We start from the raw sequence: 134692 nt of genomic DNA, 5'->3' as shown, positions 1-134692 counted from the left end.
CTTAGAAGGTCTCCTGTGTATGAAATATATGCTGTGCCCCTTAAACAAACAAATAAAATGCTGTTTTTTAACGAGATAAAATATGTGGGCGAAATTTCTTAAACTGCCATTCTTTCTTTGTTGTTTTCATCGTCATGTGAGGAGCCACAGAGAGGTTTCTTAATCAGTTTGTGATGTGAAGCTGTTGTGTCTCGACACCCACTTTTGTGGTCTATAAATGCATTGAACAGCCAGCACCATCTGCTGTAGAATCAAACCAATTCACTTTATGATGTCTCAACTGTGGGCACTGTATGTGTCGTTTGTGTCGTGGTTATGAAGGGAGTCCGACTGATGCACACAGGTAATCCACCGATTACCTGTTTTGACTGATATTGTCAAAAAGTGCAATGCTTTGTAATCAATTTGAAAAACTTAGATGTGATTAAAGTTTCTATTTGAGAACATGCCGGTAAGTAAAAAATCACACCCGTGTGAAGTGACGGGCGCTTTGTGTTTCCACAAATTTACGTCATAATAGGCGGACATTTGACCTAATTTCTCCTTTCATTGTCAATGGCAAATATGAGACGTGTGGGGACAAAAGCTGTATATAGGAGGGGCTAGCGCCCCTCAAAAAAATCACACCCGTGTGAAGTGAGGGGTGCTCTTATCATCGTACATCATCATTATGTAATGTTTGTCCATCTTCAACCGTTTATCCGTAGTCGGGTCGCGGGGGCAACAGCTCAACCAGAGCAACATTAGTAACTTCCTCCTGGGCGATCTCGAGACGTTCCAAGGCCAGTGAGTCAATGTAATCCCTTCACCTGTGCCTTGTTCTGCCCCGAGGTCTCCTCCCAGTGGGACGTGCGTCGAGGACCTCCCTAGGGAGACGCTCGAGAGGCATCCTAACCAGATGCCCCAACCACCTAAGCTGGCTCCTTTCCAGGCGAAGAAGCAGCGGCTCTACTCCGAGTCTCTCCCGCTTGACTGAACTTCTCACCCTATCTCTAAGGGAGATGCCAGCCACCCGTTAGAGAAAACTCATTTCGGCTGCTTGTATTCGTGACCTTATTCTTTCGGTCATGACCCACACTTCATGACCATAGGTGAGAGTAGGAACGAAGATTGCTCGGTAGACTGCATGCAATACCGCCCCTGCCGCTCCGATTCCCCGGCTGATCTCCTTCTCCGTCCTCCCCTCACTCGTGTTTGTGCTAGGACTAAATAGCCGATTTGCTCGTCCATATATGACGTGGCAGGGTTCTTGAAGACTAATACGCTGAGTTGGCAGTGCCCGGATTTGAACCCACAAACTTGTGTTCCAAAGGCAAGAGCCTACCAACCGAGCTATCCAGACACAAAAAGTCGGACCAATGCTATGTCTAACCAATGCTATGTCTAACCAAAGTATGCCTCCATGTAAGGGTTTCACGCAAATTGCTCAAAAATCCAGGCAGAAAATCAGGTATAAGCATTTTTCAAACTGCTCAAAATGGCAGCTTACTTGTCAAGGTGACAGTGTTCCCCATGAGTCAAGGAACATGTGGAAACAAGTGCCATGAATTTTGGCCAAACAAAGCATGAGTTATGCCTGTTCAAAGGTTTCATTTAAAAAAAATGCTATAGCGCCCCCCTTTGGCCAATTGGAGTAAGACTGCTTTCAGTGCTATTTGGCATGACACTATATTATATATACTATACTGTAAAGTGACATAAGCATATGACGCTGCATGTATGTATTAGGGGCAGAAGAAGCATTTTCACAAAACAGCAATCCATATAGGTCCAAAGTTCACGTGTAGAAGGTTTCGTGCATTTTGATCAAAGATCCTGGGAGGAGATAGATTTTAACTGTTTTCAAAAGTCAGAACACGAAAGTTGTTCGGCATGAGGAGACACATATGTGTATCCACGGTTCATTGCCAACGGTTAAACGGTTCATAAGCTATGCACGTTCAAAGTTTGCATTTTCAATTGAGTGCTATAGCACCACCCTTTGGCCAATGGTCATGGGCTTCGCATAGTCACCGTTTGGCATGGCCCTCTACCAGATTCCCGCGTTTCGTGAAAACCGACTCTGCTATTTTTGGCAGAAGAAGGAGGAAAAGGAAAAAAAAGACAAACAATAAGTGAGTGGGGGGAGGGATGGGGTGAGGGAGAAAATGGAAAGAAAATGGTATGTTCAAACTAAACTTAAATTGTTGAAACCTGCTACCAATAAACATATATAAAAAAAACAACCAAAAAAACAATAAGTGACCAAAGTCCCTTCGGGACTTCTTGGTCCCTTAATAATAATAATAATGCACATAAGAACAACTTAAGCTATATTTAAAATCACACTGTGTGAAGTAAGTGGTGCAACTCCGTGTGGGGGTTCCCGGAACTTCCAGACCCGCAGGAACACGCAGAGGGGGCCGGCCCGGTTCCGGCGAGCCGCCCCGCGTCCGAAACGTTTGAGAAATGACAGAGTTACTGTGTGGGGGTCCCCAGGGGGTCCCTCTACTGTACTGTACTGTACTGATACACCTGAAATCATATACCGGTATACAGTTATATGTATGCATGTATGTATGTGTGTGTTAGGCTGCAGTGACACTTTGTTTTGAAAACCAACCAAATGCTATTTCATGCTCAGACCCAGGCAGCCAGGCACACACAAAGCTACTTAATGAAGTGGTTGCACCACAAAATCACATGTGCGAGGACAGTATTTATATCAGCCCGATGACGTCTTATGTAGTTGTTAGAACTAACCCTTAACAAACATTGAAGTCCATGTCCATAGACTTGGATGGCACAAATTACATCATACTTTACCATAAACAAAAGTCCATAGACTTGGCCTGCATAAATTATATTTTATTTTACCCTAGTCCATAGACTTTTGCTGGGACAGGAAATTTAGAATTAGGCTCTCATTAAAAGTCCATATACTTGGATGGCCTATGGTGTAAGTTTGTGAGCTTGTAGAGTTACTTTTGTGTGTGAAAAATGTTCACTGATAATGCCATTCCTAAAATAAGGATGACAGATTGAAATTGGTTACAAATCAGGACACAATAGCCACATAATTGCTGATACCGATGTCATCACAAAAGTTGAATAATGGCCGATATAAGTGTCTGTCTGATATATCAGACTATTGTAAAGCACTATGTGTTTTCTTGACAACACAGAGACAGACAGCAGTAATGCATTCAGAACCTGCTAGTCAGTCAGCAAAACAGGCTTTGACACGTTCTGCACTCATCATGCTGAAGAAGATGATCTCGAAATGGTGTGATGGGATATCCCACAAGAGAGCAATAAGTTGAAATGCTAGTGGGGCTTTGAACCATTCTTGTTTTGTCGACTCCAGTCTCCAGTCGCCAGATACCAATGTCCAGTCGATGACTCAGTTGAAAATATTTTCCTCTGGTTTTCCCCTGTCCAGACGCCATGTCAACAAAGCTCCCAGTGTTGCCTGGATGTAGGAGCCACAATGTCAGTCTGTCCGCTTAATTGCGAGTGGGATGAATGTTAATTTACTCAGTAAAGAACCCTCTTTGTAGCACTTTTATAGCCCAGAGGTGTAGATTTACATCTTAGGGATACAATGAGTTTTAGCTTGTTCTAAAAGGGGGGTGACAGAGGCCCACATTCCTCCGCCTCCTACTGCATTATTGTTCTATTGTATCACCTCACTGCCATGCAACAGCCCTGGTAAGGGTCTGGGTAGGGAGGGGCATCTTGACCTACAGCTGAACTTGGGCAAAAAGGCAACACTGTGTTTGTTCAGTATCTACGTCGTACACTATATTGAGTGGAAGTGACAATACGGTGAACTGCATGTCACCACACGGCTGTGTTTAACTTGTAGTGGGGCTGGCTGCAGTGGGCATATCTGGCAAATCTTTATTTTATTTTATCCAATGATGTTTTCTATCAGGAAAATGTATCATTTGCAGTTCATACTACTTGTCAGGGTGGTGTTTCCCACCTCCCTCAGTAGGAGAACGGGGTAAGATGAGCACTTAAGCAAATTGCCCCAGGTTTGGGGTAAGGTGATCCAAGTCAAGGGGTTAGTTGACCCACATGATATTTATTTACATATATATCATGTTAAAAATGTAAGAAATAATTTAGTCACTTATCAAGCATGATTTCCCTTTTACAAATAGTCGTATTTCTTTTTTTTGACGGTTCACAGCCAGCTGCAAATGATAGATGTTTACTAGATTTAAGGTCCCATGACAACATAGTTTTCTAGATACAGGGGTTGGGTAAACGTACCTACTGGGTCATCTGGCCCGTTCGCCCCTATAGGACTCGCTTGGGTCAGCGGGGTCGCACTGCGCTTCTTATGGGAATACTGTACAACAATCGATCTGCGAGTAAACGGCAGGCCATCTACGCCTGCTTCAGCTGTGTGTCGCGTGGAAGAAGGTTCACCCCGTCCAGCTCTTGTCGCGGGCGGGTGCATGAAACGAGCATGAACGCGACAGTTTTCAGAGGAGTGCACTTGCTTGTCGCTCTGCCTGTCAAATTGCCCACACCTCAGAGTGCCCATACCTGAACGCTCGCCTCTCATTAAAAATGAATTGCTAGGTGCGTCAGTCTCCCCCCCCAATGTATAAAGCCTTTATGACATAATAGCACAATGGCAGCCATGTGCATATTGTCAATGGCCAAATTCAATCCCTGTAATATCCAGCTCTGAATTTTGCTGAATTGAATGGAGACCTATACTTTGCTCATGCATATAAGTATATTATGCATAGTAGAGTACTTTGGTAGTGCATATAATAGTATTGTGTAATTATGAGAGGTGGTTGTAACCTCAGTAGGCCAACTTTGCTAGTGCATACAGTAGTAGTATTGTGTAATTATATGTGAGCCTCCGTACTTTGGTAGTGCATAGTATAGTATTGTGTAATTATATGTGAGCCTCCGTACTTTGGTAGTGCATAGTATAGTATTGTGTAATTATATGTGAGCCTCCGTACTTTGGTAGTGCATAGTATAGTATTGTGTAATTATATGTGAGCCTCCGTACTTTGGTAGTGCATAGTATAGTATTGTGTAATTATATGTGAGCCTCCGTACTTTGGTAGTGCATAGTATAGTATTGTGTAATTGATAACTCAAAAACGACAACCTTCTTTGTATTGAGAAACTTTACTGAGTTGAACGTACTGCAAAATAACAAACTGGCCACTGCCATTGATTCACATAATAGACTGTGTGCAAAAGCCTGCGTATATTGCAAAGCCCGCTGGGTAGTGGGAAGTAACATAGAACACACCAATAGAGTGGCAGAACCGTAAGTACCATAATAGTGCAATGCAAAAACAGAACATTTTACAAAATTATATGAGAGGTGGTTGTAACCTCAGTACTTTGCTAGTACATAGTATAGTATTCTGTAATTATATGTGAGGTGGTTTTAGCCCCAGTACTTTGCTAGTGCATAGTAAATTGTGTAATAATTATACGAGAGGTGGTTGTAGCCCCAGGGGATTGCTGGTAGATTTCACCACAAAGGTTCCTGACTGTGCTACAAGAACATATAATACAGAGAAATCCTGCCTGCATTTGTGTATTGGGCTGTCAAGAAATTAAATGAAAAGTCATTCTAATAGGTGACCCTTGGCTTAGTTCATATTTCCTGTCAATTATGAAAGCATGAAGTCATGCATAGTTATGAGGCATGGGAGGGCCTATTAAAATTCATAAATAATTTGTGTTTATATCAAGTTACTATAAACCACTCAATTCCATGACCGGTGGTCATGTATGATGTAGAACTAGCTTCTCTCCAAAGTATACTTAAAAAAGGGCAGGTGGGCTGTGCTCTCCGTAGACTATTCAGTTATTTAATTCTTAATTTTCATTCTGTTTGGAGAATTCTTGCAGTATTGACACTGTCAATTATTATGATGTGATCATAATCATGCGTTTAAGATACGATAAGATAAGATGCATGGTAGCAACAGCAGTGAAAATGATACACCGCAGAGGTAACCAACTGATAAAATAAATCAAATACAACAGTTAGACTTGACACTAGACATATGCACTGGGTCTGAATGAGTGAGTTAACATTAGTAGTACAAATAAAATGTACAAATCAACAATGAATATACGGATGAATGTCTATCGCCAATGAGAATGGATATACAGTATGTACAGTCTATCAACAGTTAATGACATAATATACAGTGTCAACAGCCCTTAAAATGTTTAAATGTTTGTTTAAATACCTCCATGGATAGATTCTCTTGCCACCACAATAGGCTAATTGTTTTCCACTAATGATACCTTATTCACTAGTAAACGTTTTGCGGGCCTCTTGGGCCCTTCTGTAACCCAGGTGTGTGTAATTACATTTCTTAAGGTCAAACTCTCACCAGGATGAATTAGTGAGATTGCATAGTTGACCACTTCAGGGCTTGGATCCGAATGCAATTATCTTAGTTAATAGATCTGTTCTACTGTGGTAGACAACAATTCAGAAAGTAACCATTTGACACAAAGCATATGAAGTTATGTGATGACGAATACTGTACTATTGCTCATGATTTGTTCATATAGAAAATAAATGGAACATATGGTAGATATATTTTTCTCAAGTTCATTTGCACATACCTGAAAACAAAATAACATATTTACCCATAACTATTAGGAGCAGTGAGGCATATTATCTCAATTTAGCTGTCTGCCAGTAGACCAAATTAAGGACAACTGTGTTGGTAATCTTACACGCCAATGTAAATACTGACTGAAATACACCATCTCTTCATTTGTTTTCTCCTACCACGAGGTGAGATTCTATGAGATATTGATCAGCACATATCCTGGTCAATCAGACTAAATGATTGCCTATAAGCCCCCAGCCCTCCCCTGCTGGCTGGAAGGCATAAGGGGATCCAGAGGAAACCAAATTATAGCATCCCAGATATGAGCTGCTGGGCCACTGATAGTGCCCCACAGCCTGGTGGAAGTGAGCAATGCAAATGTACAATAAACAGGGTCTAAGCTGGTGGAGGTCTTTCAATCACACAGGGGCAATAGTTCAACCCCCGCCACGCATAATCCCAGCCTTGAAACCCCTGGGACTGCGCGCTCCAACCTACTCAATGGCACAAAGATATTAGATAGCCATATGTAGATTCAGTAGGTAAACAGACTCTCGTGATAACACAATACGCCTCCTTTTCAACCAGGAATATATTTGAAGCCAAGTTCTGCTTTCTTCCGAGGGAAGGCTCAAATTGAAGGCTTAGCTTCGTGCCATCAGAATTCGATGCAGCTGTTTGCTTTGTTTAACGTCCTTGATATATCTCTTGCTGGGAAGAAATTGGTATCTCTTCTTTGCGAATTAAGTTCCTGGAGTGTTTGTATTATAGACCAGCCTGTGACCGAGGACCAGCTGATCGAGGGCCCTGTCTGAGGGTTTGAAGTGTGTTTAGAGTCGATGTTAGAAAGATGAAAAGTGCTCTCAAACCCAGAAAATAAAGCTGTGTGATGGAGTGCTGAAAGGATAGCACCAGTAACAGTCCTTTTCAAGATTGTACAGTACTAGTTTTCGAGGACAGACATTTCGTAAGTTACAGGTAGATGTTGTCAGTATAGAAAACATTTGAACAGAACTTGAATGGGAAATAGAATTTGTTTTGATGGTCTGATGACTTGATTTAGTTGAAAGCTTGGTGCAATTGTACAGAAAATCACTCTGTGTGGTTATCTCTGTACGGTATTGAACAGAAATTCATGATTCTGTAGGTCCCGTGATAATTCGGTGTCTAACCACTTTTCCCTGGTGTCAAGATTTAAGGCATGTAATAAAAAGCAAAATAAAATCATAAAAAATAAAGTCTAAAGTAGCAGATCTATAAGTTCACAACACATTTGTGTTATTTTGCTATCCGTACAGTATGTACTGTAGGACTTAAGTTGTTATGTCTCAAATGTTTATTGGGTCATTCATTCAGTCTGTCAATCAGTCATTCACGCATACACATAAACAAACACACACACACACACACACACACACACACACACACACACACACACACACACACACACACACACACACGCCAAACTGAATATAGTGTGCATCCTTGTGGGGGAGGGTTGGCAAGGAGAGGAGGGGAGAGAGGGTGGGGGTGAAGATGGTGAAGGGTGGGGGCGTTGGTGGGTTTGACAATGTGCTCCAGGTCTATCCATCGCCTCCCTCTCCCTCGCCGGCGGCCCAGCGGACCCAGCAGGAGCCACTCCAGCCTGGGGTGAGTATCCTTCCGGCCAGCGGGGGATCTGGAGGGGGAGTGGGGGTGGGCTTGGTCATGGAGAGAGAGAGACTTGACATGGGCCACTTTAGGCTCGCCTCACATGATCCTTGTGAAAAGAGCTGGCTGATGAGGAGCTGACGCTGATCATCCATTATGTCAGACAGTGTGAAGTGACAGGAAGACAGTGTCTTTAAAATCCCATAGATGAACCGCTTTTTGTTTGCAACAAATGTAGCAGAAACAGCCACAGGAGTCCACAGATAGCATATCGCTAAGTTGTTCAGGGGAAGAAAGAAAAAAAGGTCTTCTCAAATGTGACTAAAGCTCTCTTTTTAAATGCTTTTAGAGTTAGGGTTGTCCAAGAAAGAAATATGTTCATTTGTTGATAAGTACGTCTATTTAAAATATAATGTATTTAATGCCAGACACACTAGTTGTTGTTGCATGTTACACAGCTGAGCAAATCCCCCCCCCCCCCATGCCAAATATTGTTAATTTCCAAACTTGCACAGAAGTTTTGTCAAAGCACACAAGAGAGAAGCAACCTCTGCTTCCCTTCTTCAACAAGCATGTGAGCTTGTTCAGAAATGTAGACACTTAAGAGAGTGAGTAAGAGACGATAATGATGGGATAATAGGAATCTATTAGCCCTTCGGTTTTCGCACGCCTAATAATTAGATTAATTGAATGACGCTAATTTAGAGAAAATGAGAGACCCAATGGTATTAATGCAACCTGTGTTTCCAGATGCTCATTTCTAAACAGCTAAGTGAACTACCTAATCATAGCCCACCATCTGGGAATTCCCCTCCAAGGCAACAATAGGAGATGCTGCCATAATATGTTTTAAAGCCGGCAACTGATGGAAGGCTGCAGCTCACCATATTGAAAGCCTCCCCATTGAGCCTCTTCAGCTGACAAATAGGGGCTAAAAGTGTGCACCTTGATTATTAACTCTCGGTTCATTTAATGCTAATTTCTGCTTTTTATATAAATAAGGTCATTATGGCTGTGTTAATGATTAGCATATCTCACAGGTGTAATTCTCTGGAAGTATTGCTCTGAGACTCCTTTCCGTCAGTAAAATCACTCAGAGCCACACCAACAAAGATGAGAGACGGTCTAATTTATCCCCAAATTTGCACTGCATATAAAAAATCATGCAAATGAACCAAGTTCTCGATTGGAAGACACAGCATTTGGGTGACATTAATCAAAGAAAAATATGCAGACAAAGGTGACAGTAATCCCAATACTCTGCATAAATGGCACAGCTGTGATATTTGCACACCATACACTTACATACACCGTATGCATATGGGCTTGTACAAAAGGAAGTTCTGTACATTAATTACCTGTCTCATGCTCTGTATCACAAGCGTTGGATGGCTAGCACCTTTTATTTTAGCTCACACAGATCAAGCGACTACATGTTTTTTTTTATGGTGGAAGAAAATGTACTTTTTTTAGACACATGAGCCTCCAATTACAATAATGTAATTACACGAATCTGATGGTTCTCCTCATTATCACTGAAAGTTGGCACAAAACTGAGTTCTAATAGTTTCAACTTGTCAGGAAAAGGGGAAGTTGTAATTTGTAATTGCATGTGCACTTCTTTGATGCCAAGATTACTTAGTTTGACATCAGACGTTGATAAAGTTACTGTGAGTGAATTCATCTGAATTGATGATATAAAAGTGAAGGAGGCAACTGTCGTGATGAATTCCAGAGCTTTGTATGTTTTTGAATCCAGCTAATTATGATTGATATAGGCATGTGATTATCCTAATTATCTCTCCACGCTCTCTTGCTTTACTCGCATGTGCATCTTCATTAGCTTAGTCAGCCTATAGATACGCATCCATATACAATTCCCTTGAAGTGTGAAATTCTGCCAACACTAGTCCCAACTGTTCATGCTGCACATCATCCTATAGTACGGCTCACCCAAGCTCTTGACTGAGAGGTACTGCAGCCGAGCCTTAATCCCCCTACAGAGCCCGTCAAGCCAACCTGCAAACAGAGCTCACCGTGGGCTCTCTCTCTCTGCGTGACGGGAGCAAACCAACATCATAACAAAGGGTGTTTATGGAAAGAAGAAAAAAACTAGATACTGGCGCAGCCGAGCAGAAAGGGCTTAGCAGTGATCAGACCCTGCTCCCACCTTTATCCTTCACCGTTCACATTGAAATGCAAATATCAAGGCAGGGTTTCCACCCGCGTGCCACTCACAAATTGAAAAGCAGTTTTTATCTATGCAAATGCAAGCATGGTAATTGAAGTTAATCAATCAATGCTAGCTTTCACTAAAACCTTGAACATGATTGAATAAAGTAATTATCATTCAGGAGAAAATGATGAAGTTGTAGACAGCGTGAACCTTATTAAAGGAGGATTTTTGAGTCACAATGGCTTAATTTAGCCAGCATCCCCCTCTCTGTCTTTCCTTTCTTCCTCTTCTCCCATCTCTCTCTCTCCATTTCTCTGTCGCTTCATTCTTTCGCCCTATCCTCTGACTCAGTCTTGTGTGAAGCAGAACAGTTCACTGTTGAGATTTGTCTCATGCAGTGTGAAATCTGCACCACGGCCAATTCACACTACTCCTGATGCATGGGTAACTGCTGATTGTCAAGTGTATTAATTGCATAATTAGATCTATATTACCTGGAGATATTGACAGATTGCTTGCATTCTTTGAGACATGGCAGACATGAGATTGTGGCATGTTACAATATATATTACACAGTAAATTGTCAGCTGATATGCTGCAAAAGTATTTTGTGAATAAATGATTAAGCTAAAGTAATGCCAATTAAGCACCACCAATCAAGTATGTATTACGCCCAGATGATGTGCTATTTTATACTTACTGTAGGCTATTGGAAAATTGCTGATCTACAAGCTCACAATGCGTCACATTGCCATTTTCAAAAAATCTTTAAAACGTCTAGGAATTTTGAAAGGTTTTGTCTCTATAATAATGCTCTAAATAGGGACGTCACGATGAAAGCGGTTAAATGTTCATCTTGAAGAAATGTAAAAAACCCTCGCGGCTTATCCACACTAACCAAGCCCTCACTAATTCACACTTGATGTATCTGTTCTCTTGAGGGTAAAAATGACACTTCTACATGACTGTTGAAGTCGGTGTCAAGCATTTTGGAATGAGAGCTTTCCTCCCCTCCAGCCTCCACCTGTCAGCCAAGGCTGTGGTAATTGAGACTTCCAGTATGTCCACTGGCTGGCTACCGCACTGTGGCTGTCCTGGCCGCTCTGCCCGTGGCAGGGCTAGTTAAAGGCCTCTTCGGTTTGTCACAGAGTTTAATATGCACCCTACATAATTATGCAGGATTCACAGTGCTATCAAACTGCAATTCAAATTAGTTCAGGATTAAAGGCACAGAACAGTACTGGTTCCTTAATTGCATTGTACTGTGCTGATCACATTCAAATAGCCATTACTCATTCCCTCTGTGGAGCAATAAGTCAGAGGGATTAATACTGAGGCAGGTGACAGGGCCAAGCCATTAAAAGGCAGTTATGCAGAAAGCATGGCTGGTTTTATTCACGTTAATGAAATCAGCGAAATGAAACTGTAATAGATTTATCAAAGCTCAGATGGATTTGCAGTAAATCAGTTTGATTCAGGCAATCAAACTGGACAATGGAGATAGTTTTCAGCTACAGCAGTGGATATCAGGCAGCAGCATGTGAGAAGTGCTGATATTCTTCTTGTGGAGGATTTGGTGAACACCCGGTGGCTAGGCCCTATTCCCAGAGCTGGGCCTGCTCATTTTTGTCAGCTAAACAGTGCCAGTGGCTGATAAAACAGACAGCCTTCCAGTTAAACACCATATTCCTCTACCCCCTTCCCTCTTCCCACACTCATTTCACTCTTCTCTCCGTCTCTCTCTCCCCTTGAATTTATGAACCGTGCGCCGCTGATTCTGGCTTGTTATACAGCGCACAAGCCCATGAATTAGAACCTAAATTCACTTGCATCAAACGGATTAGTGATGAAATCCAATCCGTCCGCTCTTGCCCTGAGCTCGTCTCAAGACACATTGTCTCGACTAGCCGTCTAACAGGGGGCGCTAGACAAAACGTACAGTAAAAAAACAACAAAAACACATTTTGCAACTTAAAGCGGCTGCTGCAATCACATACACAGATTACCAAAGCATCCAGTCAAATCATGTTGGTAGATGCTTAAGAAAATCTAATAGGGGGGCAATTCGCCCCCATGAGAGGCACCATTTGAACAATCAATAACTGACATTCTGCATTCAGAACACTATATATAGCTCTGGTCCATAGCGTACCGTTAACGCTATGGTACTTTCAACTTCCTGCACACGCATGAAAGGCTGCACTGCCTGTCAAGTGGTGTCGACTGCTGCAAAAATAACACTTTTGCTGTATGCTCACCAATACAAAGACGATTTTGTGGAGTTGAAAGCCTACTTTCCCTAGTAGATGCACCCTGAGCCCTCACCACACATGCAAATGCACTTTTTGGCCGGAAAAGGAAATATTTCACAGCAAGAAAAAAAAAAATGTTTTAGTTACTCCACTGCACCCTCCACAGATCTTGACAATAGAAAAATCCCATTGATCAGATTTTTCCTTCAGGTGAAATAGTATGCCAAAAAATGCATTTTATACGTGTGGTAGGGGGCTCAGACTCAGAGTGCGTCCACTAGGGAAAGTAGGATTTCAACTCCATAAAACCGTCTTTGTATTGATTGGTGAGTAGCGAAAGTGTTCTTTTTATTTTTGCAGCATTCGACACGACTCGACAGGCAGTGCAGCCTTTCATACGCGTGCAGGAAGTTGAGAGTACCATAGCGTTAAGGAGACGTCTTCATAATGCCAGCTATGCCAAATATTTATATTTATTTTTTAGGATTTTCTCTTTTCTTTCATGTCTGCCCTTACATTTTTTTTTCATTCAAGAAATGGTTAAATGACCTGAGCTCAAACGACATTAGTTTTCGATGTGTTCTTAATGAGTCGTCCACTGTATAGTATAAATTCCAATTACATCCAATTAACCCCAATCAGAAGCACCTCATCTCCAGCCTTTTTTATTTAATGGTTGGCTGCAGCTTCAACCATTGATTAGGCTGAATGAGCAGCATCAGTAAATGACCACCTTGGAGGGGAAGGGAGCTGTTAGCCTTAATAGAGGCAGCATGGCCATTACACCTCTGTGTGCACAGTACCCTTCCTTAACAGGCTAGATCAACTTTTATATTGGGGTCTGACGGGCCTATCCAGGTTAATTTTGACTTTAGCCCATTTGCCACGAGAGAAAATGTTAAGTAGAAACCTCCCATCCATGAACGTTAGCCCATTATTTTCTAATTACAATGAGTTTAGATCCTCCAGTAGGCACATGTGATTGCACAAAGTGCCATTTGTATTGTGTACACAATGGAGATGTTCCACTGTATGCACAACCAGAGATATCTGTTCATGTTTTACTCAACATAATCTTCATCGAAATGAAAGAAAAATATGAATACAATTATTAATAAAGATATGCGCAAAGAAAAACAGACTTTACAATACTAAGACCACTGGTCAGCATATACAATAACTCCAAAGATTGTTAGGGTGTGAGTGCAGCAGCTTACTTTTCATTTCATTGCTTTTGTCAGGATCGAGACAAGACTATCCGACTGCATGCGACAGACAATGAAGATTATAAATAAAAGCGTAAATCCATTCAACATCAAGTATCCTCAAGTGCTAAAGCTGGCAGCAGACGCTCGGATAAGCCCCCCCACATACTTAGTCTTGAGAATTTCACTGTTTATATTCTTTTGCGGAGTTAGCATTGCATAATACCCAGATGGCTAGACACAACAATTTGTAGATTAAACCCAACAACAACAATATGCATTAGAAGTCCCTGCCTTTAACACTTGCATTTTCTCCAAATGCATTTTGGCTAAACAATTCCCTCATAATTTAAGCTTAATAAAAACAAAACGGCAGCGATAGTTTTTTGTTTTTTTCCACAATGAATGAAGCCATAGTTTATTATAAGTGGATTAACATGGAGACAGAGGGACTACATAGAGATGTGCAGTAACTCTTTGAAACAGCCTTCGTATACAACATTCACAGCAGATTCAAACATATGAAATCTTCACTTTAAACAGTGTGCATGAGAAAATAATTGCTTTATTTATAGATAGTGTGAAATTAAGCACACTTAAAAGCCTGGGAGAGTATGGTTTAATCAACCTCCTTGATTCATGCTCTCAATTCACACACTGCATCTGAAAGCAAGGCACATTAAATACATTCCCTTATTACTCTATAAATGCAACTGACCAAGCAGACAAAACACAAGTAATAAATTAATAGTAATAAAAACACCAAGTGCGCAGACAGATACAGAAATTAAAAGCCAGCATCAAATACAACACTTAATCCCATTCAGCACAATAAAACCACAGAAGACAATAACATTGCTCAGAACCAATCTCATCCACCTACTCTGGGATATTTAAACACACTTAAGACTGATTTGTATCTCAGTTGACATTGACTAAATTGATCCAATAAATATCTAGCATTTAGAGTCCATTTGGGAAAGATAATGCAGAGCTGTTGATGGCAATAAGTGAAAAAGATACGATCCTTTTCCAATTACGCCTTGCATTGAGTACAGCAGTCGCATTGCATAAATGCAGACCATGAGAACTTTGGTAAAAGAACAATCGGTATCACAACATTTTTCTAAAATGTGGAAAATGGCACAGAGTACGGTACGCAGTAGGAATATTTCACAGACGAGAAACAGTGCAAACTAGATAAAGTGCCCCTCGGGACACAGGTCTCCACCAGGGCAGGTCAGGTTGTGGCCTCCTGGTGGCGCTTTAATAGGCCAATGTAAAAAGGGTGCCATTTCTTCTTACACCTTGGATGGCAATTGGATGATTTGAAGCATTTTGTTCCAAAAGTGTGTTTTGCAAAAATCCACCTGTTGGTGGTGCTATAACAGGCCAATGTGAAAAGGGTGGGATATATTCCTCAGCCTAGTAGGAAAGTCTGTGAAAGATTTCACGTAAATTGCACGCTGCATTCATGATTTGAGGCTTTTTGTTCAAAACGGGCCAATCCTGCAAACTTTGAAAGCCAATGTTAGCCAATTAGGATGGAATATGAAGTATCGGACAGATCCGTTGAACACATGACTATAGAGATACTGTGTAACGATTTGCGGGATTTTTGGACAGAATCTGGAGGAGTAACAGCAAAAAAATTTGTTTTTCAAAAGTCGGACCCCTGGTGGCGCTATAACAGGCCGTTCTGGAAAACTTGGGTCAGAGGTTCATCGTTGGCATCTAGGGAGTGTGCGTGCAAATTTTGGCATCGACCGGGTTAAGGGTGCTGGAGATTAGCTGGTAACAGACGGACGGAGACACACACACACACACACACACACACACACACGCACACAAGGACGGACGGAGTGCAAAACATTCTCTCCCCATGCCTTCGGCCTGGTGGAGACAATAATCCGGACGCCACCACTCCTTTGAGCATAACAGTGCAGCGCAACTAAACAGTGGCCTGCCGTGAGTAGACCTGCATGAGCAAACCCGCTGATTGAATGGGTAACAGTAACACATTTAAGTCTCAGTCACTGTACCCGTGGACCTAAGGGCCTGAATTGAATTAAGCCAGCTGGTAATTATATGACTGTTTACTCCTGGAGTATAATGCAACCACACTCTTTTGCAGTTAATGACATTAAGAACCAAGACCATTACTAGACAAGCATGGGCATGCCCATATATGGGCATATACTGATGACATCAGCAATCTCCATATATTGGCATAAAAGGGACCAACAGATAAAGATAAACATCTATATCATATATGGACATGAAAAGGACAAAGGCTGACAGAGATCTTCATATGGGCACGTCAGTCGGATCCGTGGTGTGACAACCTACAATGGGGTAATTCGGACAACTGTGACGTTATAAAACTATTTCCTCCCATCGCAAGTCTTTGGTCTGGACTAGGCGTTAAATGAACACTGAGGGTTTTACTTTGCAGATTGGGGTCCTGGAGATTTAAACAAATCTCGTCAAACAGCAATCCGTGGCCTAATGCAGTGGTTTTCAACCCTTTTCATGTCAATGCCCATTATTTATTTGGCATTGGAGCCACGGACCACCATTCTGATGAGATTTTGCCTCACAGACCCAAAACGGGAAAAAAACAACGAATACAGCATGCAATTGTCCACAATTGCATGCTGTATTGAAATGTTGATCAAAATAACAATTATTTTACATTCTCTAATTGTGTAGACTCCTTGTATATAATAATTTGCGCGTTTGAAGAAGAGATCTAGCGTTTGACCCGCACAGAGGGTAAATCTGCAAAATCGGTATGGAATTCTCTGCATGGATTTATTGTGGGGGTGCTGCTTTAGTAGAGCCACAGAAAACTATTGTCGAAACATCTTCATACTTTCACCTGGAGACTCCATTCACAATTTAAAAACATCACCTTACTGTGGACACACAGGCCTGAACTTTTTACTTTGAAATGTCACGTCACTTCAAGTCACTTTGTGACGTGTTGTAAGCTTGGCAAAGGCAAACAGAAATACAAATTGTAGCGTTCCAATGTTCAATTAAATAAATAAATACATCGTTAATCGCAATTATCGCAATTAATCGTCAACGTAAATTTGTGACAGGGCTGTGACAATCGTGACAGCCCTGCAAGGGTCCATTTGGACCCCCTTGGTGTTACCCCGGACATGATGTTGAGAAACAGTGGATGTGGGAGACCAGTCCAGTCAGGCTCGGTCTGTCCCAACCTTGCAGTCTATGGTCCCAAAAACAGTCCAGCGCTAAGCGGGTCCAGGGAGAGGCCTCGTTCACACCCCTCCCCCACTGTGGTCCACTGACAGCGGTCCAGTCCGGTCCAGACTCTGCTCCGCTGTCTTCATCAGCATGGCCAGGCGGTTGTCAGACACCTGGCCTTTATTCACTGCACTCATCAGCTAAGGAACACACATAAGTCCATGCACCACACACACACACACACACGCGTGTGCGCGCGCGTGCACATGGACACATGGCTTTTTGGGATTATTTATTTGTTTGTTTATTTTAAGTCTTTTAAGTTTGAAGTCTGTCAGTCCCATAATTACTGTATGCACATGACCATATGGACATATTGGTTGAATCTGTGACTTTGGACAACCGGATCTCCATCCTATATGGACGTATCGGATTTGTTTGGTCTGGTTATGGTCTGATGGTCTATGTCATGCCACCAGTACTGTATATGGGCATATCGGGTTTGTTTATGGTTATGTCTGAGTCATAATAATATGTAATGTAATGTTATAATATGGAATGTGTCCAGAGTAGGGACAACACGGTTCATGTGCTTAACAAACATCTAGATTTTTGTACACGGATGTCAAATATGTTCTGACAAATCTACTGCAATTACCGGAAGTTTGAGTCTGGAAAAAGTATGGAATTGTACCTCTGTACTTTTTGCAAACTGTTAATAAAGTATTCAATCAATCAATCTAAATCAGGAAGGACCTTACGTCCTGCTTCTGACTACAGAAATACATCATTCCTGGACCACCACATGTCTCCGTTCTATGGTGATCTGTGACCACCCTATCTATGTCTCTGTTCTATGGTGATCTGTGACCACCCTATCTATGTCTCTGTTCTATGGTGATCTGTGACCACCCTATCTATGTCTCTGTTCTATGGTGATCTGTGACCACCCTATGTCTCTGTTCTATGGAGATCTGTGACCACCCTATGTCTCTGTTCTATGGTGATCTGTGACCACCCTATGTCTCTGTTCTATGGTGATCTGTGACCACCCTATGTCTCTGTTCTATGGTGATCTGTGACCACCCTATGTCTCTGTTCTATGGTGATCTGTGACCACCCTATGTCTCTGTTCTATGGTGATCTGTGACCACCCTATGTCTCTGTTCTATGGTGATCTGTGACCACCCTATCTATGTCTCTGTTCTATGGTGATCTGTGACCACCCTATGTCTCTGTTCTATGGTGATCTGACTGTGACCACCCTATGTCTCTGTTCTATGGTGATATGTGACCACCCTATGTCTCTGTTCTATGGTGATCTGACTGTGACCACCCTATGTCTCTGTTCTATGGTGATCTGTGACCACCCTATGTCTCTGTTCTATGGTGATCTGTGACCACCCTATGTCTCTGTTCTATGGTGATCTGTGACCACCCTATGTCTCTGTTCTATGGTGATCTGGGACCACCCTATGTCTCTGTTCTATGGTGATCTGTGACCACCCTGTCTCTGTTCTATGGTGATCTGGGACCACCCTATGTCTCTGTTCTATGGTGATCTGTGACCACCCTATGTCTCTGTTCTATGGTGATCTGTGACCACCCTATGTCTCTGTTCTATGGTGATCTGGGACCACCCTATGTCTCTGTTCTATGGTGATCTGTGACCACCCTATGTCTCTGTTCTATGGTGATCTGTGACCACCCTATGTCTCTGTTCTATGGTGATCTGTGACCACCCTATCTATGTCTCTGTTCTATGGTGATCTGTGATCCAACTGGGAAATTATTTGGACGAGCAATCCATTGAACAATTATACCTCTAAATATCTACAAATCTTCTGAACATCGTTCTGTCTTAAGGCATGTTCTAATTATAAAGTGCCAGCGCAACATCAAATGATAGGATGTAGATGCGCTTTGCCATCAAAACACCTGGTGCCTCCTAATTAGACAGATTTCAACAGTACATGTCATCCAAAAAGCAATAAGGCTTCAGACCTCTCGCAGACACATGATATCCAATTATTATAATGACAGCTTATTCTAGGTAAAGTAGGTAAAGGACATTATGGTTAGTATAATAAAGGGGCATAGTCGTAATAATTCACCTCTCAAAGAGATACTACACCTAATGGAGATCCATAGAGGGACCAGACAATGGACAGTGGCCAGAAATTCTGAAGGAATATCCATCCCAGGTTCTTGGTTTGGGTGGAGATTCCCATGACCTCCCCTGCAGTAGCAGGGGTCTTATCTCTGGAGGGACAATTACCATTCCCTTTTGCTTGATCTTGTTTGTTTAACTTGACACAGTGAAGAAAGGCCTGACATTGACCAGAGTCCCCTGCATTAATGTGTTTCATGTTCTGCATTCATCATTGTCACAGAGCCCAAGAAGGCTGCCCAGTGTCAAGAGGGACGGAGGAGGTGTGGCGTTGTGTGGGTGGGTGAGAGAGAGAGACAGAGGAAGAGAGCACGAGAGAGAGAGAGAGAGAGGAAGAGAGAAAAAGAGAGCACGAGAGAGAGAGAGAGCGAGAGAGACAGACAGAGGAAGAGAGAAAAAGAGAGCACGAGAGAGAGAGAGAGAGAGACAGACAGAGGAAGAGAGAAAAAGAGAGCACGAGAGAGAGAGAGAGAGAGACAGACAGAGGAAGAGAGAAAAAGAGAGCACGAGAGAGAGAGAGAGAGAGAGAGAGACAGAGGAAGAGAGAAAAAGAGAGCACGAGAGAGAGATAGAGAGAGAGAGACAGAGACAGAGGAAGAGAGAAAAAGAGCACGAGAGAGAGAGAGAGAGACAGACAGAGGAAGAGAGAAAAAGAGAGCACGAGAGAGAGAGAGAGAGAGAGAGAGAGACAGACAGAGGAAGAGAGAAAAAGAGAGCACGAGAGAGAGAGAGAGAGAGAGAGAGACAGAGGAAGAGAGAAAAAGAGAGCACGAGAGAGAGAGAGACAGAGGAAGAGAGAAAAAGAGAGCACGAGAGAGAGATAGAGATAGAGACGGAGTGAGGGGGTTCATGCATGCATTAGTAGAGTAAGGCAGCATGCACGGCTGCACGCACAAACATTTTCTTTCTCAGTGAAAAATATACAGTAGACATACGCTAATATATAAATATAGCTGCAAAGCAGCACTTCGGGATTCAAGCCAACATGTACACGCTTTTAGAAGTTAAAGCTACGAGGGGTCTAGAGACCTTTGACAGTTTCCAACACCTTCAAGCCAATTCTGGTCACTTATTGTGTGCAAGTACCGGTAATGCACACAACTTCCTATCATTGGTGAAGATGTCTTGAAATTTGCAAAACCGCAGCAAAAATATCAGCACAAAAACAATAGGGTTTTGGAACTTTGGGTTTGAACCTCTAAAAATACAAAAACAACTTACTTTTGAGAATTCATTCAGTTCCACTTGACCATTTCTATTCAGGTCAACTTCACTCAGGATCTCATGGAGTGCTTTCTTCAATCTGAACACTAATGCTCTGGTAGAAAAGACAGAAAAGGGTCATTAACCACTTGAACCCTAGCATCACACACGACCAATGTGAGCTTGTAGATCTGCTATTTTCAGCAAAGATATTTAGTGTAGACTAGAGTGAAAACAGGACGGGGCTAGTATAGAGCCCTTGGAAATCTAGTCAACTAAGTATAGGGTTTAAGTGGTTAAGACTTATTCCCTATTCTCATATAAAATTATACTCATACTAAAAACATACTTTGTGAACAGAATATATTCACAGTGGAAGTCTTCAGCTCTACTGTATTCAATTGTAAATTTAGATGCATAAATATGTAAAAGCTTTTAATAAGGAACATATCCTCTTATGGTCTGGCTTTAGCCAACAACTCTAAAATCGAATTATGAAGACTGGCATGGATGTGATTAGAAGCTGGCTGGGGGACTTGACATTATACCTCCTGAATGCATCTCACCAGGTCAAATAAACAACGTTCAAAGTGGCTTAAAATACAGACATTTAACACCACGAACGCCCAGGGGTATTTAGGACCATTAAATCAGAGCGCCCAGCGATTTACAGCAACGGAGCACATTTCGATGACGTCCCAACCGGAAATGACGCAACATCGAATGTTGCGCTACTATTTGATAGGATGGAGAACTTTATGCCGCTCAGGGTGTTGACTATAAAAAGTGCTCCTCTGAGCACAGGTCTCTGCCAGGTCAGGTAGGTTATTGTGGCCTCCTGGTGGCACTATAATAGGCCATTGTGAAAAGCGTGTCATTTCTTCTTACACTTTTCACAATTGGACATTTATGATTTGCAAATCGACATTCTGGTGGCACATTAACAGGCCAATATGAAAAGGGTGGGATTTGTTCCTCGGCCTAGTAAGAATGTGCATGCAAAATGTCACGTAAATCGCATGCTGGGTTCATGATTTGAGGCATATTGTTAAAAACGAATCAATCCTGCAAACTTTGGAAGCCAATCTTAGCCAATGAGATGGAATATGGAAAATCAGACAGATCCGTGTTGATCACATGACTATAGAGATACTGTGTACTAATTTGCGTGATGTATGGACAAAATCTGTAGGAGTAATATAAAAAAGTATGTTTCTCAAAAATCTGCCTCATGGTGGTGCTATAACAGGCCGTTCTGGAAAATTTGGGGCAGAGGTTCGGCTTTGGCATCCAGGGAGTGTGTGTGCGCACAGTTTCGTAGCGACCGGGCCAACGGTGCCGGAGATTAGCTGGTAACAGATGGAAGGACAGACCGACGGACGGACGGATGGACAAGGGCAAAAACATAGTTTTTGCAATGCCTATCGGTCTGACGGAGACAATTATCGGAGATGATAAGAGATTCTTATGAGGATGTGAATTCAGTTTTTGCCAGCGATGAAGCATATTTGATCTAGATATTGTGTTGACAGAAACTCCCACACAAACGCCACTGCAATCCCACATCTCAATTAGTAGTGCAAGAGTGTTCTCTTACAGCAGCCTGTCACTAGCTGAATCTCTGTGTACAGGTAATCCATACACTTCCAATCAAATTGATGAGAATGGGCTTGAACTAACGAGTGGGCCAAATCATATAACGTCAGTCCTATTTGTTATACCCCAGTGCCTTGAGAAGCCCACTCATTGAATGTTTCCTCCAACACTTTGATTTGGTGATCAATTTCCAGGACTATTTTTCAAGGTGGGGTCCCTGAGGTGGTCCCCTAACAATGAATGAGTGGTTTAATTTAACTGTAAATCGATTACATATAAAATAAATTCTAACAATATTCAACAACATCACCACTAGGAATTATTTCTCATGTACAGTTTGACATGTACAGTACATGTACATTGACACACACACAGACAAAGAGACATACATACATACATACATACATACATACATACATACATACATACATACATACATACATACATGGAGCGGAGGCACCGCTCATAAACATATATAGTAGGGGGAAATTGGGTGGGGGGGACTCAGACTTTACGGGGGCCAGTTTCGAATTGCAGCTGACGTAGGTGCCCTTTGAGAGCGGTTTTGAAGGAGTCAAGGGATTCACATGGCTGTTGGTAGGGCGTTCCACATTTTGGTGGCATAGGAGCGAAATTCATTTAGTCCCTTGTTTGTGCCGAATCTGAGTTGCACATGGTTTGTTGAACTCCCTCTGGTGTTGTGGGTGTGGACTTCGTCGACATTAAGGAAGTATTTAGACAGGTACATGGTTATCTTGGTGGTGTAGCGAATCTTGTGGACCAGACCCATTGCAAGATGCTGAACTCTGTTAGGGCCTTCTTTTTTTTTTTTTTACCAGTGAGAAGATCCTGTACAGGAATCTTGTTCTTTGGTTGACTTTTTTTTTTATTACATTGGTGGCCATTTTATCACTGGAAAGATTTGCCTCCAGGATGGAAATCTAGGTAGGTAATTTCATCTTTTCGTGTGATAATATTGTCACCCACTCTAACCAAGAAGCCTTCTGCTTTCCTGAGATTACTATTTGATCCAAAGAAAATTGATTCAGTTTTTCCCAGGTGTAAAGATAGTTTGTTATCAGCAAGCCAGGTGCAGATTCTACTGAGTTCAGAGCTGAGGGCCTTTTCAACTTGCAGTTTGTTCCTGTCTGAGACCAGCATGAGAGTCATCTGCGAACAGGAACAAGTTGCAAGTGTTCCTTTCACCTCTATCTATGGTCTATGTCTATGGCCCTCAGCATAAGGATTCCCTTAGGAATCTTGAGCCCCGTTTCAAGACCAAATATGAGGCCCCCATATACCTATGACATACTGTAATTATTCTGTTGATACGGGCGTATTGATACAAATAGTTTTGACTGTTCGGTATTGCGCGCAGCCATTACTCTCGACAATTACGCAGCAACAACACCTCCTCATCCTGTCGTCCCTTCACAATAAAGTGTCTCCCCTTTACCTCCCAATGCTGTGCATTTTACCCAGGTTATTAACAGGAAATAGTTGTAACTTAACATCGTGGGAGAGAGCAAGGCAGCGAGAGAGAGAGGGCCAAGTGTGGCGGGGGGTTGACTGACCCCTGGCGGTCAGTCGGAGCTCGGAGGCCCCCCTGAGGGTGGAGAACCATTTCAATTGAAACTGGTGAAACACAGCAAAGGCCTCCTGTGGGATCACGTTACTGAGGGTTCGCGAGTGGTGGATGGCGTTACCGCAGTTATTATATCTCCCAATGCGGTCTCCCGATCGGCACAGTTGACATGCCTCGGGTTTATCCTTAAACGAGGACGAGATGAGTTGATTGCACATAACTCCAGAAAGACATGGGCCTACTGTAGATTACAGTAGCCTACCCACGTTGGGAGACTTCCCAGACAGTCTCTCCAATGCCTCTCTATGTCATGAAAATAGCACAGGCTGCGCGAGGGTCTCCCAGAATCCTGGCATGTACAGTATGCGCTCATCCAAAACACTGTTTAAATGGCTTAAGCATCTAACTCAACATTGTTTTTAATTAAGCGATTTTAATTGCTTGTACATTGGAAATATCCTACCAATTTCATATGACATGCTGCCCTTTACAAAATATTTTTTTCACATAATATTTATTAGTTTTATATACATTTTATGTCTGTACAGCCTGTCAGCTGGTCAGACAATGCTGCTCCGCTTGTCTACGACAAAAACAGGTGTAGGACAAAGCCTACGACAGCTCCCGACCTGGCGTGATATTTGGCGTGGCGTACGCCCAAGTTCAAAGTCAAGCTGGAATGATATGTCGAAGGTTGTGGTGATTCCGCCCAAAAATGGGCTTACATCGCATTGATAAATGAGGGCCTATGGTCGTGACGTTGTCCACTCATTTTTACAGTCTATGTCAGTTCCTAGTAATATTGTGTAACACATAATGTAGTTGTAACAGGTAATGTTAAGAGCTTAGACAACAAAAAATAAAATACATTTGCTTGACCCTCTCCCCAATTTCTTTCATTTTTTTCCATGACCATAGGAAACATGACAATGCTGATTTTGCATGGTTTGGTATTAATGAAAACAGAGTGATGTACTGTCTTTGTGATTGCATGAGAGTCATGGCGAGAACTAACATCTCAGTGTGAGTCTGAGTGTCATGGTTACTGAGCTTACTGAGCTAAAAGAGGCTCATCGGCACAATGCACAATGCTTCTATTAAAAGGAGAGGAATCTGAAACCCCTCTACGTCTCATGAAGACATACAAGCTGCTAATAATCCCACACGCACACACCCACACGCGCGCACACACACGCACGCACGCGCGAGCGCGCGCGCACACACACACACTATTCACCTCTAATACTCTCTGAACATCCTCTGTCGTGATTAAGCCCTTGTTTTCTTTGTCAAACTTGTGGAACCTTTTCATGTACCTGTCAACAGAAGCACAAGGCATAGCTCAGCGTAATCCTCAGAAACAAGGTAGGATAAGCACACAATTCAACTTTACACCAAGGTGTTCTAGCCTATTTAACCCATTAAAACCCGGAAAAGCATCTGTGTACGCATTAATTTATACAATGGCATCTAGCATGATGATTGGTTTCATTATTGTAACGCCCAAACCACACCTATGCATAATGTAACGGGTAGCGGAGGTGTTTGAGAGATATGGGCTCCATTTTCGTCACCGCTAAACCCCTTATCCCTAAACTTCTTTGCCTTTTTTTACTATTTTGAAAAACATTTTTTAATAGTTCAACAAGCCAATCTACATTGACACGTTGTGAGCTTGTAGACTGGCAATTTTAACTATTCAAAAATGTTTAGCAAAATAGTAAAAAAAGGCAAAGAAGTTTAGGGATAAGGGGTCTAAACCCCTTACAATGTATTTTATATAGAAACCCTGGGAGGGAGTGTTAACAGATCCAATGACAAACAAGTGTTCGCTAGTGTAATATAATTTATTTCATAATCTGTATGAAGTAATTATCCAATGAAGTGCCTTCATGCAACCTCAGTAAAGAAGAACAGCACGGTCTGTTTGCTCTCTCTGTGAAAATGGACCCTCAGGTCAGTTAAGTAAAAGTATCAAAACTGCAATGTAGAACTACTCCGTTACATGTAAAAGTCCAGAATTCAAAATGTACTTGAGTACTAAAAGTAAAAGTACAAAAGTATTGGCATAAAAATGATCTTAAAGTACTAAAAGTAAAAGTATTCATTATGCAGAATGTCTCATTTCAAGTTTACAAATGTCTACAATTTTTTTGAAAATAGCAATGCGTTGCGAATCGCGATGCGACGCATTGAATTTGTCAGTAGATCGGCTATTTTGAAATGGCCGAAATGTATATTGGGCTGAAGTGTTTAATGTAGGCCTATGTTTTGTAATAATAATCAAAGTAACTGGTAGTAACTTAGGCCTCACTCAGACCTTTGCAGCATTGCTGCATGCTTGTTGTATGAATGCTGTGAGTGTCATGGCCGCCCCAATGCATTTCCAATGGAAGTCACATGGTTTGAGGACTACATTTTGGGCCTGAGGCTGAGCTCACACAGTTAATGCAGTGCTCTATGCTTGTTGGATGAATGTTGTGTAGTGTCATGGCCGCCCCAATGCATTTCCAATGGAGGTCACATGGTTTGACACAACATTGTGTTGTATGAGGGGGAGGGGCGCAGTCGAAACACAGCTGAAAGCCATACAACAGACCCCTCCCCCTATGTTGTGTCAAACCATGTGACCTCCATTGGAAATGCATTGGGCGGCCATGACACAACACAACATTCATCCAACGAGCACAGAACATTGCATTAACCGTGTGAGTGCACCCTCACTCAGACCTTTGCTGCATTGCTGTATGCTTGTTGGATGAATGTTGTGTAGTGTCATGGCCGCCCCAATGCATTTCCAATGGAAGTCACATGGTTTGTAGTCCACATTTTGGACTACAAGCTGTTGTATGGCTTTCGGCTGTGTTTCGACTGCGCCCCTCCCCCTCATACAACACAAATGTTGTGTCAAACCATGTGACTCCCATTGGAAATGCATTGGGGCGGCCATGACACTACACAACATTCATCCAACAAGCATACAGCAATGCAGTAAAGGTCTGAGTGAGGCCTTAAAGTTTTCAAATAAATGTAATGGAGTAAAAGTACAATATTTGCTTCTGAAATGTAGTGGAGTAGAAGTAAAATAATTGGAAATTGGAAATACTCAAGTAAAGAACAAATACCTCCAAATTGTACTTAATAAGTACAGTATTTCAGTAAATGTACTTAGTTACTTTACACCGCTGCCGGTAGCTGACCATCAACCACATGACCATCCATGGTTCAATTCAGGCTGCAGACGAGTGCTGCACGTCTTTCCCCTTCTCTGCCCTTGCTCGAGTTAATCCCATTATAACATTTGAAAATATCAAAACAATACGTACGTGTTTGTTTAATTGTTTCTCACAAAGGTGATGTAAGGAATATGAGGCCATTATTCGAGTCTGAATTTAAGAAATATTATTAGGAGAATGACAGGAAGGGTGAGGTCCGATCTACAACTTGGCAGAATTGAACGACATCCAAAAGCACTGCTAGGTGAGATGCTATTAATAAAGCAATACAAACAAAGCTCCAGACGGGAATAGAAAAATCAAAACAATGCCTATTTAGTGCTCACGCAGGCACCGTGAATGGCTTTTGTGTGTTGCTTATTATTGCAGTCTCAGTGTAGCAACAGTACAGAGCAAATCTCGGTAATTAACCTATGGTAATGACAAAAGCCAATTTATGGCTCTTAAAGATCAAACGTATGTGGGTTAATGTGAGGTCAATCTAATGCATGTGCGAGAATACCAGAGCTGGAACAGCAATGGCTGGATGGGAAATCAGGGTTATTAGGAATGCTGCCAGTGGGAATAATGTTGTCAAAAACATCCATTCTAACTTAGACAATAATGTATAAGTCGGTGTTGGGAGAAGCTTTCACATCGATTGCATGTGAGCACGCGAGGAATATTGCACTGTTTAGCCCCATTCATGCACTACAACTTTGATCCTACTGTAGCCTACCTATATGGTGATCTTGATGAAGAAATTGTGTCAAAAGATGTAAAAGTTTTGGTGTCATTCTTTAATTAGATAGAACTGTCCTTATTGTATTTGGAACTTAGCAGTCTTCTTTATGAACAATGTTGGTGAAGTTTACCTTCTTCATGTGTTCACTCCATTCCAGTTGCCTCCCCATGAGCTTGACCATTCCTCCTCCGCTGCCTGGACATTCAGGAAGCCCAGTCGCGTCCTCCGTGCGATCACGTCAATAGCTGTGCAGTGTGCACGCATACTCCTTTATGGCATATTGAACCTAGAAACGACGCTACAGTCAGACAACCTCCTCCATGAACTCCCAACTGCAGATCACTCACATATTCCATGATTAACACTGCCAACCTCGCTCTCGATGTAAGGGAATTCTGACACAAGGCGCCTGCCAACGATGGGCCATCGCTTCCCGGTCACGTGGGCCATCTTGGCTACTTCGTAGGCCCTGCCTCCGTAGGTAGAGGCCAGATGTTGGGCCACCTGGACACAGAGAGAGACCCAACAGGCATTAGCTATTCAGCCAGACTCCGGAGCCCACTGACAGATCATGGCTCCCAGGGAGTTACGCTGCATTTAAATAGCACCTTTTGATATTAGATCAATACGACGGATTAACAGTCAAGTCACTCATGGGGAGATGCTGCGGGGAGACAGCATGCTTTGTCTACGATACATTCTGTGCCAGAGCTAAACAAAGAAGTTATTTCAATTCCAATGGTTGTGTTACTTTTTTCACAAAAGGTCAAGCACTGTCAAAAATATCAGCATATTGACCTTTTTAAACATTCCGGAAACACTGGGATCATAGATTATGCTTTATTCTCCCCTTTCTTGCCAACTAAAGGGTTAAAACTCATTCACACCAAGGTGCAGGGGGCTGAAACTACGCTTGTCATCTGCAGGTCATTTTACAGTTCATTTGAAATCTGACATGGCATGGACTGTCCTGTGTGATGTATGTATTGTCAGGAGGACTTCCAGGCAGCGCACAGTGACAGCAGCCTCTGTTAGCACTCGAGCACATCCTCTTAGCTATCAACACGCTAATTCACTCACCAGCCAACGTGAGCACTTGTCCCATCATTGGGATGTCAGGGTCCTGATGTCATTATTACCTTTCAACCAGTTTTACTACGAATAGCACAACAAACCAATGTAGCAATACAGAGAACCTTGACCTGGGCCCTATTGATATGCAAATGCCATGCACAAGTGATTCTATGTCAAATCATTAGTAGTGAATCAGGCGAACAAAATGTTGTAAAATAAATTGCCTATCTACAAGCTCACAACGCATCGCATTGCGTCATGAATCGACAATATTTTCTAAAACCTTGAAAAGTCAAAATAAATAAGTTTAAGTAGTCACAAAAAGTGTGTTTTGAAGATGGCAGAAAATGTAATATGGCACAAACAGGGCTTATAAATTGTATCTAAGGAATCCAGGGGGAAAAACATGTTGTTTGTACAACCTATTCGGTTCAAGAGTTATAGGCTAAAAGGTGAAGTGGGCTGTTGTAGCATAACCATGAGGAGCTTCTTCCTAGGCTTAGTGGGAAACATTTCTCAGCAATTGGGTGCTGCATTCATGACGTCATGACGTGTGGCATTTAGTGCAAAACGGATCCCTCCAGGAAACTTTTAAAGCCAATCGCTGGCACGCTGCGTTCAGGATTTGAGGCCTTTTGTCCAAAACGGGCCACTCCTGCTATGCACATCATGGCTGTGACAAAGGAGACAGCATGTAGTGCAATAGGAATAATTAACCCAAATGTGACAAAGTCATGTCATGTCTATGGTGCCTGCCTGCAGAAATGTAATACCACTCGCACGCTATTAAAGCAAAGCCGAATTTGCGCATATCGTACCGGAGATCAGCTGATAAAAGGGAATGACACCCGCCAAGCTGATTGGGTTGATGGAGGTGACTAAACACACCCATGACTAATTCAGGGCCGTTTTGCGCATGCCACGGTGTCGGAGAGCACATTTTACCTTCTTCATAATTGCAAAATGACATTTGCCACGCCTCCACCTCTTAAATTCTGTCATATTACATGGTGGAAAATAGGAAGTTCAAAATGGCACCCATAATGTGTACCGATTTGTGTGATGTTTATACTACATACATATATAACAGGCCAATGTGAGAAAATGTGTTTATCGCCAATCGCTCAACGGTGCTGGAGATTAGCTGTCCACAGACAGATGTATGAACACACACACACAAGGACACGCGGACGGACAGGGGTGAAAACATAGTCTCGGCAACACCTCCCTGCAGGATTTTGGGTCGTTCGTAGCTTGCACAGGTGTGCAGCGCATACGCACATGCCCACTAAGGCCGCACATAGCAGGTAAAGCGTTTCCAGAAAGCCTTAGTTGGCGACGCAGTGCACAGCCAATTTGGCGACCTTGCTGGCTTTGGGAAACACCACATGCGTATAGATTCTCTAGAGCACAGCCTTAACTGGCTTCGGGAAACAGCACGTAAGGCCTCCAGCAAACCTGTTTACCGAAAGCATTTGTATACGCACAACTGTTCTACGCAGCCGTTTGAAAGAGCGACCTGGGGGCGGTCGTAACACCCTTCGCAACGATATGTGTGGTGAGTAGTGACTTTCTTCATCTCATTTAAACTTTAATAAACTTTAAATAAATAAAAATGAAATAAATATCTCAGCATCATCTAGAGAACTTGCCATATTTTTAATATATGTTTAAGATTATCGAATCGCTTGTGACAGTCCGGTCAGGAAACGTCGGCTCATATGACTCCATGCGTCGGCTTCATTTTGTGTTGCTGTTTCCACTGTGCTCAAAAGAACGAAAATGAACTACCAGAATGTTTGTTTAATTTCACAGTTTGTATATATTTAAATAAGATGAAGAAACTCCCACTCCCTCCCTCTTCCTCCCCCTCATTCTTCCTCTCCCTCTCACTTTATGCATTGGAAGCTGCTGACAACGCAACATATGGGTAAAACCCGATGTGTACATAATATAATGTCACAGATGATCCGATCATCTTAAAGAATATTAAAATTATGCCAAGTATAGCTACAGTTCGATAGATGATGGTGAAATAATTTAATTACAGTTTGTTTAATTTAGAAGTTTTTATAGTTAAACTTAAGATTAAAGCCCCCAAAGCACAGCACACAGAGAGACTGAGAATTGCTAATAGCCTACTGTAGGTGCCATACATACAGTAGCCTCCTGTAAGATGTCCATGCACGCAAGCAGTCCATATACGTTTGGATTCATGAATTAAATATAGCGTTGAGGTGTCTCATGTTGGCAATAAATGTAGGCCTATATGAAAACACTAAAAAACACATAATGTCCCAATTATGCAAGTAAATAAAATAAAATAACATTTGATTGTGGGTTAATAGGCCTACATATTAAAGAGGTTATAATCGGCACATCTGCACTGTCTCTCTCTTTCTCAATAGAAAGTGATAGTCACTCGACCATATTCTCTCTCGCATTGAGACAGAGAGAGAGAGAGAGGTCTTTGGGCAGCACAACTCGCTATAAAAAAAAGAACAAGCAAGATTATATTTCAACAAGATGTCTGGAGTGGAATGAGGAGCTGCAGCTCTGCTAATCCCTGAATCTCTGTGAGGAATAATGATGAGAAAAAAGGGGTAAAACAAGGGTATATGTGCAGTCACAGTTACCAATACAACAGTGCTTAAATCTAGTTAATTGACCGCACGTAAGCTCCCTGCGCAGGTTCTCTTTGATAAACGCGCCCAATAACACACTCCTCCACCTCCAGACCGTAGTCCTGCACCAGTCGGATGTACATGGTTGGTGTCCAGTCTTTGGCTCCCTCTAGCATGAGACCCACCGTCCTACTGGGGCCCGGAGTCAAACCATGGGCTTTAACGGCTGCTCTGCCATGGAGCGATGGTCCATTTACCTCTTAATCCATATTTTAAAAATAGCAAATATAGATACACAAGATCAACATTTACAAGATCAGATATTTTCACTGGTTTTGAAAGTTTTTGAATAATTTCAAAAACTTCTTCATTTCTTTTCTACATTACCGCCCGACCCGGCCCAGCCTGTATGTATGAGGCCTATTAACTCAGAGCAAGGCAATTGTCTTTCCAACTTGCTACAAAAATCGCCCAGGGTTCTGGCTAGGCAACCAAATGTTTGGGGCGCCCGCTGGCCTAGCGGTTCAGGCACATGCCACATATAGGCTCTGGCCTGACAGCGCGTCGCATGTTCGAGTCCCGTTCATGATGACCTTTGCTGCATGTCTCTCCCCGTCTCTCCCTCCCTCTTTCCTGTCAATCTTCACTTACTACTATCAATTAAAGCAGAAAAAAAACGAAATGTTTGCCAAATTCTCCCATATTTAGTCCTGTAGGCGGCGCGCATGAGCAAACGGGTTTCCGGACATGGTCTGATGCAATATACATCACAAATTTGCGGCACAGATCTACAAGGTAACAACGCCTCGCGACTTCACATGCTGTTAGCTTCAAGATCTGTTCTTTTTCCTCATGCTTTCAACAACGGCCCCTCCCCTTTTCACTGGACATACTGACAGCTAGACAGTTCTTCCCTAAATCGACATCATCGCTCTATGGAACTGCTTAGTACCAACAGGAGAAAAGAAACACTCAACCCACTACCTTATATTCTGCATATTATAACTCACTGTCAGTGTCGGCAGGGTTAGTGGGTGAAAGCGAGACACACCATATGAAAAATCTGAAAGACATGTTTTGTTTAATGAGTATAGAGATACTGTGCACCGATTTGCGTGATGTTTGGACAAAATCTGTAGGAGTACTGCCAAAACATTTGTTTTGCAAAAACCTGCCTCCTAGTGGCGCTAGAACAGGCCCATGTGAAGAGTTTGGGGCAGAGGTTCTGATCTGGCATCAAGGGATGTGTGTGCATGCAGTTTCGCTGCCATCATGCCAACGGTGCTGGAGATTAGCTGTTCACAGACAGACGCACGGACGGAAGGACGGATGGACAGGGTGCAAAACATAGTCTCCATCAAGTCTTGCGGAGACAATTAAAAGACCAACTTTGGATATAACTTGTGAAACTACTCTAGCAATCTTGCCAATAATACAGATGTCCAATGTACTTAGATAATTTATACAATGTTAAAGTCAATCTATCTTCTGGGTGAATGTATCTTCTGTAGATTTAATTACTTTTTCCTTATTTGAAAGTGGCTGCTCTGTTGGGGTAAAATAGGCTCTATTGTATATTGTAATTATGAAATGGCAGAAACATTATTTAATTCTACAGACATCATTTTTACTATCACTAACAGTAGGCTGATCATTAAATAAGCAAAATAAACTTGTAATATACATTTTAATCTTGGCTCAAGAGCGGGGGGGGTGCAATTCTGTAGAAGTAATATGAAGAACAAACACATGGACAAACGGACAGACAGGGGCAAAAACATAGTCTATGACCTTTGTTTGTCCGACCTGGCGGAGACAATGACATGCCCAAAATAGGTTGAACTGTGTTTTTAACACTACCAGACACTGGTTCATGTTTTGCTAAAGTCATTTTCAGAACAGGGATTTATTTTATCATATACCCTGAAGAAGGCAACCTGCTTGCCGAAACGTTGGTTTATTAAAGTTTCTAGCATCGTGTGCTACGAGCTGTGTGTCCTCTTTTCTTTAGTCAGAACAGGGATTTATAACAGAGGTACACACAAAAGCACTAGCATCCAAATGAAGCCTTTGTCTAATATTATGCTGCTCGTTCAGCACAGTTAATGGGATATAGGGGATTTAAAGGCAAGTGAGTTGATAAAACATAATTGTGTGTGCGTGTGAAATGAAATGTGAAACATGAGCAGACTAACCCGCAATGGTAACCAGGCCACTGTCATTGATGTGTACAATGTGGCCCCTGCAGATAGACTGGGTGTCCTTGGAGTTGGGGTCTGTGACCAGGGGACGGATGCCACTCCAGGCTGCCAAAACGTCCCCTCGTCTCACTGCATCACACGGAGACAACGGGGACACGCATCCATGTGAGAAAATGAAAACACAACTGGGGTGGGTGGGTGGGTGCAGGAGTTGCTCGCTCACGCACGCACGCACGCACGCACGCACGCACGCACGCACGCACGCACGCACGCACAATCTCTCACATGCATGTGTGCAAACATAAACACACATATTACATGATAGACACTCGTGCACAAACCAAAGTAAAGTGTGATGTCTATTTCTTGTCTCTCTTTTTGCAAGAGCCAGAAAATACAGTTGCAGCTGTCTCTTTTCTTCTGCAATCCAGTTGTTTTATATCATAGTGACATATAAATAATTAAATATGAATATGCTGTAATGTGTCGATTGAAACATACCTGCCACTATAATGGGGCGGTTGATATTTCTGAATAAAACAGTGACAAACTTGTTACCAAAGGGCAATATTTAAATTTATGACAGTTGATTAGCTATGGGGTGGAAAGCCTCACATGGGCAATAAAACGTGCACGAATTAAGACAATGCCCATTTGTGGCTGTACACAGTGAAAGTTATGCATGATAAACAGTCTCTTGGGCTGCATTAACCTTGGGAGAACTGATAATGCAGTGTTACAGACCGGTTTTTATGGGTGAACTAAATCACCTTTTTAAACCTTTCCTACGAAAGAAAAAAATAATAATATAATAAATTATTAATAATAATAATAATAATAAAAAAATACATATTTTCATAAAGGTAAAATTGCAAAAGTAAAAACATTTGGGAACCCTGGGATATTTATGGGCTCCCCTTTTCTGCAGTCCTCCTGAACTGTTAGGACAAGGACACCAATGGAATACAACACATACTGTATGGTATGAGCACAAGAAAATAATTATATCATTTTTAATAGGAAATTATTACAATGGACAAAGGAAAGACACGTTTTCTGGGTGACTTAGTGCTTTGTGAGGAGGAATATAGGATTTTCTAAGACAGAAAATATTCAGGGGGGGAAAAAATGGTTTTCCATTCTTTGATTCCAAAAACACAGTCAACTGATGGCTCCTTTGTTCGGCTGACTCACGATCGGGGAATGACACTGTGGTGCACTGTGGAAAGATTCCATCACAGAGAACAAGAAAAAGAGAGTCTCCGAACAAAAAGAGCCCAGTCTTTAAAACCCGCACCAGCCCCAGTCACACTCACAGACACACAGTGCTAACGGAGACTATGTGTGCTGTAGAATCCTCAGTGTTCATTTAACTCTGAGAGTACAAATGGAACCAGAGCCCATTTGGTCCATTTGTACACTCGGAGTGGGTCCATTAATTTTCGTTCCATTTGTACACTGTTGGAGTTAATTTAACGAACACTGGTGATTTTACTCTGTGTGTGTTTGTGTTTGTGTTCGTGTGCACTGTGCATGTGTGTGTGACGGAGCGTGTGTGTGAGATGCTGGTGTCACTGTGAGAAGCGACGGCGACTCCTCTCCCTTAAGGGGAGGACTGGAGGAGACACTGGGCTGTCCATTTGCCGGAGGTGTTACTGCCATGCAACGTGACAACCCTACCCCATCACCCACCACCACCCCCATGACCCGAAAAGCGCCCCCCCAGCCCCCTCCTCAGACGGATGAGTGAAGACACCGGCCCGGGCACAAAGGACCACAGGCAAGGACGGAGTACCGATGGCAGAGTCCCCCCTGTCCGGCTTCTTGCTCCGTCATTTCACACTTCTGTCTCCCTCCTCCTGCTCCCCTCCTCGTCTCTCTCTCTCTCCTTCTCTCTCTCAGGGCTGCAGGGCCTTGCTGCTCACTTTAGTGACCACAGGACTTTACCAGGGTCTCGCCCAGACATACGCCACATGTCACCCCACTGCCCTGGAGCCCACCACACTGGTCTGAGGTCTGAGTTGGAGAGCTGCTGTGACACACATCCGCGCGTACGGTGCACGCACATGCACACACACACACACACACACACACGCGCGCACACACACACACACACTCGCTCTCTCACTTCCCTTTCCCCTCTCTCACTCTGATTTTACAGTGGAGGATATATATATATGTATACAAATGTCTGTCTGGCTGTCCCAGAGCTAATCTTGCAAACCGATCAGTGGCAAATGTCTTGTGCACACTGCCAGTTGGCCAAGGAATTACCTTCACGCACATATATAAAACACATATTTTATATATTTTTACAAATATTTAATTGAAATTGTATTATCGAAAGTCAGGCTGAAACCTTGCCCAAATACGGAGCCATAGTTGGCCATATGAAGTCCGAGATCGACATGGGAGCCAAGCCATTGTCTAATTTTATGTCCAGCTATCTGTCCATATCTCTCACAAACATACACAAAATCATTTCCATGTTCTGTACAGTACATTTCAGATGAACTATGTCATCTCACTCCCCCCACCCTTTTAGCATATAGAACACAGAGCTAATATTGAGGAATGTAGAAAACCCTTATGGACTAATCTTGTGCTGAGTACAGCCATGATAATGATGATGGATTAGAAATAAGACGGCGTATTGGGATTACAGTGCTATTAACTGGCCAGGGGAGGCGGACGAGGAGGCAGACCGGTATCAAGCTAATCAATCAAATAATCGGGACAAGCCCTTGTCTACCAGAAACAATTAGACCACTTCTCCAAAAATCAATAGCCCTGCATTCTGTTTAGATACCCACTGGTCACTCATTCAATAAAGCCTCCCCCTCCCCAAGCCTGCCAGTCGTCAAGGCCATTGGAGGCTCTCCAAGAGGGAAGGAAATACATCAAAGAGGCTCCAGGATGGCCTCATAAAGATTGCAAATCGAAAACAATATAATTTAATGTTGTAAAGTTTTTTTTCCCTCCCTCCCTCCCGTCCACTTGTTCCTTAAAACATGTCTCATGCGAACAGACCGGTGGTTCCAACCGGCGGGAGCTGACGGACGATGTCTATTTTGTCTTAAGTGAAGGGACGACGCAATCTACAGGAAAACAAAAAGATGGAATCAGGGTGGGGGGATAGGGTGGATATAGTGGGGCTCAAAGTTGCTCAGAGGAATAGTGGTAGTGGTGGCAGTGTCTCCTGGTTGCTGTGTGCCTCCCCATACATAATTAAAACAGGAATTTGTATCTGTCTGCACTCTGTGGCCTCCTGATAAATTAATATCTGGTAGAAGTCCTACACAGCCATCAGATTAGCTCATTTATTTCTGTCAGCTGCTTGCTCCATCAGCTATTTGTAAATCAGGGAATGGGGGGGGGGGGGGGGGGGGGGGGGTTGGGTGGGGGGTTTGGGGGGGTCTGTTTTCTAGACGTATATTTATCGTGGTAAATGGCTGTTATGAATTAGGCCTGATTCCCTAACGTGTGCCGTAAGTTGTAGGCGCACACTCAGTGATGACTCATTTCTTTCTTTTCTGTTATCTCTGCCTGTGAGAAATGCTCTGTTAGTGCTCTGAGGTTAGCTGTAGCCTAAGCATAACTCCCTGTCCCTCTATAACCCCACATACACAAGATGGACTACAGGCCTGTATTCATACATGGCACGTGACAGCCTCCCGTATGAGGTAAACTTGTAAAGGAACGGACAGATACTTGTCGATACACAGTCAAGAAACACTTAACCACTTAAGCGTTTAACACAAAAATGATCTACAAGCTCATAACACATGATCTTGTAGATGTAGATGCTGTTATTTTAGCTATTTCTTAATCCAAAACATAGGGACACGAAGAGGACGTTAATGTTGTTAAAACGAGGTGTGTGTGTGTGTGTGTGTGTGTGTGTGTCTGTGTGTGTGTGTCTGTACATGTGTGTAGACTGAGGAAGTTGCGGACCTCAGTGAGGATGAAGTTGATGTCGTCCTCCGAGGGAACAGGGTGTGGCGTGATTTCTGTGGGTGTGTCCGTCGTCCCGGCGATGGTCATCCTCTCCCAGGGCAGGAAGAAGATGACGCGTCCGTCGTGAGTGGCCGGGTCCAGCAGCGCCCATGTTGTCGGGACTATAGGTGTGTATGTGTGTGTGCGGAGGGTGCAAGGGTAGCGGAGGGGAGCAAACAAGAAGACTGCATTAACCTTTGGTCTGCCGGTGGGGGGGTGGGGGGGGAGGGGGGTGCATGAGCAGGCTGGCTGGTGGGGGGGACACCCCATAATCAGGCTCCTGTCAGCGCTGTTTCCAGGAGATTAATTCTGCTGGTTTCAATTCCAGACACCGCTCCCCTAGCCTTGGCCCGGAGTGCACATATTGTCCTGTTTAAAACACATGCACAGGGCGCTGACTCAATTTAACACACAGGAAAAGCAGAGGGGGAGAGAAGTTGGGCTGGGGGGGCTTGAGTCGTGCTTTAACCCCCCCACCCCTGTGAACACAAATAACAAGCATCAACGTGAAAGTAGAAATCCCAGATCTAGTGGAGGCAGAAAGTCCATTTGCACTCTCTGCCACGGGAAAGTCAGGCTAGAGCTCTGTTTAGAAACCTGGACGTAGTGCTATAGGTAAAAATGACATACAGTACTAGATGACTTCCTGATTTAGGGGATCTTGATTCCGCCTGGAATCAAACCAACAAGAGAAAGAAAAATGTCAGGAAGAAAAGACAGCATCAACAGAGGCTCTCGGTAATGCTGAGCACTTGCTCATGTCGGAGCGAGTCATATGGGGGGAGACAGTTGGACCAGCCAGGACCTGCCTGGTTGTTGTGCCCTGAACTGTTGCCTGGGTCTGAACAGTTTCTACTGCCGCTGGCTAATGAATTGATCAGGCAGCAGCGCTAAGGAGAAGCAGGTGATGTGTGTGTGTGTGTGTGTCAGAGGGGGGGGGGGGCAGTGACAGAGACGTAGGGGCCCATCGTTAGTTACCTGTAATAGCCCGGAATGACGATGTGCACCCCGGCACTGGGCTGACAGATGTTGGGGTTCGTCTGATCATCCATTTTCCGTAGCACGTCCGTAAAAGGTCCCGTGGCATTGATAACACATTTGGCTCTGACATCAAATTCCTGCCCTATGAAAGAAAACAGCATCAATCACCAGGGGCTATTCATCTGTAGCTGGTGACAAGCTGGATTATTAATTTATCAGCGAACCAACCCCCCCCCCCCCCCCCCCTTCTCTCTCTCTCTCTCTCTACCGTAATAGAGTGGCTTGAGTGTGTCCATGGGAGACTTCCCAGGATTGTAATTAATAGGAAACAGACATACCTAATTTCCCTCTCGCCTCTTTGTGTCACAGAGCAGCCCGGGAGCCAGTGACTGAGGGAGTCTTTTGAGAGCGTGGAGGGGCAATGTTTGTTAATGTGATGCTTGATGTTGACGAGCTAATGTTGTATAATGGGGATGCATATCGAAAGGTAGCACAAGGCTAGTAAATGATCTGTTTTGACAACAAGCTGAATGATGGACTACCCTTCCAAATTTGACTCTGGTGACACTGTCAGTGCGGAGTAAGGGGGAAAGAAATTGAAACAAGTTTGTCAGATTTTTTTCCACATGAACTTGCGGCCCACATTTTCTGTGCGGATGAAGAAAACAAGGTAAAAAAATTAAATATAAAAGTGCTCTTCAATTCATCCTCACTGTCTAAGCCCCTTCTCCTTATATGAGGCCTCCCTCAAAGTGCGACATCCCCTCAAAGAGCAGACTACCATCTTTAAAAACATCAGGGGGCAGTCGTGTATTGAGATCTTCAAATCTTGGTTATTCATGAAATGTTTCAGAATACTGTCTCTCTCTCCTAACTGCTTTATTCCTCCAAAGCCACCCCTATGCATGACATTTAAAAGGTACGTAAGGCCATTTGGAGTACGCTAATTCCACCTTATGTCCCTCCCTACCCAGATCTCTAGTAGCCCTCTGCGCCATAAAATGCTTATAAAATATTAAAAGCCCCCTGCATTAGATGTGCTATGACTATGTGCAAAATAGCACTGATTAACGGCGCTTCCTTTGGAGGTGCGGGGAGGGGGACCCCCCGTTGTGAGGGGGGTCGAGGCGAGAGGGAACAGAGAGACGGGGGGAAGAGAGGGGGAGATGAAGGGGGCTTTTACCTGTGATCACGTCCCTGCAGCGTGCTCCGAAGACCCGCTCGGTCCCCGTCTGAGAGTCTGCCCTCTTCAGTAGGTGCACCACTTCAGTGTAATTGGCTATGGCAGCCTCGTACCTGGCAGCAGTGAGGGCGATGGCGAGGTTCATTCGAGCGTCGTTGTGCTGTCCTGCAGCGGGGGGACAGGACCAGAGCAGGGGGATGTGAGTCACCCCGAGCCTGTGACTGGTGGTATGGAAGTGTGTCGGAACCGATATGTCACATCTGTCCCTGTCACTTTACATCAGCGGGATGGCTGCTCCGGCCACACAAGGAGCAAGCGCACTTAAAGCCACAGCGGCCCTTTGGCCTGAGCATGGGGGTGGGGGCTCGGTGCACCCTCCCCTCTTCCACTAAAACCACCTCCCCTCCCCTCTACCCTCTACTGTACTGGGAATGGAGAAGCGGGAGGGGGGACGTTAGGATAAGGGGGTGTGTTTCCTCTGGAGAAGGTAGAGGATGATGGCATTTGGGAATGTGCATTGAAGGAACTGGGTGCGTGTGTACTGTGTGGGGCTGTCAAATGTACCAAAAGCAACAAGGTAGGAATTAATAAATCTGTCATTTGATAAACGTGTGACTGTTTTTGCACACAAAGACTAATCAATAATTTGCTACCTCTCTCGGCTCCCTCTTTCCCTCTTGGCTCCCCTCTCTCTCTCTCGGCTCCCTCTCTCCCCCTTTCTCTCTTTCAGCTCCCCTCTCTCTCTCTCTCGGCTCCCTCTCTCAGCTCCCCTCTCTCTCTCTCTCCCCCCTTCTCTCTCTCAGCTCCCCTCTCTCTCTCTCGGCTCCCTCTCTCCCCCCTTCTCCCTCTCAGCTCCCCTCTCTCTCTCTCTCTCTCTCCCCCCTTCTCTCTCTCAGCTCCCCTCTCTCTCGGCTCCTCTCTCTCTCCGCCTTAACTCTCTCTCTCTCGGCTCCCCCGAGTCCCCCCTTATGTCTCTCCCCCCCTTCTATCTGCCACTTTTGTATAACGGGTGTCCGCTATCACGGTGTGGCACACCCATTATGCGATGCTCAGCCAATCACAGTGCAGAATGACACCCTCCAGCCAATCACAGCAAGCATATACAGTATATATATATGTGTGTGTGTGTGTGTGTGTGTGTGTGTGTGTGTGTGTGTGTGTGTGTGTGTGTGTGTGTGTGTGTGTGTGTGTGTGTGTGTGTGTGTGTGTGTGTGTGTGTGTGTGTGTGTGTGTGTGTGTGTGTGTGTGTGTGTCAGTGTGTCAGTGTGTCAAGGAGTGATTCTTTCCTTTCTTTGTTTTTTCAATGGAACCAGGCCGGGAGGAGGCCATTAATTAACAAACTCTTTGCAGCTGAGCCTCTGCCTTTAATGTGCCGATATCATCTGCTGCTCAGCTGCATGCATGCTCTGTGACTGTCCCACTGATTTCAGAAGTCAGAACAAAAGCTGCAAACTTTATCGTGTTGGATAAATGCATTATAGCAACATTAGGCTTATTATTATCCAATGTTGCTGGTTGCAAAGTAATCTATAATATTAACATCAAAACAAAAGCCTATGGGAGAAAGGATCGCTTTAGGTTATTCTATGAAGTCCAGAGGTAAGTCATTTTGGTTTGTCTCTCCCCCGTCATCACGTCCAAACAAGTTTCGACTTGACTTCAACTTCCACTGAGTCGTTAATGCCCTAATGTATATATATATTAGGGCCGGGACTTTAACGTGTTAATTGAGATTAATTAACTACAGAAAAATTTACGCGTTAAAAAAATTAACGCATTTAATCGCACCTTTTTTTTCACCGCGGAACGTTTCTCACTGGGCGCGTTTCGATACTGAATAGGCTGCTGCACGCCTGGCCTGCGCAGCACCGCAGCAGCAGTCCACTCACTACACTACAGCTCCGTCAGTCAGACAACAACAAATCCCAAACGAATCGAATGAAGAAGCCTCTTATATCGCTTTTGCTCAGTGGATGGGACATTTAGATTTAAAAGCTATCGGATGGACGCGTGGATAGCAGCATGGTTGTGTGCAATGTCAGAGGGAAAGGATCCATAAGCCATATGACCTCCATGCTAGCTGCTTCAGCTTAACATGTCTTGCAGAGTACACCGGAGGCTTGTAATCGAGTCCCAGCCCTAATATATATATATATAGTCGTTAATGCCCTATATATATATATATATATGGTACAGTATTTAATGAATGATGCAGTGCCGTGGCCAATTGGAACACGTGCCCGCTGGGTACGGGCCGCTCAGAACTCATGCCCATTCCGAAAGGCGCTGATTGCTTGGCCCTGGGAATTCCTTGTGTGTATGTCATATACATAGATACATACATAGAGATTTCTTGAATTTACAGATTATAGATAGGTGTTGAAAATAACTGTTCCCAGTCCTCCCAGCTTTACTTTTCAATACATCAACGTGAAGAGAGAGAAAGCTATAGACAGTGACTGGTCTACTTGTGAAGCTGAAGATCCGGAATCCATTTAATGAACAGAGGAATCTAGTTTCAAGATTTATGGATTAATCCCTCCTCAGCTTTAAAATACCAGAGATCTATATTCAGAGTCACAAGGTCGCAAGTTTTGTAATTTAAATGAAAGGGTCTAAAAGGTGACAAATGAACAAAGCCCAGTTTCATTAGGAAGTGATCCTTATGTACATCTGTGAAGATTTATTGCTGGACAATCCCTTGGTTCAAAGTGAAGAGAGAATAGAGATGATTAATCACTTTTAATGTTGGTGTCTCGGGTGACTTTCTTTCTATTTGTTATTGCCAGGGAAGTTCAAGTCCTCATTGTTGGCTGGGGAGAATGTTGCTACTTTGCAGGAATGAGCAGGGTCTTTTGTGCCCTGATTTATTTTACATTTGAGCGACTTGAGGCAAGCTAGTTAGCTAGCTGGTGGGCTCTGCTGCTTAATGCTACCACATGCTGGAAGCCATTCTGCCACTAAAGAAAAAAAGAAGAATTGCAAACAAATGTGGAAAAAACAAGGAAACAACAGATTTAAAGGCCACATTTTAGAATGAATTACATACAAGAGTATGCACCCTGCCATGATGTATTAGGGAGACCATGGAATCCACTTCTTCATCTCTGTAGGGTGAATGTGACCATTAGAGTATGTGGCAAACTTGTGCTGCGCGTGCGTTCACGCACACGCACACGCACACACACACACACACACACACACACGCTCATGAGCGGCTAGGCACCAGTAGGCAGTGCATGATCCTTCAGAGATTGCTGAGGCTCACAGTGACCTTTGACCCCATGATTCAAAGCTATCTGCTGTGAATGTGTCACAGATTGGCACCGGGCACCGTGCTGGAGCATTATCACTATGTTAAATGTCAGGAATTCCAGGATTAGTCCGATCATGGGCCCTGGGATTTATGAATGAATTGCACAGTAAGGCTATAATAGCCTGACACTCTGACGAAGATAACAATAATGATGATGATAATTATCATCAGCAATTAAAAGCCCAAACGGCCCAATGATGTAGCAGAGCTAAATGAGCATCAAAGCTCCCTGGAGGAGATGACATGGGAGAGGGAGAGGAGCCCCCCCTCCTCTCCATGCTCCCACCACCACCACCACACATTTACAGCCTCCTGGAGGTACAAAACTCAGTGGGGTGAGAGGAACTCCATGGCCGGACAAAATGCTGCAAAATGACAATAATGACAATGAATTCCATGTCTCCCAGTCATATAGCTAGAGATGCTTGGCTGAGCCGACTCATCCGATTAAATTGTTACAGGTACAGCAGGAGATTGAGTTATTATCCCAGATGCTTCTGTCAACTACTCACTCCTCTGTTGGAAAGGAGGGTGCATAAAAAGGGTAGATACATTCGCAAAAGAGGCCATAACACTCCAAAATAAATCTAAAGGGAAGCCATACTGAAATTAATCTTTAAATGATTATACAGTGTACATATACCATGCAGCAATGGCATTTATTAACAGATACAGTACTGCAGAGTATTAAAGAAAGGATATTTACTGATTCAATAGAATACATTTATTTCATTACATTTCCATGAGGACATTTAGCTGTGTGACAAATGATAGTGTCGCCTGCCTCACAACGACTGTTGTCATTTCTTTACCAAACGGCATATTTGCCATGTCTAGATTGTCTAAGGCTAAAGGGTGTCTACACGTTGAAACTATCTGACCATGATGGCTTAAAGAATCCTGAGGAGATGAACCCAAGCAGTCAAAGCCCCATCCCCAATGAAGAAGGTCAGGATAGAAAATGTCATCGCCATAATGTTCCGCAGTTGCATATGGGGGGAGAAAAAGGGGGGTATGGTGGGGTAGGGAAGGAGCACAGCTTGTTTTGTATTTCATACACTCTTACTTTGTCTCACTGATAAAAGAAAGACATAAATTTACTATATCAATTTGATTGTTGGATTTTTTTTTGTAGTGTACAGAACAAAAAAAAAAGGCAGGAAAACTGATATAAAACCAAACAAATATAAATTACTCAAGCATAATACCGCCTTTTCCCACTTAGTTCTGCTAAGTAAGTAAGGTTGACAGATCACTGCTCAGATAACAGCCTTATTCCCCCAGAAATATGTTGCCTTTTTGCAGTACATGGGAATCCACATGTCCAGAAATGCTAAATGAAGTCTGACAGATAGCCTAGAGAAACAAAGTTGTGAGTTTGCGGCTATGAGGGAGACCTTGAGTGAACAGGACATGCTATATACACCCTGGCTAACAATCAACATATGCTTTGTTTTCCTGATGCCAACATGAGGCACACATAGCCTGGGGAAAGATGGATCCTGGGACCGTTTGGAAAGCAACCCCTACTGGCTATGTTCTGCTTTAAACAATATGGTTTCTAATTTATTTATGCTCACATAGCCGGCGCGGCAAATTAAACAGCCACATAAAACATACAATATTTCACTTGGATGTACATATTAAAGAGCATATAGCTATTAAAGATAATTCAACATTAGGGAAGGAGGATATTAGAAACTATATACTCTCTCTCTCTTTCTCTCTCTCTCTCTCTCTCTCTACATATATATATGTATACATATATATATATATATATATATATATATATATATACATACACCACACACACACACACACACACACTAGGCTCTGCTTAAAACACTGTATTGTATAATTATAGTTATAAGAACAAAAAATGCAATAATAACACATTATTAAGCTTTTTATAATGACTTCAAGTAGTAGTAGTAGTAGGTGAAGTATCATACTCCATAATTACTGGTCTGAGTGACTTTCTTTTGGCCAGGACCATAGTGTATTGAAATTCTCATAGTAATACATAGTAATATAAGGATTTACAAACACAATATAATAGATTATAGCAGTGGTTATAATACATAATACATTATGACAAGTATGAGCATTATAATATCAATATATAGCAATAAGGCAATGTCCAGTCATGTCTAGCAATTATGTATTACTTTGCAAGTAATATAATACTTGACTTGAAGTAATTCTAAAATGCTTTATATTGTGTAGGCCTATATTGTGTTATTGTGCGTTTGTGTATATTCAAATGTATTATTATAAGCATGTTTACAAGGTATTATAGACATGAGCTTCATAGGACATATTACGAAATATTTTAAGTTTATAGAATTTTACAGATAAAATTCACTGTGAAAAATAAAAAGATAAAACTTTGAACACACAATAATGATTGAATGTCAGGGGATATTAATACAATCTGGGAATACATTTCTTACCAAGAATTTTCTTCACCAATGTGTTTGTAAAGGTGTCTACTAACATATCCCATTGGTTTATATTCAACCACTCTAGGGGAATTTTTGACAGCTGCTGAAAGTTGGGGTAACATAGAACCATTATAAGGCAAAATGTTCTAAATTTCATTATGCTTTAAGTAGCATGTGACGTGTCAAACTAGGGGATTTCATCATTCTGATGCATATTTGGGCAAGTGGCTATGGCCAGTGGCTATGGCCAAACTAGGAGGTCTATGGCCAAACTAGGGGGTTTTCATGATTCTGAATCCATTCCAAGCATTAGTTTTGCACGAAAAACACTCCTTGGGCTTAAAAAGGCCATAGCCGTCATCACAAATGTGATGAGGTCAGCACATTTGGGCACATTAGGGCAAGTGTCTATGGCCATTTTTAGCCCAAGGAGTGTTTTTCGTTCAAAAAGAATGCTTGGAATGGATATAGAATGATGAAAACCCCCTAGTTTAACACGTCACATGCTATTTAAAGCATAATGAAATTTAGAACATTTTGCCATATATTGGCTGTTGATGGTACCCCAACTTTCAGCAGCTGTCAAAAATTCCTCTAGGGTGGTTGAATATAAACCTTAGAGTATATATGAATAGAGACGGCACCGGATTTCTCCTCCCATCCACTTGCATTAAGTTGCTCAAAAGCGCATGAGGCGATTTCACTCAGGAACAGAGTGCATTCTGGGATATGGATTGGACCCATATAGTGAACGCGCTGACCGTCGACTATCATTGCACGCGTTCACGTGCGTTCACGTATGAAACAGCGTTCACGTGTCATCATGAACATGCGCAATGATAGTCAACGGACCAGCGTGTTCACGATTTGGGTCCAAACTGCAATACCAAATTCGGCCACTATGTCCATTTCGCCTCAGGGTTTCCTCCGGGTGCCGTCTCTATTCATATATACTCTAAGATATAAACCAATGTGGGATATATTAGTAGACACCTTTACAAACACATTGGTGAAGAAAATTCTTGGTAAGAAATATATTCCCAGATTATACTGATAATACTGATAATATTCCCTGACTATCATATGTGCCCGTATTGTGATACGTGTTGTTTGTTATTGACTAGACCTTACCCGTTCTGAATATAATATGAACACCAAATTATGTACAGTGTGGATAATGCGATGTAATTGATCACATTACTGATTGGGAGGAAATTGTCCTGTCTCGCTATAGCGCACGTAGGCTACGCTATCGCAAACATAGCGGATTTATCCCCCAAAAAGCATGTTCTTGCAATAAACGTTTTTAAATTCCACATTTGCGGCGCCCCCTATGGATGAAAATGTAATTGCTTTGGGCTCTGCGTTGATTAAACCACCCTCGACATGTGAATACAATTTGGGGTGGATTGGACATTCCGTTCATGACTTGTCATTTTGTGTGAAACCTACGGTGCAAGAGTTATAAGGCAAAATGTAGTGGGCTGTTATAGCGCCACCATGGTTTCTGAGAGAAAAAGACTTGATGTAAGTCTATGGGAAATTTTTATTCACTAATAAATTAAGTAATAATCAACAATCCTCAGCCAGTGAGGTGCTAAGACAGTGTTTCAGACAGACAGACAGACAAACATTCATTCATTCAGACAGACAGACAGACATTGATGATGTACATATACAACCTGCATAACGTTTAGATTCCACGTTGCATGGGGGCTTACCGTCATAGTAAACAATGGCTCCCACCAGCTTGTCTTTTTTCAGCATGGAGAAGAGTTCCAGAGCTTTGTTCTCGCTGAGGACATAGCTCTTCAAACACTGGGCCCCTGCCACCAGGTCGTACATCTTGATCCCTGCCCAGTAATATGGGAGCTGCCACCACCTGGCAATATCACCCAGAAAAACACTACATCAATAGCCTAAGCAAGACACATTGGTGGGTGATGATGCTAGCACAGTGTCATATATGCTGTATTTTTCCATTATGATATAATTTGCACCTAACTTCTTCATGACGATAAAAAATAAAACTTTGTTTGATGACAGGCCTGTACAGGATGTACTGAACTCTGTTTGATTGATGTCAGCTGGTGTCAGGAGCAGCCCCGTGCGAACGAGGGGCAGGGCCTGGTACCGTGACAGGTGGCATGATGAGTTAAGGCGGCACCATGGCCCGACAATGAGAGAGAAATCAGAATCTCCTCTCCCCCACTCAGTAATGAGCCACACCTGTACACTGGTTTTAAATACCAGAGAGGAGCTTTAAATGTCAGGTGCAATTAAAGCTTATGATTCAAGGCTGCACCAATCAAATCAAGGCCTCTGAGTTCACCCAAGTCTGGGAGAGCCGGGGCTCGATGCCGATGGCGCAGGGGAGCCGGCGACCACTCTGCATTTACCCTCAACCTCACTGGGCCTCTCAGCCCCAAGGTGACCGTCTTTAAAGTTTACTGCCATTCTCCTGAACTTCTCCATCTTTCCAACCTCATGTCTTTACCAAGGGAAAGGTTTACGCACCTGATGGTATATGAGGTGAGAAATGGTACGTCGGCTAGCAAAGATGAGAGGAAAGGATGCAGGCCTTACTTGTACACTGGAAGCATTAGGGTAGGGGGGCCGTCAGATGGGGGGCGACACACATCAGGCTGGACCGCTCACGGAGGGCCTCTATCACCATCATGTACTGGAGGAGACAAGATGGTTAAACTTAAAATGGATCATATCCTGGAAATATAGTGATGTGATTTGAATGCTGATATGAAATGTGATATACACTGTACATATTTAAGTTTGAAATACATGATACATTGAACATGAAAATGACAGCATATTTACCTAATCAAATGTTCCATTATGTACTGATTTTCGATGAAAGAAATAAATAAAAAATCCTTAGCTGGTTGATTTTGAGAGATTTCAATACAGTATATTGGTTGTAAAAGTAACAAAACAAATACTGCATGGAACAGGCCTTAATTTGCCTTCTGTTCCAGACATAGTATATCGGCTATACTTTACTTTAGAGCTGCTGACTAGGCAGTAGTGTTCGTTGCAATCACACTAATTGGTCCCTTCCACTGCTCACCTCCAAGACCCCAGCATGTTCATACAGATAGCAAAATAAGGCTCCAAAGGAAAACACAAGGCTAGAATAATGAGATTCCTCAAGTACTCCGAGATGTAACAGAAAATGGTGACATTTTAGCTTGAACCTGGCTGACACGTCTTAAACAATTTGCAGACAAAGGGAGACACATAATGCCTTATTTCCACCTACTACTTTGAAATAATTTCTTGTTTTAATTCCCCACTTTGATAATGATAGAGGTGGCGTTCCAGCCATCTAGCCAAGTTGTAAGAATCCTCTCGAAACAACTTTCAAAAACCTCAGGCAAGCAGTCGTTCAAGGCAAACATGTCAGGGCCTCTCATGAATGAAAAATGAACATGGGAGGGTAAATAAAGCAATATGACCAGAGGGACCAGGAATTCCACAGATAAGTGTCAGCTGCGGAGAAAAAATGAAGCATTTACCTGTTCATAATCTAATTTCATGATGGCTTTCTGTAGATATCGGACTCCTCCGTGAATGAGCTTGGTGCTGCGGCTGCTGGTGCCTGATGAGAAATCGTCTCGCTCCACAAGGGCAGTTTTGAGATCTGATGGGTGGGAACCAAGGCAACATATCAGCACCAAGCTGATATTTGGCTACTTATTGTCCCAAATCTTTAGAACGCATCCTGCACTCCTCACATATGCACGTCCTTCCACTATAATATTCATGACGGGAGAAATATTGTGAAGTCATGCATATTCCATTGGGTAAAAAAACAACATCATTTCCCTCCTAGCACGGCAGTGTGAACCACAAAAAATGAATCAAAATGTGTTGAGATTGAGAATAAAGTTAAAAAAGGACTCAAACTCAGAAGGGAAATCTATTAAGCAGCTAATTTCTTTTATCACTTTCCTTCAACTACAAATGTGCCATGTGTAGTTGATGGAAACTACATGACTTCCATGACCATGACATCCTTTAACATTGAAAGTGCTCCTGAGTTTGACTATTAGAAGCTTCTTCACTTTCCCAGACGGTCTCTTAATCCCAATTTTGAATAGAAGAAAGGGAGAATAAGCGTGGATTAGAAGGGGGGGAAAGGGAGTAGGGGGAGCAACCCCCCTCCATTACACCACCATTAGACAGCCACAGTACATAAAGGAACAGAACAGTTTTAAGACGGCCCCCAACCAGCAGCAGAGATAATTGATTTAGTATTTAATGGTAACCGCAAGAGGATGTGCTCCCTTGTTGGGAGGGAACAAAAGTCAATCTTTCAATTTTTTTGCCGATTGGACTTTGGCCCCTGGACTGTTTAAAAGGGAGAAATCCTCCCATTCTAAACATGGTGCTGCTCTGGACTTCCTAACGGGCATCTGAAGCGTCTTACAGCGTGATCCCCATGGGAGAGGACTTGGAAGCAGATTCATCACAATGGTTGAGGAGGATGAGGTTATGCAACATTAGGATGCAGAATACCCATCTGACAACACGAGGAAGAGCTGAACAAAAGTCTGCCGCCAGAAATCCTCTCAAAAAGCCCATCCCGAACGCAATGGCTGTTGTACCAGTTGAATAATTTGGACTAGTCTGTTTTTCTTTCACTCACAAAACTGTGAGCGATCCATCAACTGAAGGCACTGCACAGGAAAATAATTATATTTTTGTTTTATTTATTAGAACTTGTGCAACATGGTGCACAGTAGTATCTTAAGCCAGACACCTCTTTCACAATCTTCGGACTACAGAGAGTCTGTATAAGTGCCCCTCGCAAAGGTTGCGATAGGAAGCTGTCATCTGACTGTATGCCATATCCCTTCACTAAATTATTTTTCAAATATATCAATCTATTTTTAAATTTTCAATTATGCTAAACAGCTTGACTTATTCTATTTAAGGCCAAAGGGTAGGACTTTTTTTATGCAACTGCAAAGTCGAAACAGAAATGTTTGTGTTTGAGGTAGAACACCTACTTTATTTTCTTTGCATTGCGAGTGTTAGGCTGAAGCATTTGAAAATTGTGAGCCGATATATTCTGTCTAGGTGCAGAGTGAATCACATGTTTTGTAAACATGCAAGCAGTATTAGAAATGAAACAACGAGTTTCAATTGGCAGGGCAGATGGAAACTGTATGGGGGGAAGTTAACACTTAAACGCCATATAGGCTAGAGTACGTTATTGACCGGAGAGAGACAATCTCTTTGCCTAAAATAACCAAACTACAAGCTCACAATACGTTTTCTCGCATTGTAAGCTTGTGTATCTGCTATTTATGTGATGTATTATGTTTATGTTTCATCTCTGTCTAGGGCAGTGGACAAACGTACTCCGTGAAATGGCGTCTAAGGCACAGCCCGATCCTGTGGCTCCAACGACGAGCACGTCAAACTCCTCCGTACTACACAAGGCCGCCAGCTGAGCTTCTCTGGACGGGAGCTCATCCATGAGGAACATGTTCACCTGTTCAGCCGCCTCCACGTGCAACATTCGGGCCTATAGCATCGAGGCGAAACAAAAGCAGCCATCCATTTCATTGTCATATGACTCCGGGGGACAGTGCACATTAATAAATGCTTTTCATTATTATGCATAAGTCTTCATATTCCTTATGATGGATTTAGGAAAAAAAGAACGCATGCATTTTCTGTGGTGAAAAAAAACAAACAGACCGACACCATCAAGCAGTAAAAAACAATAAATCAGATGCTAATTTATATCCCCCCACCCTGTAACATTTCAAAACATTGTCTATCTTCTAGATTATTCACTGAAATCTGCATGCCACATGCAGGTTTACATAGAGATAATAGGCTAATTTGACGAATAGCAGGGCGTAAAGTTGCTAAAAAGGATGGCACACTATTACCTAAAACAAACAAGTCAAGTAATAACAAACGACATGCATTCATGAATTCCATGGAATTGTTTACGTAGTGTACACATTGCACGGGCACAGTATTATCAATACTATTTGTCACCAAGCAGTGATGCAACACACTAGAGTGAGTGCAGTATTCGTATAAACTGAGATTGTATTCCAGTGTTCTTTACCCATTGATGCTTTGGGACAGAGACAAAAAAAGATAATATAGCTGCAAGCAGCAATAAGACGGGGCCAAGCAATAAGAACAATCACAGACAGACAGACAGACAGACAAATCAGGTTTAAGCATTTTTCAAACTGCTCAAAATGGTAGAAAATCTGAGGGCAGAGTTAACTGGTCAAAGTGACAGATGTGTTCCGCATGAGTTACACATGTGTAAACAAGGTCCATGGCTTTTGGCCAAACAAGGCATGAGTTATGCCTGTTCAAAGTTTTCATTTTCAAACGATTGCTATAGCGCCCCCCTTTCGCGAACTGGAGTAAGACTGGTTTCAGCGACCTATACTTTTCATAAATTTTCATAAAACTGCAATTTTCATTGGCTCATAAAATCTCCATTTTTAATTTTTAAATTACTTTAGATGTTTTGTCGATATAGGTCCAGAGTTCACGTGTAAAACATTTCGATTTGTAACTGTTTTTCATATCATTCAAAATGGTGGGAGATCTAAAGGTCAGAGGTCAAAAGTCAGACCACAAAAGTGTTCGGCATGAGGAGACGCATATGTGTATCAAAGTTTTATTGCTGACGGTGTTCACCATAGGCCGTTCGGGCTTGGACCTTAGAGTATATATTAATAGAGACGGCACTGGATTTCTCCTCCCATCCACTTGCATTAAGTTGCTCAAAAGCGCATGAGGCGATTTCACTCCTCCTTCCGGGTAGGAACAGAGTGCATTCTGGGATTGATTGGGCCAAACACATGAACGTGCTGGCCATTGACTATCATTGCACTCGTTCACGTGTCATCATGAACGTGCGCAATGATAGTCAACGGACCAGCGCGTTCATGTGTTTGGCCCAGCACTGCAATACCAAATTCGGCCACTAGGTCCATTTCGCCTCAGGGTTTCCTCCGGGTGCCGTCTCTATTAATATATACACCTTAGTTAACAAAATATACCGGTAAGCATTTCTCTTTGAAAAATAGAATTTACCAGTGGTTCCCAAATGATGTGCTGATGCACAGCATTTTAACCACTTTCAATCGCTTTCAACTTGACGTCCTTATTTTGAGCATGTCATTATAGGAATTAAAATTGTTTAATTTTAAAATGCTTTTACATTTACACATTACACACAAAAAGAACGGATCTACAACTACAAGCCTATGTTTTCTTCCACGGGTGGCTGGCCTTAGAGATAGGGTGAGAAGTTCAGTCACGCGAGAGAGACTCAGAGTAGAGTCGCTGCTTCTTCGCCTGGAAAGGAGCCAGCTTAGGTGGTTCGGGCATCTGGTTAGGATGCCTCTCGGGCGTCTCCCTAGGGAGGTCCTCGAGGCACGTCTCACTGAGAGGAGACCCCGGGGCAGACCAAGGCGCAGTTGGAGGAAACACATCAACTCACTGGCCTAGTGGCCTTGGAACGTCTCGGGATCCCCCAGGAGGAAGTTGCTAATGTTGCTCTGGTGAGGGAAGTCTGGAGCACTCTGGTTGAGCTGTTGCCCGGCCCCCCGCGACCCGACTACGGATAAGCGGTTGAAGATGGATGGATGGATGGACAAGCCCGACGAGCTTGTAGAATGGCTATTTTTGCCTTGAATAAAGGTGTGCCTTGCTCATTGGTGTGGCTTGGTCACAAAACCACTGGTATAAATTGGAAGCTTTTTGTTCACCGCTGCCCACTGGTACAAATGAAATACTAAAAGCAAACTCAAAGGCCATAAAATGCTAACAGCCTCCCACTAGCAAGGACAGCAGTCCAATTTCACTGCCTTGTGGAACGCCATGCCCATCCAATGCAAAGAAACTGCAGTTTGTAACAGAGAGGCATATATAAGATGAGTCTGCCTTAACCACTTCCAAGCTGGTGTCTCTATTTTGTTTCTGTTTATTCATTTTTGAAATAGGGCTTAAGAGGTGAGGAGCACATAGCAAATTAATATGTATCCAAGGTATTGAACTGTACCAGGTAGGCAATGCTTCAGCAGCACCATAACTTGTTCACTGCGCTGCATGGACTGCACTACACTAGAGCCACTATAGGAGAACAATCCTCCATCCAGCCGCTTAAAGGAGAAAGCTATGCAGCTTAGGCAAAGCTTGAGACAATTCCCTCACCATATATTCTAGGAATCTTTAGTTGGACTGAAATGGATTCACAGCTAAATCTGTGGCATTACTGTCAGTGGATAGCCTTGATTAATCCAGGCTTCCATGCCTGGCAAAACCGGATATCACAACTCATCTGGCTTGGATGGCAGAATAAAATATAATTTATTGTTTACTGACAGCAAAAACACATTACACATCATATAGTCATCATATAATCTTAACTCTGTGTCATTTTGGGCTGTGAATCATTATCATTGGCCCACACCACATGTTAGTGATATTTAATATATTTAGCCAATGGCAACAAAATGGTGAATATGTGTCCTTAAGGCATACATTTGTACAAATTATGAAGATTCAGTTTAACCTATTTAGACTCTTTACAGCCTTTTATAATTTAGATAGCTTTTTAATCAAAGAGGATGACAAAGAAACTAATGGTTTGTCTGATTTTCACTGGGGCACGATCCAACTAGCAATTGATTGTGGCACCAGGGACACCTGCAGCTTCAGAATACATTTTCACTTTCAGGAGGAGAAAGGGAGAAAAAAAAACAGCACCATGAGGAAATATTGCCCCACGACATGAATATGCAGGGACTTGATACCAGCAGTGTCATTACTAATGTTGCTGCCAATTACAGAGCATGTCATGACACTGTGATTCATGAATATTCATCGCTGACTGATATAGACAGCAGTGCTATGTGGAAGCCTCAATCCCCATTTTACTGTCTCATTGTCAATGGTGAACAGGTACCTCCATCATCCCATGGAGGCGCCTTCCAGCTGCAAGACAAGCTGCTCCAGAAGGTATTGCTAGTTAACAGTGTGTTATATAAAGGTGTATTAAAGTGATGAAGTGCTCCCTGGCTCTAAAGAGCAAGCATTAAAGCATATTAAGTGGACATTTAAGCTTGTAAAGTGGGAATCTAGAAATGGGAAGACGACATGGGGCAAAGGAATGCCTCCCGGGTGAGGCCGTTTAATTCTCAGAAAGTTTGACACCCTGCAGCGCTTTGAAATGAAATGAGGTTTGTCAGTCTGACTCAGAATTTGCAAACCACCTCAACTTCTACTTACACAGAGAATAACTGGAACTTATGATTGGGGGAAACAAATCAATCAATTAATTAATTAACTAATTAATTAATCAATATGAATCAATCTATGCTCTATCTATTCTACTGCCTCAAATTATCAATAGCAATGGAAGATATATGCATATTTGAACCAGTGTGTAGTAGCCTTAAGCCCAAACCACACCAAAGGGTCGGGTTGGGACAAAACAGTTTTTAAGGTAGACCACACCAATGCAACTCATTGCAACTCATTGGTGTGGTTTACCTTAAAAAGCGTTTTGTCCCAACCCGACCCTTTGGTGTTGTTTGGGCTTTAGCCATGGTTCACATGACAGTCATGTTTCAGAATCAGGGCTATATAGCAGTCGACAAGGAAGAATAGAAGTATTCTCAAGTAAGTTCAATGAAGAAATACTGTGATGCAGCCCCATGGTGTCTCTCTCTCTCACACTCTCTCTCTCTCTCTCTCTCCACTCTCTCTCTCTCTCTCCACTCTCTCTCTCTCTCACACTCACACACACACACACACACACACACACACACACACACACACACACACACACACACACACACACACACACACACACACCATGCTAACATTAGGCTAATGCTGTGTGACAGTGACAGTCTCTACGTAAAGCCCATTTTATGTGATGGAAGAAACTTACTGTGTTGCCTCTGAAAGCTATGAAGCTCGTCGTCAAACACAGATCGGGACTACTGGGTGCTGAATAATGAAAACTCCCAGAGTTGGACATTTGACATCCGGCAGGCATCTCGTTGCTAACAACAACCAGGCGAAACCAGGAAGTATGGTTAACTTTGGCACATGATCGACATCACCATCAGCCAATAGGAAATAGAGATGAGACATGCTTGGCCAGTCGCTTTACGTCAAACACAGGCTACCCTTCGCGAAAGCGATCCAATGGCCCAATCCCAATTGCCTCCCTCAATCCCTGAGCCCTGAACCCTCATTGACTTTAGTGACGTCAGCTGTAAGTGCTTGAGGGTGAGAGGTTGCAAGGGCTCCAAATTGTTGTGAAAGGAATGGGACAGCACTTTGAAGATGAGTCCGCCATTACTTTGCATCACTTTATAAAAACTGTCCTTATTCACAGCCAGTGCCTACATGACATGTCTATCATGTCTATTTTAGTATTTAAGCTGATCGTTTTATTATTAGTTTCATAAATACACTTTCCTGTGTGATAGGGGTTGTAATATTCATATATAATAATATTCATTATACATTGCATTTCCATATTCTTTTACTTTGCTCATTAGTCATTTGTCATCATATTTCCCTTATTATTATTATTGTTATTAAATATATAGCCTATCCTTCCATTCCGTCTCCCTTTGAGAACAGTGAGAAAGCACTATTGTGTTTGTTGACATTCTAACCGCGATACATAACTAATTTGCATACTTAAATGATTGACGTTCGGAGGATCCCCCTCATTCCCCTGGTAACGCTATGAACTGTGGGTAATTTCTTTGCCAAAGTCAGCTAAAGTCAGCATTGATGCTGACTTTGGCAAAGGGCACATAAAGGGGCGGGGCTGAGCCCTCACTGACTTACCGATTTCAAATGGGACATCCCTCAAGCCCTTGCAGACTTCACATGAACGCGCAGCTAAGTCAGTGAGGGCTCATTGAGTCAGCAAGGGAGTGGATTGGGATTGGGCCTATGTCACACCCCTGTTGCCCATGGATTTATGAACATCGACTGGCGTAGGATAGTCTCCATTCCAGTAAGGCGCCATCTAATAAAGGAAAGGCTATGCATCATGATCATGTTTTCTCTAATATATTCAAAAATGTAATAATAATTATAAATACTATTTTCTGCGCGCTCTCTCTCGCTCTCTCTCGCTCTCTCTCTCTATCTCTCTCTCTCTCTCTCTCTCTCTCTCTCTCTCTCCTTTGAAAGGGGAACTGGACTGGATGGAGAAAATGTGTACTGTGAACAGAACTTTCTATCCTGTCAACACTTTCATCAAGAAGAAGTGTATACATATTGCAGGCCTACACGCGCGCACACACAGGCCCCTGTGCGCGCGCACACGCAGCCTACACAATGATTGGCAATGGCACCTACTCCACGATATTATAATGTGTCAACTCAGGAAACACCTACCTACTCACTTTCAAATGATTGTCAATTAATCGTGCATATAAATGAGGAAGTTAATTATTCTTCACTAAAATGGGCAATTAAACTGCTAATTGTGTTTTCATTCTAAATTATAATTGGCAAATGGACAACAGTATATTGAGGGTATTATACACATGGTCAGCCTATACGGTTGTGCATCTTTTCAGATATAGGTCTAATTGGCTTAGCCTATGTGTTAATGTCTACATGCACTACATATGCAAGAAAACTCATGTAATGTGATATTAAAGGAGAGTTTGGTATTAGGTCTATCTGGTTAAGCTGTAACGCAAGTTCAAGTGCAGGCCCAATGCCCATGATTATGACACAACATGTATTTAGGTTTTGACTCGTGATGCAGTGGTCTGTTTGATCAATTAAATTGATCAATGCCACTTTATTATGTCTATTTATTTATTTTAGTTTTAAGAGTCATTTTTCATGTAGGCCTACAGAGAGTTGATTTGGAGTGATCATTGTTGGGGTTAGGCGTTAATAGGTTATTGCAACTTATGCCAAGAAAAAGTAAATAGGATAGGGGGCTGGCCGATCTATAGGTGGTGAACAATAGTGTCCTCTAGAGGTGAGTGTAACCATGTGATGTAAAGTTTGTATTTCATAAACATTGCTCTTGTGCCTCAGTCAGCAGCAGGTCTTTTTCCACTATAGGCTAATGGAAACGTCCATAATAAAGGTGCAGGAGTCAGTAGAGTTCGTCATTCTATTCTGTGGGATACGATGATGTCATTGTTGACTATGAATGTGGATGTGGAATTATATGAAGTCAGCTGTCAACATTTGCAGTTAGCCTATTTGATTAGCTCTGCCTCGTTTTATAGACTCGTAGCAAAGCAATATCCCTATAACTCTACAACAGCCGGTTATATGCCCACTAACTGGATTGGCTACGACGTGTTAGTGTAAGATCATACTGAGATTCTCCATTTGAGAACAATAGGGCCAGAAAGACTCTATTTTGGGAACGCTCAGGCAAGCAGCAACTGCGTCAAAGTGAGCGTTTTTCTGCGTCACTCTCTATTCTGCCAACTCCTATCACATTTCCCTCTCTGGGGACTAAATTGGTTCAACCATGACAACTGGCCACAGGCCTGCTAATTATTCCCCTCTCCCTCTGCCAATGGCTCACACATAGGCTGCTGCTGCACCAGCGCTCTGAATAGGTAGGGGCCCCTACACACCCACCGCCATTTGAGGTCTATATTTGGCGCACAATTGAAATACAGCAATCCTGTCAGGAGATAACAAAGAATAATATTGACCCCTGCTCCATTAGGGCTGCTTGAAACAAGTGCAAGTCTTGCAGTCTCATTGTGGTACAAAATAAACAAAAACACAGCATATCTCGATGAGAAACATATAATAAATAGATTACGACGTCATGCGCCCACAAGATCAATAGCATGCAGGGTTATAGAAGTTTTTTGAACTGTGTCCTGGGCTATTATTTTAGCACCTTATTAACAGATAGAATGTAGAATACTTGTTTGTTTTTTTGCTATGTTTTTTTTAAATTAATTGTCCGTTTTCAATTGATGCCATAAGCAGCTTAAAACCAATGCGGTATCATATCCATGCATGTATAGAAAAGGCAACAGAACCCATAGCACAGATGAAATCGGTCTGGAGCAAACAGGAGCATGTCCCACAACGGATTGGTGCAAGTCACTATCGACGCCGATGACGTTGACATGTGAAACACGTGGGCCGTGGTACCCAGCGCTCACATAAACAAAGCCACATTGGCCAGACGGGGTAGTCGATGCTCGTGTCGCGCTCAGTGCTTTGGAGACTGCACGGTTTGCCTTGGCATTCTTGGGTATCGACGCTCACACGTTTTGGAGCTTTTTACAGAAATTGATGAATACTCCCTGCGTGCCTATTGCATGGATTGAACGCCACTTTTCTGATGTGAAAGAGGTATGAAGGTTTATCTTTATTTCTCGTGACAGAGTTTTAGTTATGTGATGTCAGCTTGACTCGAGCCATGTTCATTAATTTTGCGCTTTGCAGTTTATAATACAGCTATAGTGTTTGGAAAGTAACCTGTTATTTAAACTGTTGGGAGTTGAATCTGGCCATGAATCACAGTTGGTCTATTCTCAAATCTCAATATAGCACTCCATATTTTGAATTAAATCAAACCAGAACGTTTTGTGCATTTGTTTTGTGCATTTGTTTATGTGCATTTGTTTATGTGCATTTGATAATGCATTTATTTAATTAAACACTGAGTAGGCCTACCTATATATGTGCGTTATTCGTGCGTAATGTGAAAGCTTCACATTATACCTTATTCGAACCGCTTAGTTCATGATCATTATGTATGTAGGCCTATCTATATCTAATCTATATATCTAGCCTATATCTATAGCATATATATAGAGAGAGAGAGAGAGAGAGAGGGAGAGAGAGTTTTTAATCAGCAAAGTAAAAGTTGTCTATTTTAATAGGGGAAGATTCCAGAACAGAGCTGTTTTCTTGAATCCTGCCCTCCTGACATACCCATTTCGAGTGTCATCGAAAAACTGTCAGAAGACTTGAGGTATGCTATGGGACATTATTTACAAATAACAAAAAAGGCAGTTCTATAATTCTGTGCTATTTCATTGACTGTTGTTTTCGTGAATTGTCACACATGTGGAGTCATTTTAAACAGCTTCTCTCGTGCAAAGTAAAACGATAATAAGAACATTTGTGTTGCATTTGTATTAGGCTACTTAAAATAATTGTAATGCTATTGTTGTTATATTTATATTGTGTTTGTTTTTGCAGCCATGCCCTGCGTTCAGGCTCAGTATGGATCTTCACCCCAAGGAGCGAGTCCTGCTTCCCAGAGCTACAGCTACCACACCGCAGGAGAATACAGCTGCGACTTCCTAACGCCCGAGTTTGTTAAGTTTAGCATGGACTTGACCAACACTGAAATCACAGCGACGACCTCTCTCCCTAGTTTCAGCACATTCATGGACAACTATACCACCAATTACGACGTGAAACCGCCCTGTTTGTACCAGATGCCACACACCGGGGATCAGTCCTCCATCAAGGTGGAGGACGTGCCGATGCACGGCTATCACCACCAGCAGAGTCACATGCCACCTCAGGCGGAGGAAATTATGGCGCACTCTGGGCCTATGTATTTCAAACCCAACTCGCCCCACGCACCGAGCACGCCAAACTTCCAGGTTCAGCCCAATCACATGTGGGAGGATCCCGGCTCCCTCCATAGTTTCCACCAGAACTATGTCGCGGCGACCTCTCACATGATGGACCATCAGCGGAAGAATCCCGTGTCGAGGCTGTCGCTGTTCTCGTTCAAACAGTCGCCGCCCGGCACGCCCGTGTCGAGCTGTCAGATGCGCTTCGACGGCCCGCTGCACGTGTCCATGAACCACGACAACCCGGGCGCGCACCGAGGCTTGGACAGTCAGAGCTTTGTGGTCCCCAGCGCCATCAGGAAGCAGGCTGGCCTGGCCTTCCCCCACTCCCTGCAGCTCGGCCACGGCCACCAGCTGATGGACAGCCAAGTTCCGTCGCCCCCGTCCAGGGGATCTCCGTCAAACGAGGGTCTATGCGCGGTGTGCGGGGACAACGCGGCGTGCCAGCACTATGGAGTGAGGACCTGCGAGGGCTGCAAAGGATTCTTCAAGGTGGGCTTGCAGACATGCAGTAGCCTATCACCATGCATGAATCAGTGTCATTTCCCACAAAGTAATAAACATCCTCAGTGTTAAAGGCAGCACTTTGTAACTTTTGTGTTTTGAAAGGTGCTTATAAATAAAACGTATAGGCTACTAATACTAATCAAAGAGTGTGTAGGCTGTAACCAAATGGACCGGTGGATAAATTAACACTGAGGATTGTTGTCTCGCAAGATAAATAAATATACATTAAGAAACAAAAGTGATCGTAGCGGGCCTATAGCCTAATTAATCACACACAGCGAATGTTAAATGTTGCTCATGTATAAGGAAATGTGGGATGTAATTTGATGACATCACAGTTATTGCGATGTGCATGGCCGAGTTCGCCAATTATTTATTTCAAGTGCACATATAAAACAATGTAATATAGGCCTATCACTTATTATCAAAACCTGATTGAAAAACACAATCTATACCTTTCTAAATGTGTCTCAAGGGGACAGATAAATTATGAATGACCACGAATTTGTATTTATTGAATAGCCTATATGTGCTTTTGCTCCGCGCATATAAACATGAGATAAGGAAGGTATATAATATCATGTTAATCTTTTCAATGCATGTTTCCATCAGCTGTCATCATTAACATCAGTTAATGTAGGCTACAGGTCATTTTCTATAGGCTATAAACCTATTAGGCCTACTTTGATATTGGCATGCATGAATGTTTAAATCTTGTTTTATCTCTCCCTCTCCCATATAGCGCACTGTGCAGAAAAATGCTAAATATGTGTGTTTGGCGAATAAAAACTGTCCTGTTGACAAACGCCGAAGAAATCGTTGCCAGTACTGCCGTTTCCAGAAGTGCCTCGTCGTTGGAATGGTAAAAGAAGGTATGTGTATAGGCCTATATAAGGCAACTTCATTTCTCTCAACACTTATTACACATAATATTTCAGCGCTGCGCGCGTAATGTGCAGCGTGAGCTATATAGGCTATACTATTTTAATCAGATTCAGCATGTATACATCTAGGCTAGCCTACATAATATACTGTCGTGTTTCTCTAAACTAGTTGTCCGAACGGCTAATCTAAAAGGTCGAAGAGGACGCCTGCCATCCAAACCTAAAAGTCCCCAGGAACCATCCCCACCCTCCCCGCCTGTGAGCCTGATCAGCGCACTGGTGAGAGCTCACGTGGACTCGAACCCATCCATGTCATCGCTGGACTACTCCCGAGTAAGATCATTCTTCCTCAACACTGTTCAACACGTGTTATAACTCAACAGTCATTATTGTGGGCGAGAACTGAAGTAAATGGTCCGCTGCCTGCATGGTCTCTCCGTTTTAGGCTAAATGTGCGCTCACAATTTATTGACTTGAAAAGTTTGGTGTAACTCACATCCTTGCATTCTTAACTTTGTCAGGCTTTTTAAGGTGGCATATTTTACTAAGTAAATTGCTTTGAAACGGAGAACTCAATAAAAGAAGACATGAATTTAATAGTAGAAAAGCACTCCCCCTCCTGGAAATGGGCATTGCAATTTCACGGATTATATATTTTAAAGGACCTCATTAAGCCCTGTTTAAATTAAATTCCAGTTCCAGGCTAACCCTGACTACCAAATGACCGGAGACGATACTCATCACATCCAGCAGTTCTACGATCTCCTGACGGGCTCCATGGAGATTATTCGAGGCTGGGCGGAGAAGATCCCTGGGTTTTCTGACCTGCCGAGACAAGATCAGGACCTACTTTTCGAGTCAGCCTTCCTTGAGCTTTTTGTTCTGCGACTGGCATACAGGTAAGCTCGGTAATTATAAAATAACCCTAGACTCTAATGAACATCAGCCCCCTTCATGCTTCACTGCCTCGCCTTTTATTAGCTATACCCAATAATTAGGACCCCCTTTAAATCCCCATTTATTGCTCAGGGTAATTAATGGCACTTTGTTATTAATTACAGGTCCAACCCAGTGGAAGGCAAACTTATTTTTTGTAATGGAGTGGTCCTGCACAGGCTCCAGTGCGTGCGTGGATTTGGAGAATGGATAGACGCTATCGCGGAGTTTTCTTCTAACCTGCAGGGCATGAATATTGACATCTCAGCGTTCTCCTGCATCGCAGCTCTGGCCATGGTAACAGGTGGGTGGCGACATTTATTTGCTAATGTGTCCCCTAAGCCCTAACAGCTAACACACTGCACCATATAGGCCATTCATACTAGGATATATACTCCCCGTTATATAATATGAGCATATACTTTAGACTTAATTTCTCGTGAAATTGTCTCAGTTTTTGTTGGTATTAACATTTCAGAGCGACACGGGCTTAAGGAACCCAAGAGGGTCGAAGATCTTCAAAACAAGATAGTCAACTGCCTCAAAGACCAAGTGACATTCAATGGCGGTGGATTGAATCGTCCAAACTACTTGTCAAAACTTTTGGGAAAGCTCCCCGAACTACGCACACTATGTACACAAGGTCTGCAGCGTATCTTTTACTTAAAACTAGAAGACTTAGTCCCTCCGCCAGCAATAATCGACAAACTTTTCCTTGACACTCTACCTTTTTAAGTTGACGTTTGCTTTTTTGGCGAGACCTCAAAGAACTTCCAAAGACTGTTTGAGTCAGCCTGGCAGATTTTTACCATATTATTTATGAATATTTGCAAGTTCTGTATAGGCAAATAAAACAACAGCACCCATTAGGATTGAGGAGCAGTGAAAAAGGTGGAAAAAGAGGAGGCGAGAAGAAACTGAGTCCTTGTTTTAATATGTTTCTGTAATTCCTTGAAATTATTGTGAGTGCCAAACGAACCAATCCTCATGTGACCGGGTCACCGGGGGCTTCTCTCCAATGGACATTTTGTCAACTTAATTAATTCGGTCTTGCAATTATTTTACTGTTTATTTAACACCCTCTCCATTGATTAAGCATAGCCTACTCAGTTCTGTAATATATTCCATTTATATATAGGCTACACACACTGTATATTATGATAGATTATGTGATGCGTCAAATGCATCGATTTATATAACGTGTATAAAGTTTGTTATAATGAAAATATTGGATTTTTTTTAATGACTCGTGCCTATGTGATGATGTGTCAGGATCTCGAGGTTTGAAAGTATCCAGAAAATACAACGCATGTTGTTTGTAGGTTCTTAATAGGCACTTGCTAAGGTGATGTCTACATTATATACCGGACACTATGTAGTCTGATAGATTTGATACAGATTCGTAGTACTGGCACACCTTTTATGTATGAAGCATTACGTGGAAAAGTATCTCTCCATCTGTATAGAAAATGAGGGACCCATGGTGTTTGTAAAACTGTCAGACATTCCTTGTTTGTATGTGTTGTAAGTATTGTTGCTGTTGAATATAAACGTTTCTATATATTTATTATTTATATTGCCAAAAGCTACATTAAGCATGGTGCAATTTAAACAATTTCCAACCATCCAAATTCATGCTGAGCACGTTGTCTATGTTTTATGTCTTATAGACGTCTGGGTAGATATGATTTAACACGTTTGAAAATTAAAAAATATATATCATATCCAAGGTTCATCATGAGTGTGCGGTATAGGCCTACATCTTTACAATCATGGATGTATTTACTAGAGACGATTGCAATGCATTTGGCGCAGCTATTCAAAACGTTTAGAGAGAGAGAGAAGGAAATATTTAATGTTTACAAATAAAACTTTTTAAAATTATAATGTCCTTGAAAAACGATTTATCCTAAATGATTTAATCCTTTAAATTCGGGGTTTCGTAATTGCAACATGGGCAGTTTAAGCACAACGAGGAATTAAATTGTTTCCCCAGTCACATGACTAATTTTCATTCAGCGTTTTAATGCGCCGTTGCTTTGATAATCCCACCTCCCATAACAAAATATAGAAGAGAAGAGGCCCGTTTCATTTAGGCCCTATAATTAAAAAAAATAGACCTAAAATAAATAATAATCGCATGGATATAGCTGCAATTTTAGACACTTTTTCATCCTTTTTTTGCTTCAGGATTCGTTCATTGCACTCATGGAGAATTTCTCTTGGGCCTATATAGGCCTAGTGGAATTTCAACCCAGTATCGCTCTCGTTCATGAAATAGTTATAGAAACATAGAGACAACACATATGCAAATGTCGTCCCTTAAGGATATGTAACAATAGGCTATAATAAGGTCCTCATTAATAGATATATAAGACTACTCAGACTTTTACAGAAATAGCATTGCACTCTGTAATGTAGGCATATAGGCCTACATTTATGCGACTGAATTCAATGTTGTTGACTCCCAAAAATAACCCAAACTCGATAGATAATAATAATAATAATAATAATTGTGATTATTGCGATATTAAAGTACAGTGAATGAAAAGTTTGCATCATCTTTGGGGAGATCTTTTATCTTGCAGAACGGTCAAAGAACAATACATTGTTTTAGCTTTTGGTGATTCTCCATGAAGAAGGCTATGTAGCACAAATCATTTCTGATTTTTTTTGTTTGTTAAATGTTATGCATATGCAAATAGACAGGGAACCTTTCGCTATAGCCTAACGACAACTTTGGTTGGAGTATAGGCTGCGTGCGGTGTAGGCTACAATTAACAAAAACATCACAAAATTCGAAAGAGGCATAGGCTGTTAACCCACAATTAACAACTTTTAATGTTCAGCAAGTTTAAATTAGGCTATACTTAAACAAGTTAATGGTCTGCTGTTAGTCATTACGGAAGACCTCACATTGATTTGATTGGTAGCAGGTGTCCAGACTTCAGATAGTTGTGGAAGTGTCACACTTTGTTTGCATCTGCTTTCAAGTTTCTGATGATCGATCGTGAAGATCCGTTTAAAGCGTTGGAAATATTCACGTGTCTTGCGGTTAAGCCTGTTAGTCTATACTATTACTGTCTGAAATATACCTTGATAAAATTACAAAACCTCAAATCGCTTCCCACAAAGACACGGACACCTGACTAGCCTACTGCATGCAGAACTCTCGTATAGGCTTTAGATATATATTTTGTATTGGTCAAATACCCCTGAAATGTATATGCATTGATACCTCTTCATCCCAGTCACTGATTAGTCAGTGTATATAGCCTAAATGTCTTTCCAAACAGAATTCAAAATGTATATATGTTGTGAAGCACTAAATCCTATTCTGTAGGTATACTTTTTAGAAATGAAACCAAGAAATTAAAAAATATATAGCCTATTATTATGGGACTGATTGCGGGGAAGGAAAAAAGAAGTAGCCTATGTAGACCTACCGCTGTCATAGTTGCTTTCCATTACTGGATCCGGAAATAAAAGTGACGCCAGGCTCTGAGGCTATGTCTGGGACTTATCTATAGTGATTTCAAATTTATTACATGATCAAGATGAAGGGAACAGCTTCTCTTGAGAGATATTAGCAGAAGGCTATAAATTGTCTAAATAATTAGATCTTCACTGCAAAGTACTAATTCCAAGACAAATTGGGATCATATTCATAACCGGTTTGCTGACATTTAGCAGATTTGTTGTAAGGGTGCTTTGCAATGTCAAAGTTCATTCTACTGACTCAAACCATATGGGGTTTGAATTTGTTTGTGCATGGATAGGCTATATGTATGTGCCATATGTGCTGTGCAGGCATTTTTATTTAAAATTCATTAAAAAAAACTTGGGTAACTTATTAGTTCTCACACACTTGACACTAGCAGAAATATCATATTTACAACATCAGCACATGTAAGTCAGATAAATAAAATAAATTCTTTGCAATCAGTATGGCTATATGGTTTCATAGGCTCCAGCTATACCATAAATATAGAAGCCAGAATGTATAGGCAACTATATGTGCCAGCCCCTGTAGGAAGAACACAGAAGATTTGCTGTGCTGTAATTGCCTGGAGAGAGAGCAAAAAGCTCAAAATTATAGCTCACAATTACGGTGCCACCATTAGATACGCATATCTTACATGCCCGCACATACATGCTCATGCAAGCACACTCCCACACATGCATGCATGCATGCACGCACGCACGCACGCACGCACGCACGCACGCACGCACGCACGCACGCACGCACACACACACACACACACACACACACACACACACACACACACAGGTGGAACATATAAAGATACTGATATACATACACATGCATATACACCTCACAATAAATTCCATGGATGCACAGTAAAATTCTTTCAGTAAAATTCTTTACTTTGAGTGTACGCACAGCTGCAAGTGATGCAACTTAACAGGCTTGCATGTACAGTACTGTTTGGCATGCTGGCTGATGGTGGAGCGTACTGTAGTCAGCTAAATTGTAAGAAGACCTCCTGGACCATCAAACATGCTGGTCATTACACCCTCCCCCCATCTGTAATATCTATCAGCTCTCTATCAAAAGTCTGTCCATTCTCACAAAGATTCTTATGCTGACAGTGTTGACCCTGAGTCAACTGTGGGTTGAAAGGCTATGAATGAGCCATGCTGGGAAACCCAGGACAAGGCCACACTTTCACTTCATACGATTCCCATGGTGGCTGGACATGTGACCCTTTTCTTTACTGAATGAAGACGCATTTAGAGAGGACGAAAACCCATTGCTACTAATGTCATTATTGTAGTTAGATATGACGCCTCAGATGAGTAGGTGAAGGCAAATGTATTTGTTGGCATCTCTACATCAAAGCAGCAAAGACCTGAAAACAGAGAAGAATCTTCAACATACATGAACTTGAACGTACAATATAAGAAATACAGGACATTGGCTGTGGCAATAAATGTATTCAAATGATGGTTAAAAGAAAAGTCATTGAAATGATTAATACTTTTTTCTGTCATTTGTCTTATAAATCATGCCATTAAAATATTATTTTATTATTCATATGAAATTAACTAATTTGAGTAATTTAATTCAGAATCTCATAAATTACTGCTGACAGAGTATATACACCTGAAATAGACCTATATAGTTTCAATATGTTCCTTATTTCGTTCCAAACATTCTCACTTCTCCTGAAGATGTACTGTATCATGTAATTACCTATACTCTCAAAAGCATCACACTCTGCTGTTTGACAGAAGTATTATCATTGTCTCACAAGTCACAACTGTCTTGTGTAATTTGTGTAGTGTTCCTCTAATACCCGTCCCTCAGCACTTTTCTGCTACTTTACACTGCCCTGTATTCCTCATCAAGTCTACGTTGCACTCCTCTGTTCCCTTTATATTTCTGCTGTTTTGGAAACATATAGGTCAGTAAAACAAGACTGCTATCTGAATCTGTTACAACTTGTGGACCCCATGGGTCCTTAACAAGAAACAAACAAGAATAATGAGTTGATGAGTTTGATTGCACTTTAGATTAAGAGCAACTATAGTCTGGTTCTCCACCAGGCCGAAGGCAAGGGGGGAGATTACGTTTTCAGCTGTACTAGTTGTCTCCACCAGGCCGAAGGCAAGGGGGGAGATTACGTTTTCAGCTGTACTAGTCTGTATGTGTTTCTGTCCACGGCTAACCTCGCAAACCACTGGGCTACATTTATTGTGCACTACTAGTAGTCCATTTTCACATATTGTGAATATTTTGTGTGTTGAATATTTTTCACATTTGTGAATTCATGAAATCAGATCCACGTCGATCCCCGATCTACTGCTTCATTTATCATGTTGATGACATCAGAGATTACCTGGCAGAGATATGCTCTCCATTGAGCCAATGGAGAATTATAATATTACTTATATTATATTAATTATATTACTGTACCTTCTGATTTAACCTATGGTAATGTTATCATTGTTAAATAGCATTTGCTAGTATAAATAATATACCGGTAAGCAGGAGAAGAAATCCTGCTTGCATGCAAGGAGTCAGTCAGTCAGTCAGTCAGTCAGTCAGTCAGTCAGTCAGTCAGTCTGTCTGTCAGTCTGTCTGTCTGTCTGTATAGCAGCCGGTGGCCCCAGAGCAGCTTTATCATTCATAGCACTAAACAGACAATCAATTCAGCAGCCATGTATGAAGGATGAAGGGATGCGACAAGCTGTGAATGATGAGGAGCCAAAAATCAAAGGCCTCACTCCTTCTTAGCTCTAATGGCCATTACCAACCCGGACAGCGCAAGCAAAATGAGGTTAATCATTTGCAAAGATCCTTTCAAAGGGGATTGACTCGACCTGACGCCAAGTCAGATCACTCATACATATTTACTTTGTATTAAACAGCTATGGAAAGTCTGTTATTGCACATTGATTTCTAATGGATGTCAATCAAATTATTGTCTCAAGTGTGGTCAGCAAAGCAAAATCCATTAATGCAATGCTTGTTACCAGGGCTCAGTTGTGCTAACTTCAAGAAATTAATAATGCAATGAAATCGACAGGTCCTTCCACTGGAAGGAAGCGGTGTCTGCACATGTCTTAACATAAATCTGTAAACATTGAGGCGGCGATTCTTATACCATCACCAGAACCCATCCTAGATTGTACTTTGATAAGAACAACCTGTGCAAAGCAGCGAAATACCCCTCCAGTTGAGAAGAGGTTTATGGGCATAGCATGCATCAATATTGAACACATGAGCAGAGTCCTTTGACCTTATTGACAGAACGGAATCGGAAATTTCCTTTATAGAAAGAGTTAATGTTTCCTAGGGCGGACATGTTTCCGATTCAATTAGTTTTAATGAAGCCAGTGCTCAGTGGTTACTGAAGTAGAAAAAACAGGCATAAATGCCTGATGGTAATAGAGGACATATTAAGGAACGGAGGGATTGGACGCAGAGTGTATGTTTCTAAGTGGTGAAAAATGCCTCAATCTGGCTGGTGAGGAGCCACTGGCTTGGGAAGCAGTGAATTGCATGAGCTTCAAATGATGCATTAGGTCTCTGGGGTGAGGCCAGAGGAGATTGAGGGGATAAAAGATTATTAGACTAGACACAGATTAGAGAACACATTTATGATGAGTAGGACATGAAGTATCACACAGGAAGTGGTGTATAATCATTTAATCTACATAATGTTATCATGGCAATATACCAACTAATATATGATATAAATAGCCATTATTTCATAAATTTGCTACATTATTCATGTTGAAGGATATATAAACTAAAAGGTTCAACGGTCTGATTGTGACACAAAAATGTTTTAAAAACACGTCTCCCTCGTTTACACCTCGCGTTGACAATTTGATTCAATGCATAACTGCAAACTACAGTATCCCACCCACTGATGATGCGAAATGTCAACATGCTCAGATGCATTGGATCAGTTCCAGCAAGAATCCTGTGTTATGGTTTGTGATACTGACTTTATGTGAAGTGAAACACATCAAGCACACACATGCACATCTGTCTTTAAATCAGTGTGTGTGTGTGTGTGTGTGTGTGTGTGTGTGTGTGTGTGTGTGTGTGTGTGTGTGTGTGTGTGTGTGTGTGTGTGTGTGTGTGTGTTTGTGTGCGTGTGCGTGTGCGTGCGTTAATGTCAAAAACCTGTCATACCTACCTATTGGTCAGTGTTGGACTTATATAGGAGCGTACTTGTTTCAGATTTCAGATTTGTTGTTGCCAGAAAGGTTCCTGGTTCGGTACCTCGTTCGATTCCTCGGACCGGTTTCACTGGTCAATTCCCAGGTTTCAATTTCTTTGTCTATGTGCAGGAAAGCTACTACCCTGGGTAGTAGCTTCACTGGGTAGTAGATTCACAAGGAATCCCAGATTGCTAGATGGTTAAAAATGCCATAGGACGCCAAAGGCTCATGCATACTCCAGTTTTAGTTGATAAATTATCACCTTCACCTTATCACCGTCACCTTCATAACGAGTCGAGGCCATCATACTCGCGGTGATGTCCTTATAAGCACTGACTCCGCCTCCCTCTGGTTCAGATGCAAAACCCCCATGCCTGCAAAACCGCCCACCCAACTTGTAGACCAATCAGTGAACGGGGTGATAGTTCCAGAGTGAAAGGACTTGTCTGATAGTAAAAACAGAGAGATGTGTCGGGGTCCGCGGTGATAGCTGATCACTGCGGCGAATGACGTAATGTTGTAGTTCTCTAACCCTTAAAAAACTACACCGCGGTGATAAGCTATCACCACAAACTGGAGTATGAATGCAGCTTAATGACGCCTTTCCCATATGGCCCTCGCTTATGATGTCTTTTAAAAGGCTGTTTTTTTAATTGCTCTAATATGGTGTGCAAGTGACGACATGCACATGATGTGCACAATGGATTTTCATTTTCTTTTAGCTAAAACGGTGGCATATAATCAACACCTGGTGTAAACCCGGTGGCACAACGCATAATCAATCATAGAAGGTAAGAAAATACAGGGTTATTAAAAAATGAAAAAGTCAAGCGCAAAAGGGACATCGGTCACAACAATTTAACACGAAAAGGCCTTCCGAAATAGGAAACCTTTCAGGCCTGTTTTAAAAGATTCACAGTCTGCGGCACTCTCAAGTCCATGGCGAGGCTGTTCCACCGGCGTGGTGCTGCCGAGCAGAAGGCCCGGTCCCCCATGGTGCGCAGATTGGTATCTGGAACCTTGAGTAGAAATTTGGCCAGATGCACTTGAATTTTCTGATGAAAACCAAAACCAAAAGTGCCGTAGATCCTTTCCTGTGTGGTCGTTCATGCTGTCAACTTAATGCAATACTGTATATGTACATGTGTACAAAAATGTTACCTTACAAAGGTCGCAGTGGAAGTAGAAGTAGGAGCGGCTTTCCGGGAATAGGAAGGTTCTCGGTTTGATACCAGCTCCTCCTGACATTGATTGCCTGAAGTGTCTTTAAGCAGGACACTGAACCCCAGACTGTTGGGGGAGATGGAGAGGTGCTCCTGATGATCACACTTGCATAGCTGTGTGACTGACCTTGAGTGGTTGGAAGAATAGAATAAGGGTTACATAAATGCCGTTTTTTTCAGAATGAAATGAAAGCAATATTCTAGCTAGTTATCACTGAGGGCGAGAAGCGACCCTAAAGGGCGAGATCAACATATGGAATGATGAGCGTGTCTTGAGTGTACAGAGTTTGATGAGGTCAGATCAACATATGGAATGTCAGAACAGGTCAGCTCCATATATGGAGATCTAAGGGTGGCAGCGTCTTGAGTGTACAGGGTTTGATGAGGGCCCAGGTAGGGCCGGGCTTTTTCGGGCCTGTTTTTGGGCCTGTTGAGAACTCTAGTTTTCGCCAGCTGCCGGAACCCAGTCCGGAATCCAGGCTGCATTAATAACTTTGAAGGCAGGCCTGTCTAGAGTTTAAATGGACAGGTATCAGTCAAAAGAAAGACATCGAAGAGGAAGGATGGATGGGGAGGGATCAACATATGGAACAGAACAGAACAGGTTTTGACATATATCCATATATGGAGATCTATGGGTTTGAGGTTTGAGGTCAGATGTAGAGTTGCTGGCCAATATTGATGACATCAGGGATCTCCATATATGGGCTTAATTGCGACAGCAGGTCGCATTTACTATGACATCAGGGATCTCCGATGTCACATGATGTCACAATACCTGGGCCCCATATATGGGGGCTTTCCCATGTATGGGGATTTTGAGTGATATACTGACGGACAAAAATGTACGATTTAATTTCATGTGTATTGTGTATTGTGTATTTCATGTGTATTGTTGCGACCTGCAGTCGCAGCAATACACCTGAAATATTTAGTCTTCACTTGTCCAAATACAAAATGACACATTAAACACATCTCTGTTAAATTGGTTAAAACGCCAATTGTCTGTTAAAGGCATGAACAAAATTACAAAATCTAAGACAACAGGGGATGCATTTTGGTTGTTTTGACGTGACATATTTTGAAAGTTTAACCAATGTGTCACCAAAGTAATGGCCTCCTTCTTATTTTATCCATAGATCATAAACAAACCCTGCATGTAGTAAGTTTTACCGGAACCTTCTCAGCAATGAATGGCTGGAGGTAAACAGCCTTGAAATTAAATAACTTTAAAAAAGCATACATGAATAGAAATACATGTAGTCTACAATACATGTCTGACTGATGTGATCCTGCCATTGTGTGTCGACCTATACATACTGTATATGTGTGCATGAATGCACAGAGGTGCATGTTTGAAGAGTGCGATTGTTATGCAGACACAATATGCAGAGTTCCCTTATGGGCTCCAGGTTCACGTCCACGGTAGATGATGCCAAACGGGTGCAGGGCTCAGCTCCTGTTCCAGCTCTGTCTGATCCTCGGTGGGCCACCCTTTGGTGAGAGTCCCCATAGGAGGAGGGCTGTGGGTCGAGAAGGGAGCAGAAGGTGTGTGTGTGTGTGTGTGTGTGTGTGTGTGTGTGTGTGTGTGTGTGTGTGTGTGTGTGTGTGTGTGTGTGTGTGTGTGTGTGTGTGTGTAAATAACATGTGGGTGCATTAGACAGTGTGAGGGGGGGGTTGTGTGCATGTGTGTGTACGTTGTATGTGTCACAGCAGACAGGAGAAATCCTACACAGCCATGTCATATCAACCAGAGATTAGGGACACACACACGTGTCAAGCTAGGCAGAGCCCTGCCGCAATAACGCACCTGCCAACCCTCCAGATCTCCTCGGCCCCCGCTCAAGCCCCCTTTCTTTCGTATGTGCTAGCACAAAGCCATGTGATGCATGCACACGTGCATGTACACGCACGCACGCTTGCACGCACGCACGCACGCACGCACGCATACGCATGCACGCACACACACACACACACACACACACACACACACACACACAAACTCTACTGTACATATTGACCCATTTCCTTAATGCAAGTATAGAAATATAAAGCATACCACCTGGCTGGCACAAGGTGATTGATTGTCAAATGCTTTAAGCTGTAATGTGAATAACGGAATATGGTTGAAAGCTAGGATGAAAGTGGGTTTGTTCAAATTCAGTTGTGCCCTGCGTGCGTGCGTGCATGTAAACCTCTGAAATAACAAACAGGGGTAGATATTTAACACGAAAGGGGCACAGAAAGATATGAGAACTTCCTTATCTTTGTTCTTCATGACGGAGTTCCCTGAGAAAAAGGGGGAAGGAGGACAGTTCAAAGACATTCATCTCTGTGAGGAATCAAGGTCATCCAACCTAGTCATCCTGCAAGCACTTGAGAAATATGGACTGGAAGCTGGAGATATTCTTCTCCAAAAAGGAACGCAGGGCAGGAACACTCTCACTGAAGAGAATCACTGACCTTCAAACAAGCTTTCCATCCATATAGAGTAGGGCTAGACATGCACAATCCATCAAAAATGCACATGAACTTTCCCTCTCCAAATCCTTGCCACCAGGATAGCAGTCAATGGCTCAACTATGAATATTGCATATGCTGAAATGCAGGCTGAGGCATTCAGATTGAATTCACTGTTTTGAAGGAAAAAAGAAGAAGAAGAAAAAGATTAACTCTGCAATATTAAAAGATAATCTTTAGAAATAGCTTGCTTATTTGTATATTTTGGGATTTATAAAATCATCTGGAAAATGGGAACAAATCTCAACCCATACTACGGCCACAACATTCCCCATAGTCCTTCTTCATGAAATGGAAAGATCAGTGTGTTAATTTTCAGCCCCGCCTTTGATTGGATGAACCTGCCTCCGTCTCGCGCGACATGGCTACCACAGGTCAGTGGCTGGTGCAGCGTAGCATGAAACAAACAAATAGAAAAAGGCACCTTGTGGCACTCGACTTTCTGATGGCAAGCCTGCTACAGGCTCCTGTGATGGCGACCGGTACCGCAAAACCAAAGAGTACGAGAGAAAGGGCTGTGGAGGGGTGAAAGGGAAGAGAGAGAGAGAGAGAGAGAGAGAGAGAGAGAGTGTGTGTGTGTGTGTGTGTGTGTGTGTGTGTGTGTGTGTGTGTGTGTGTGTGTGTGTGTGTGTGTGTGTGTGTGTGTGCGCGTGTGTGTGTGTGTATGTGAGAGAGAGAGGGTGGGAGGGAGGGGGGGTAGAGAGAGAGAGATGGGGAGGGGGGGGGGGGGGGTAGAGCAGGAGAGAGAGAGAGAGAGAGAGAGAGAGAGAGAGAGAGAGAGAGAGAGAGAGAGGATGGATATCCTTTCTGAATCCCACATGGTGGTCACAACTGATCTGTGACCAGCTGAAGATATTACAGATGACCTAGAATGGGTGGTAGTTAAGTCCTTGTTAAGTGCTGTAACACAAAAAGTGGTGGTTTAATCATTTTAAAGATGAAAGTGCCTTCATGTGATGTGATCAGGAGATATTTAAAATCGTTGGATCCAATCCAGTTGGTTCCAACATTGGAGATTTTGGGCAGATTTAAATAATTGAACACTCAATTAGAGCACTGTTTTGTTAATTTCATGATACCAATAGTAAAGCAATATTATTACCCTATTGGGAATCAAACTCACAAACTTGAATTTTACATAAGTTCTTAGAAACAAGAAACAATGGCCTGACTTATATAAGTTATTGAAAAATAGCTTATTTGAAATAACGGCAAAGGCAAATATCAATGGCAGCTCAGCTCGGCTCATTTAAACTATATCCCAAACCAAACCAAATACCTTCAAACAATATTTGGTTTGGTTTTCAGATAATGCATTGACGGTGGATATGAAAATAAGATTAGGTGTAACAGTACAGCATGACCTATATTCCTATACATGCGCACAAATGTAGACTGTCTTCCCAAGAGAGTCTACCAGTCCAGTCAACAACTGAAAGTACCGTTAGTACTTTCCAGTGCAAATCCTATCTTTATGCAGTTGTGTCACAGCTCTTCCACGTTTCCATGCTTCCAGGATAAGATAATATACATTTTTAACATGGTTATACTAAAATAATAACACCTGAACTTAAGAATTATTCAAACTAATTTGTTTTTAAACTAACTTTATAGGCTAGCTCACTACTGTATGCTTTTTCTGGTCTAAACAAGAAATACATAATCTTTACCGGTGTAGAAATAAACTCTGTTTCTCAGGATGCATTTTGGTACACCTTCTATGGTATAAACGGTTGTACTGCTTTCTTTGAATTCCAAAGCAGACAACAACCATGGTATATGGAGAGACCCTACTGTAACGGCACAGGGGGAGGGGGGGCGACAAGCTGAAAGGTGGATGGTGCGAGGGGATGAGAATGAGAAGGGGGCAAGAAGAGATGTAGGGGAGGGGAGAGCCGGCCGGCAGAGACAGGCCGATCATCCTGTGATAAGACGAGGAAAATAAGTCTGATTATCACAGAGGCTGGAGGCGTTGGACAGACAGTCGGGAGTCATCTCAAAACTCAGGAGGGAAGAGGCAAGACAAGAGGTCACAATTATACCCTGCTAGCTGCGCTCCCCTCCTCCTCATGAAGTCCGTTAATATATTCGGTTAGTTTCTGTATGGCACTGAGGGGAAATTCTAATTAAGGGTGGGGGGAATTTTGACACATGTGAGGCAGAGATCAATATTTAGCACCATAATCAGCCATTCCTGATATGTCTTGACAGTGTCACTGTGTGCAGACTGCAGCTCTCCATTAGAGTGTTTGGGGGAGAGAGGCAGACAGGAAAGCAGACAGGCAGTTAGGAGAGAGACGCACCAAACTCTCAGTCATCATGAATCAAAGAAAGCGATGCCTCGTATGCTCGATTTTGTCTTGCTTTTTCATCTTCATTTATCCTTTTACTAGAGAAAAGCCATCTCTGTCAGACGTGTTAAGTGATAGCGGTTCAAAGAAAGTGGAAAAGAAAGAAAGAAGGAAAGAATATGTCTCATTGCTGGATATTGTAGAGGGGGAGAAAATACGTATCTAAGCACCTTCAGCTGCAGCATGATTGTCTGGGACAGCATTTATATTGCAGAATTGCTTCTAGACTTGTGTTCTATGAGTTGAAAAACTTTTCTGGAGCTGTGAAAGCTGATCAATGGGATCAATGTTTTTATTATGTAACAAAATGCACATGTTTTGATCCCTTCTTTCACAACACACCCTCTCTCTCTCTCTCTCTCTCTCTCTCTCTCTCTCTCTCACACACACACACACACACACACACACACACACACACACACACACACACGCACACACACTCATTCTCTCTCACGCACGCACGCACGCACGCACGCACGCACGCACGCACGCACGCACGCACGCGCGCACGTGCAACATTTGCAGCATGTGAACAAGTCTGTCCAGCTGACATGGGTAGTGACCAGTGCCTCAGAATCAGGAACACGGTGTTGTTTCCAGAGGGCGAGGGGAGAGGGCGAGCGAGGGGCAGTGGAAGGGGTGGAGGTTAGCCCAGCCCAGGGTGTCCCCTGTCACCCCATGTCAGCCCCCATCTCCTTGTTCGTGCATGTCACTGACACACACGTGGGTACTTACTACCCCAAGTTGCTCCAATTAAGGGCAGTCCCACTGCGCTGTCTGTTGCGCCGAGTGCCAGGACGGGTGACAAGGAATGGTCTGGGATCTGTCTCTCCTGTGACATAAGGAAGGAATTTTAAGAGGGGAAAAGCGAGCAAACAGAGGGCCGCATGCTGTGCCCAGATAGGTAGATAACAAAGCATCTTGTAAATGAGTGGCAGTAAGGAAGGCATTGAGGATTCTCTAATTACTAGCTGCAATCTATCTAAGTCACTGGCCTTCTAATTTGATTTATCAGAATGCATGAAACCCCTTGGAATAATGCCCTTATTAGAAGGACAGAATTGACGGGAGGACAAGAGGTCTGCAGAGGGGAGGAGGGAAGCGGAGATTTAAGCATCAATTACAGTCAAAAGGAGAATTAATAGTTATTAATGCACACAAACACAGCTACTCTCCTCTTCTGCCTCTCTCCCATTCAGAGGCCCCCTACCCCTCCCCCAATCTCCACTACACACATACATACATGCACAGTACACGTACACGTGCATGCATGCTATCCCACATTCACATCCTCCACACACACGTACTGTACATATCGTCACAGTCGGGTGTGTAAGAGCATGAAAATATACATCCAGCACATGCACTGAGAGTGAACATGTGCAGCTATAGGAAAAAGACGGGAGCAATAACAATGGCAAGATGCAATAAATATCTTTTACTTGGATGATGATATTATTTTGTCAAACGGTAGATCAAAGGTCTTTAACTATTTAACTAAATTCATGTCTGCCAAATTCAATTGCTGTCAGTCTTCTTGGTCCCACAATGTAATACGTGCATTTTGATTGAATTTACCTCCCAAATACATACATATACATATTGTTTATCTGGTTATTGTAGGAAAAAAATCAATACTTATATCTGTACTTTGTCATTCTTAAGTGCATCATGAAATAAGAAAATATCCCTGTAATTGAATCCAGCAAAACCACATAGGTTGTTAATTCTGTGCTATTAAACATTTGCAACATTTACAATGTCTTTTTTTCCCCTGTTGATGACTGTTGTTTGTCCCCTTGTACAGCAAAATAACATTTTATATATCTAAAAATTGAATTTAGAAAGGTCAATCTCTAACAATAAATCAAAGGTAGAATTTACTTGGATCATTTCTGGGGCAAGACATTCAAAGTAAACATGGGAAAGTTTTCAAAACCTTATTTAGATTCAATATTGTTATATATAGGCATGTATACAGTACTGTACTAAAAGGAATGATAAAAATAAATAAAATAAAGACATTTATATTTGGGTGCATTGCCTTTTATTCAGTAACTAAACAGAAAACCTGTCATAGCTCAACATACTTCACATCACAATTACTTCTGATTTTGGAGCATTAGCCTACATTTAACATTAATTTGAACTTTTCCCCCAAAATGACATTAAGGCTACATCACGTGTGGCACCACAGTAGACATGACAGCTTGTCATGTTTAATTGAAAGAGTCGTGGCTGCCACACCGCCAAATTAGGCTACATTGTGGTCTGTGGAGTTTTACGTTATGTTATATTTTTGTAAAGGCGCTGCTGAGTGGCTGAAAGGAGAATGCCAGCATGCCGTTTCCTTCCTGTCAGTCACACACAGGCAGCATTTAGACAAGGGGAGCTGAGAGGTCTGCTCTGCTGCCAGCCCTTGCTTTTTAAACAGAGCTCTCCTCAGAAAGACAGTTAAAGCACTGAGTGCCAGTCAACTCTGCCTGCGCCGTGCTCCCCACTTTCTGAAAGCCTCTGCACTAAAGAACAATTTAGACGAGGGAGAGAATGATTGTGTATCGCCCGACCCAAAGGTACATTGTGATGGGTCTATCCCCCCTTCGCCCCACACTCCCCCCCAACAAAGTGGAGCAAAAGGCATCCAGACAGCAGATTCATCAGCATTACTTGAATGAGGGGAGCAAGCTCATACAGCATTACCCAGCTGACAGGGAAGATGAATCTAGGCAACGCGGCGCATCGGGGGATCCTCATAGACCTCCAGTCACGGCCCGCGTGGTAAAGACTGAGGGATGAGAGAGAGGTTGTGGAGATACACATCATGCACTGTCTGAAGCCACATATTGTGGCGCTGTCCTGTAGAGCGTCTGGGACAATAGTGCGCTAGTCGCCAGAGCGCCGCTGACACCATTGACAAACCGCCGTGGTGTCAGGCAGTCACTCACACTTCCATGGCATGTCTGTCATCATGCTCAAACAGTCAGTCAGGCACTGACACCTTTTCACATGAATGGAGATCCTCCAGTGACTGACAAAAAATATACTGGATGGCCTTTACGGAGGCGGAGAGGAAAAAACACAGAAAGAATAGCATCGCTCGGTAGAAGAAAGAGACTTATAATTTGCAATAATGGCACACCAATAGCTCCGGGAGAGAAAATTACAGGAAAAGGCATCTCTGAAATCTTTTAACTGGCAGAAACAGATCCATTGTAGACAGAAGTCTTGTTTACTTGGTAAAATGGCATCAATTAGGAGCGGATGGCAAAATTAGCATATTCTCTTAATGGACTGGCCTTTCTTGTGCGGTGCTCTTGAGCTGCTTGTATGGAAGGGACATGTTAAGGGAGACTGAGAAAAGGTCAGGTGTCTCCACCATTCAGGTGATCATATTTTTCACCAAACAGTTGTGCATTTGCCATGGCTATTGTCATGTTACACGTCAGGAGCTCAGAGCAAAATTCCTTTTCCAGGGAAATGTTTTTATTTATTTATTTTTAAATCATCATGGTAAAAATTCTGTCATTCTGACAATGCCCTCTGAGAATACTGCCAAGATCCTGTCGGTTGCTTCAAAGGTCTATTTATGTATTCAATGCTGAAAATATTTATGTCATATCATATTATTATTTTCAAAGAAAATCAATAAATATTTGGAAAATAATGTATTTTTTTTGAATGATGAAAACAAAAATGTTACTGTATAAAAAAAGCTGTCAGTCATAAAGTACCCTTTAAGTTTTGTATTTCATTGGCCTCAGCAGACTCATGGGATTTAAGCATTACCTTCGATTCCCAAGAGAAAAGAAATGTAGCTGCAAATTAGAGAAATTAACAGGCAATTTAGAGAAGTGTTCAATATCCCGGACTTGGGACTTAGCTAATCAATTTGAATGATTTGCCCGTTTATTTTCATTATTAACAGCAACCACCTCCGTGGAGGCTAATTAATTCTAAAAATGATATTTCATCATCAGTGCTACGATAAGTACCCTGAGAAGGGATCCGCTCCTCCCTGCGAGGTTGCAGAAGGAGACGGGAAATTCTCCTCTCCCTTCTCCCATCCCTCCTTCCCCCTCCTCCCTCAGTGGCCCCACGCCCACCTCCCTCCTCCCCTCTCCCCTAGTGGCCCTGCTCCCACCACCCCAAATTGACTGGTCTTGCACAGTTGCAGCTGAACAAGAAAGGAATTGCTGGTGTCAAGACGCAGTTTACAAATATGACATCTCCTCTGGCATGGCTGGAAATATGAAATATTGATTTATGTGCAGTAAAAGGTCTTATAAAAATGATCACATACACATGAGGGATTAATGCGCAGAAGATCAATAGAAATTTCATTCTTGACACTAGACTGTCACCTATGGTGAAATGCTAAAATAAAGAAATCAATATTATCTATGAAATGTCAAATTTATTATAATTATGTGGATGAAAGCTGGCCAAGTGCCTCCCAGGAGACTGAGAGGGATAGGTTACAACTCTCAAGCATCCCTCAAGTCCCTCCTTCTTGTGCTGCCAATTTGAGAGCAATATTGGTATAAAGGGTTTCACCCGTTATGTATGGCCTTGTTGTAACAAATTCCTCCTGGAATATTTAACTGTGGAGAGACTGACAATGGGCAGAGCTGCAGTTCATAGCCTGCAGGTTGTGTAGTTAACAGCTGTTAGCTTTGGCACATACTCGGCGCCCTCGATGGAAACCTATTTGGCAGCTGCCACTGACACAGAGAAGTCACAGGCCACCAAAGTATGACATCCCAGCATGCATCCTGATTCAAGGATGACACATTCACTCAGACAAGGTATTGATTTCAATGCCAGAACATATCAGTGATAATACTGGTTTGTTCTTTGTCTAAAAAAAGAAAAGAAAGAAATATATAATAAACCATACAGAGTTAGAAGACTTAAGGCATAACACTATTATTTCAAGACAAAGTAGTTGAATTAACCTGTCACCTATTACTGGATTTGGTATCTTTTGAATGTGTTATTTTTATTATTATTATTATTGTATGGTGAACGTAATCGCTTTTCTGCCTAAACATTACATCCAATTGATTTAAATGTATAATGTCTGCTGGGCTTTTTCAAAGCCCCTCCAATTTGCTATTGCATTTAAACTAAGAGCTATTTGTGTTCATTCAGTTGTTTTCCTCATCTAATTAATATCCTTTGAATGTGTGTGAGGATCAATTTATGTAATCAATGTTGGGTAGTGCCTCTGGCCTTCTAAAGGTCACTCAGTTATGGGACGGCATATTGTCAGAGCTATTTCACAACAAGGGAGGAGATTATTTGAATGTGGCGGACAAACTTTGCATGTAACATTCCTCACAATTTAACTTAAATTATTTGCCTTTTTTTCGCCTTCACACTTCAGGCAGTTGTGAGCTTAATTTTGTCCACCAGAGGCCCACTGTATACACACAGTAGAGAGTGGCAGCTGTGTAATCCCTTAAACAACGGACAGGCTATTAAATGAACCAACAGCACAGCTGCAAATACCCAATAAAGCCAGCACATATCATCCCTATTAAACAGTAATGTCGGGCAGGCTTAAGAAGTTCTCTGCAAAATGGGAGGAAAACCATAACAAAATGTAAACATGAGGATCCCTCCCCCAAACGCGCGCGCGCACACAAACACACACACACACACACACACACACACACACACACACACACACACACACAGAGAGAGAATAAACCAGACAATCTTAACAGCAGTTTACATGAAAGGTGTGCAATGAAAGGAGCAACAACACTCCAACCTCAGAGAACTTCTCAGTCTACTCAGGTGATCATATTTTGCTGCCTTATCACATACAATATAGAGGCACACACTACAAAAAAATAGAGCCCGTCAATCGAAGCAATTTATCGTCACAGATATTAACGGAGAAAGGGAAACGGGCAGAGAAAATAACAAATTGTCTAGTTACATTTTAAAAGTGGCTAAATCGAATTCATAAGATCATAACTCGAGAGATAGAACCCAGTTTATTTCCCCTGCCTTTCACGGGCTTATGTGCTCCGTCAGATGAAAGTGGAGGAGAGAGCTGGCGTTGATGGAGCCTTTGAGCCTTGGGAGAGGAGGCAGTGCTGCCTCTTGAAGGAGCCAGGGGGACAGTGATAACCGCAAGGAGGCTGCCGCACCGCAGGAGCCCCCCTCTTGCTCGCCAAGGACGCTGTTCCAACTTATCAGAGTCTGCGCGCCGGGAATGATTACCCCTACGCCGGGCCGATTACCGCCGGCTCTCCGGGTCAAAAGCAGACCAGGATGAAAGACAGCGCTGAAGCCTCCTATCCAGCCTCAAATCATCCATTAGCACTCAGACAGAGGGGCCTGTCTAGCCCTTTATATACACCCCCTACGACATGGGCTTGTCAGTCTAGTGCATATGAAGAACAGGGGACATATTTGCACGCACACACACACACACACACACACACACACACACACACACACACACACACACACACACACACACACACACACACACACACACACACACACACACACACACACACACACACACACACACACACACACACACACACACACACACACACACACACACACACACACACACACACACACACACACACCGCACACGCACAATCCGCAGGACAGCATGGGGTCCCAGAATGGTAATTTATGGATCCGAGTGTGCGCGCCTCCTTGAGATATTATTTATTCATTTGAGTTTGTTTAAGACCAATCCTCATCGTCTGGTGGATGATGCAAAGTGTTGAGCGGTGTTTACTCTATTGATGTAGGGTATGTATGCTGATGTCCCCCTCACATAAATATGTGAGCGGGACAGGCCAATATAACACAAACAGCCAAACAAGCACACATCCATCAGACGATGGCTGATTGCAGCCGGTCTGTTTGCTATATTTTACAGTATGTTTAAATATAAAAGCCTGATTTACCCTTTGTTGTGCACCAGTGCCGCTCGCTGAAAATGACAGATCTTTATTTGTCGTGCACAGATCTACAAGCTTGTGAGCTTTATTCTTTGTGGGCAGATCTACAAGCCTAAGTCAAGACGTGTAAGATAAATAAAGTATACTGTAAGATAAATACAGTATACTCACGTTAGTTTCCGGAATACATTGGCTGTGTGTACAATGATCCACTCTTCACTTTGAGCCGTCTCCAATGAATGAAAAGATCAGGGTCTACTTGAGTGGACGTGGTCTTAAACTGAAACTGGCTCCCAAGTGACTTAGAAGCTGAAGTTGCAGAGTATTTACATTTAATGCCTCACTCTGTATGCATTCCCCAGATGCAGCGGTGTTATTGGTTGGACAATGGGCCGGCGTAGCACAGCTGACCAGACTCACCCCAACCTATACCTGCACAGCCGTTCAAATTAAGGTCAGTGCTCCGGCCAGCTACCTCTTACTTTCCTGTCTTTAATGCAGGACAGGGACAACAAAAACTGCAAGCCAATTGTTAGTGACATCTCTGATGAATAGAGTGTAAAAATTCCCCTCCCTATGCTTCCATGCACAGGTCAGCGTAGGGGTCTTTACAATACAACCCAGTAATGCCTTGTTCAAAAACCTCGATTGTGCCATTGCAGTGACCAATCTATTTGGTGATACGGAGAGCTGGATCTCTAGGGACAGTGGGGCTGGTGCAGTGGCTTTGGGGGAAACTGGGCTGGTGCTCATGTAGGGAGGCAGGGAGGGTGCAGGTCTGGTACTTCCGAATACAAGACGCAGCTAGGGACCTGCCAAAACATGTATACTGTAGGGTTCGGAATGGTTTATCAAAATTACTTTGTGATTCAGTGAATGAATATGATTTTTTTTCCTTAGTCCTCTTTAACTGTTGTTTTATAAATCTATATGAACTGTTGTTTTATAAATCTATATGAATGAATTTGCGCTCATTGAAAGATAGTGTGGTGAAGGGCTGAAATCTTGAAGATGTTTCCCTGACACAAGGGGTAATGAACAAAAACAACAAATACAAATAACATCGGTAACAGTATCAGCTATAGAGCGTCGCAGTCCCGCCCCCTCGAGAGACCCGGAAAAGAAATCCCCGTTCATTTTCCTCATAGACTTTTCAGAAAGTATTTATTTACGCCGCAGACAAAGCCAACTCTTGTCGTGACAAATCATGACAACAAACACAATTTTTCGGGCTGAACAAATAATTAGAAAGAAGAAGAAAACGGCAGGTTACAACACTTTTTTTGTTGTTTTTCTTCTTTGTAATTATTTGTTTGGTCCAAAATATTGTGTTTGTTGTCATGATTTGTCACGACAAGAGTTGGCTTTGTACGACGCTTATAAGGTCTTTAAATAAATACGTTTTGAAATGTCTATGGGAAAAATGCATTGGGAACTATTTCCTGGGCCTGGCGTCGTCATGAAAGGGGGCGGGACTGCAACGCTCTAAAAGGGCCACATTCCTATTTTAAACATTGGTATCGGATGGATGTATAAGCTTAAGCCACTATGTTGGTCTGTCAGTCCAAAACCTTCAAGCGCCACCACAATATAAAACCATTGATGGATATCCTGGAGTCCTAACTGCCTGAAAGGTCACACAGCATGTAACGTTTTAACATGGATCTAAATCTATTAAAAGACATTGCAGAATTTGTTACCAATAATTTGTATTTATTAACAACTTAAACCCTATAAACTTCGTTGATTGGGCTCCCCAGGAATCTATACTTGGCCCTCTCTTTTTTCCCAGTGTTTTGAGCTTGTAGATTATTGTAGATGCTATGTTTGTAGAATGTTCGCCCCTAAAGAGTGCCACTAAGGTTCATGTGGTTAGATTACACATGCATATTTCACACATGCAACCTCTAGTCTAGACAAACCTATACTCAATGTTTTTAAACAAAGAAATACAAAGGAACACATAGTATTTTAAGGCATGGAAAGTTGAATGAGGTATAGCAGGTTCCCAAGGCTCTCTCACAGCTATAAGAGATCTTGATCCATGGAATGACCTGAGGATTTAGCTGTTTGCAATCATCCAAAGCATCCTGTCTTGTCCTTTTCACGTGTTCCCAATGAATTATGTATCCACAATGATTTATGGTGCTTCATGCTCAAGTCTGTTCCTCCACGTGAAAAGCCCACATGGATTTTCCACAGGGAGCCAACTGGGAATACCAAAAATTGCTCAATTTAAGGAAGTAATTAAAACCATCCGCAATCAATATGTATCTTCAGAAGGACCCTGGTGGGGGTTGAGGGTTTACCCCCACCACCACCACCACACCATGTCCCCCCCCCCATCCCTACGCCACTCTTACTGACAGCTGTCTGACTCTTCCTCACAAACCACGGACAGGAGCAAGCTGTGCCCATTTAGAGAGGAAAAAGAAAGTATGTTACACGTGTAACCACAAATAATTATTGCAGCCCACGCAAATCAATTCCCAAAATCTTCACTTTATGCTGCTGTGTTACATTACGTCTGCAAAATAATCCTTGTGTGTCAGCAGAGCCTTAATCTGTGAGCTGGCGTATAACATGGTGGTAGACTAAGCCACTGATCAGTTTGTGGGGGGTCTGTTTGTAGAGGGATAACGTGCCCTTTATTTAGTATTTAGAGCAACAATTAACTGTAATGTTGGAGCAGTCAATCCATCTGCCTCTCACGAATCAACACGTTTAGATACGGATGGCATTCATCTCATTTAGGAATAATCAAATTCTAATCTAAACTTTTGAACATGCTTGCCTCATACTTTGGTATTCTGCACTCAGATAATTAGCTTGACATTATCCTATCACCTGTAAAGCAACAGGAAGATCCACAAGACTAAAACTCTGCTAGAAGGTTGTCTCTGTATTTTAAATGATAAAAAAGCCCCACTATAATCAAGCCTAAAAATCAAATCAATCTAGTTATTATGAGATTGTGTGATTAGGGTAGCTCAGTAGAGCACAGGCCTTTGGACCGCAAGGTTCTGGGTTCGATCCCGGGCACCACTAACTCAGCACATGAGTAGCATGGCTTGGGTAATTAAGACATTGAGGTATTGAGAGCTGATGGTAAGCTGTTGCGCTCCACCTCTGCGATCAATTTCCCAGGGGTCTAGCCACATTGAAAAGGGGATAGATACCCTCATTCTCTGCTAATACTGACAAAAAGCCACTCCAGCCTTACTGACATTTCGAGACAGTGTAACAATTTCAAACGAGAGCAAAAAATCCGGAATAATAGAAATTATATTCTATTAGAAGCAACACTCTCTTAACCTGACTGAGATAGAGGTCACCACAGGGTGAGCTTCATTAAACTGTCTCCAGGTCGACACTTTAATTCAATAAAGAGTATTTACTTGGCGCTCATTTCAATAAGGTGAAACGGTCATGTAAAACAGAACTGTGGTGACATGACAGTTTGGTTAGATCTTCTTCGGAGACCTCTCGCTGCAGGCAGAAATCATGTCTCCTGTCATTCTATATCATCAATTTTAATTATTCTCACTAGTGCTCATTCGGCTTCAGGCACTAGCAGGACGGGGAGAGAATCTGGGGGGGGAAAATCCTTTAATATATTTGGGACCTCAAGTATGGGCTCCCCCTGCCCCTGTCTGTCACAACAACCCCCCACCCCATCACCCCCTTCAACACAGGAAAAGCCCCGTCCCGCACGCACGCACGCACGCACGCACGCACGCACGCACGCACGCACGCACGCACGCACGCACGCACGCACGCACGCACACACACACACACACACACACACACACACACACACACACACACACTCTTGTGCACTTAATTCCGCACACAGAGCACACAATCCTGTAACGTGCACGTGTACTAACAAGGATTCTGTATTTAGACAAAGTTAAAAAAAAGAAAGAGAGAATACAGTTTCTGCTTATTTTTCTTCTTCCTGCTTGAATATTGTTTCCAGTATTGTTACTACTACACCCCACTAAGAGTCAACCGGTAGGTCAATACTATGGCAAAGGTCATGCACCTCCTTGCCAATCTCCTGCCGTAATTGACCACCAAAGACATTTAGTGATCATTATGACACCCCCCTGTCTCTTCTACTCCTCATTGACGAGGCGGGGGTCCCCGCATGCACCCCCCCCACTGCGTGAGACCGCCCTGCTACTCAGCGGTGGTGGAAAAAGTACTCACATTTTGTACTTGAGTAAAAGTATCAGTACTGCAATGTAGAAATACTCTGTTACAAGTAAAAGTCCGGAATTCAAAATGTACTTGAGTAAAAGTACAAAAGTATCAGGATCGAAATGTACGTAATGTACCAAAAGTAGAAAGTACTCTGTATGCAGAATGTCTCATTTCAAGTTTTCAAATGTATAAAAAATCATTTGGAAACATTTTCAAATGGCCAAAATGTATATAGGGCTGAAGTGGTTAATGTATGTCTTGTATTAATAATAATCCAAATCTACAAAGTAACTAGTAACTAATGCTGCCAAATAAATGTAGTGGAGTAAAAGTACTGGAAATTGGAAATACTCAAGTAAAGTACAAATACCTCAAAATTGTACTTAAGTACAGTACCTAAGTAAATGTACTAGGTTACTTTCCACCACTGCTGCTACTCACTACTCAGTGACCGACCACACAGACTGCAGTCGCCTCCTACGGGCCTTCCTAATTGGTTGGCCAGCCCAGTCGGCAGGAGGCCTGGACGGTAGAACAAGGGAGAGGTGATATGGACCTCTGATTGCATGGGAGAAGATGGCCATTGATGTGGCTCAGGTGTGTGGGGGGGTGTACAGCACTACACTTGCTGCCGGAGGGCTTTCGTTTGAATGTTGCCGGTCCCAGACTGTAGTGGCAACAACAACTTTGAGGAATTGGAAATAGTGGAAATGAAATGAGATGGAGCTCGATATAGCCCCTAATCCTGTAGGACTGAAAAGTGAAAACCTAAGCTTCTACAATTGTTCGGTTAAATGACACAAATATAACCATCACGGAGTACCATAGCTCTGGTATTACTCTGGCTGCTAGTGCTGATGCCTTTGTTTACATTTCCCGTGGTTCAATAGATCTGGTGGAGCCCATTGGCGATCGGAAATCCCTAGCAAATTAGCGTGCAATATAGTTGAATCCAATTGTGGCAAATTGCGTTCATTTTTCTGTGATCATTAAGTTATTAGCAACACTAGAGGGGGCAGAAAAACATTTAAAAAGATTTTTCTGCCAATTGCAATCAATTCTCCCCTTCTAGAGAAGCTTCCGTGCCTTGAATATCCTTTGCTTTCATGTTTTTCAGGTGAGATTTTGTGGTTGACTGATTTTACACTAACAATGCAAAAATTAGAAATGAGATAAAAACGTGTATACATGTATTATATATATATATATATATATATATATATATATATATATTATTTTTTTTATCCCACGATTTTGCAACCCATTTTTTCACCCAGTGTCAATTATCTAAAGTAATCATGTAATCCTGGGCGCTGTGCTTCCTCTGCCAACCTGGGGGGGCAGCAGACTGACCTCAAGCTTCCTTCTATGCATGAGATGTCCAAGCTGCTTCTTTTCACCTGATAGCGTTCCCAGGCAGGACGTAGCCCGTGGAACGAACACGTTATTCTGACTAGTTCCTTTCCCCTCCATCAGGTGCCCCGGCTGGCCAGGGGGAGGTAGTTTAGAGACCACTGATTACTGCATGTTTTTTGTGAGGGTGCCTATACCCTGGGCCCTGGGGTGTCCCTGGGGCCTGGGGGACACTGGGAGAGCATGCAGACTCCACACAGAGGGGCCCTTTCGCCAACCCCGCCTCGGGATGGGCACTGATGACGCGGAGGAGGGAGCACGCCCCCAGCGGGAATCGAACCCAGGACCTTCTAGCTGTGAGGCGACAGCACTATACTGACTGTGCCACCGTGCCCCCTTCATATATATATATTGAATATATTTAAGTCTCAGCAGTGGAAGGTAGTTAGATGCTACTCTACATATAGCTGACCTATCAACTATAAAGTGTGGACAGGGATGACACATAAAAGACACAATTAACTGAAGAGGGAGTGCCTAGAAGTGAAAGAGGCAGAAATTAGACATTCATAATGAATCTCAGCCTCAGTGACCAATTCCATTTACCCCCGGGGGTGAAAAAGACAGAAGCCCCCCATGCACCCCCCAACCCCCACCCACTACCCACAAAAAGCAAGGCTAAAGGAAATAAGTTTAAGAGCCTGTATGCCTCCCTCTGTCAGCCGAGTGTCTGGGTTTGCTGTCATGAAGATAGTGAAAGCTCAAGAGATGGTGCTTACCAGGAATTAATCAGTTTAGGGTTTGCACCTGAGCAGAAAATGTCAGCCATTGCTTCCCAACTCTTGTAGGTGATTTCATAGAGCTGAACAACACAATAATCCCAACTCTCACTCCTATAGAAGGTCAAAGTTGGTCAGTGAGCCAAGAAATACCATATCAGAGCTTCCTTCCTCTTCAATCTTTGCGAGTATAAATTATGGAATTAGTGTATTGATTGCCCACCGTGGCTCCGAGCAATCACTTTTACAGCCATGACAAGATTATTTTATCCTACTTTTCTTGTATTATTATATGTTGTGTTTGAGTTATTCTTCCAGCATGGGAAGTGACAGTTTGAATTTATTCAATAAAGCGAGGCAGTTAGGGTAGCCACTGAGGCAAAAAGAAAAAGATAAGACATCGCATCGTTCTCGCCTGCAAGCCTGCCATCCTAAATAAGGAAGGATATCTTCCAAAATAGTGCACTGATCAATACATTCGTACAAACACATGTACATCATTTGTTAGGTCTGGGATGATATAGCCGATGTGTTTCACATGGCAGACTGTATGGTATGGTGAGAAAATATATAATATCATACAAATAATTGCATTAGAAATTATGTGTAGTATTTGAATTCAAAAAGGTCCCCTTGTGTTATGGCTGTGTTGTTCACTAGCAAAATACATTATTGAGATAAACAAAAGATAGGGCAGCTTTTAATAAATAGTAAAGAAGATCTTCACAAATGACTCAATGTTAATGTTCACGCCAACAACAGCTTGTAATCTCACAAGTAACGTGTTGGCGTTGAGTACGTCAAGAGTGTGCCTAAAAGGTCATGAAGCCTCTGTGTGAAAAGCCTACAGTAAAGTATATAGTATACTAGAAGTACAACAATAGTAGAATAACTTCCAGGTCCACAATAAAGTTGAGATGACTTACTTCTTCTTGTACGTACAAGTCATGTCCAACAAATTACTTTTAATTTGCCCAACAAATTAAACTCAACTTAATTTCAAACTTCACCATGAATTCCAAAGCCAGTGAGTAACCATCAGCGCTCATTTATACATTTGTAACTCAGAGAGTGACAAAGTGTAACCAAATGTGTCCATGTGGTTTTTGGTTTAATTTGTACACTCTCAGTTAGATTAAAGCTGCAATCCATACGATTTATATCCTACCCAGGCCAAGATTCAAACCCAGAAATGTCTACTGCTGAGCTAAGATGGAAAGCCTGTACGCCACGGTCAGGGAGGATATTATGCTTGGCGCTTCATGCAATACCTCTTTTCAACCAATAGTGGTCCTACCCAACCACACGTCCAATAGTGGTCCTACCCAACCACAATAGTGGTCCTACCCAACCACATGTCCAAACAGGGGGTCACAACACCTTGTGAGCTTGTAGATTGGCTAATTTCATCAAAGAGGTTTGGTGTAGATTGTAGAGGGAAAAAGATCATACTAAGTAAATCGCTAAAGGTCAAGTTTACCAAGTATTGACGGTTTAAGTGGTTAAATGTCTGAAAATGCACATCTACGTCTATGAAGCTATATCTATGATTGTATGTATGATGATATCTGCACGGCAGATTTGACTGTGTGTATAGCAAGACAATTAGTGGAGCACCTTCTCAGCAGCTTTCATAACCATCATCATGGGTCCAGACCATCTGTCTCCTGCTCTGGGACCACGCCCAGCTACCTCCTCTCCCTGCCTCTCTCCAGATGTTTGGCTACACGCTCGTCGTGTTAATGCGATGATCCATACAGCTGCTTTACACAGACTGAGCCGTGCCATGCAAACTGTTGTCTTTTACACACTGTGAATTTCAATGGACCTGGAAGGAGCCATGCTAATCACCAATAACATTAGGTGTGTCATGCTGAATCATGCTTAGGAGGCTCAGAGAGGCCTGAACGCACGCACGCACGCACGCACGCACGCACGCACGCACGCGTGCACACACGTACACAAATACACTCATTCACACTCAAACTCTCGCCAAAACACACACAGACACCCCATAAACAAATATCGATAAAGAAAAACAACACAAAATACATTATTTAGGATCTCATGAAAATTCTATTCCCCCCCCGTAAAGGATAGATTTTGAACCTGCTAAGGATTCATGTTCTCTCTACACCACGACGGTTGGTTGAGCAAAAAAGCAATATTACATGTGAGCTCTGATTGATGCACTTTCCCATTTATAATCTCATTTGTAATGGCTTTGCCATTCTCAGCTGTATACCTGTCACTTTCCTCTCACAATTTCATTAGGCTAGATTTACACTGTAAGAGAAATATAACCCTTTGAGCCTTGGAACCATGGGTAATTCCCCAAAAAATGGTATTTATAGTTATATTAATCACGAGTATGTTCGAAAGTACACTGCAAAATCCAACCCTTTGAGTTGGACACTTTTTTACTATGTAAGGAAAGATGTAGTATTTTATAATAATAATAATAATAATAAATATTATTCTTATTGTTGTTGTGATACAACTGTGATATTAGAGTATATGAGTGTTCTCAACATGCATGAATGCTGCAAATCCACAAAAGATTGAATAAAAAACAAACAACAACAACAAACAACAACAATAAGGATGGACTCAGGCTCCTTTGGTCCGGTGCTGCAGGTGGTGACAGGCCACAGCACAGGCCCACGGTAATCTGACACATCTTGATCATAGCACAGTCCTGATCTCTGTGCCACACTAGGGATTAAAACAGAAACATGGGGCTAACAAGGGTCACATATGAAATTTCAAGGAAGTGACACATGACAGGACAAACAATTAAGTGTCAGTGTGCTGACCTTGGGGCGGCACTTTTACACCATGACCCCTTATGCATTAGTCATCCCACCGGCAGGAATGACGGGGGACGTGGTTCTCCTGTTCATCCATTGCCACTGGCCCAGTGTTGTTCATTGTTTAGTCATTATGATTAAAGGATGTACAGCACTATGGAGATGGGAGGGGCCTGTGATTTGTCTCTGTCCAGCCCACCTCGTACAGTATTCAGCGCCAGTCACAGATCCGCATCTCAAGGCACTCACGGTCTTTATCAAGCGTGCGGAAGCACGTATGCTTGCACAGCCACGCATGAGGTTGTGTGTGCTCGGAAATGCACTTGGCACAGTAGATGCGCATGTGACGTGCATCTACATGGTTATAGATTTACGGGTACACGCACGCACGCACGCACGCACGCACGCACGCACGCACGAATGCACGCACGCATACACGCATGCATACACGCACATGCACACACCCACACCCACACCCACACCCACACGCATACACCCACACACGTATACACATGCTGTATGTGTCTGCTTGTCATTTCAAGCAGACAAAACATAAATGAGGTTGCGGTTCCCTCCTTATCGGTTTAGGTGCCTTGGTTTGCTGTCCTATAAGACAAGGAGCAAATTAAACGTTTTAACATTTGGCTATTTGAATGACCTACACAATGAAATTACAACAGAAAACTAATTCTTGACGAGAGCGGCCTCTATCAATCTTGGGATTTCTTTCTAATGTGGGGGCTATACAATTGCATCTCAGAAATCAAGGAGGTAATTACTCATGCAGACAGCACCAAATGAAAGGGAAAAAAACATGTTCTGCTGAGTATTCCTTTTAGAACAAGCAACCTAGCAAGCCATGGTGGCGCTATAATCAGTCAAGTCCGGCTGCTAATTTTTCAGGTAGTGAAGGCAGTAGCACTTTTACTGTATGAGTTCCAGTGCTCTAACTATAAGAAAGTTAACTACAGGACAGATTATCCTCATTCTCACACTCATTCTCACACACTGCGCTTAATGGTACACCTATATGACTGCGCCCAGGGCAGTGGGGCACCCCTCCGTGGATTCGTCTATGGTCAAGAAATTAATATGCAGTATTATGTGATAAAATGTACATACAGTATGTTTGGTTCATAGAGAGAGAAAAAGGCTTTGGGCCCTATCTTGCACCACCCCTTACCCCGACACGTTGTGGGCTTGTAGATCAGCAATTCGAACTATTTGAAAATGTTTTAAAATAGTAAAGAATGTAAAATAAGTTTAGGAATAAGGGTTAAGGGTAAAGAGTAAACTGCAAAAGCTGGGTTGTAAACGCAAGATATACAGGTAGCTGCACTGCAGAGCGTGCAAGTCATGTTTTCGGCCAGGTGCGATGTTTGGGGCCAGCACACGTTATGACATCATATGCTGGCCCCAAGCTGACCGTGCAGGTGTGTTTTTGTCATGCTACGAAGCATATGTCCCATGACGTGATGAAGATATGTACAAATGTCCCTTAGAATGCACGTGATATGATGTCATACGGACATACGGAAGCTGACCGTGCAGGTATGTTTTCCGTGAATCGTGATTTAGATTATGTACCAATGCCAGGGTATAATTGGTTGACGATGATGATACGTTTCAGTGTCAATTGACCCAGCCGATTACATTATACCACCAACCACTCAGAAAAGTAAATATACATACAGTACATATATACATGTACACATATATGGACACATGAGCATAATGACGTGTTAAATATATGTACCAGTGCCAGGGTATAGTTGACGGTGACGTAACGATGACGTGTTCCAGTGTGACGTCAAACAAGCTTATAAGTAATTACCATCATCATTTTACAACACTAGTGCGCGCTAGTTGTCACTGCAATTACTGAGTAAATGCACACGCCTCTCATGCAAATAGATAGTAATTCTGGTCTGGAACAGGAAATCATCTTTGAGAAGTGAATTCATACTTTAAAGCAGCACTATGTAACTTATTTTTATGAATAAGATTTGATTTTGTCCAATCTGTAGGCTATGTTAATACAATATAACCAGGCCTGCACACAACTGGTGCGCCAGTGCGCATGCGTCATCAAAATGTTTTTGGTAGATCAAAGGATGCAAGGTGCATTTGTGCACCAAGAGCTGACAGTTATATGTAGAGAATCTGACAGGTATTCAAAAGGAACTCAAATATGATGTTATGTCCTGTAAGTAGACTTAGAAATAAAACTAGTGTTGACTAATCTTTACACGTGACTCTTATTTTGAAGAGGAAGTCAGAGCACAGGAAGTCTGTTTCAGTTGTAAACAAGCTACTATGACACTTTCCCAAAGTTTACGGTGCTCCTGTCATAGTGCTAGTCGCTAAACCACGCAACCATATTTACAATGTGAAAACCATGCATCTGTCACTTGAACAACACTGGAATTACTTTATTTAAACATGGAACCTGCAGCAGTAGGTGAGTAATTCATTTTTATCTGCGTAGGACGTTTCAGTGCTGCTAACAAACCTCCTGCTGCTTAACGTCCACACTGTTTGTGACTGTAGTTTAGCATCTTTGTATCTTTTGCATCTGGCTGTGTGGGCAGCATAACATTGTGGCAGTGTATAGACGTCCGTCTGTCGACCCGTCTGTCCGTCGTTCAATTTAACCTCTGAGCAAGCAGGCAGGCTCTATGAGCTCAATGGCACTTACACAGGAAACCGGGTTCAAATCCGGGATAGAAGAATGAAGCTACATTGTACATTGTGTCCACATGTACAGTAATTCTTACTACTGCTCAACAGGTGGAACTAAAGCAAAGTTTGAAAAGCAAGTAAATACAGGCAATTACAAAATTGAACCATGTCTTATTAAAAGAAAAACCAACATAACCTTTTAGATGACCGAACATCACTGCCTTGCATATAAAATAATATTTTCTAATTAATTAATCATTAATTTCTAAATCTGTTTATAATCATCAGAGACTTTGGCCAATATGGTCTCATTTCTCTGTGACAGCTGGTGATGGTTTCTTGTGATTCACAGTAATCCACTTTTTATTATGAAGAAAATACCGGCATTTTTCTATACATCCGGGAATGAATAAGTATTATATGTGGTAGGAGACATATGGGACTAAAGTGTTAGACTAAATCAGAACAGCTTTGACACAGCCAAAATTAGAGAAACTAAATTCATTACCTTCAAAGCCACAATCTGCAATCAATTGCAGTAGTTTTACGTTCAAAACGTCAATTTCCATGAGTTTTAACTGACAGATGAATTCAAAAACACTTAATAAACAATAAGAATGGCTCATAAAATAATATATAATATTTTATAAAATAAAATTATTACTATGAATACCTGAAAAACCTGTCGCTCTGTCGCTACATCAGTCACGCCATCATATATGGCCGTCAGTCCATCACGCCTCGTGACACGCTGCATATGGCCGTCTCCATATATGAAGATCACAACACTGACCTCTGAAGGAGAAGACTGGATCATCAACTAGATCTGCATTTTTGGATCCAGCCAGCAACTGTACATCTGACCTCAAACCCTTAGATCTCTATATATGGAGCTGACCTGTTCTGACATTCCATATGTTGATCCACCCCCACCCGTCCTTCCTCTTTGATGTGTCCCTTTTGACTGATGCCTGTCCATTCAAACTCTAGACAGGTCCGCCCCAGTTATTAGTGCAGCCGCTCCCGGCAGTTCTCAACAGGCCCAGAAATGGATTAAATTAACAGGCCCTACCTGGGCCCTCATCAAACCCTGTACACTCAAGACACTGCCCCCACTGCCACCCTCTGACATTCCATATGTTGATCTGACCTCATCTAAACCTGTACACTCAAGACACGCTCCATATGGCCAGTACAGAATTCATTCCATACAGTATGTTCATCTGACCCCCCATGCCAAAGCGCCAGTGCTCGCCCAGTAGTCTGCCGTCACCCAGGCGGATGCGTGCACTATACTGTATATAGGATACATTATTATTATTATTATTATTATTATTACCCATATTATTATTATTCTATATTTTTAAAGCTCACTGACATGACATGATTTTGTTTTAGGATTGCTTCTTGCTGTTGGGGGAACCTACATCTACAAGTATTCCCATTTTTCGACATGTTATAAAAGATGCATAGTTGTTGTAATGAATGAATATCCAATTAGCCTAGGCCAATAGTGCAATCAACTATTACCTTTCAGCTAGCATAGCAGATAAGCATAAGCACTACAAATGGTATAGGCAATCCCAGAGACATACATTAACTTGTTATGTAATGAACGTACAGTAACATGCCCATGATGAAGTGTAAGCACTTTGCTTCATAGCAGTTTAGTCGCTTTTATAATGCATACAGTTATGTAAATGTGCATGACGTGACCCAATTCTGCTCCATGTAAATTAATGTATTTTACCTTTAAGATAAGTAGTGGCGTACCCATGAAGCCATTTGCGTAATATGTTGTGTGTAGCTGAGGTTCAGCAGCTAAAAAGCAAGGTCAGAAATTAGACTAAGATGAAGTTGCTAAGCAATTCTCTTTTGTCATAATAATGATATTAATAATAATACAAATATATATATAATTCTACCAGTGTTAGGATCATGCAAAACAAATGTTATTAGTCATATTTAGCTATGCTACAAGTCAGTTCTACTGTACTAGCATCCTAGTGTTCAGCCAGCCAACACGCTTAATAAAACAATAATCAAATACAGACTTGAAATTTTACTTTAATTTGGTCAAAAATAAACACAATATCCAGTGTTTTTGTATTATGAATGTATGCATTGCGTTTTGCGATAAGAAACTCTGGGAATCAGGATGTTGGTGTTAAATAAATACATGACACTTTCTGGTATTGCAAGAAATTATGTATGCAATGTAACACTGTGTTACAAAGATTATAATACCAGGCATGAGCAAATAAATAAATAATGTTTTTTTTTTAGACAAAACAAAAATAACAAAATAAGAAATCACATAATTAGGGTTGTGTCCGCTACAGTGGTGGTGAGTCGGCGAGGTTGACTGGATGGAGACAGGGGGCTGGGGACACCTTTTTTTCCTCCTGCAAACAGCATTATGTTGATTAAAGTTTAATTAAGGATCACATTTGGCTGTGCCTTTCACAGCGATCTACATGAGCAGATTTCCTAGGGCTTAACTCCATCGCCGGGAAAATCCTCCTTTATTACTTTCAACCTGTTGTAAAAGCTGTTGGCACGGAGGGATGACTGCCTCATTCACTGGCCTTGTTTGCTGCTGGAAAAATCCCAAGTCTCTGGAGAATCTCCCCACAGTGGTTCAATTTAATATCTGTCCTATCACTACAAGGCTCGGGCTCATTATTAATGATACTATTCATTAATTTCTTGTTGGGCTGATGTTATTTATTAAAATATTAAAGAAAGCTCCTGAGACACTCTCACGTAATGAGGGATGTGTCCTCCTTCCATTGCCTATGCACCCCCCCCCCCCACACACACACACACACACACACCTCCCCTCCCCCCTCCTCACTCCAACCCCACCCCCACCCATCCCCTTACACTGGATGGATGGAGTATGGAATTACCCCACTCGGACGCTGCTAGCCTGCGTTCCCTCATTAGTTGTTCTCCAGGGCTGAGTGACACCATAAATCCATTCTACATGCCGACCAATGGCAGCCATATACAAACGCACACCACTCGCCTCGCCCTCTTTAATGACCCATTCCCATGCACAGGGAATTGACTACTGTCCATCCACAATAACTGGACAGTATTTTTGGGTGGCAATCTAAATTGCAGGCGTGGGGTAGATTTAGGGTTTTAGATGGCAGTTTAATTCCTCATTAAAAATCTATCATTATACAAACTTGACATGGGGCTGATTGAGCATAGCAGAGAGTGGCAAACAACAGCACTCTGATGGTCTGATCATCAGGACTAGCACGAGTTTGACATAACACAGATATGATAAACACAAAGCAAAAAGTGGCTCCTAACATTGCGTTCAACAAAAGGAAGTTAAACAAAGGGCAAGTCATTACTAAAACAAACAGTTAAATATTAATATAGACAAAAATGATCTTCTACACTGGGAAAAAAGGGGGGAAACAGACTAAACAGTACAGTACTGTACAATAAAAAGTAGCTGTAATTCTATGAATTTCCCAGAGGCAATTTTATTGTAAGAAGGGGGGGAGGAAATCCAGTCCTCCTCTGTCTGCGCAGACAGGCTGAAAAAGTTCCCTGGTAGAGATGTTAAAGTGAGCGGTTAAAGAGGCTTGGACATTACATGCTCAGCTAGCATCACTCCGGCACCTTTAATTTGTGAATGTCGTCTGTTTGAAACCTGCAGTATTAATGGTTACACATAGAAACCCAGCACCCATTAATCATAATAATTAATCTGATCCAATTATATTGCATAGAAATATAACAAATTGCTGGGAAAAAATAATGATCTATCACTGCCATGTCATAGGGATATGGGACTAAAGCAGTAATTAGAAGCAGGGATTTTAAGTAGTATACACTGCACGAGCAGCTGATGGCTCCACTGTTTGGATGTGATGATGTAATTAGAGTGGGATGAGCACTGTGTCTTCACTGGTAACTAATGAAGGTCTAGGCAGAGGTCTAAGCCAGCTTCTCACAAGACAGAGGTATACAAGTAATTAAGGTTTTTGTGAGTGTTTCTTTTTTTTTCTTAAATTGTGCTTTCCATTTGTATGGTAAATATTATGGCTTTCTTTGTTGTCATCTGGGCCGGAGTGCGATTGCAAGCAACATGAGTTCGAAAGCGCCCTCACAACTGATTTAACTACATGAGCCTGTTCTGAGGCAAACATCTGGGTGAAAATAGCAGATCTACAAGCTTGCGTAGTGAGTGACGCATTGTTATTTTTGGTTAAGACATTTAGTAGACCCCTGAGATCTTCTGGTCAATTAAGTATTTAGTGTTCAAGTGGTTAACAGAAAGGCCTGTGTAGTGATTAAGTTTAATTTGTTTCAAAAATACTAACTAGTGATTTGCTCTGGATGTTGGGGTGTGTTCAATCCCGGTACTGGTATACCGTCACATTTCATGAGCGACGGAATTTCAGGGGTGTGCCGATAGGAAGTGTTGGACTGTGACAACTACTGATCTTTGTGTTGTGCAAACTACAAAGATGTCAGGTGCTTATCACAGCTGGTCCAGAGCGTGTACACAATAAGACCTCAGAGATGCTCTAAACTATTTGAAGAAGAAGTAATTTCCCTGAGCAGCGGATAACATTCACAGAGGTACAGTACACTTTCACTGGGTATAACGCAACATGCATAACACTGCTCGCAGTCTGTGGCGGCTACATTCAATGCACTATATAATCACTTCATCTCCAGAAAACTATCCCTTTACAGGACACAATAAAACACACAATAAAGAAATAAACAAGCTTTGGTGAAACACCCTACGAGGCCGACAACGAAAAGAGACAGAAGCTCGATTTATATGTTGTCGTGCGATGGCGTTGAGGACCAAAAATAGCACGTCTACTCTATACAGTGTGTTCACAAAGTGTGCTTATAGATCTGCTATTTCCATCCACCATGTTGTCGTATGACGGAACATAAATTAGGCAAGAGCGTGCCATAGAGAAAAGCCCTATAGAAATTCCCCCTCAATTCCTTGTTATGGAAGCCAATTGTTAGCTTCTCGCGGGTGCAGAATTAATCACCTGCCTGCCTTCCCAGTCTATGCTAGGACCATGCGGACAGGGGTAATAAGACAGGCCCTTCAGGGACGTACCACAGAGAGTATAAATATCATGCCGCTATGCATATGTAAATCACTCCCTCATTTATTTATTTATAATTTTTCTTCTCGGGGAAGGCTCAAGTGTGCTAATATCAAATAGCAAGCTTTTAGAGAGTGTTTAAAGCCTGCCGGTGGGTGGTAGGGAGCGGCAGACTCCGGTGCATGCAGCGGTTCATGAGTAATTAAGGGCTGTTTTGCTGAGCATAAATAATGCTGTTTGTATTGGCCCTGTGCAGGAGAGAAGAGAGAGACACAGAGAGGGGAGAGAGGGCAGATAGAAGGAGGCAGGGATGGGACAGCAGGGGGTTAACCCCCCATGCCACACACACACACACACATGCACGCCACACACGCATGCACACATGCATACGCACACACCTCACCCCATCGCTGCCTTACCAACCTTCCCTAACTTCTCAGCACCTCTTAACGCTACAAGCAGGGAGAGACTCATCTGTTAGTTCTATTATATACCACTCAGCAATTTGTGTCTGAGGTCCACTGCGAACAGACTGTGAGAAGGTTTTCAGTGACAGATTAGAACAGTTTAGTATGTTGATAATCAGAACAAAAAGTTTCATCATTTAAAATCCTAACAAAATGACTTGACACATACATTTCCTTAAACTATTCAACAATTTCAACAATACTTTTTGTCTGAATCTGAAGAGTGCTCTCTATTGTATTCTCAGTCAGAACGGATGATTTTCACAAATAGGAAATAAGAGTTATTATTCCCTCACATAGAGTAGAGTGGTTGACAAGATGTACTAGAAACTAGAAATGCACTCTGTCGAGGTGCCAACTTTGCTGTTCTAAATCCTTTAGACCCGTTATTGACCTTATACCAACCTTGAAGCGTACCTTAGTTACTGTACGTCACCATCAACAGCCAATAAGGGACCACCATTCTTACCGACATAGATACATAAATTCAAACATGTATACATACATACGTTACCTTTTACCCACCCAACATTGAAACAGATTACGTCAATTACGTCACCATCAATAGCCAATTAGAGACATGCATACCATACCACTTTTGGTCCAGCCGACCACAATACTTGTGCGCTCTGCTTGCGCAAGTAATAAGTGAGCAATCCTTATACCGTCACTGCAGAAAGAGAAAGTGTTCCCTCACCCACTGCTAGTGGGAGCGTGTCTACAATATATTCCCACTCTATTTTCCCTCGATCCTCCACCCTCCCCATGTCCCCTTAAACCTACAGTATGTCCCTTCAACTCTGTTCCCTCAGCCATATAGTATGTTCCCCCAACTGGATGTTCCTTCAACTCTGTTCCTTCCAACTATGAGGCAACATATTATGTTGCCTCATGGTCACATTTTTTCATCAGCCCTGTTCCCTCAGTACCTCAGTTCCCTTGTACTTTAGGCATTATATTTCACCACTTGGGTAGGAATATCGCCCTCTATGCGGACACAGAGGATACCCTTTCACTTACCATGTTGATGATAATTGCAGAATGCGGACCATGTTGACTTGACTCCATGTGAAAACTAACCATGTCCAATATTTAAATAGATTATAATGAATTACCTCCACGTCATCAGCGTCCATACCCTAGATGGAATTGGTGAAAGGGCCTTTCTGTGTGATATTTGCATGTCCTCCCCGTGTCCCCTAGATTAGGTATCCTCACAAAAAACATGCAGTAATCCTGGTCTCTATACTGCCTCCCCCTGGACAACCGGGGCACCTGATGGAGGGGAAAGGAACTGGTTGGAATAAGGTGCTTCTTGCCTCCTTCAACTCGTTACGTCCTACTGGGGAAACTCCCCCCCTGTCAGGTGATAAGAAGTGGCCTGCTCATTCCTCATGCATTGAAGTATGAGTTCAGTTTGGGGCTCTCCCCAGATCGGCAGAGGGATAGTAGTGCCCATGGGATTACAGTTTAGGCAATTGGCACCAGGTGAAAAATGTGTTAAAAAAATTGTGGGAGAAAAATTTTAGGTTTATAATGAATTATTTCATACCCTATCTTTATGCAACTTGGACGGTGCAGTGTTGGCCATCGCACCGTTCAGCACTCGCTTGGGCACGCCTCATGGGGCTCAAAGCCGTCTGCCTTGTTTTTAATGCCAAAATTCTTATTGAGTTGACATGGTCTGCTCTCAGGGCCACAATCCTCTATCAACATGGCACACAAAGGGCTGCCCCTGGTGTCATTATAGTGACGCAGGGGTCTTCTGCCCAAACTCAAGCTCTGATAATGAGGGAACATGTGGCTGAAGGAACATAGGGCTGAGAATATAGGTCTGACGCCGGTTGTTATTGACTCTCCTTGTTCTAAGACTTGCAAAAAAGTAAGTCTTGGAAACTATATTTTCAGTACAAAGAAAATAATTAAAACAAATGTGTCTTTTTGGGCGCAGGTAAGCATGCAACCTTGTTTTCTAACGTGCTCTTTACAATCAAAACATAATCTGGTATATATTATAGGATGAGACAAAGCAGTGTTTGTCATGCACTTGAATAATGTGTCTTGTTAGCGTTAATATAATCAATGTGGCTATAGTATTACTAAAACAACAACAAACAACAACAAAGCTCTAGAGGACATATCTAAGTGATTCTAAACGGTGCTCTACTTTATGAAACTGTGTTCCAATATTCCCTCTAACATAGAGGGAATAGATATCAACCTCCGTCCCGCCAGCTTTAGGTGCCACAAAGGACTACAGCAAGAAGAGAAACAGGCTCGCAATATGGGCTTACAAGTTCCTCTGGGTACAATTATACAATATCTCTATAGTAGCAAGTGGCTTAGGGAAGAGGACAGGGGGACAACCTCATGAGTGAAACAATTTAGCTGTCATGACTGCATGGCAGGGCCCGGTCCTGTTTGGGAAGCTGGCCGATCCCCAGAGTCCGAAGATAATAGTGTCCAGGCCAAAGAACCAATAAATCAATCTGGTTTAACAACCACTGTTCACAGACTTCTATTTAGCCCTGTCAATAAGAAACATCAGTATGTGCCTTTAAATCAGCCCTCTGTCATTTTTCAAAGTGTGACAGCAGCACAGAGGCAGGCATTGTTTATCTGAATATTTGTGTTAACGTCTCTGATTACCATCAAGTTTCTAAATGATATATTGTCAATGTTGTGGAAAAAAGCTATATTTGCTGCTGGATATGAAGAAGATACCCAACGATCCCACACTGTCCTAAGATAGCTCAGAGAAATTAAAAAGTTAATTCCAACCAACCTGCAGACCATCAACTGCGATCGTTGATACAGTTGTTTGTTCATTCGAGTTTTAATAAGCTAAGGCTATCAGAGGAGAGGCATGCTGTGATTGTTTGTGACACACTGGGAGGTAATGTAAAGCTAACAGGGGCTGGCAGCACCTGTGGCCCCCGTGTTGTGCTGCATGGCCCAGGAGAGGTGCATGAGCTGGGGGCCGCTATACTGGAGCTTAGCCACCCTGGGTCTCCATGCTGAGGAAATGTCAGCAGAGACCCAGCTTAGGTCCACGGAGCTCTGAGCCTGGCCCTGGCGCCCAGCAGGACTCCGACCTGATCATGGATGGTGGTTGTGACACATGTAAGCAATGACTCCACACAGCTATCTGATCAGCATTACGCCTCTGTCAGAAGGCGCAGACTACAGGGGCGTGATGGGAGCCGTGATAGGGCCACCCCTCTCTCTCACACAGGTCAGGGATGACGACGCTCTTCCCCCAAGGGGCAGTGCGGGCGGGGTGGGGGAATGCCGGTGCTTGGTCAAAAGTTTTGGATTTTCATAACATAATATAGTACTCTGGGAACAAACGCCTATTAACTAACCCTGAATACAAATTTAAAATGATATACTGTATGCTGTACCCACTCCAACTGTATACTTTCCCCATTTTCAACTGTTCATTGTTTTGAATTGTATGTCTTTCTTTGTGTGTGTGTGTGTGTGTGTGTGTGTGTGTGTGTGTGTGTGTGTGTGTGTGTGTGTGTGTGTGTGTGTGTGTGTGTGTGTGTGTGTGTGTGTGTGCACACAGACGCACGCACATGTGCATGTGGAGGCAAACACACATTATTTGTCATAAGCCTGTGTGGGCATCAACCATCAATCATTGCTATCAGAATTGCCATAGTCTGTTGTCAGGGCCTATTACCGCTGAATTCATTTCCCTCAATTAATTCAAAATCTAACCCCTTGGCAGCTACCCATGTATGTTTTTTATATGCATCCACCCACCTATTTGTCAAAATGGACTCAGTGACAGTACAGTAATGCACATTCATTATAACAATGAGAAACAACAGTCCACACATATCATTAATTAACTCAGCATTTGGGATAGACAAATATATACAGGAATAACTAGTATAAATCCTGTGGATAATAACACAAGAACAAGCATTTAGCACTACAGTCTGTATTTATTATAGTTTTCCAGAATTAATCTCTTATTCAGTGACTAAGATGTTCTTGCTTAAATATTTTAGTAGTAGGAATGAAATCATTCTGATTCGATTGAGGAGTATCTCATTTTTAGAGAATTATATTAGCTTTTCCTAACCAAACCCAACCCACACACCGGATGATGTGTTCTTGTGTGCTCTCCTTTGATATAATTAACAATAGTTGAGACCACGGTGATCCATCAATACTGATTTGACCCAAACATGTGAGGTCCCGTCAGCTATATGAAACAAGAGGACAAAGAAATGTCATTGTAGTGGCTTACTGTCTGATCATCTCTTATCTTCACCCCCCCCCCCCCCCCCCACACACACACACACACACACACACATTTATCACAGAAAAGAGCATAACTATCCTTTATTATTTTCATTAAGAGCATGATAAAAAAAGACAACAGCCTTGAATGAAAGAGCCACATGCACTAAATGTGGTGTTTAAATTAATTAACTGTAAACATGATTTAACTTCAGGATATCATTGGAAAGTGTAATTGCCCACTGGGATTAAAATGAACTCTGTGGGTTGCAGTGTCACCCCACTGAGATCTTTTCGTCTGGGAAATGTCCGGTGTTAAGATGAATATGCATCTTAGAGGGGGGAAAGTCTTAATCTCAATCTTAAAGGACATTTAAAAAACACTTGGAACCCTCCTTGCAATCAGACGCAATTTGACTTCAACGTTTACCATGCAGAATCCATGATTATATTTTTCCCTGTGCATGATTCCAATCGCTTTAGCGGCTACAGCGGGGAGCATTTCACCGTGCATATTAATTACACAGGGGCTTTGTCGTGCGAGGGTCTCTGCAGCCATGCTTGCTAAGCCAGCTCATTTGAACCGAGAGTACAGCTTTGTGAGCCTGCTGTGCTTCACACCCTCAGCCAGGAGGAAAGGGCTGCAGAGATGGGTCGCTGGTATGATTACTGGTTCAAAAATAAATACCAATTGCTCACCCGCACCTGCAGAACCGACGCTTCTAAGCATCTCACAATACGATGAATGGCGGAACAGATTAGAAAGTTAGGGGTACTGACACCTCTGCCCTAACTCTTATTTTCTGGACTTTTCTTGGTGATTCTATCTATCTATAAATGCACCAAGTCTCTGTACGTCTGTCTGTCTGTACGTGTGTATGTCTGTAATGCACGTAACTCGAGAACCATTCGCCCCACCGACTTCAAATTCAATACACACGTTCCAGAACCAGCACAAAAACCTCTGACAGGGATCTGGACCTGATCACCCCAGAACCGCCACAAAAGACCTCTGCCCGGGCTCTGGACAGGGCCCCCCTGCCCAGGCTCCATATATGGAGCTGGCCTGTTCTGACATCACTCCATACACTCCATATTTGGGCATGCCTGACACAGAACTCCATATATAGGAATAAAGGGACAGAGAGAGACAGATACAGAAATCTCCATATATGGGCATAAAAGGGACACAGACAGATGGGTGGAACGGGTACTCTGACACGGGTACACCGGGTATTGCATAGCCGGGTGGGGCATGGATCTCCAACTTCCATCGTTACCGACTCTACAGCCGGGCACCGGTCTAGTATGAATAAAATAGTTTAATCATAATCTTTTCAGTCCCCCCTTTACTCATAATAAAGACCCATCGTGCTGTGTTTACAAGGTCATAACATTGTGTAGTTAAGGACTCAAATTTTAAGATGAAAAGATAATTCTGTGGCAGGGTTCAATGTACAGTATCACTAAAGGTGGTGCTATACGGCAAAATTGTGCGACTTAAAAAGCATAGTGAAACTCAGCCAGCTTGTCTACCTATTTGCTTCCCGTTGTGTTCTGAGGCCACACATCATGGTTGACATGAGCTCATGTGACATTTGGGAGGAGGGAGGCAAATCTAGCACTGACTCAGCTCGCTGATGATGTGTGGGACATTTCTCATCTCTCTAAGCCTCCCCCCCATACCAAACAGCTACAAATAGCTTTGAATAACAATCCACAGGCAGGTATAAAGATAAAGAAGATTGTCACAATTATTCCAAGGGGCACAAGCTTTGAGAATGTCAAAAGAAAATATAGATGTCCTGAATCCTCCTGCACATATTTCAGAAGGAGACAGACAGAGTTAAGTAATTCAGTACTCTAAATCATTGTTGTGCCATGCATGAAATACATGAAAAACCCTAGTTCCAACCACCACAAAAGTGGCAATCGTGGGTTACTCGAAACACTACATCTCTCTACTTTCATAGAAATCTGAAATGGCCTGATTGCTTGTAATGATTGCTGTACGTAGTCAAATTTGGATTTAATTCTGAAAGTGTAAAATACACTGATACGCATCCAGTTTTAAAACTTCTGTATTAAATTAACACACATTTATTCTCTATAAACATGATATACAGGTGATAATACGTCCTTGACAAAATCCAATACATGTACTAAATGCATCTCTGTCAGAACCACTCAGCAATCATCATTAATCCCTAAACTCTTTTATTTCCCACTGCGAGGCAATTGTCCACTTTGGTGATGATTCATTCTTTGAAACTGCAGGATTGTAAGGAGCACACAGCATACCAATACATTTCTCTGTGACATTTGCAAAAGAAAACCGTATACCTGCAACAATTCTGTCCTATGTCCTTGAAATAATTAAAAGTCTACTGTTACAGATATAATCATTCATCCTCGTGGTACTGAACTTTCCAGCATCAAAGAAAAAAACAAAAACACAATCCTACGTTTGCTAATGTCCATAAAGCATACATTGTGGAGGCCCTATTCAGTATGTACAAATGATATCCTAATACTGTGATGTGTCCTTTTGTGGCACACCGAACAAGTTGGCTTGTTTCTGATTAGCTCAGCAGAAACCGTGATAGTTTACCTTGATAAATTAGAGCAGGCAAGATTTAATGAACGGAACATGGGGGTCACCTTTTGTTTCTTGGGGTGATAGAATGGGAAAAAAACAAACAGATTTTTCTTACTGCCACATGCCTCTCCTTAATAATCAGATTTCTCATCCTCCTCGTAATAGAGGGTGCATGGAATCTCATTACCTTCGCTAGCTGAGGGGAGAGAGGCAACACTTCTTCTTTGACTTCCTCTGTAAACCGGGAAGGAGGGGGGTCGGAGAAAGCACGGGACACACAGAGTTCTGCTTATTTGTGCATACATCGACATCCCCTTACAGCTATGTAAATGACCCTGGCAAAACCCAAATGCTAAAGTCTACACCATTAGTTTTCCACTTCATAATCTCCACATGGGGCCGTTAGAGGGATAATGTACCATACAATACATGGTTTACTTTTAATTAATAGGAAAAACATTTTGAAATGAATATTAAATCTAGATTAATGTGGAAACCCTGCCAGTTCTTTTTTTCGCTGCTCTTCTTTAATTTAAGGCTCTGTTACATTGCAAGTAAAGGGGTGGGGTGGGGTGGGGGGGGGTCTTCTTAAGAGAAAATGCTCTAGAAGTGTTTATATTTTAAAAAGCAATATTGTCGACTGGTATGAGGTAGAAGGAAGGCACTGGAGCAGACTCGGCCAGTTTCAAATGCATCTATAACATCTTCAGGTCAGGTGAATATCACCACTCTAGATGGAACTCTCAGTGGGTGGAGCGCTACAAATACCTTGGTTTCTGGTTGGATAAACACCTACATGTTACATTTCATATTGATTCTTTGTGCAAAAAGCTTAAATTCACTTTGGGCTTCTACAGATTGAAGGCTTGTTTAGCTTGTTCTTCTTGCAAAAAGCTGGTCACTGATCTCTTTCTGTCCCAGTTGGACTATGGTGATACCATTTATATGTTTATTGCTCCTCCAGATTGGCCAAACTGGATCCCCTGTACCAATGTGTACCATGCTGCACTGAGATTCATAACTAACTGGATCCCCTGTACCATGCTGCACTGAGATTCATAACTAACTCCCCTTTCAAAACGCATCGCTGTACACTGTATGCTGCAGTTGGTTGGTTCTCATTGACATTTCACAGGCTGCATCATTGGTATATTTTCATTTATAAAGCTATTCTTGGTGATCTGCCTCCCTACATTTCCTCCAAATTCAATTTGGTTAAGAACGGTCTAAACCTCACATCAAATGCCTGACTACGGCATGTAGTACCAGCATCTACATTTGAGGAGGGTAAAAAATGTCTCGCTTTCTTTGGCCCCTGGTCATGTAACGACCTGCAGATCACTCAAATTGTGTATTTTCTCTATGCACAAGTTTGCGCCCTGTCACTTAAAGTGTATCACTTTGGAGATCTTTATATTATATAGGTGTCACGGTATGAATCAAGAAGGTAGGACCCAAATGCAGGACAGGGAGGCGCAGAGGCAGTGAAGTCAAAATGCAGTAGGTTTTATTAACCAAATCCAGGAACAAGCAACATCACACTTGACATCCAACAATGAACTGACTAGGAACTCAAAAAACAGGGGCGTATAAATGCACACATGCAGGGATAACAGGGCACAGGTGAACATAACTCAAAATCAAGACATGGATTGGCTAAGAGACTAACAGGACACAGGTGGAGCAAACTAATAATCCCAGGTGAGACAAGACAGGTTTCACTAAATAACAGAACACTAACCAAAACTAGGAACAAGGAACACTAGAAAACACCGCAGAAATGTCACGGATTGTGACAATAGATACTTTGAGGTGTATCATGGATGTTTAATGTCTGTTCTGTAATAAGGGCCTTTCTCGGCCCCACCCTTCTCCCATTGTTTATATTGTGTTTAGTTTCCAAGATGGCCGCAGCACCAGGAGGGGGTGGGGCGGAGGTGAGCAGGCGGGGTCGACATATGCCCTTCTGGGCTGCATTCAAGACACTTGCCTTGTGTCGGACACCTGACTTGTGTCTGAACACAGCTTTGAGGGATGTGTTCTACCCCCCCTCCCCCCATCAAACAAAATGTTTGGTCAAACCATATGGGCTTCCATTGGAAATGCATTGGAGCAGCCATTAAACACAGACACAAGACAAACGCAAGACAGGTGTCTTGAATTTATGAATGCAGCCCAGTAAGGGCCCCACCCGCTCACCTCCGCCCCACCCCCTACTGGTGCTGTGGCCATCTTGGAATCTAAACACAATATAAACAATGGGAGAAGGGTGGGGCCGAGAAAGGCCCTTATTGGTTATGTACATTGAAGTATAATTTTATTTCTGAGTCAGAAATAAAATTATACTTCAATTCTGACTCTTGGCCAGTTCCCACTTGAAAAAGAGACTTTGTCTCAGTGTGTTTTTACTGGTTAAATAAAGGTTAAATAAATAAAAATAAATACATGATTTTTTTTTATCCTTCACTGATATTTGTCTTCTTCTCATAGCACACATGGGCTTCTGATTCTCTCTTAGCAGTAGGTGACAAAGTGTTTAGCAGCCATGCTACAGTAATTGACATATTTTGCTTCAAGTTTGCGTCAAGTCCAACAAATGCATGTTAATTCTTAATTATGCTAATTTCACTTGAAATGGGCTGTGAGGTTATTTAACAGGGTGCCTGGGTGAGAGGATCTGTTGTTTTCCTTGGTGATGCTCCAAGCACATTCACATGTCCTCTGGTGTTAGAGACCCTTAATGAGGATGAAAGCCCAAACATGACAAGTTCTCGGCTCATAAACATAATTGGGGTGTGTTTTTTATTCCTCTCGAAAAATCAGCAAACAGTGTGATTCACTTAGATGCATAAATTCCTATCAAAGTTGTTACTGGTGGTGGAAGAGGGATTCAATTGTTTATAAGGTACGGGACGTTAATTCAAAATCTGAATGTACTGTATTGTGCTTATCTGTAATATACCATTTACAGAACATTTGATATTCATTCTCTCTCGCTCTCTTTCTCTCTCTCTCTCTCTCTCTCTCTCCACAAATTGGTAATTTGCTGGTACAACACATCAAACCTATTGAACAACTTTGCAAGAGAACCATTAAGGTATTTGATTAAAAAAAATGAAACACACCTCATACCATCATTGCACCATTTTGGAAAAATATAATCTTTTGAACTTTCAAAAGTGCCTGTTTTATCTATAAATGATTTGGCTCCTCCTCTTCCTCTCAAGGAGTTTATACACAGGAAGAGAGACAGCGGTTATGATACCAGATCTGTATCTGTATTTTTTTTATCCAGGGGTGACTGTGAGGTCTATCATGGCAGAAAGTCTACCTCCAGTCAAAGTGTTCTTTCCATCAAAGATTGTCAATACTGCAATGATCAGTCCACAATAGAGTAGGCCTACCCTAGCAAAATCTTTTCTTATTTCTCTCAACTCTTATTTTCTCTTTTTACTGTGTTTGAAATGTTTTTGTATGCTGTCCTCTCATGTCTTGTTAGTTTTGTTTAGTGTTCAATGTCCTAAAGGGACTACGGTTGGAAATTAGAATCTCTGCTGTGTATTTACGCTACATTTTTATGTATTGTTCAATATACTCTGTCCCATCCAAATAACCAATAAAGTAAAAGTAAAGTACATCCTCACTGTTGCTATTTGCTTCAGAATGTACTTTTGGTTAATTATATTTAGAATGTTAACACTTAGGCCGCTAATCCTAATCCTAATTTTTCATTTATTGAAAAATTAGGATCTAATTCACGCCAGCATTTTTTTAATTTGAGCTCTTATTTTGAAAAGCCGCCATTTTCGGTCCATGAGCAGTAGTCATAACCTAGGAAGCTACACGGAGCGGACAGGCCTTGTTTACCATCTGAAGCCAGACCGGAGCTCTGGAGAGCTCTACATCGTCCGATCTGTACTGTCAAAGAAACGCTGTTTTGACCAAAATGCCATCTGGGACAAGGAATAGGAGATATAGGCGATTGAAAGAAATGGATAGAATGGATTCTTATGGCGACGACGATCTAAGATGGGCGATCCAGTGCTGTGCTAACAACACAGCTAGCTAACCGGCTAACGTGAGTAGCATTTTGGCTCAAGCAATCGAACGCGCTATAAAAGCTCAATTGCCGAAGGCCGTCGGCAAAGCGTCAGTATCAAAATTAGGCTTCAATTGACTTTAATCATCGGCAATGGCGCGCTAAGTGTTAAAATGTTAGCCAGCTGAGATCTGGCTAGACTGTTGCCCTTGGGATTTGGGTTCAGTCTTGTCAGGTCACAATCAGTTCGGTTCAGTCTTGTCAGGTCACAATCACGCATCATAATTACTTTGAGGATAACATAGGCTATATGTCCTGCCTGTATTGTCTGAGGGGTGCATATGTGCTAGAATTTGAAGTGAAAGTGAAAAGATAATTGTATAGGCAACTTACAGGTAGGATAAAATGATTCTCTTATGTCCGTCAATAAAGCACTCGATTTCGAGGTTCTATCACACTTCATATAGTAACAAAGAATTCTATCTCTTGTACACTTGAGATTGACTTCAGTTAATGGATGCCACTACTGTATGTTTTCACAACACAACCTTTTAACAACATAACACTTCTGTAGAATTGTAAATATTAACCATAAAACCAAGCTGGTGAACTGTGAGCCGAGGAGATGTAGTGAGATCGTTTAAACATGGAGTTTATGGTGAGAAAAACACTTTCAGTAGTGATGCCCCAAGGACAGTGTGAGAGTGAGGAGAATTATGTTAAAGTGCAAAATGCCATAAAAAACAACAGCATTGTTTGAAGTGGTGGACCCAATTTACCATGTCTAAAAAGTAATCATAATGAATTCTGGAGATCAAAGACAGTAACAATGTGGCTTCCCATTTCTACTATAAAGGATGGCATATCCCTACCTAATGCCACAGCAGGAAAACAGTCAAAATGTGGAATCTTAACATAATAGTTCCATAGGATGTCTCTTATATTCTCCTTTGTTGCAGGGGGAAGACATGTTTCGCACAGCTAAAGACGGTGGCAGTGGGAATATTTCACCTGACATGAGCAGTGCGCGTCGCATGGCACAGCCAACCACAACTGGGCCATTAAATATATGTAAATGAAGAGAAACACAAGAGAGCCGGGGCATAATAGCACGCACAAGGGAGAAATGGATCCTGGGTAGTGATTAATTTATTTGATGATGCCTCTAGTGAGGAATTTTAGGTCACAAATGAAGTGACAGGATGACAAATTACCATTTTAAGGAATTTACTGGGAATCATTAACGAACAATTGTCAGGTAGTTTATGGCAGGCAGAGAAGATGGAGAAAATGTAGATCTTTTTCCTTATCGGAGATGAATTATTAATATTTCTTTTTTTTTTGTGATGAGAATCCTTTCCAGACTGCTTGTCTTATTATGTGTAATGCATGATGTAGTTCTGACTAAATTGTAAATTCATTTGGGATAGAAATCTGCACAATTAAATTGCTGGTCTGCAGGAGGTAGAAAAATGAAGTTAGAGGCAGATAAGGCAAAGTAGTGGACTGTCTTTCAACAGAGTTGTCAATCCAGATGAATCCCGCTGGGATTCCCCACAAAAAGATCCTGGCCTAAATGGTACAAAATAACTTTGAGAAATGTATGTTCCGCAATATTGAAAACACACAGCAGAGCCAATTGAATCTTTAGATGGCTGCATTTAGACTCATTTCCATTGAAGATTTGCCAATAATTTGTTTCCTGTATGTATGATCAAAGCAGAAGTAATTATCAATCAAATCACACAATCAAAATGGTCTTCATTTTGATTTCATTCCAGACCTGAAAAATAAACATGATCCCACTGTTCATCATGCAGCCTAATGTCAGGTGATAAATCTAAATCCAGGCCACAGACGAAGCAAGGACAGGATTGCCCAAACTGATTGGAAAGCGGCGTTAATCCTAGAAATAGGTCTGTGTACAAGATCCTCATCATAGCGATGAATAAAGAAGAGGGTTAAAGAAGTCTTCATTTTGCTGGCCTGGTTACTGGAATGTAATCTTCATCTGGGAGCTTTTAAACCATATGGCTTTGTCACTGACAAAATAAATAATTCAATTCATTAATTAGAATTATTTTCATGTAGAGATACAGTAGTATTAGAGTTTATTTAAGTGTTAAAGGAGACAGATGCTCAGGCAGAGTTTCTGTCGGAGCTCGTGTGTCCTGTTAAATTAGCTGCCTTTAAAATGCTGTTGAAGGCTGACGATGAGAGACGACTGAGTTGACAGGAGCTGTGTATATTAATATGACAGAACCCTTGATTCCCCTTCTGGGCCCACTGGAGGCACTCACCGTTTACTGGATGGTACATTACAGTAGGTGTGACAAATGTCTGGTTTAGAAGTGCCAGCGGTTAAGTATGTTGGATCACAGACATGTTATTGAGAAAAAAGAAAATCCTTGCACTTTCCAAAAGGGAAGCATGGCCACCCAGTTTGGTCCATGTTTGAGATAATTTGGTGCTAAGAGGGACCTTCTCAAAGTCTGAAAATAAGTTCTCATTAAATGGTACTGTACTGTATGTGATATTGTTATTGATATTGTTGTTATATATGTTATTTTCTGTTAAAGAAAGTGTTAAATAGCTCTATATTCTCACAATAAACCAGCTATATTCTAGTGTTTGTTCAGTAACAGAAAACAGTAAACAGAAAATGTCAAAAAGTGTCATCCAGAGATGTCATACAGGATACACAAGTGAAAATGTAAGTGATGAAATAAATAGACAAATTAGTATTTACTATTTAGCTATAGAGGGTTGGGAGACCACTGTTGCTGAACAAACACTCGTTTTTCAGACGAAGGACTCCTTATCTGAGAGAGAGATCAAGCAGGGACCGCCACTATATTGTATTTATGTTGCAGATTTAACTTGAAACTGACATTTTTCAGATTTTTTCATAGATAGATTCAGACTTTTTTTAACAGCACTATGTTGTGTAAGTGAATGTTGTTATCCCCCTCTACACCAAATCTCCAAAGATTACTGATCTACAAGCTCACAATGTGTGCAGCGCAACACGTTGTTGTGAGCTTTAGATGTGCTATTTTCGGTGATTGTTCCCGACAAGAGCGCTGCAGGAACACCAGAAAAGGCATTGTTTTGTCGCTCTGAGAATGAAATGAACACTCAGGATTGTATGGTTGTTATTGTGTTACATCACAGTTCCAAAGAAGATGTTGCCTTGAAGGCACCCAAAGAGGAATTAAAGCCAAAGAGAATATTGCCTTTGGTAGGGCAGATATTTAAGGTTAAGAGGTTGCGGGAAGAATAGTTACAAAATCAGCAGATTTCACAGCAATATGGCTACCTCGCAGCCCCTTTCTTAATGAATGAATGAATGCTTAAATTAAATGAATGAGTATGGGAGTCTCAATAACACAATAGTTGTACCTTCTATTAGCAACTGGCTTGCTAACAATTGTAACCTAGAGTAGAAAGGAATATTTATGGTATTATCTCTGTGGTATTATTTTATTTCGTTTTTTTGTAGATGAGTATGTCATTGTATATAGCATAATATCAATAACAAAATTATAACACTTTTTGGCATCTACATAAACATTCTTTGAAACATTGCTTTTAAATTCTACTTCAGTACAGTGAGTGTACCCATAAATCCCTTTGTCTAACCCACATTAAATCAAATATCACAGTGTGGTAACTGAGTTCCTACACCACATCTGTTTTTCTTTTTTCTTCTCACATTTCCTCTAAATTAATTACATGAATCATTACTTTGCTCAGAAAAGCAACACAATTGCTTCATTGAAATCTACCAGTACTAACACAACATCCTATCACAAGTCACTGGTGCAAACTAAGGCCTATTTTGAATCACTAGTTTCACAATTGCAACTCAAGAGACACATTGTGAAATTGGATGCTAAAATAGAAACCTCTCATTTGAACAAGGACAAGGCAGAACTTCAACTAATTTATTGATTATGTATTGTTGGTGTGTTGTAATTCCATGTGCACTCTTACAGTAGTATGTCAGTATTGTCAATGTCAAGCACACAAGGACTGGCTCCTGCCAGCATTAAAGTCAGCTTTGTCTCCATGTTAGTGTGGGAACGTTTCATATAAATATAAGTTCTACTAACCATAATTAATAAATGTAGATTAGAATGCACTATATGTATGTTTATAAAGCAGACAGACATGGGACCAGCAAGTGTTACCAAACGTTTTATTTATTGTCTTCACCAGGCCGAAGGCATGGGGAGAGATGTTTTGCCCTCCGTCCGTGTGTGTGTGTGTCCGTCCGTCCGTCCGTCCGTCTGTTAGCAGCTAATCTCCGGCACCGTTAACCCGGGCGATGCCAAACATTGCACACACACTCCCTAGATGCCAACGAAGAACCACATTTTCCAGAACAGCCTGTTATAGCGCCACCATGAGGCATATTTTCACCATTTTTACCTATAACTGCATCGACTGCACACTCCCTAGAGGCCAAGGACAAACCTTATACCTGCATTTTTCACATCTGCCTTTTATATCGCCACCAGGATGCCGACTTTTGTAAAACACTTTTTGTTATTACTCCTACAGATTTTGTCCAAAAATCCCGCAAATCGTTACACAGTATCTCTATTGTCATGTGCCCAAGATGGATCTGTCCGATATTTCATATTCCATCCTAATTGGCTAACATTGGCTTTCAAAGTTTGCAGGATTGGTCCGTTTTGAACAAAAAGCCTCTAATCATGAACGCAGCGTGCAATTTACGTGAAATCTTTCACGCACTTTCCTACTAGGCTGAGGAATATATCCCACCCTTTTCACATTGGCCTGTTATAGCGCCACCAACAGGTGGATTTTTGCAAAACACATTTTTGGAACAAAATGCCTCAAATCATCCAATTGTCATCAAAGGCGTAAGAAGAAATGGCACCCTTTTCACATTGGCCTATTATAGCGCCACCAGAAGGCCACAACCTGACCTGGCCTGGTGGAGACCTGTGTCCCGAGGGGCACTTTTTCTAGTTTTAATTTATTTTGTTACACCACGACCATGAGACTGATTTGAAGAAGTTGCAGTGGAGGTTCTTTCTTGGCCTACTTTCTGGCAGTGTACAGTACGTGCACAGTTTCACAACAATCTAATGCTCCTCCCACAAAATCTGAAAGCCAATCAGAATAGAATCTGAAAAAGCTTACAGATATATCTTGTACACGTGAAATGTTTATGAAACATAGTTGAACATTCGCCTATTTTCCCCCCAAATGTTTTCCTATTATGACATGGTGATGCCCAAAATAGGGACACTATAGGGTTCCATGTTTAACGTAGATGCAGCACAATGTAATTTCCCTACTCTGCTCCTGAATTGAAATAAAATAACTCACAAAATTCATATCGTCACCATGGACCAATTTTTTTCAGAGGCAGGATATGGATCAGTAGTTTACCTCGACATAACCCCTGACCAGCCCTTTTTGGTGTCACAATTGAATGCATGAATAGCCAGGGTAATGTTCGCACTCTGCATTGGACACACACTGCATGTACCATGAAAGAGAATGTGAGCTTCTTTCCAGATTGTGACCAATTTCATGGTCCTATACACACACAGAGCTTCAGTTGATCACACTGATTTGGCATATACTGAGAGTGTTTTCAGCAGTTGAACGTGCTGTACAGAGTATGGCTTATCATTGTTAACGATATGGTGTGGGGATTTTGCCTTTTAGCCCTGATATGGTGTGGGGATTTTGCCTTTTAGCCCTTCTATGAGAAGGTGTGCCTGTGTGTGTGTGTGTGTGTGTGTGCGTGTGTGTGTGTGTGCGTGTGTGCGTGCGTGCGTGCGTGCGTGCGTGCATGCGTGCATGCGTGCGTGCGTGTATCAGGAGATAATCTCACAAACCACTTGACCGATCAGTGTCATCACCAAACACATACTTTTTTAAATATTATTTTACAATTTTATACTGGAAGTCAATGATGCTGTGTTCAGACCGACACATCGCCTAATCGCCCGAAAAGATGAATTATTTTTAACTTTTCGGGCGACGTTCCTCCGCCGGGTCCCATAGACAAATAATGCACTTCCGGAAAATTCGTCTGGCTGTCGCCCGCTGTTAAAACGTACTGTCACCGTGTGACCTCTGAATGGAAAGCGGCCGAGATCCACATCATTTCAAAGTTTATCTTCCCACTTACAAATTCAACAACACATCAATATCATGAATCAAACCACATGAATTATATGAACTATATGTACCCTATGCCTCAACCTGTGCCGCTTGCTGTGTGGTGGGGCTTGCGCCCTCCATGAGTCAGGCGCCGGGGGTTCCATAGACATGGGGTTCTCAACCTGTGGGTCGCGACCCCTCGGGGGGGAATTGGGTCGCTAACTTATTTCGGGGATCGCCATTTTTTTAACTGAATGGCTGGAAAATGTTAATTAAGAGTTTACTTAGGCCTATGTACTGCATGCACAAACTTTCCTTAACGATCTTCTTTCAGTATTTATTTTTGATGATGCATATTCTCTATTATTAGGGTTATTGTAGCCGTCAATTTGTATTGGTGGGGGAGGGGTCGTGAGACATGGCCAAAGCATTTCCGGGGGTCCCCAGCCAAAAAGGTTGAGAACCTCTGCCATAGACCATATTCACACGGCGGCCATATTGCCATTAAGTTAACGGGAGGGTGGCAACGCATATTTCTATTAAACGTCCGAGCATAGACATGGTAATGCCCCGCCTGCCTCTGATTGGCCTACCGACACTGCCGGCCTTACCAGAGTTTCCTCCGAGGTGGAGGATACATGCTGGATAGTCTGCTGCGCAAGGTTACTCCATAGTGGGAAATAAATAAATACTACAAGAACAATATACTGTATAATACAAGAGAATGACAGCTTGGTACGCACTTTTGTTTTTGTAGAAGAGGCAAACTAATATTGTTTGACGTTTATATTGATTGTATAAATGTGTAAACTTGAAACATTATTGTACTGTAAAAAGGTCTCTTTTCCCTTGATCTTTATCTATTTTAGTATAATAGTATTAGTTTACTATAATTAGATTCATACACGATATTCAACACTAACACTTTAATTTAGAACACACCCAAATCAGTGTCGGTAGGCCAATCAGAGGCAGGCGGGGCGTTACCATGTCTATGCTCGGACGTAGAATAGATATACGCGGTGGCAACATAGACATAAAGGTAGACAACTCTTCCGGCTCTGGGGGGTCTGTTCTCAAGAGGGGGCAAAGCTTTCCCGAGATTCCTTGCAAAGCATAGCGGAAGCATGAGCTTGCCAAGCTTCCACGTGCGACACCATGCGTCGAAGGGGAAGTTTGGTAGGCCAATGAGAGGCGCGACTCCCTCTTTCCCAGTGGCACTTACTTTGGCAATATAAACTTTGTTTCCTCAAAGATTCTTGAACTGATACGTCCAAGTAGGCTTGAGCCAACTCAGCGCCATCCGAGTGGCACAGAATAGTAAATCATGTTGTGTGGAATGCGTTTGCCGCAACTGCCACTCAAAGTGACTACTGGGTTGGGCTGCCGTATGTTTGGCAGGCTGCCTTGAAGGCTTATATGTCCCACATGCATCCTTATTGCAATCACCACAGTATATAAATTAACATGTGATCTCTCGACTGGCTTCACAACAGACCAAAACGGGTTGTGGGTACTGCAATCTATCTCATTCACAAAACATGCGTGTAGAAAGTCAGATCATGTCCTCCAGTGATGCAGAAAAAAAGCAGATTTACCTCTCCCTTTCTCTCTTTTCCTGATCTTGGACCGTGTGACGAGAATAATAAGCAAGGCTGAATACGTGTGTGTGTGTGTGTGTGTGTGTGTGTGTGTGTGTGTGTGTGTGTGTGTGTGTGTGTGTGTGTGTGTGTGTGTGTGTGTGTGTGTGTGTGTGTGTGTGTGTGTGTGTGTGTGTGTGTGTGTGTGTGTGTGTGTGTGTGTGTGTGTGTGTGTGTGTGTGTGTGCGTGTGCGGTTTGATTAACCTCTGCTCAGAGCTGTTGCTCTACACAGTATCATTGCCTATTGACCTGCAGATGCTCAGTGTTAGGGCTGGTGCAAAAGGTCTGGAGATCTGGGACCAGTAGTGGTAACAGGGCCTGGTCTAATTGTCTGTTCGCTGTAAGCTGAAGTTATTGGCAGCTGCCACTGTCTCAAGCGCTTCGTCCTGGCCTCGGCCAAACGAACCGGGGCTTACTAATTGCAATGGCCTTTTCATCATCTCGAATCAAGTGCCTTCCGTACGAGCAGCATCCTCACAGGCCATTAGAGAAGTGAGGGGTGCTCTGGTACTGTAACTACAGCATTGAGCAAAGAGCTGGACAGAAACGCTACAAACCACTGCTCCCAGCAGCAACTCACACAAGCTGTGGGAGCATTTAGCTCACAGCCCCGTTGACCTCTCCTTGCTTGCCCGTACCTGAATGCCATAACCCGATTTCACCAGTCATTTGAGAGGTTGGTTTACGAGGCAGACGGATGGGAGGGGGATGGTGTGGGGGGTATAAGAGGAAAGGGAGCAGAGCATGAGGTTGGAAAGTTCAGTGGTACTGGATTGTAAAGGAAGGCAACTGGTCCTCCTGACAAGAGATCAATACTGTCCTCAGTGTGGCTGGAGTCAAGCTGCTGGGGCTGACAGGGGGCCGTGTGGCGTAATTGGATCAGGGGCCACAGTGAGTCGCCTAACCCCCCCCCCCCCACACACACACACACACACACACACAGACACACACACCACTGTCACAGCTGTCACATGTCATCCCCCTGCACCGCTGTCACCCCAGGAGGCCAGTAGCTCACCCCACCCACTCCACCCAACCCTGTCCTGCCCCTCACCCCATCGCAAATGTCCACTTAGCAGATGAATGCCACTGATATTAGGCACATTCTCCATGCTTTTATGCAAAGGAAAGATCTGTGTCATCTGAGAATTTCATGGAAATAAGTCGGCCATTTATTTAACGCCAGAGGAGTTAAACAGCCTGTAAAATGTGAAAATTGTTTGGTTCGGCTTGTTAAAAATGGAAGGGAAATAAGGCTTTGGGAAAAATAAACAATAAAGGAGTTGTGGATATGGGGAAATCAAAATAAATAATGCAGGGCGGAAAAACAAACTTTATAGATGACATATTAAATGAAAAATCATTCATCTCTATATTGCCTCATATGGCACACCAGTAACCTCTCATCCAAAACCACTCATAGACAGTTAACTCTCGTCTGCAAGTAAAAATGTACGTCACCCAATTTTCTTTTTGGTCTGAGAAATATTGATCTTGCATATTGCGCCGTCATTCTGTAGACCTTTTGAGGGAGTTCCGGCCCTCAAGTGGGCCCTCAACAAGCACAACAAGGTGAAATAGATATGTTAATTAATCACATGAACCCTAGTGTCCAACATTCCTACAAATGTTGTGCACATATCTCTACTAGACCTGTACGTGCCCGTCGCAGTCGGCAACCGGCCTACTTGGGAACGATGCAACTTGGGAACCTAATGATATACGTTGTCATAGCACCCGTTTTAACTGTCAGCCGGTGTCCCACATGGAGATCTGTGTATGTGCCTGTGTGCCTGTGTGTGAAGACTGCAAACTGAAAAGTGTAGTTGGCAATCAATTCGGACCACTGGCAGAGCCTGATTGGTTGAGAGTCAATTGGCTGAGGCAGAGGCTGGAAATTGAACAGGTGAAAGGAGTTGGCCTCATTAGGCCCACTGGCAGAGCCTGACCAGAGCCTTTTGTGGTGGTTCTGGAGAACCGTGGGTCCGACCGACTCGATACCTGGCACTGCACTCCCTGTGGAACGCGTGTGTTGAATGTGAAGTCGGTGGGGCAAACGGTTCTCGAGTTACGTGCATTACAACCGTACACACACACACGCACGCAGACAGACAGACAGACAGACAGACAGACAGAGACGTGGCACATTTATAGTAGGATAGTCATGTGATCAAGACAGATTTGTCTGATGTTTCATAATTCCATCCTGTAAGATTGGCTTCTAAAATGTAGCAAGAGTTGCCCGTTTTGTACACAATGCCTCCAATCATGAACCTAGGCTTTGATTGGCCTGAAACTTTGCACGACATTCCCACTAGGCCAAGGAAGAATTGCAACGCTACATATTTCAAATCGGCCACATGGTGGCGCTATACCAGACAGATTTCTGTGAGCAGCTAATCTCCGGCAACGTTGGACTGATCGCCATGAAACTGTGCATGCATACTCTCATTGGCCTACTAGGCCCATTTTTGCTAAACACATTTTTTTCATAATTCTCCTACAGATTCTGTCCAAACACGCACATTGGTTATCTCTATGGTCATGTGAAGAAGACATATGTCTCAGATTTTTTTATATTCCATCCTGATTGGCTAAGATTGGCTTCCAAAGTTTGCAGGAGTGGTCCATTTTGAACAAACTGCATCAAATCATGAATGAATGTCTGATTGCCGTGAAACATTCCCACTAGGCCAAGGTAAGAAATGCCACCTGACACCTCAACAAATTCCCTGTCCCTTGGTTTCCATTCTTTGATCATTACGGAACTCCCCAAATAAGCCACACTCATTTCCACCTGTTGCGTTTTCTTTGCAAAAAGGTTTTTGCTATACTACTCGATTGCGATTTTGTCCAAACTTTTCGTTTTGTCAAACGATCAAGATATATCTGTCATCTTTTTCGGATTCTATTCCGATTGGCTTTCAAAGTTTGCTGTATGAGCCCGTTTTACATGATATGCTAGAAGCACCTCTGTAACCATCGGCGGAAAACTTGCACTACATGCACACTCCCAGTAGACAGTAGGTCAAAAAAGAATCTCCACCCACTTGTTTGTCAATTCGGCCAGTTATAGCGCCACCATGAGGCCGATTTTTGTTAAACAGTTTGTTACTATTCCTACAGATTTTGTCCAATTTTTCTCAAATTTAATTCCGACTGGTTATTTGGCTTTTAAAGTTTGTGGGGGTGGCAGTTTTGCACAAAATGCTTCACATTGGCCTGACCGACCTAGCGGTCTGGGCACATATAGACTGCTAATCCTATCCTAATCCTAAAGCGTAACAGTGTGTCGCGGGTTCGACTCCCGATCCCGACGACTTTTGCTGCGTGTCACTCCCCATCTCCCTCCCCCCATTTCATGTCACCTTATTATACACTATCAAATAAAGGCAGAAAAAGGCCAAATATTATCTAAAAATCACACCTGTGTGAAGTGAGGGGCGCTCTTATCATTATACATCATCATACATCATCTCATGAACTGAATTTATGTGATTGGTTAGCCGATTTGCCCATATACGACATACATTTGGCGGACATTTGACCTAATTTCTCCTTTCATTGTCAATGGCAAATATTGACCATGTGGGGACAAATGTATGTCATATTTGAGGCACATATGACCTAATTTCTCCTTTCATTGAACTGAATTGAACTGAATTTATGTAGTTGGCACTACAACAGCCCACTTCACCTTTTGGCCTATAACTCTTGAACCATAGGTTGTACAATCAATATATTTTTCTCCTGGATTCCTTGGATCGACAGTGGCTCAGAAGGTAGAGCGGCTGCTTGGGAACCAAAATGTTCCTAGTTTGATCCTGGGCTCCCCCAGAGTTAGTGTCGAAGTGTCCTTGAGCAAGACATTGAACCCCTAATTGCTCCCAATGATCAGGTTGGTGCATTGCATGGTTACCTCTTCCACCATCGCTGTATGAATGTGTGTGTGAATGAAATGCAAAATCTCTATAAAGCGCCTTGGATAAAGGCACTATAAAAATGCACCATTTATCATGACGCAACTTATAGTTCAACACACTTTTTGCTACTAATCCTACAGATATGATGACCAAAGTTTGCAGGCCATGGATAGGCAACCCTGTCTGGCGGAGAGCGGAAACCTGTGCTCCAAGGAGCACACTTTTCTACTTTCCATTTTGGTCCTTGGGCTACAAATATGTATCTAAACTGAGTGGCTTGTGTTTGGGGAGGTAACAAAGACATAAAATCAACAATACATAGATTCATACAGTTTCAACATACTAGACAAAATAGAAAAAAATCTATATTGGGTAACAAGTGGTTAACTTTGTTCAAAAACGAATAACAGGATCACATTTCCACAGTGCAGCACATGTGAACAATGATGGTGGATTTCAGTTGGCGAGATTTCTGCGCTGTGAATGGATAATGAAGGACATGATCTGATTGTCTGCAGTTAAACCCGTATGAGCCGACAAATATTCAAAAAGCAGCGTTCCAATTCCTAACAGAAACTGAGCCAATGTTTAGTCCGCCATGACTAACTCTAAATCTAACAGTTTCGGTAATTGCAGCCGGAATTATCAAAAGAGCCAGAGCACGTTTTGGAATAATCTCACGTCATGTAACAGACGCAGGCAGACATTTAATAATCTCACGTCATGTAACAGACGCAGGCAGACATTTCCAACTGCAGACATTAGGGAGCTGGCTGGATTAAAGGCTGGTTAAACATTAAACAGAAATCCATATGTAAATTTACATCACCAATTAGGAGACACTGTCTGTGATGTAATCCTCCAAGAGACTCTCTGCCCTCTATTTTTACACACTTAATTAAATTAAATGCTTAGGAGCGGTATTATTATCGGATTATCAATGATACATGTTCAATTCCTTTTTAGTTTGGGCAAATATTGCATGGATTCAGGTACAGGCTATCTGGCGGCTTCAGTCAGTGTTGATCATCTTGATTGTTTATCATGCTGCTCCCTTTGATAATAAAAGAAAAATAAGATTGTCTTTTCGATGCAAGTCAGGAACAATGCATGCCTCATTGCATAACCAATGCAACACCGATTGTACTCATGTCAGAGTACCTGTTGTACCTTTTAGGCCCAATTTTGCCATATGGAGATTTCTGTCCTTCCGTGTCCTTTTATGCCCATATATATGTTCTGGATAAACCAAATAGCCTACTGTCAGATCATGTAATGAAAATTTGAAAAGGTGCTATATAAATAAAGTTTTTTTATTATTATTATTATTATATTGATGACATCAGGATACTCAGGTTTTATCAATATTTTCTGAACTTCACACATCACTCCCTCAGATCCTTGGCGCTTTGAGGTCGTTTTGTACCATATTGTCAGATGCATATTTGTCAGATTGGTGGTTCAAGACAACCACATCTCCATATGCCTATATTATACTCCCTCAGGTCCGACTCCTCGGCGAGTAACATCCAGATTTGATTTGTCAAACCCGGTCACAAAATGTAACATCCAGATTTGACTGGCTAAATCTGGTCACAAAACGCAAACGTGGATTTGATTGGCTAAGCTTCGCGTGATGTAGTGCTCTGACAGTGCGACTAGTTCACCTAACTTCCACTTGTTGAACAGCGACAACACACCTTTTCATGATGACAACAAAGGGGATGCTAGAAGGTGTAAGTGCATACAAGTATTTCAGTTCCATTTCTGTCGCTGGTGATGGGAGCAGTAGAGTTCAGATGGCAGTGCTTTGATCATGAGGCCTGAAGGGCGATGGTCCTCAGAGTAGGAGAAGTCGTTCAGATAGGCAGAGCTCACACACACACACACACACACACACACACACACACACACACACACACACACACACACACACACACACACACGCACACGCACAGGGTTAATACGTTTGCAGCGCACACTCACATGAACTCAAATACACACACTGGTGAGGCTGAATCACTGTTTCACTGCTCATATGACAGCAATGGCTCCTTCAGGGACCACATGTTCACCTCGCCAGTCTCACCGGTTCAGCGACCCCAAAGATGTGGTTAACAAATGGGGAGAAAGCTCACCAACTTCATGGCGGTCGAAGGCTTGTGCTAAGTGATCTGTAGTCTCTGTGAATCTGCCGTTCCCTAACCCTGTGAAATTAACAACACTTCCTGAAATTCAACCCCCCCGACCCCTCACATAATACCAAATTCAAAAAGCACCATGCATGAGTGTCCCTGTGTAATGTGAAAAAATAAAGAAAGGCCTATAAGACAGAGTACAAATGTTCCTTCACAAATCATATATACACATATATTTTTAATCTCTACAGGACATTGCAGAAATATTTAAGTAATTATCTTAATTAATTCTCTTAATAATTAACTCAACCTGCACGCCAACATATTGTCCAAGATGCCAAAAGAAATCCAGACCAAAACACATGTACCGCTGCATGGGTTCTGTATGAACGGCAGCTCGAGGGTGACATGTGTGAGTACCAGGACACTATTAATAGACAATTTGTGAAAAAGAAATTGAAAATGGTTTGGAGCTACTAAAATACCCACATTAGAATTAAGACAACTAGCTTCATTCTAACTGCATTTCACTGTGGGAGGGATGCATGTACTGTATGTTGGGACAGGATTATAGGCTGATTCATGGGTACGTGTTTTGGTCTGGATTTCTCCTTTAACCGATGACGTCATGCTGATAAGCACCAGTAATGTGCGTGTAGGCCGGCAGCACATGAACCTGACCGCTCATTCCATCCCAGCTACACAATTCACCTTGTATTGTATTGCTCACAGCATCACACAACACATGCATGCTCAAATGCCTCCACATTTCATACATTGCCTTATTACGCAACACTACTTCCTGAAGTGGTGCACCGTCATTATCGTCATCACTTATGGCCCCTCCCCCTTCTTTTAATTCTCTTTTTCCCCCTCTTCACAACAGATTGGACTGACTCAGGGCACACACACACACACACACACACACACACACACACACACACACACACACACACACACAGTACAGTACAATACCATGGTACAGTACGCTACAATATGGTACGGTAAGGTCCAGTCCAGTCCAGTCCAGTGACTCCAGTCCAGTCCAGTCCTGTACTGTACTGTACTGTACTGTACTGTACTGTACTGTACTGTACTGTACTGTACTGTACTGTACTGTACTGTACTGTACAAGTAGTACAGTACAGTACGGTACAGTACGGATACTACAGTACAGTACAGTACACTACAGTACAGTACGGATACTACAGTATAGTATGGTACAGTACGACTACGAATAGTACTGTACAGTACCGTACAGTACAAACACTACAGTACTGTAATGTACAGTACGGGTAGTACAGTACAGCACGGTGCACTGTGATACATTACACCATGAGAATACAAATACACCATGTTGTTGCACAACAAATGCTATCTTATTTCCAACTACTACCCCGTCTGCATTTACACCCTATTCTCCATGTGCATATAAAAAACCACTCATTACTCCCACCAACACCTTCCTTGCTCACTACAATTAGCATTGCAAGGGTGACAACGTCACAAGGGAGCCAACCACGCGTGGCGCTAGAACCGAGACCGCTCGGGTTTCTAGTAAGATGCAATGGAAAAGCCTCTTCTGTAATTCTTCATTGTAGGATTCCCAGCAGTATATAGCCAAGTTTGTGTGTGTGTGTGTGTGTGTGTGTGTGTGTGTGTGTGTGTGTGTGTGTGTGTGTGTGTGTGTGTGTGTGTGTGTGTGTGTGTGTGTGTGTGTGTGTGTGTGTGTGTGTGTGTGTGTGTGTGTGTGTGTGTGTGTGTGTGTGTGTGTGGACATAATTTCCAAGACACCGAACATGATAAGGAACAAGGCTCCCAGAGTCTACAGGAAAGTAAAGATTGGCAGGTGAAAGTGAGGCTTACAGGCTGACCTACACACAGGACCTCTTCATCCGTGACTCATAATCACCACTCTGGGGGAGTCACATGGTCTGCTAAAAGGCAGACAAAGCCATTATGGGGGTGCTTAAATCTCCACTTGAAGATCACTTTATAGCCTATTACTTAAACTGTGGTTTGGTATTTACATGACACTTTCAGGAGCATTTTGGTTTGCTAGTACAATTGCTTGTGGGCTTGTGAATATGTTACAGTATGTGATAGTCTGATGTGACAAAAGCATTCAGCATAGAGGTAATGACAATATAAATTCATAGGGGGGAGTACTGTATCTGCCAGGCCATTTCAGCTCCTGAGATGTGGGGGAGGGACACTGAAAAATCATGCAATGAAGTCAGATCACCATATTTTTCATAAAATCACATTTTGGTGTGCTAAGCAACATTTGGGAATTCTCCAAACTTAGAGCCCTATCAGAATGTCTTGGGATTTAAATGCTATAGATCTGCACCTCTAAAAGCTGAAATCTGCTATTTTGGGGTGTGCGACACCTGCAATGGCCACAAACAACTAAGTACCATGCTTAACAAATGTATGACATATTCAATGTTGAAGAATTCCTAAATGTTACTTCACAAAAATGTGATTTTGCTATTTTTTCTGTGCAAGTAAAATTCAGGCATTATTCTCTTGGAGGCTATTCGTATGGTGGCATGAAATGGTGCTGTTGTTGCTTTGTGTGCATGACCAGGGCCTGGTCCCCCAACAGAACAGGGTAAACTGGGATCAGTGGAGACAGCCACTACCCTCTGGGGTCACCGGCGACCGCACAACCACGCCACTCTGATGTGATGTGGAGCCGGGGTGATGGTGTGTAAATAAAGGGAGAGAATTGTGAAGCTTTTCATGGCTGCATTGAGCAGAGCAGCTCAAGTGTGTGTGTGTGTGTGTGTGTGTGTGTGTGTGTGTGTGTGTGTGTGTGTGGTGGCTAGCTGGCCTCGGAGAGAGCCATTATGACACTGCCACTGTCGTCACCGCATCCCTCTCGCTGCTTCCCTCTGGCCTGACAGCTCTTTCCTGACATAATGACTTAATCACTGTGCCCTAATGAATAGCCATATGAAAACAATTAAAGGCCAACAAGAGCATGTCTACGGCAGGTACTTTGTTGGTAACAGTTCGAGCTGATTATCTTTTTCTAATTTTTTATACCACGATTTTACAACCCATTTTTTCACCCAGTGTCAATTATCTAATGTAATCCTGCATGGGCGCTACACTTCCTCTGCCAACCTAGGGGGGCAGCGGACTGACCTCATGCTTCTATTCATGAGGAGTCCAAGCTTCTTCTTTTGTTTTCACCTGACAGGGGGGAGTTTCCCCGGCCGGACGTAGTGTGTGGTAGGAACACGTTATTCCGATTATCTAATGAAGTATTTCATGTATGCAGAGTAGCTGCCTGCAGTCTCTGACAACTTCATAATTACTTTTCTTTTTGTCATCTTTCACAAATAGATAGATAGATAATCTTGTTATCTAAATAATATGTCATTATCGTTGTCATCCTGACAAATAAGCCTCAGGTTTGTCCAATTCCTTTCTCTCCGATATTTCAATATTCTGCTCCACATGAACCCCATGCATTGTGCAAATGTCTCAACAAAGGATTACAATCAATTAAACATTTATGAAATGGCATCTCTTCCTGTAACGCTGGGCTGTTTCCTTTGACATTTGAGACCCATTATATTTTCTGACGTTTGATGCCGTTCCGACACTGGACATTTTTATAAACACAAAACATAGTACAGTAAAACCGGTGAAACTCTCAATCCCAACGAATCACATACCATGTGTCAATGTCACTGACAGAACTGCCAGAGATACCACAGACTATCCAAACTTAAACCATATATACTTCATTGATAGGGTTCCCCCAGGCTCTATTCCTAGTCGACTCTATTTCCCCCTCCAAAGCTCAAAAGCAAAGAGCACCAAAGCTCTTCGCCAAAAATAGCTGATCTACAAGCTCAAAACTCAGTACTTTGTGATGAAATGCAAACTTGTAGAGCGGCCATTTTAGCTGAATGTTCTCCCCAGAATAGGGATGCTGCATGGTTAAAATCTTAACCTCGTCACCCCCTATTCTGGGGGGGGGGACATTCGCCACAAATATACAAGCTCATTGCACCGTGTTGTGAAAAAACAAGTATGTATAGTATAGAGGGTTTAAGTGGTAACCAATCAAAATTAATTGAGTGTCTTCAGAGGACTGAGCACTCTTAATGACCCAACAACATACAGTAAGTGCTTCAATGAACAACACTTTTCATCACCCAGCCTTGTCTCATGGCACACCAGTGCAAGTGATTCCGCACACTGTTTGAGAGCCACTGGTAGGATGAACTGGTGGACACACTGACCATGGACAACACTCCCTCTGTTTAGCATTCATATCAGTATTTTTGCATATTACAATTTCACCTTGCATGTCTCGGTTTAATCAACAGGCTTTGTGCAAAGCAAACTCCCATTTTTCTGTCAGAGTTTGCTTAATATGAGGGAGGCCATGGGAGAGCTTGTCAATGTTTGCCAGTGGGCTTTCTCAGGGATGAGATTGTGATGAATATCCCTTCAATCTTTATACAAGAGTTTTGTTTTTGTTTGACAGTGGAAAAAAGAAAGATAAGGGCTGGTGTAAGAATTACCCACTTGCCACTCAAAAAATTGAGTTTACTTAAGTTTTGACCCATCCTAAGGAGAGCTGCCACAGCCCACAGTGCATTACTCGGGGATGCCACTCTGGTTGTAATGCCAGTAGTACCTTGGTACTACTGGTAAAATGCACTGGCAGGACTATGAACTACTGTATCTATAATGCAGCCAGGATGTGAAGAAGAGGAAGTGGGGATGGATTGGACACACTCTCCGGAAACTGACAACATCACTAGGCAAGCACTGGACTGGAATCCACAGGGCAAAAGAAAAGTGGGGAGGCCAAAACAGACCTGAAGAAGATCAGTGGAGAGTGAGGCAAAGACAACCGGACTATCGTGGCTCCAGCTGAAGAAAACTGCCCAAAACAGAGTCTGATGACGTGGTGTGATTGCGGCCCTATGCTCTACCTAGGAGCCTACAGGAATAAGTCAAGTAAGTAATTTAGTATACCTAATAGTAACAGAATCCATTTAATTTTTTTCTATCAATTATTTGGGGTTTCAACCATATACTAATTATTACTAGATTAATTGCAAACAGACCACTAGGGGGGCGAGCCCAACTCGTTTGCGATGGTTTTTGAAAACCTTATGCCCATACCTAACACCATGCAAAAAATCTAAAACTTGTCACCAAGTGCACGATTTTCACGAATTCTTACCCAGCCAATCACCGAAACAAAAGTCCTTGTGGTCTTGTTTCCATTCAGGTCCTGGGTATTCATTCATATCATAATATTAATCATGACATCAAAAATAACGAAATTCTAATCATCACAAAAAATAACTAGAAAAAGTGCCCTTCTGGGCACAGGTCTCCACCAGGAGGATAGGAGTGTGTGTGATGTTTGGCAAAATGTTTAGGAGTAATATAATCATGTTTTGTGTGTGTGTGTGTGTGTGTGTGTGTGTGTGTGTGTGTGTGTGTGTGTGTGTGTGTGTGTGTGTGTGTGTGTGTGTGTGTGTGTGTGTGTGTGTGTGTGTGTGTGTGTGTGTGTGAGACATAGCTTGGCCTGTTGTAGCGCCACCATGAGGCTGATTTGAAAACTGTCAAGTGGCATTTTTTCCTCAGCCTAGTGGGAATATGCATGCACAGTTTCACCGAAATCGGACGCTGCGTTGAGTAGTTGTGGCGATTTGTACAAAACGGGTACCAAGCAGGCTACTCCTGAAAAGTTTAGAAGCCAATCGTAGGCAATGAAGGTGGATTACATGACTATGGAGAGCATGTGTACCGATTTGCATGAAATTTGGATAACATCTGAAGGAGTAATATTAGAAAATGTGTTTTACATATGTCGGCCTCCTGGTGGCGCTATAAAGAGCAGATGTGAAAAATTCCAGGCAAAGGTTTTTCCTTGGCCTCTAGGGAGTTGGCATACAAAGTTATCCACAAATCCGTGCAGTTGGAGGTAAAACACTTTTCGGCCAGTTATAGCGCCACCATGAGGCTGAGTTGAAAATGTTCACGTGGCATTTCTTCCTCGGCCTAGTGGGAATGTGCGTGCGCAATTTCACGGCAAACACACGATGTGTTCATGATTTGCAGCATTTTGTTTGAAACTGAACACTCCTGCGAACTTTGGAAGCCAATCTTAGCCAATCAGGATGGAGTCTGAGAAATCTGAAAGACCAGTTTGGTTGAATGGCTCTAGAGAGACTGTGTACCAATTTGCGTGATGTTTGGACAAAATCTGTAGGTGTACTGTCCAAAAACTTGTTTTGCACAAAGCGACCTCCTGGTGGCGCTATAACAGGCCGTTCTGGAAATTTTGGGGCAGAGGTTCATCGTTGGCATCCAGGGAGTTTGTGTGCAAAATGTGGCATCGACCGGGTTAACAGTGCCGGAGATTAGCTGTTCACAGACGGACACACGGACGGACACACGGACGGACACACGGACACACGGACGGAGTGCAAAACATACTCTCTCCCCATGCCTTCGGCCTGGTGGAGACAATAAAAAGACGTGTACAGTTTGGGGCAAAAGGAAGGGGTTATAAAGAGGGGTTCAAATGACAATAAAAACAATACGTTGCAAAAAATTAATAAAGAGGGGTTCAAACCCAAGATTTCTTGCTATGAGGCAACAGTGCTACCCACTACACAACTGTATGTATCCACCATATAGTACATGAATTCTATATTGTGGATTATTTATCAACTTTGCATTGTCATCTGGTAGTGTCTCGATGCCATCTTCAAAAGGGTAAAAAAAAACCTCTGATTTATCATCCTGTATCTCCCTTCAATAATGCATTATTTCAACAACAATAAAAAAGGAAACAAACGTTAAAATGCTTTTTATGGAGATTATTTACGCTAACAGAGGGCCTGTAATTCAAGCTGGAATTCTGAAAAAAGAATAATTGGGATAAACAGCATGGTTCATTCCACTGTAATTCTTTATTCAACTGGCATATCATGGAAATTTCAACAGTCATAGCAGATTAACCTTGTGTGTGCTTTCTGTGGGTCCCTCTTTGATAGATTTACATGCATTGCGATCAGAACTCTGTTTGGAAAGAGACGCTTTATTGCATTTCCATCCTTTTTCTCACTGCCTTGACCTTCCTTTTGTGAGATAATCACAGCTGATACGTTGGAATATTTAGTTATTAAAAATATATGAATAATGAATTGTTTGAGGTTGGAATATTCTCAGTGGACCAGGCGCATAAAGCATGTCGGCCGCTTGGTTGAACAGCAATGCATTGACAGGAATAGCAAAAAAAACAAGTAGATTAGGTAAAGAATAGTCGACATCACAGATATCCTTCTGAACCTGAAGTATCTTACCAATGTTATGAGTTGTGAAACATCCTACTATAATAAATGTGAAAAAACTCTGCATGTGTATGTGCGCCACAGATAGTTCACATAACTCAAGAACCATCCGACTGATCAACTTCAAACTTGGTACGCGCATCGCCAAGGACCCAAGAGACTACAGGTGATGAACAAAAATACATATGGCATACTTGACGAAGACCCACACAGGTAGAAACTTTGTGTGCGGACTGCCTTCCTTTATCAAGGCAGTCCGCACACTGGTCTGAAGAAGCTAGGTACGACAAGTACGTTAACATATCATTTCTCTGCTAAATGAGCTGAATACTGGTTTAGATATTCCTTATATTCATTAATGGCAGCTACACAGTAAAACCCTCAGTGTTTACAGTATTTATCCATTTGTAACTCGAAGTGTACAACTGTATTAAATGCACCCATAAGGGTTAATTTCATTACATTTATATACTCTCAGAGTTAAATGAACACTGAATATTTTACTGTGTACGATGTCCTCCATAGACTGTTGTCCTTGACATTGGCTGTCCTCTACAGTAAGTGACGTTGCTGACATTGTTGGGGGGGCTCAGTGAAGACGTAACAGAGCAGTGCTTGTGATTTGCTTCACTCGGGACCCCATTCACACCACTTTACACCAATTTGTAACGGTGTATCCCAGGTGGGACAGAGAATATACAACTGTGTGATTACAATATCCATATGCACTGTGGGACCCGAGATATGTAGCAGAAGATAAGGGATCCTCCATACAAATATGAAAATCAACAGTGTCTCTTTTTCAACAGACAATCAGTCAGCCCCACTGTGGTGCGCGATATCAGCTAACGTTTCCATTTACTGATATAGTGGCAAGCGGCGGCGTGAATGTGCTGAGAGAGATAACCGCCTGTTGGGCGTCTACAGGAGATATATTTACACGAAACAGGAAGCAGATAGAGTAGACCTAATTGAGTCGAATTAACACTCGTGATTTTATTGTGCAAGCGGCCTGCCTTGGCTGGTACGGCAGGTCCCGGAGTCGAGCGGACGAGGGACTTACCGAGGGGCCGTCACAGAGCTACAGATTAATGCCGACGTCCCTGCCACATCAATTACAGCCTGCTGCTATGGCCGCTAGAGGAATCCCCACCACTGTCTCCTCATGGCCACCAAGCACAAACTGGCTGTGTCAGAGGTTAGCCAGGAGAGTATGTGTGGGGCCTTGGACCGCCCAGTGCTAGTCACTCCAGTCCTGTGTGGGCTGCTGGTTCAATCTCCCCTGCGGAGGGAGCTCCAGAGCATGAGCACACACGCGCACACCCTGTCACTCACTGCTGCTGCATGCTCCTGCCCAGCAGGAGGGGAGCTGTCTATGGCCAAATGGGCCAATGCTTTGCTGTTTTCTCTTGTCTACACTATTTTCATGTTCTGATTGTAGGTAGGTCTGTATTCTATGACCACATATGTGCTTTACATATCTCTCATCAGTTTTGCCGATTTGAACAGAAAGTGTACTGTACTGAAATGGTTAAACAGTTCCAACATCTCCCGCGGCTCAGTGAGCATGTGCAGAAGGTATAGTGGCAATGGCATGCCGTCTCAGTGCCTGAGGCCAGAACGAGACCGGAACAGCAGGAAGCCATCACATGGACTTACCCTGGCCTGTGCACTCCGGTTGCCTATTGTCCAGTCTGCCAACACAGGACCAGTCCAACCCACAGCACAGTGCACCCAGATCCACATCCCTGTCAGCAGGGGGCTGACACCAGGCATTAGCCAGACAGGCACTCTGATAGTACCAACACCTCGCCTTACAGCCCTGGACCCCCGCCATGAACCTCCACTACCAGCTACAGCAGCACAGCAACTAGACCGATTGTTGTGCCTTGTATTCATGTGGGTTTCTGTGTTTGTGCCAAAGCTTGTTATACTCCATAGGCACAGGATCTGACTGACTTTTACCATTTGGCTTGGCAAAGAACCTGGCTCTGCAATAGATTGAACTCCTTCCTTACAGTATGAGTTCTGCTGCTACACATTAATGGGGCTGAATAT

The 134692-nt window shown here is 42.5% G+C and overlaps 1 protein-coding gene and 1 pseudogene across 2 annotated transcripts; one reads left to right on the top strand and one right to left on the bottom strand.

The window, feature by feature from the left end:
* Positions 1–17178: 17178 nt before the first annotated feature.
* Positions 17179–50996, bottom strand: LOC306934883 (glycerol-3-phosphate dehydrogenase, mitochondrial-like; annotated as a pseudogene). Its single transcript has 14 exons — positions 50823–50996; positions 48971–49095; positions 48024–48120; positions 47159–47319; positions 39678–39842; positions 38492–38636; positions 37444–37635; positions 33512–33646; positions 31418–31575; positions 27991–28122; positions 27780–27904; positions 24896–24999; positions 20496–20592; positions 17179–17304 (listed from the first exon to the last, which is right to left on the bottom strand). The product of its transcript is annotated as a glycerol-3-phosphate dehydrogenase, mitochondrial-like (transcript).
* A 7706-nt stretch (positions 50997–58702) lies between these two features.
* On the top strand, positions 58703–64098 carry LOC306935281 (nuclear receptor subfamily 4 group A member 2). Its single transcript, XM_079518254.1, has 8 exons — positions 58703–58835; positions 59369–59460; positions 59691–60568; positions 61326–61455; positions 61637–61800; positions 62164–62366; positions 62529–62707; positions 62882–64098. Exons 3-8 carry the CDS (start codon positions 59693–59695, stop codon positions 63136–63138), a joined length of 1809 nt encoding a protein of 602 aa, XP_079374380.1. The 5' UTR covers positions 58703–58835; positions 59369–59460; positions 59691–59692; the 3' UTR covers positions 63139–64098.
* The last annotated feature ends 70594 nt before the right edge of the window (positions 64099–134692 follow it).

The sequence above is a fragment of the Electrona antarctica genome (assembly GCF_951216825.1).
Source record: "Electrona antarctica genome assembly, chromosome: 13".
Taxonomy (NCBI): domain Eukaryota; kingdom Metazoa; phylum Chordata; class Actinopteri; order Myctophiformes; family Myctophidae; genus Electrona; species Electrona antarctica.
Note: the sequence above shows the minus strand (reverse complement) of the source record. Positions and strands in the feature narration are given on the sequence as shown.

Coding starts and splice junctions, on each gene's coding strand:
- LOC306935281 (XM_079518254.1), top strand. CDS start 59,693: ATGCCCTGCGTTCAGGCTCAGTATGGATCTTCACCCCAAGGAGCGAGT. Junction 61,801..62,163: donor CATCGCTGGACTACTCCCGA/GTAAGATCATTC, acceptor ATTAAATTCCAG/TTCCAGGCTAACCCTGACTA. Junction 62,708..62,881: donor AGCTCTGGCCATGGTAACAG/GTGGGTGGCGAC, acceptor TTAACATTTCAG/AGCGACACGGGCTTAAGGAA.